Here is a 139,490-nt window from a genome sequence, read left to right as displayed (position 1 = left end):
TGCTCTAGCTGCAGCTGAACAGAGCTATTAGGAAGCAATCCATCCTCCCCTGCAGCTCCTCCTTCCCCTTCATACACCCTCACCAGCCTTCCCAGCAGCAGGTCTCACAGCTGCCCTCATTCCCCCCTGCTCCCCACATTAACACTGAGGAGGCTCAGAGGCGGGCACTGTACTGTGAGCCAACACCAGACATAACATTCTGTCTGCAATAATGTATTTCTAAGCGCTGTTCCCGCATGAGCAACATCAGGGCTGGCCACAGGCTGGGCATGGTGCCCCTGAGGATGTTCGTGGTGCAGCTGGGCTGCGGTGTGCTGGGCAGCAGCTGCCTGCAGGGATGTGGCAGCAACCAGAGGGGCTGTGCCCTGCCCGTCCCTGTCTTGTGCCTGTGTTTATTCCTGCTGCTCGTGGGAGAGAGCCTGAGGTGCTGCTTTTCTGGGATTTGGGCAGAGGTAGGAGGGAGCTGCCCGCCACCCTGCTCTGCCCCACTGGCATAAAGGCTTTCCTGTCCCACAGCTGAGTGGGAGGTTTATTCTCTGACTTATTTCCTCCAGAGCGTGTGTCTGCCTTGAGCCAGCGATGTTCTGGCTGCACATTGCCCTCACTCTTGTGGAGATGGCTGTGCCACTGTTGTGTCCCCATCCATCATAAAATGGCAGCAAGCAGCTGAGGATGGCTCAGGCTGTGCAAAGTGCTGTGGCCCTATGAGGAGCGAGCTGATCCCTGGTAGCTGGCAGCTGCATTGCGTGGGCCGCAGCGGCTGCCAAACCTGCTTTCCTGCCTGGCATCCCATTTCCAGCAGGGCTGCAGGCATTGGGTGCCAAACGCAGCGGTCAGCCAGGGCACCCAAAATAACATATGTATTTCTGTCCTGCGGCAAGGAAGGGAGCCTCTCCCCTGCCCGTTCCACTGCCCTGCAGGCTGCCCAAGGCCAGGTGGCCTCTTGAGTCCTGCTCATGGTCTTGCTGGTAGGTGTAGCCCTACAGCCCCAGGAGGAGGAGCTGTGTGGCTCACCCTCCCTGTTCCCGAGCCCTGGGCTCCCTCTTGACCCAGCCTGTCTAGGTTTCGTGCCTGGCCTTCACCCTTATCTCCAGACCCGTCTGGCCACGGGTGTTTGCCTCACCCCTGTTGCCACATGCTTCCTCCTTGGGGCTCTCCCCTCTGCTCTGGGGGTGCCTGTGAAGCAGGTCCAAGCATGGCCCATGGGGAGGCAGCCGTATAGTGGTGCAGCTGGGACAACTCTGCCCTGCTTGGTGGCTGTCCTGGTGGCAGTGGTCTGTGTCACTGCTGCGTTAATCGCAGCAAGGAGGACCCACTCCAACCTGGGGCTGCACCTTATGCTCCCGGCTGATTTTTACATTAATGGCATCCTGCCCTTTATCCCAGGGGTCCCATTGGGTTTTCTTGATTGGGGAACGGAAACTCGGCTTCCTCTCATTGTGCCTCTTCCTGCCACAGCCCTGGGATGACCCCTTTGCCCCAATATCCCCCCAGAGCCCATGGGGTTGTTGGCTGCAGAAGAGACAGGAGGTGATGTGGGGCAATGTGCCCACTGCACCACGTCTTTTCCTTAGTGCTGTGGTTGTGTGGTGGGAGCTTTATGGGGCCCTTGCCTCCATTTGCCCTTCCCTCCCCACCCATGCAGCCCCTCTGAGGACTGCCTGGGAACCCCAGAGATGGTTCACCATAGACTCTGCTCTTTGTTGGTTTCCGCAGATGCGTTGAATGGAGCCCTGAGCAAATTCCTTTCTCCACCCTGGGGAGAAAAGGGCTTTATTCATCTCATTTTCCGACCCAACCCTGGAAAACTATGACCTCTTCCCAAGCCTTCCACAAGGCGCCGTGTTGTGGAGTGAGTGCCCTTCTCCTCTGGGAGCTGCTGGTGCCAGCATGCGTCTCACTGGTCTGCCTCAGGGAAGGCACTGCGGGTCTGTGCATTCAGAAGCCAGTGCTGCAGTCAGCTGTCAGCTTTTTGCCTCTGCCTTCCCTCTGTCCCGCCATGAGCAGGGCGGCAGAAAGCCCTCGGGGCCTTGGCCCCATTCTGGTGTGAGGGGGTGCTGCCTGGAAGCTGTCTGGAAGGGACCTGCCAGTTCCTGGCTGCAGATGTTCTCGTGAGAGTGGCTTATCTCTGCCTCTCTGACATCGGCTCTATCTGGGAGCTCCCTCTCCCTGCGCAGAAATGACGTGGTGCCTTCCATCTCCTTCCCCCCCCAGGCCCTCTATCTCCCCTCCCATCTTCAAAGTGCTGCCCTTGGAGCCAACGCCTGCTCAGAGCTTTGTGGGGCTTTACCAGAGTCCTGGAGCTAGCAGGATCCAGGGGCGAGGCCCAGCCTGCCTTCCTGGTAAGTATCTCACTGGCATTAAAGCTCCCACCCTGGGCTATGGGGGGATGGTCACTGACCCTGCTTTGGGGAGCTGCTCTTGCTGGGATGCCAAGTGGCGGCACCCATCTCTGCTGTGGGGCTGCTTGAGTGCCAGGAGCAATTCAGTGGCTGATGAATTGAAGGCATTGGGGTGTGCTGAAGGGTCAGGTGTGTGCAATCTGTCAGGGCTGCTCTGCTCGGGCCTCCCTCCTGCTGCTTGCCTTGTGTTGCTCCCTGTGTTCAGCCAGCTCTGTGGCAGAGCTGGAAACGCACTTGGCATCCAGAGTGGGGAGGTGGGGACTCTGGTCGTGGGGATCCGCTGCCAGGAAGAGGAATTTATGGGCAACAGTGACCGTGCATGCAGTCACCGAGGTGCTGCTGATGGCAGGTGAGCGACCTGACGCCAGGCATGTCACCGGGGTATAATTGGCATGCTGAGGACAGAGTGTGCTTTGCCTGTCAAATTAAACACATAAATGGAGGGTGTGAGAAGAGCCCTCCTTTCCGGCTTAATTTACGCACATGCCTGGGTGGCTGTACCTGACAGAGGCCCCTGGGAACTGCTTGGGGCTCCTTGAGCCGCCCTGATAAGGGACTGCAGGCAGCTGCTGCATGTGACTCAAAACATACAGCAGCACTGGATGCCCCCCGCCTCCGTGCGGCACCCGGCAGCTGAGATAACAGCCCCGTGTGTTGGCAGCGAGGATATCCAACCTATCTCCTGCCCATTGAGGAGGCAGTGGGGATCCTGGGCTGCACGCTCAGGAAGAGCAGCCTTCCCTTCTCCCAGCGGGCGGAGGGGGTAGGGTGAAGTGAGCTCCAGTCTGACATGGTGTCTTGGGGCTGGGATGCTTCCCTGGAAAATGCTGAGGGGTAACAACTGTGTACCATGCATGGCCCTCAGTGGGGCTGCAGAAGTACTTTCTGCCTTGTGATGTAGAGGGGAGGGGGAAAATGTGATGCTGGTTTCTAAGAAGGGCTGGTAAGAACTTCGGGGAAAAACGGGCTGGTAATGCTGTTTGTGCTGCCTGCCACAGCAGCCCAATAAGCCCCTGAGTACACAGCTTTGCAGAACACATTCAGGTCTTTCAGCCCAGGTTTTAGGGAGGGAAGGTCTTCGCATGGCTCAAACATTGGTGAAAAACAGGAAGCAGGGCGTAGGAGTAAGTGGTCAGTTTCTGCGGTAGAAGGAGATCACTGTGTTCAGTCCCATGCTTTTTCAGCAGTCATGAGTGACCTGGAAAAGGGAATGAGCAATGAGCTGACAGAGTTTGCCTGATGCTATCGAATTACTCAGGTTCGTGAGGACAAATGCCAGCTACAGAGAGCACAGAGGAGCGTTACAACAGCAGGCAGCAGGAGGATGAAATTCAGTTTAGATAAATATCGAATGATACGCAAAGGGAAGTAATTGTCCCAAATCTGCAGACAAGGTTGCACCCTGAGCTGACCACTCGCAGCAAGACCTGGGGTTATTTCATATAGCTCTGTGGGCAGCCAGGGTCATAAAAACACGTCGACTCCCTGAAGAAGAGCCTCTGTCACTCCTCGTGAGCGACAAAGCACAAGCAAAGCAAGAGAGCCTTGTGCCATCGCCCCAGTCCACCGCTCCTATTGTGGCCCCACCATCTCCAAAAGGATCTGGGAAAAGATTTGGAGAAAAGCAGCAAGGAGGATCAAAGGCACAGAGCTGTTTCCCTATGACTAAGTGAGCTAGAATTTCTCTGTTTGGAAAACATGATGTAGGGTGGCTGGGATCCGCGCCTGGAGAGAGCCTGGAGAGTCATGGCTGGCATGAAAAAGGGGTCCAATGTGTGTCTAGTGTGAATCAAGAGCAGGAGCTAGCAGAGCTGCCCGTAGCAATGCTGTGCCATGGGGGAGGTTTTTGCCACAGGGTGCTGAAGGGCTCCCAGACTGCAAAGGAAGTAGAAAAGCTCACGAAGTGAAACCTTCTGTGGGTTATAAAACATAGAACAAGCTGAGGAGCGGAACTGCTTGGAGATGGGAGAGCAGTCAGGGTGTTGTTATCCATGCCTGTGCTGCTCTCATACTTAATCGGTGCTGACTTCAGCCCTCTGTTGGACTCCGGTTTGCCACAAGGCATGGCCCCCACTTTGAGTTGGTCCTGGTCCAGTGAGACAGGCAGCCATGCAGATCTGCCTCTTGGGAAAGGCAGCAGGTGTGCTCACAGCCAGCAGTGGAGGTACGTCGGATGGTGACTGTGAATCATGATGAATTATGAATGAAGAGACTAGAGTGGCATGGCCAGAGCAAGGTAGGGGAGCCTACGTGTTACAGTAAATTGGTCGATGAGGAAACTCACTCAGACTCAAGTTGGAGTGTTAGAAAGCAGGCATTCATTACTCTCAGCTCTGGATGTACAAGGGGATCTGGCTGGAGGTGGAATCTTGAAGCTGAATTCCAGCCACCAGAGTTTCACGTGACTCGCACATGTTTGTCAGGACTGCTCTGCAGGCAAACCCCGCTGGCCCCAGAATGGGCTATAAGCCTGGGGAAGCATCTGGCCCTGCCCTGCCTTGATGGCACCAGTAGGAACTGTTGATCACATCCCTGCAAATCGAGTAGCAGCAGGAGGGTGCTGAGGTGCTTGCAGCTTGCCTGCATGTAGCCCCTTCACTAAGGATGGCGAATGTGGCAGAAAGGGTTTGGCTTTAACAAGCTGGAGGAGACCCATTGTATCCCTACCACTGCCATGGAACTGCTCCACCACAGGAAGCCGGACATATTCTCTGCTTTCCGTCAGCCAGGCAGCAGAGCAGGAGAAGGGCGATGCGTGAGAAAGGAAATCTCCAGAGCTGGGTGACAAACTACTGCCTGCAGGCGTGGCTGTCCTGCAGTGCCAGTTTTTCTGCAGAGGTTGGGCGTTTTGCGCCATGGCTGTCCCTGCTGTGGGTTCTCGGGCATTGTCCCAACAGTAGGTGTCACCCAGCATGTGCCTGAGCCTTTGTGCTGAGTAAACGGGCAATTACAATTGGGCTCTCCATTGTTTGAATGTAGTCAAAAGGGACAGCTGCTGTTTGCTTAGCAGTTCGTGCTCTTTTCTTGCTCCTTCCGTTCACACATCACTTCCACACTTGCAATGAACTGCTCCGTGCCTGGAAGTAAGCGATGTCCACACGCAGAGGCCTTGAACTGCTCCTCCTTTCCCATGCCCTCGTGGCAGGGCAGATGGCTGAGGTCCTTGGAGGTGCTGGGGGCTGAGGATGCACAGAGCACCATCCCTGGTCTGTTATCACGGGGTTGCTCTGGATTTGTGATTGTAGAGCTGCTCTCACCTGGTTGGAGCACCGTTGCCACCTGTTGCTTGTGTTGGTTTGTTTGATCTTTTCTGTTTACTATAGTGTTGTTTGTAAGAGCTGGCAGCTGGATGTGTTTCCAGCCGTAATGAGCACTGACCCGCATGCCCCTTGGCACGGATTGTCTCTTAGTGGAAAAAAATTAGAAGGCATTTAGCAAAGTGAGACAGAAAACAAACAAAGCTGGTAGGAGGCTGCGGCAGGGCATTGCTGCCAAGGAGGCCGGGCTGTTGATGAAGCACGGAAGCAGGTGGCGGTGGAAAAGACAGCACCAGGGAAGCACTCCTCAAACCCCAGTCCTGTCCTGCTGGCTCCTGCCTGCTGCTCCAGCACTGTCATGCCCTGCATGCTGCTGGCTGCCCGCCGGCTGTGGTACCTGACACCTCTCCCGCCGCCTCCTCTGCAGATGCTGTCAGGGGCACGTAGCTCTGGCCCCTGTGACCTGAGCACTTCTGAGAAATGGTGGGGCTGGGGAAGAAGGGGGGAAGGCACTGCCTTCAAATTCACTGGGCATAGGATGGGATCAGTGATTAGGGCTTGCCCTGGCACCGGCCTTCGCACTTGTGTCTGCGGCAGAGCTCCCTTCTCTGCTCCTCAGGACAGCACTGTCACCCCAGGGAAGATGGGGGGTGGTCTGGGAGTAGAGCTGGGGCCTTGTGTGGGTGAAGGGCGGCCTGCTGAGGGCTGCAGGGTGCGCTGGAGCTTTCCACCTGTTTCTCAGGGACAACAAGTGGCCCCGGCAGTATTTCTTCCTATGGGGATGACAGTCACGCTCGCAGGCCCCCTGCTAATCCAGTGCCAGGGAGCAGGCTGCCTCCTGCCTGCAGGGATGCTGGCAGGCTGCCAGGAGGGGATTTTCAGGAGGGGATTTTACTGCGTTTTCTCTGGAAGCATTGGTAGCTCACAAGGGTAAACGGGAGCTGGGAGCTGTCTCAGTCTACATGGGAAGACAGGAAGCCGTGCTGCATCAGGCTGCTGGGACTGTGGGTACGCTCTGCTGCCATGCCATGCACAACCTGCAGGACTGCACTACCCCTTGCCACCTTCCTCAGCAAGGCAGTTGATATGAAGGATGTGAGCCGTGCCTGGAAGCACACGCGCTCCTCCGTTGCCTTTAATGTGGGCTGAGCCTTGCTCGAACTACAGATCCCAGCATGCTGCTTTCTGCCGGCCCCCGTGGCCGTCCTACCTGGCAGGCAGGCTGCTGCTGGCAGGCAGGGATGCTGCAGCCCACAGCCGTGCAGGAGAGGAGGGAGGCCGAGCAGGCGGCTGAGGGAGGGCACGGTGCGGGGGGTTGAGCACGTGGAGCCCTGCTGCAATTGCTTGGAGAAGTGGATGAATGCCCCATGCTGCGCTGTCCTGAGGGGAAAACAACGAGGCAGGCCTGTGGCTTCTGCGGGGGGCTGATTCTGCTATGCCTGAGGGGTAGGGAGGGGGCCGAGGGATGGGGTCTGGATCAGGGGCCCCGGGGCTGTGTCTGTAAGGGCGGACGCTTATGGGGAAAGCACTGCTGAGTGGCAGCAGGGGCCGGGCCCAGAGCAGGGGGTGCTGAGAGGGAGTCAGCAGTGCCCGGGATGCCCTTGGCTTTCCTAGGAAGGGCTGTTAGAGCCTCATGGAAGGAGTACATGGAAAAGAAGGGTTTGTGTGTTTCTGACCTGAGAAACCACTGGATAAAACGTGTCCTTTGTTCCTCTGTACCCCCAAGGACATGGGGAGGGCAGGGGGGAAGGACACAGCCCATTGCGTGTATGCTTCGGTCACAGCCTGAGGATTGAGGGCAGAGTCACAGGCTTACAAATCCTTTAAGATCCTGCAGTGGAGTGGCAGGTGGCTGGAGTGGAGCAGCATGGGCATGTCATGGGGGCAGGTTTCCTTTTGGAACAACAGGCTTGGCGTCCCCTGAGCAGCAGCGTAAAGCCCTGTGTCACAACCCCTCAGCTAAGGGCTCTGAGCCATAGGTCTCCCAAGCTGCTGAGCAATGCTATTGCTGTTTCCTGACGCTGTGTAGTCCCGCAGAGTCAACCAGGCCATCAGGTTAAAGCCAATGCTGCCCCTGCTTGGCCTCATTCCCTTGTAAAGCCCTCTGTTTGCTTTCCAGAGAGCCACCACAAGACTTGCTGGGACCCGTGCTGACCCTCACCACGCACAATGACAACAAGAGATGGACCACAGGACAGGTAATGCCAGGCTGTGGGGTGGGGGCACATTCAGGATACTGGGAAATCTGGGATAATGTGGGGCTCAGCACCTGGGGGCTTGGGGCGCTAAATCTCACTGCTAGCCCTATGGATGTGTGCTCTCTGGCCAGGCAGGGAGCAGCTACTCCATCTCTGGCTGTGGAACCCATTCCCTAAGATGCTCTATCAATTTTTCCAAAACAAATGGGCTGTAAACAGTCCCTAGTGTTGGGACATGGCCCCACTGTTCCTGGCTGGCGAGGCTCCCTCCCAGCTCTGGCAAGGGTCGCTGCGTGGCTGGGTGCCACATGTGGGGAGTGTCCTCTGCCTTCACAGCTTTCTGGAAACCTCCCCCTTGGCCACATTCACTCAAAAGAGCCCAGGCCAGAGACAGGATAACAGATGTTTTGTGCCGTCCTTTATCAAGAATCTCCTCTGCTTATTAAGAGCACTGGACCCACAGATGATGCCAGATTGTGAATTTCATCCTCCCTTCTTTGCCTGGTGCCTTTCACAGTGGGCTTGGAGACAGCCAGAAGTGACGCCTGTCCCCTGCCCTGCCTGTCGTCCTGCTCCACACTTCTCTGCCTTCTTTGCAGGTACAAGGCTGTCTGGTTGATCTTCTTCATCCTTGGCCTGGGAACGCTGCTGCCATGGAATTTCTTCATGACTGCCAGGCAGGTGAGGGCTTGCCCTGGCACTGATCACCTTGTGCCACCTCTGAGCACCAGGCAGGAGGCAGAAGTGTGGGTGATTTGCATGGGATGCGTGGCACTGAGGAGGCAGGAGGGGTCCTGGGCTGGGTGTGGGGCTGGAAAGGGCTTACGGGTGACCTCTCTTGGAGGACCTCAGCTCCACCTGCTTCCTTTCCTTGCAGTATTTCATCGACCGCTTGGCAGACCCACAGAACACAAGCTGCCTCTCAAACCAGACCAGTATGGGCACTGCCTCAGAACTCTCCTACCTGCAGTCTATGTTTGACAACTTCATGACTCTCTGCTCCATGGTGCCCCTCCTCATCTTCACCTGCCTCAACTCCTTCATCCATCAGCGGTGAGCCCTGCCCTATCCTTGCTCTTGCCAGCTCCCACATCCTGACTCGACACTGTGCCAAGCTATTCAGTCCAAAGGCAAAGCTTGGTTCTCCTGTGCTGTGGTTTGGCTGCAACTACTGCAAGAGAACTTTGCAGACCTCTAGGTGCTGGGCTGTCCTCACCCACACCACCCTCTCTTGCAGGATTCCCCAGCAGATCCGCATCTCGGGCAGCCTGGTGGCCATTGGGCTGGTGTTCTTAATCACTGCAATTATGGTGAAGGTCACCATGGAGCCTCTTCCCTTTTTTGTCTTCACCATGATCAGCATTGTCTTCATCAACTGTGAGTAAGGCGTTGGGAAAGAGCCCAAGGAAAAGAGGAGGTTGGGTACCCTCCCTGGTCCTACAGGGCTGTGACAACTGGCTCCCCACAGAGGTGCAGTGAAGCCCATCCTTGCCTTTGGTTTCTCATCTCTGCTTATCTTTCCCTTTGCAGCCTTTGGCGCCATGCTGCAGGGCAGCCTCTTTGGCCTGGCCGGGCTCCTGCCTGCCAGCTACACAGCTCCCATCATGAGTGGGCAGGGCTTGGCAGGCATCTTCGCAGCTTTGGCAATGATAATCAGTATCAGCAGTAAGTAATCCCCACCCTGCAGATGACAATGCATTACTGTCAACAGGGGGCAGTGGGGTCATGCTGGACCCTCTTGGTGTGGGAGATGGCAGCAGGGCCTCGCTCCTCTTGCCCCTCTTCATCCTCCTCCTTTTCCTCCATGTCTCCTCTCTTCCTGTGCTCCCAGTTGGTGCTCAGCAACCAGAGAGTTACATTGGTTACTTCACCACGGCTTGTGTGGCGATTCTGCTGGCTGTCGTCTCCTACATCCTTCTACCTCGCATGGTAAGACTTTATTTTTAGTGGGGAAGAGCATGAGGAAATGAGACCTTTGCACATCCGAGCACAAGAATCTTGGTCCAACAGCACCACAGCTTCTGTCAGCCTCCACCTCCTGTGTCAGGGCAGGACACCCAGTGTCCCAAAGCAGCTCTCTGTGGTACTTCTCACCTCAGATACCTGTGGTATCCTTAGGATAATGTGGAAGTGGGCCTCTGAATGAGCAGGAGAAGCACATCTATCAGACACAAGTGGAAGGAATACTTTGTCCATCTTGCACTGTTTGCCATTATCAACACAGTCTCAGGTGCCGGTTCCCTGGCAGCCTTCTTTCTTCACACTTGACTGAGTTCTCTGTGTATCTGCAGGATTTCTTCCGGTACTACTCCATGAAGGACAAGACAGAGTACCGTGTGTACAACGCAGAGCTGGAGACCAAGAGAGACCTGATTAAGAAAGGTGAGGGGCTGAGAGGAGAAGAACAAAGGAAGAAGTGCTGAGAGGGAGACTGAGACAGGACTAAATTAGATCCCTGCTTTGTGGGGTCTGTTACGCCCTGTGTTTGTTTTTCCCTGCAGATGAGCCCAATGGGATGGAGCAGAATAACTCAAAGATCATCCCTGTCCACAACCCGGATGAGAAGCCCTCGGTCATCTCCATTTTGAAGAAGGTCTGTGAGTTGGCAGCATCCCCTGTGCTTCTCCTTGTGTCAGGGTATGAACACAGGTGCAGGAAGGCGTGGGGAGAGAAGACCACCCCTGCACTGGTCTCTTGCCCTGTGTTTGGTACCAGCCTCTTTCTTTTATCTTCCCAGCTCTGGGTCATGGCAGTGTCTGTCTGCTTAGTCTTCACCGTCACCATTGGGGTCTTTCCTTCCATCACAGCTAAGGTATCCACTACCCTTGGAAAGGAAAACAAATGGGGTAAGTGAAGCCAGGTGTGTGGTGGGCTAGGAGGAAACTGGAAACAAGCTAAATGGGAGGAAAGAAAGTGGGGATTGAAGCAGTAGGGGTGCCTGAGGGAAAGGGAAGACCATTGTGCATGAAGGTTTGGATGCAGACACCAGTCTGGCTTGGAAGAGCATCCCAGCTCTTAGTGGGAAACTAGGAGGACCCTAGACCTGAAGGAGAGTCTCTGTGCAATCAGCTGGAGGGCCCAGGGCGTCCTGGGCTTGTCACTGACCTTCTTCCCCTCCTGCAGATCTCTACTTCATCTCAGTCTCCTGCTTCCTGATATTTAATGTCTTTGACTGGACGGGACGGAGTCTGACTGCTCTCTTCACATGGGTAAGCTGGTGGCAGGAAGCACTCTCCATCCCCATACCCTTTGACCATGGTTCTCACTGGGGCTGCCATCCATGGCTTGGTGGAGGAAGTAGGCACAGAGCTGACTCCTGCTCTGGCTGTAAGCCCTAAGCAGAGATTTAGAGGGTTACAGAAAGGGTTAGAGCTGAAAGCCACAGTATCATCCTGTTCTCCTCCCAGGCTTCTTTCAGCATGGTTTGGATGAAGCTGTCTCCTCTATTTCAGCCTTTGTAAACAAACCTTCACTGCAGCTATGCAAACAGCCAGGCAGGATGGCGGCAGTGAAAGAGGGTGAAAGACAGGGCAGCTTGAAATAAAACCTCTGGCCTCCGCACAGTACACAGCTGCTTTAAAGAGCATTATCCTGGCAGCAGAGCAGAACCACACCATGCAGATCATGGAATTATCCCCTCCCATGCCCTGGTCCCTTGCTCTCATCTCGCTGTGCCTTGGGCTGAGCGGTGGGAGTCATGATGGCAGTGAGGAAGGGGTCTGTCTGTGTCTCTTCCTGCCCCTTGCCCACCCCCCAAGCGCTGTTTCCCCTGTATTGTTCAGGTTGTTTGTTTAGAGAAGTTCCTCACAGCAGCATGCAATGCAGGCTCTGTCCGGCCCTGGCTGTGCTGGGCTGCCCTGCTGCCTAGAGCTGCTTCTCCCCTCGCTATGGCTGCTGGCTGCCCCCAGCCTTGGCTGCAAGCTGCCTTGACTGGTGTCCAGGCCACAGCCCTAGTGGTGTGATGACCCAGCAGGGGACATTTCCAAAACAGCACTGGGTGGAAAGTCTGACTGTGGTGTGGTTTGTGCCTCATTTCCCTGGTTGGGGCCCTGCTCTGCAAGAAAAACATCTTGCTGCTCTCACTGGTTTTCTCACAGACACAACAGTTGGCATCATCTTTGCCATGTGTTCATGAAGCGTCCCATGGCTTTGCCAGCCAAGGAGGGCTGCCACCTCCAGGGCAGCTGGGGGCTTCCTCTCACTTCAGACCACAGGGTCTTGTCATCATTTTCTCGCTGAGAGGATTCGGGAGAGAGCCAGGCACATCTTGTACCAGGGACTGCCTTCATCATAGCTGCACAACAGCATGGGGACAGTGCCTCTTGCTTTGTCCCAACTTTGCGCATCCAAAAACTCTGTTGGGATTTGGGGAGGCCATAACTCAATCCATGCCTTTCCCAGCACTGTCCAAAACAGTCCAAGCATAATCCCTTTTCCAGATTGCTGGATCTCGCCCCACTTGGCTGGGGGATGGCGTGGGAGGTTGGAGAGCTGTTTAAAGCCCAGTTTGCAGGCCATGGGGTGCCAGAGGCGATTCACCTCAGTTGGCCTTGGCCTGTGCAATGGTTTGCAGCAGGAAGAGGTTGCGTGTGTGTGCATAAGGCTGTCCTCACTCCCTGTTGTTTGCAGAAGGGGCTTAGCAGTTGATCCCAGACTCAGCTCTGTATTTTGGCTCTAGCACTGCTGCTCTCCACGTCAGCTAAGGACGGGATTTGCAGGGCAGTGGTCAGTTGTGGTGGGACTGGTGGCCTGTCCATCTCCTCTGCATGCTGACTTCCTCACCACGAGTCCTGCACCCAGTCCCAGAGCAGCAGCTGAGCAGGGGGTGCTTTCCAGTCTGATGCAGCCCGAGAGAGGTAGGGAAGGAACAAGCAGTATCAGACTTCTCCATCTTTTCACCCTGGGGAGGGAATGTTTCCCACTCACAGCTATGCTAACAAATCTGAACAGTCCCTGTTGTTTTTCCTCTCTTTTTGAGGGACAAGAGCACACTAAGTGGGTGTTCTCTTCTGGGGAACGGCCAGGTACTGGGTGAATATCTGGCTTGAGGAGAGAGTAACAGACTAATGAGTACAACCAGGGCTGGGAATACAGAGGGCAGAGCACTCTCAGCCTCAAATAGCTATTACAGATGCAGGGAGAAACCTTGGAGCTGCATGCAGCAGGCTGCAGGAGCAGAACAGTGGATGCCAGAGGATGGCAGACAGAAGCTGTGGGTCTGGGAGCCCTGCACAGAGGGGCTCAGGAGCTACCCTGATCTGCCCCTTGTATCACTTGGTGATGTTGGAATTTGTTGCAGCAGAAAAAGTCCTGCAGAAGAGGGACAGCCTCTTTATAGCCCTTGCTGGCATGCCGGGGGATAGGGAACACGCACTTCTCAGCTACACTCTGTCTCTCTCTCCTAGCCCGGGAAGGACAGCTGCCTCTTGCCGGTGATGGTGGTCTTACGTGTCATCTTCATCCCCCTTTTCATGCTGTGCAATGTGCAACCCCGAAACCACCTGCCCGTCATATTCTTTCACGATGCCTGGTACATCATCTTCATGATCTTCTTCTCCATCTCCAATGGCTACCTGGCCAGCCTTTGCATGTGCTTCGGGCCCAAGTGAGTAAGCTCTGGGGATGGGGGAAAATTTGGTTTCACCCTTGGGTGGCAGCCCAAGTCCAGCCCTGGCATCTGGGTGGGCATCTGAGTGGGCTGCAACACTTCAGCACAGGGGTCAGGGAGGGGTGGCCTTCATGCTAGAGCTTGAGACAGCCTGCCTGAAGCATTTTGTCTTTTTTATGAACCCGTGATGTGGAGGTGGTTTCTTGGAGCGAGGTGGGGTTTCTTCTTGCCATTCTGCAGCAGAAGAACACTGCTTCTGCCTCTGCTGGGGTCTCCTCCCATCTCTCAGTTGAACTCCAACAAGGGCGTGGGGCATGCGTCGTGAGGATGAGTCTGACACCTGTTTCTTTCCTAGGAAAGTACTTGCCCATGAAGCAGAGACAGCTGGAGCAATCATGGCCTTTTTCCTGACGCTGGGCTTGGCCCTAGGAGCCGCTGTCTCTTTCCTGTTCCAAATTCTCATCTAGCAGAGGCACCCAGAGGGTGCAGGCATACTAAGATGGCTCCGCATCCTCCTCCGAGGCCCTGGACACCTCTGTGCTGTGGGGTGATAACACCTCACTCCTGCCCCTGCCAAATCGCGCTGCCACAGCAGATGTTCCATCCAGGGACGGTTCCACTCTTCCAGGGTTGGTGTGGCTCCTGCCATGCCTGGCTGTGTGCTGCCTTCAGGCCTATGTGCCTTTGCCTTCCCCGTGTTGTGTGTAAAATTCCCAGGACCTCACTGAGGTCCATCTGCCTCCTGTGACACAGAAGTTCCCCAGCTCAAGGCCGAAAGCCATTGCAAGCCTCCTCCTCTCCGCCAGGCAGAGCTGAAGGCTGGTATCCAGTGTTACTCCCCCTCCTGCTCTTATTGCAGGCATCCTCTCCCTCTCCTCTGCCTCTCCTCTCCCTCCCCTCATCCTCCACTGCAGCTTTTCTCCTACTGGAGACACTTGCAGATGGGGAAAACCCCAGCCGGCCTCGCCAGCCCCACACTGCCACACCCTGGGCCGCTGGGTTTGAAGGGCGAGAGATATCCGTGTCCCGTCCACGCCAAGAGCCAGCACCGCGGCTCAGCAGATGAAGAGCTGTGCACCCTTTGCTTCTCCCTGCCCCCCCGCGTTCAGCCCCCACATAACCGGTTGCTCATTCTGCCTTTGTTCGCTCTCCTCCCTCCGCAGGAGGAAGGCGGCGGTTCCCGGCTGCGGCAGTCCCGGCCTGCCCCCGGCTGCCCCCCGCGCTCTGTAAATGTATCTGTAAATGTACAGTTGCCTTTTTCTATAAAAAGACTGAAACGTGTGTCTGTGTCCATCACTGTGGGAAAAGGGCACCTCGCAGTAACCGCAGTGCCGCCTGGTGCCGCGGAGGAGAACTGCACGGCCTCGCGGCGGTCCGCTCCCACACACCGGCCGGCGCCCCGGACCCGCAGAAGCCCGACCGCCACCGGGGGTCGCGTGGAACTCTCTGGAACACCGACCGCGCTCCTACTCTGCCGACACTGTGCTCCTCCGCTGCCCGCCGCCGTTAAAGGGGACAGGAGGTGGGCCCACCGAGCGGCCCGCAGCTTCACCCGACATCACCGCTGCGGGCGGCCGCGTTCTGCAGGGCCGTTTTAAGGCGGAAGGAACCGCCGGGCGGGGCGGGGCGCACCGTGCCTCTATAAGGAAGCCTAAGGGGGAGGTGAGGGTTCTTTTTTTGCACCGGCCGACTGCCGACACTGAGGTTCGGGCGGCGCTGGGTCGAGGCTGGTCGGGTGGGCTGTTATCGCTGTAGCTATCGCTGCAGCCCTGGTACAGACGGCGTGGGGTTGCCTTGCAGATGCCCGAGGAAGTGCAGCATGGAGAGGAGGAGGTGGAGACGTTCGCCTTCCAGGCGGAGATCGCGCAGCTCATGTCGCTCATCATCAACACGTTCTACTCCAACAAGGAGATCTTCCTGCGGGAGCTCATCTCCAACGCCTCCGACGTGAGCCCTGGCCGCGGGAGGGTCTTCCTCTGCTGGGGGGCGGGGGGGCTGGGGCAGCCCTGAGGGGCTCTACAGTGGGCCGAGGCACGTGGTGCTTGGCGGCGGCTGTCCGGTAGGGGGTGGCAGCGAGCGGGACCCGTTCTCTCCTAAAGGCGCTGGACAAGATCCGCTACGAGAGCCTGACCGAGCCCTCCAAGCTGGACAGCGGGAAGGACCTCAAGATCGACATCGTCCCCAACCCGCGGGACCGCACGCTCACCCTGCTGGACACCGGTATCGGGATGACCAAAGCCGACCTCATCAACAACCTGGGCACCATTGCCAAATCGGGTACCAAAGCCTTCATGGAGGCCTTGCAGGTGGGTTGCTTTTGGCTGCGTGGGATCTGTGGCCCCGCTGCCTTCCTTGCTGCGGGGGCTGCCGGCCTACCTGAGTGTGTTTCCACACCTCCAGTAGCAGGGAGGTGCTGAGGGTAGGGCTGGCTGCCTGTTGTGCCTTTATCCGTGCGTGTGCTGACGCAGCTCTCTGCTGATTGAAGCCATTGCAAATGCTTTCTGTACTCTTTCTCTCCCTCTGCCCTCACAGGCAGGCGCAGACATCTCTATGATTGGACAGTTTGGTGTGGGTTTCTACTCTGCCTACCTGGTGGCCGAGAAGGTGGTGGTCATTACCAAGCATAATGATGATGAGCAGTATGCCTGGGAGTCGTCAGCTGGGGGATCCTTCACTGTCCGGACTGACCATGGTACGTATGGCACAAAACCAGGTGTATTTCTGCTGGATGGGCAGTCCTTTTAATCCTTAACGTTACGTTATCAAGTAGCAGTTACGTTCCCAAAGCTGGTCCTGTTTATGCATTGCCCTTCTGCATCACCCCTTGAAACCCACAGCTTTGTCATCTCACACAATAGGTGAGCCCATTGGACGGGGCACCAAAGTGATCCTGTATTTGAAGGAGGACCAGACAGAGTATTTGGAGGAGAGGCGTGTCAAGGAGGTGGTGAAGAAGCACTCCCAGTTCATTGGCTACCCCATCACACTTTATGTATGTGAGAAAAGTTCTGTGGGGACCCCTGGGAAAGCGGGAGGGAGGGATGAGAAATGTTGGAGGGGATGAAAGAAAGACAGCTACCATCTTTTGTGGCTAGAGGAAGTGAGGAATTGGAGGCAAATGTAGTTAATATCCAGGCACGTATTCAGTCTTTGATCTGTACAGCTGAATTAGCCATGGAGCGTAGAGGGTTTTGTGCCCGCTGTCTTCTCAGACACGCTGTTTCATTACATGAACGCTGCAAGGATTTGTAGGGTTCACTGGGGAAAAAGCCCTGTTTCCTGCCATTGTATGTGTTGGGCAGTGGTCTGCACCCATGAGGATGCCTGTTTTGCTTGTCCTAAGAATAAAGATTTTCTGGTAGCGGTTGCTTGGGGCTAAAACTGTGTTTATGACCCTGATTCTTGTCCTTTCTTGCACAGGTGGAGAAGGAGCGTGAGAAAGAAATCAGTGATGATGAGACAGAAGAAGAGAAAGCTGAGAAAGAGGAAGAGATTAAGGATGAGGAGAAACCAAAAATTGAGGATGTGGGCTCTGATGAGGAGGAGGAGGGAGATAAAGGCAAGAAGAAAAAGACCAAGAAAATTAAGGAGAAATATATTGACCAGGAGGAGCTGAACAAGACCAAACCTATTTGGACCCGCAACCCTGATGACATCACCCAGGAGGAGTATGGAGAGTTCTACAAAAGCCTCACCAATGACTGGGAGGACCACCTGGCGGTCAAGGTGGGTCCTGGGCCACCCTGGCTTCCTGGAGGGACAGAGGGCCCCTTTCTAGCTTGTACCCAAAGCCACCATTTTGGTACAAATCTGAAGGTTCCTGGGCCACTTGATGCTGCAGCTTCTATTGATTTTTGTGCAGGTGGAGGGGTGGGCAGTGGTAGACTAGGAACTTGAACAGGAGAATATTGGGTCTCATAGAACTATGACTTCTCTGTCTGGGCCTACTGGATGCTAGAGAAGCCTGGACATGCTGGGGTAGCAGTAGGGCTGAAGAGGGGGAAATGCTGGCTGTCTTGCAGGAGACCGTGCTATGCTCCTCTGCCAGCCCTAGTGCTGAGGAGCAGCAGTTCAGCCTGCCCAGTGTAGGTGCTTGCAGCAAAGTGTAGAAGGGACAGAAGTGGCATTTTCTCATTTCTGGCCCCACAGCACTTCTCTGTGGAAGGGCAGCTGGAGTTCAGGGCCCTGCTCTTCATCCCACGCCGTGCTCCTTTTGACCTCTTCGAGAACAAGAAGAAGAAGAACAATATTAAGCTGTATGTGAGGCGTGTCTTCATTATGGACAGCTGTGATGAGCTCATTCCTGAGTACCTGAGTAAGAGCCCCCCTGCCTCAGTTTCCCAGGTTGAGCTGGGACACCCCCAGCCTCATTGTGGTTCTCAGTGCCAGGTGGTTGGCTGAGATGCCAGCAGCAGTGGGCTGACAGCAGTCTGTGTCTTAACACTTCTGTTATAATGAGATCTTAATTTCTGTTTCCCTTACTTAGACTTCATCCGAGGTGTTGTGGACTCAGAAGATCTACCTTTGAACATATCTCGTGAGATGTTGCAGCAGAGCAAAATCCTCAAGGTGATCCGCAAAAACATTGTGAAAAAGTGCTTGGAGCTCTTCACTGAGTTGGCAGAGGACAAAGAGAACTACAAGAAATTTTATGAGGCCTTTTCCAAGAATCTGAAGGTGAGAGCTTGGACATAGTGCACTGGAGGAGGGAGGGACTTGAGACCCACCTGCCTTCGGAACAGGCTTGTTCCAGCATCACATCAGGGTGTTGGGGTAGAGGTGGGCCTCAGAAGTGTCCCAGAGAGCCTCTGTGGGCAGTTGGACTCTTATGTTAGGAGGTGGTTGTGTCTTGGGGATAGCCAAGTGTATAAACTCCATTCTGGAGACCACATGCATGCTTTCTGCCCACAGCTGGGCATCCATGAGGACTCAACAAACCGAAAACGCCTTTCAGAGCTGCTGCGCTACCACACATCTCAGTCAGGTGATGAGATGACTTCACTTTCAGAGTATGTGTCCCGTATGAAGGAGTCACAGAAGAGTATCTACTACATCACAGGTGAGCCAGATCTCTGCTGATGAAGTGGGTTATCTGTCTACCAGCTTTAAATTCTTCCAAGCAAATCTTGCTGCCTTCAGCAAGTCCTCTCTGCTGAAAGACAGACCCATCTCTGGGTGCTGGGGCAAGGTTATCAGGCCCAGAGCCCTAGCTGCAGCCAACTTTACATCAGGGGCTCTGAGAGATTGGTATTTTCTATCACGCTGTAAGCAGCTCCTAAATCTTTGTGACATTCTGCTTTTAAACCCATAAACACAGGGGAGAGCAAAGAACAGGTTGCCAACTCAGCCTTTGTGGAGCGTGTGAGGAAGCGTGGCTTTGAGGTGGTGTACATGACGGAGCCTATTGATGAATACTGCGTGCAGCAGCTCAAGGAGTTTGATGGGAAAACCCTAGTGTCAGTTACTAAGGAGGGGTTGGAACTACCTGAGGATGAAGAGGAGAAAAAGAAGATGGAGGAGAGCAAGGCTAAGTTTGAGACCCTCTGCAAACTCATGAAGGAAATCCTGGACAAGAAGGTGGAGAAGGTGAGACGGTTGAGGAGCTCAGCCCAGGGCTGTGTCCTGGGCTGGTGGGAGGAGGGCTGGGCCCCTCCGTGATGCAGACAAGGGTCCCAGCTCAATGCATGCCTCTGATCTCCCTCATCTCCTGCAGAGGAGCCGCTAAAGGAGACTGAAGGTCCCAGCATGCACTGCACCATCTTGCTCTAAGCAGCCAGGCTGCAGGCGAGGGGCACTGACCCAAATACGTGCATTGATGGGAGACGGTAAGTGTGGGAAATGCAGTGGGAACTGAAGGTGCTGGCTGAGCTGTCCAAACTGTTCTGTCAAGCGATTTTTGGAGCTGTTTTGAAGGATCCCTGTTTGCTTTGGGCTGTCCTCAGGTGAACCTGGGATGATTACATGGGGTGTTGTGCGCTGGGGCTGGGTCCGTTCTTGGGTATGCTGGGAGCCTTGCTCTGCTAACTCTTGGCTCCCTTGTCAGGTAACTATCTCAAACCGGTTGGTCTCATCTCCCTGCTGCATTGTCACCAGCACATACGGTTGGACAGCAAACATGGAGCGCATCATGAAGGCTCAGGCACTGCGGGATAACTCTACCATGGGCTATATGATGGCCAAGAAGCACCTGGAAATCAACCCTGACCACCCAATTGTGGAAACTCTCCGCCGGAAGGCTGATGCTGACAAGAATGACAAAGCTGTCAAAGACCTGGTGGTCCTACTCTTCGAGACTGCTCTGCTGTCCTCTGGCTTCTCCCTGGAAGATCCTCAGACCCATTCCAACCGCATCTACAGGATGATCAAACTGGGGCTTGGTACGTGTCCACGCAGCTTCTGGAGAAGGTTCTGGTCAGGCACTGGAATGGACTGTCAAGGGAGGTGGTGGAGTCACCGAGCCTGGGGGTGTTCAAGGAAAGACTGGATGTTGTGCTGAGGGACATGGTTTAGTGGGAGCTATTGGGAATAGGTGAACGGTTGGACTGGATGATCTCTTAGGTCTTTTCCAACCTTGGTGATTCTATGATTCTGGGCGAGGCTAGCTCCCCTTATAAATGGGATTTTCTTAACCTGCTGTGAAATCACCTGCCCAGGTCTCTGTGGAAGTGCAGATCCATGGTCCCCTCACCTTTTCTTGTGGCTTGACACCGTATAGGTGCCCAAGGTGTCTGAGCTGGAATTTCCTACAGAAGTTATTAGGAAGGAGTGATGTGCCTTGGCAGAAGCAGGCAGCCTAGCTTTCTGTGGCCTGTGCAGCAAAAGCAATGTGTAGTTGAGGCATGAGGGGAAGGCCAGTAAGTGAGCAGTGCTGCTGTGATACACAGAAGTAGCTGGGTGTTTAAGGAGGCTGGAGGCAAGTGGAAGTCTCAAGAAAGGTTGTCCTGGCCTCATGCCCACCACCAGGCTGCACAGGTGACATCATTCTTGCAGTAGATGTCAAAAATCTAGCATGGAAAAGAGGGCATGTGTTCAAAGTGCTTGCTTACATTCAGTTTTGTCTCAACTGTCTTTTAGGCACAAATGTAAATCAAGAAGTGCTGTGGCTTGGCGTAATTCCTGGGTGCTGTTGCTTGGGCTCCTGACAAGCCAGCCTTTGTTGTGGGACTGTGCGACTCAGCTGTCTCTTAGAGGCTTCATCTCTTCTTTCCCTTTTCTCTCCTAGGTATTGATGAGGATGAGGTGATTGCAGAAGAGTCCAATACAGCTCCTCCTGATGAAGTCCCACCTCTGGAGGGAGATGAAGACACATCGCGCATGGAAGAGGTGGACTAAAGAAGGAAGTCTCTTCCATCTCCTGCCAGACCTCTGTCCAATCTCATGTCGGTTTAGAGAAGGGGTCTCTGCTCCCACCGACTTCTGGCTCCTTGATGGTGTCTTCTGGAATTTTTTTTATTTTTTTTTTTTTTGTAGTGGGGAATGGAGACAGGATTCCCTGTTTGTCAGTAATGAGCAAGTCAGGCAGCCCTGGGCATGTCTGTTGTGTGTATTTCTACTTATGTAAGATCATCTAATGGGGAATGGAGGTGTGGAGGGGTCAGTCTTCCTCTTTCTCACACCCCATGGGATCTCCCATGCTCAACTGAGGTGAAGAGAGTCCTTTCTCTCCAGCCTCCCCATAGTTGGATTGTATCTTGGTTGACTTGGTTATTTTTCATTGATTTTCCTGATGTTTTGTTCTACTGGAATTAAAGTGTCAAAAGATCAAGGTTTACATAAAAGGTTCTATTGTGTTCTCATGTCCAGAAAGGGGAAGGTGAGGATGCTCAATTCCAGAGGTTTGAGCACTGGAAGGGAAGTTATGCAGAGCTCAGCTGGTGCTGTGCTGAGAGGGCTGACAGGCCTGTTTTGCTTGTGGGCACACTTCCTTGTATTGGAGGGCTGCTGGGACTTCTATCCTCTGCCATGTATAAGCAGGGGGTTATATGAACCTGGGGTAGAACTTGCAGGAGACAGAATGCAGGAGACAGGTTCTTGTTCTAGCTGCACCACTGCCTATCCTTGCCTCCAGGGAACAAGGTGAGGAGGGGATTACTGGCTGAGGAGAACTTAGGAGATGCCTTGAAGAAACTGTCTTTTGGCTTGCATCAAGCTGTGGCCTTGGCTCCCTTTCTCTTCTGTGTGTCATAGCTGCACATGCTGAGTGGGCTGCAGCTCTTTCCAGAAGTTGGGGGAGAGATAGGTGGCCTGCTTTCAATGCTCTTGGCCTCTGTAGTTAAAAAGCCACCACCACAGGTTCAAACTGTTGTGCTCTTTCTGAACTGCCATGTGAAGGCAGGGTCTACTCTGACTAGATTTGAGTTGTGCTTTAGCTCATCTCTGCTACTTCCCTGCTTTGGCACCACAGAGAGGGTAGGTGAGAAAGGACCTGCTGGGCAGGAGAGGTGGTCTCTGCCTGCATGACCTGCAGCTGGTGAAGAAACCTTTTCAAGCTGTGCTTGTCAGCTGAATAAGCTAACAGGACATGAGTGTGTGTTGCTGCTGGCTGGTCTAATCAGCATCTCTGTCTCTGGGCTGGAGCAGTGACAGGAGCCATCTGCTTGTTCCCTTGCAGCACAGAGTTGAAATAGGGGTGGGGGGAAGTTACTGCTGGGGATTTCAGCTGCCTCTGTTCAGCTCTTATGTCAAACTGCTTTTGCAGGCTTTGTTCTAGGCTTCACTTTTTCTCCGCCATCCAGCTTGCTGTTTTAAGGTTTCTGCAGCCCTTTGGGCTTAGCAGCACCTTGCTTTAACCTGTCTCTTGGATGACTGAGAGGCCTGGGGCATCATCTGAGCCATCTGCTCTTTGTATCAAACTTACACTAAAGCTGTAGGGCTTGTCACCCTCTGCCATGTTGGCCTCTGGGGTTGGGGAGGGGAAAGCGACATCAAGTCATACTTGACTGTATGCCAGCAGCCACAGGCACAAAATGGAGTGGACATTTTAGCCAACATCCATCTTGAAAAGGGAAGTAGGAGGTAGAGCACAGCTCTGGTGGGAGGTGGAGTCATGCCTGCACACCAAGGCACTGTAGGACACAGTACTGCAATGGTAGAAGCTGAAGGAGACAGAAGGGGGAGTGGAACCAGAAGCAGAAGAAAGCAGAGGTGTAAATGGAAGAGGTGTAAATGGAAAATGAAGTGGAAGCACAAGCAAAGTGAAGTAGAAGTGGAAGCAACAGTGGAAGAAATCAGAAATGGAAGGGCAGAATGTTGTGAGGGTGTAAGGTGGCTGCTATGAGGATGGAAAGAAGCAGAAGTGGAAGCAGAACCAGAAGTTGAAGTGGAACCAGAAGTTTAAGCAGAAGGAATCAGAAACAGAACAAGGCAGAACTATAAGCTAAAGTGCAACCGGAAGGGAAATCAAGCAGAAGGAAATGGAAGCAGAAGTGGATTGAAATAGAAGCGTCAGAGGAAGCAGAAGTGGAAAGGAGTGGAATGAGAAGGAACTCAAACCAGAAGCGTAACCAGAAGTAGAAAAAGTTGAAACAGAAGTAGAGGAAGGAAAGAGAAGTGGAATGAAGCAGAACTGGGAGAAGTGGAAAGAAGCGGAAGGGCAGAAGGCAGCTGCTACAAGGGTGGATGTGGAAGTTGAGGTGGAATTGTAACACGAAGCAGGAACAGAATAAAGTGGAAAGCTGCTACAAGGGCAGATGACATTGAGATAGAATGAAGAGGAAGTAGAAGGGGAAGCATAGCGGGGCAAAATGTAACCAGCATATGCATAAAATGGAGTGTGTGTTTCAGCCAGCATCCATCATGAAAAGGGAAAGGGGAGCTAGAGAACAGCTGGGCCCTGTTTCGAGCCCTATTGGGAGCTGGAGTCATGGCTGCACACTGTGGGGCACGGTGCTGCTTGGGTGCAAGCTGGTGGGGTGCAGCTAGAGCTGTGCTAGCCAACTCTTGCAGAGTAATTTTCTTGCTGAGACAGGAGAAAGGAGACAGGATTTCTCCCAGGATGGGGAAGTTTTGCCAAGTGAGCCTCAACATTGATTCTTTTCAGCTTAAAGCATTTTCCTTGTTTGTTTTCCTCCATTCTCATTTAACTGAGAACAAGGGTCCTGTTCTGCACTGTGATAGAAAGGAACTTTACCATTCCTTTCCTTTTCATCTCCCCTTTTCCCCCCAAAAAAAATCCTACCCAAAAACCCAAACGTTCTCAGTCTGACAGCAGACTGTGAGGCAGACTCTTGGGGGAATTTGAATCTGTAAACAAAGAGGTGGAGGCAAGAGGAAGGATGCAGGGCTGTGAGATCATGTAATACAGGCACATTCAAGAACTTCAAAGTAGTAAAGGAACTCGGATAAAACCGCTAGAGCCAAACTCAGTCTGTGCTCAGCAGATGCTGTTGTCCTTGCAGGCTGTTAATATGCCTGATCAGTCTCTCCTGTAACCCTCGCTTGATTCTCCTGTTTCTCTAGCTGCAGGGCAAGGTTCTGTGGTTGGCTCCAGACCTTGCTAGGCCCAGAGAGCACAAGCATAGAGTGAAGGTTTATTTCAACACTCAATTGTGCACCAGGGGTCTATACAGGACTTGTGGAGCTGGTGTGGGTGCAAATGCACTCCATGAAGACTGGACTCCTTCAAGGCCTCACTATGGCAGTGGAGGCTCTGGCCCCCCATTTACATAATCTCTATCCATCTACCCTATTTGCACATACACCCACCTGGAGCCAGGGTTCCCTGCGTGGTCCCCAAGTCCTTATCAGGATTAAATTGGCACAGAGTTGCAGGTCCTGGTGCACTCACCAGCACAAGCAGAGGTCTGAGCATGGCTATGTTCTCCAGCTGTGTGTGTTCAGGGATCTTGCACGGAGGGACCATGGGGCTTTGGAGCTGTAGGTCCAACCTGGGTGCAGGCAGAGGTACCCATATTTGGAAAGGAGAGAGAGCACAGCAAAGTTTTCTAGGGAGATCAGGGAACAGCTTGGGGAATTAGTCTCTTCCCTCCAGCTGTGAGTGGGAGGGAAGATACAGGGGGAAAGAAAACAAACAAAAAACCCATTTACCCCTGGGGTACTATATGCAGCATATTTTTAATTTAATAAAATAAAAAGAAAAAAGTTGCTTTTCAAAAGTACCAAAATTGCTGACTTGTCAGTCAGGCTGTAATGGGGAGAAAAGGGTTAATGGGTACAACCCAGGCTTTGGGGAAGAGCAGTGGGAGCAGCCTCCACTACCACATCCCCTGTTGCCCGGGGGCAGGCACCTGCTCCTCCATCCTCTGCTGCCTGTGGAGAGGGGATGAGCCATGACAGAGGGCTCTGTCCCTTCCTGCAGACCTCCAGGCACTGTGGGGCTCTGATAAAGCCCCAAGAAAGGTGGGGCTGATACTTCCAGTTGGCAGGGAAAAAAAAAAAAAAGGGGGTGTTTGTGCTTCTCTGAATGGCAACTACACAGTCCAGAAACCGTGGCACCCTGAGGGGATGCTGGGGATTCTGGGCACTGTAGCCTTTGGCCTGTAACAGCAGCGGATGTAAATGAAAAGCAACCTAGAATAACTCAGCAAGCCTTGGGAAATGCATCAGCCAGCCTCTATCTCCGCATAAAAATCAGCCTGGGCTAGGAGGAGCAAAGAAAATTGGCTTAGAGCTGGGGTAAGGGACTGATAAACCAAACTGGGATTCCAGCCTGCCCTCCCAGAGCAGATCCCAGGCCTGTGGTAGGACAGGTCCTCTCTGAGCTGTGCCTCTCCTACCTGGAGCACCTCCTGGGAAGAAAGCCTGAGGCTGGAGTGAGTGAGCGGGAGTTTCTGTCCTACTTACCCCAGGCTCAGCTCAGGATTTTGCCTCATATAGAGACATTTCAAAGACAGAGCTAGTGTTTTTCCTGCCCCCTCCTCCTGCTGAGCTCTGTAGTAGTGACAGACATGGAGGCGCGTAAGCTGGAGGGAAGATGTTGCCATGGAAAAGATCTCTCTTGTTCAATCAATGACCTTAGAGAGAAACCATGACACAGGTGGGGCAGGAGCACCAGCAGCCCCATGCTGGTTTGCCCCTGCAGCTGCAAGCCCCTAGGTCCGTGTCTTGGCTGGATGTCTCTCACCTATTAAGGCAAATAGTAAGGTTTGGAGCTGTGGCAGCCCAGAGCATTCCCTGGGCTTGTTGCAGCCCCTTCCCCAGGAAAAGCAGGTGGAAAAGTGAGTCACTTGTCCAGTCTAACGATACTCCACCTGGCTCCTCAGTGGGTTCTGACAGATCAAGCAAGCGCCCCCCAGCAGAGGCAGGACAGCAGGCACAGCTCCGAGACCCTGGCCTCAGCTCCTTAGACCTTTTGGACAGCGGTCTCCCCTGGTGGTAGTTTCTTGCTGCGCTTCTTCATGCGGCTGCGGGCATAGACGCGGAGGAAGAGTGCCATAAAGACGACAGCTATGCCCAGCCCACCCACAACAGTGACAGTGTGCCCGTAAATGAGGCAGGAGAGGAGAATGGCAAAGGCCTGGCGAAGAGTCATGATGATAGTGAAGACGGCTGCCCCAAACTGGTTGATGGTGTAGAAGATGAAGAGCTGGCCGCAGGCAGAGCACACTGACAGCAGCACCGCGTGGGCCGTGAACTCCGAGTGACGAGCCATGAAGTGCACTGATTCTAGCAAAGCACCCTGCTCCAAGAGCGAGCCCACTGTGAAAAGGCAGGAGAAGACATTGACACCGAACATCATCTGCACGGGAGACATCTTGTAGGTGAAGAGGGCGTCCTGCCAGTTGGATGTGAAGCTGTCGAAGACAATGTAGCCGGCCAGGAGGACTACACCAGAGAAAGTGGTGACAGTGGACACGTGTCTGTTGGGAGCACTGGAGAGCAGGAACATGCTGACCCCCACAGAGATGAGGGCAGCTGTCAGGTATTCCCAGTACTCGTAACTCTTGTGTGACACCAGTTTACCCATCATCATTACAGGGATCACTTTAGAAGCCTTGGCCAGCACTTGGGTGGGGAAGCTGATGTATTTGAGAGCCTCATACTGGCACCAGCTGCTGAGGATGTTGGAGAGGGAGGCGAAAGAGTACTTGTACATAGCAGCCCCATGGCGCGGCTGCTTGGTCAAGGCGCAGTACAGACCAGCCACAGTGAAGGCCAGGATGCGGTTCATAAACACTAGGAACTGGGAGTCCTTGAACTTCTCACCAGGGTCCGTCTCAGTAGCACCGTATGTTCTTGTCATCACGCGCTCCTGGAGAACACCCCATGTGAGGTAGGAGGCCTGCAAAGCAAGAGGAGCACAGGGAATTAGGACCCGCACCAAGAGCTACAAGCAATCATTGGAAGACTGTCTATTGCCCACAAAGCAACACCTCAGTACAGAGAAAACGCTTGTTTTAAACTGCCTGTTGAACCAGATGGACAAGATCAGAGAACATTACTGATATATAGCTGCATTAGGACAGATGAGAGAGGTACCAATGCAGACGACACCAGAATGGTCCCTCAAAGGTTACGCAGCAGCCCTGGTGGATTATCCTAACGGAGAGGCAGTGTCCCAGCCTCCAACTCTGCCCTATCAAGGACAGCACTGCATCTCCAAGGAACTGGCAGTACAAACTCATTTTCCAGTCCCTCCACCCTGAGTGGGACGGCCACGCACACATGCATAGGGCCCCTACCTGTAGACCAGCAGCACAGAAGAGCAGCTTCAAGATCTGTCGGGCTGTAGAGGACTCTGTAGGCTCTGCTCGGGGTGGCAGGGAGCCATCCTCTGCATGTACAGTCTTCACCTCAGAGCCGAACACACATGATTTGATGACAGGAAAGCAAATGCCTCGGCCTGAAGGGATAAGAGAACACAAACACAGAATTAACCACAGCCTGGGTACCACAAGCCACACCAGCCTGAGAGGTTGTAGGCTCCTTCCTTACTAACCTTCTCTGTGACTAACAGTCAGTTCATTACACTACATGCAACACCAGATGGAGACTGGGGCCTTTAGCAGACAAATTGTCATATTACTTATGCAGCCATGGATTGAGCTGACTCAGGCAAACTCCAAATTGTTCAGAATAAACTTCCATATCTACTAATATGGGAGCCTGGGAGAGATTTGTTTCAGGATAGCTCTTAGGGATGGAAGATCATGCCCAGCTCAGCGCTGGTCCAACAAAGCACAGCAAGAGAACCACCTGTCAGCGCTGAGGCAGATATCTGAGGAAAGCTGTTGCCTGCCCCTACCTGTCTCCAGGTAATTCCTTCTCTTGAAGTACTGAATGAGGAGGAATCCTGGTATTACAATACTCGCATAGCCAGCAGCGTTAATAAAGAAACGGAAGAGCCAGAAGTCCCCCCAGGAGTCCTGCAAGGCAGGGAGCATTTCTTCACCAGTAGCCATGATGGGGAGAGCAGCCAGCACGAGGGGAACACAAAATCTGCAAGAGAGACAAAGAGGCAGACGATAGGCAACCAGCACACAGCCTGCTCCCCCTGCCTACCTGCACCACCCACCTCCTAGTTTGCTCCTGACCAACAGGCAGCACCCATATCTCACTCTGGCAAATAACAGCAGTTATCACAGAATACAGAGCAGGAAAGGCCCTCTGGAGTTTATATTTGCATCTGTTAACAGTGTTTGCTCTGGCTTAGGAACACATGGACTTAAAAGCTTGGGCTTCCAGGATTGGAGAGGATGTTTGAATGCTGTTGTAAAGGGCAAGTTTTGACAACGCCTTTGTTCCAAATGCAAGGAGCACATTGCACCTCACCTTTTCAGGTTAAACTATAGCACAGCTAAATGCAGATTTCTTTCTTCTGGGTGGAAAAAAAATAAAAGGTCATGAAATGAAAAAAGATTCCTAGCAGCTCATGTTACAAGCCTGCATCCAGAGCAGCCTTTCTTTCAGAAAAACCACTTCCCCTCCAACTACACCAGGTGAACAGAGGAGAGCCAGGGGAGCACGTGGCTGCCAGGCCTGCCCATCTCCCTGCTGGGGCAGCACATAGTCCCGGGGCAGTGCGCCAGGGCACTCCCTGCAGCTCTGAGGAAATTACCAGGGCTCACCCACTTGACAAGGCACAGCCAGAGAACAAGGTTGGGAAGGAACCTTCTTATCAGCTGTCTGGTTGGGTTTTTACCAGTGCTATCTGCAAAGGCATCTGAAGCATTAGTCCTGAGTGAGGGGTGATCTGGTCAGCTTTATGACAGCTGTAATGCACCTGTAGTTCTTCCCACTGTCCCCTTCAGTGCACAAGCAAACCCAGGCTAGTGGGCCACACAAAGAACAAGAGCAGCAGATACACAACAAGGAGGAAGTTGGCACAGACTTCTGCACCCAAGGCCGCTGGCATCCTCCTCTCCCGCAGCAGCCTGGTCCAAGGTCAAAGCATCTTTCTGCAGCAGGGGAGGAGGTAACTTTGGCCCATGCTCCATTCTTGCCCCAGTCTCCCCTGCAGAAAAAGCCTCACAGGGGCCAGTGATTGTGCTATGGAGCTGGGTACATAAACATGCACCAGATGAAGCTCTGGGCTTCTGTGATGAAAAGGGCCAGAGAAGATGCTAGCTCCCCCTTCAAAAAAAACAAGTGATTCATAGGAATTTAGGCCCTGTGTACCTTCCCTCAGTGTCAGAGACCGCAGCTGTGGTCTCCAGTATTCACGAATCTCAGAGTCTTGTACTAACAAAGCTAGGGTTGTAAAGGCAAAAAAGTCCCTTGCCATTTCATGAGCAACAAGCTCTCCCTTCCCACTGTCCTCCTATGCCCTGGGAAAGGGCTCAGGGACTTTTCTAATCTTCAGTCACTGCAGACAGGCCTCAGAGTCCAACAACTTGACATAAGTCAAGGCTGAGCTTCACCCTCCTGCAACTTACATGACCCAGAAATTCCCATCCTGGGTAGAAGTGCAAACAGCTTGGAACAGGTTTTTGTGCCTCTGCTCTCTCCTCATTAAAAAAAAAAAAAAAGTCTGACACCTCTGCCTCAATCCTCCCCCTCCTTCAGACCTCTCTCCTGCTGAGAGGCACTGCAGGCTGCACAGGTGCTGGAGGATGTAAGGAAAAGAGCTCAGCGGTAGCACTGGGGGCTGATGCTGCCCACGTGCTCCAGGTTTGCATGAGGTAATCCTGGCTGATCACAGCAGCTCTCTTGCCAAGCAGAGGGCACAGAAAAGCCCTTTGCTTTTGCTTAAGTCTGATACAAACCACAAAGTCGGTTGCTACATTCATAGCCATGCATCCCATCAACTTGACGGAAACCGAAAGCCAGCCATCCCTATTCAGGACCATTCCCCTCACCCCCAAGCACTGTTGCGGGAGCAGGAGCAGCCCCACTCTCCCACAGGAGGATACAGCGGGACAATGGCTCTCTATGCGCGCACCGGCAGTTCCCAGACGCAGATTCAGGGCCGCCGGCTCCGCTCTCCCCGCCGAGACTCGGAGGGAACAGGGCCGCCAGTGTTACAGGTGGGAGGGGACCGTACGGGTGGCAGGCCGAGCGGTGAAAGGCGCCTCAGAGCGGGACCGCCGCGCGGCTGCAGCTCCCAGGCTCGCAGGGGGCCGCTCTCGGCTGCACCGCCGCAGAGCCGGGCCAGGCCTCGGCCCCGGCCCCACGCCTCGGGCTCCTGACTCAGCCTCAGGGCTCAGATTTAGGGCCGAAGCGCTGCCCGGCCGCAGCCCGGCGCATCTGCAACACCGCTCCACCTAACGCGAAGCCTCGAGCGCAGAGAGCCAGGCCCCACTCCGAGCAGGACCTCGCTGCACGGAACGACACCATCGCGTTAAGGTTGGAAACGCTTCTCAAATCACCCACCCAACCGCCGGCCCACCACCGCCGTACCCACCTGCCCGTCACTCGCTCACACGGCATCTCCCCTGCGGCCCGGCCCCGGGCACCCAGCTCCGCACTCTGGCGGAGGGCCGCCTCACGTCCCCAGACCGCACGGCTTTTCGCCAGGGACCGGGGACCGCCGCCGGGAACGGCGAGATAGGAAGAGGAAGCTCCCGGGGCTATAGGGCCGGTCCCCGCCCAGCGGCCCCGTCCGCAGGCGCCGCGTAGCCCGCTCCGATTGCAGACCCAGCACCCACCTGCGGCCCGCTCCGGCCCGGCCCGTTCCCGGCCGGCTACCTTCAGCCCGCTGCCGGCGGCGGCGGAACTCCCGCCCGGCGGCCCGAAGCGTCGCGCCCCCCGCCTTCCCCACAGCGCCCCCTGGCGGCGCGGAGGAGCCGTGCGGGGCGGCGCAGAGCCACGCGTAGCTGCGGCTGCGCTCACGGCGCAGCGGGCCCGGCCTCGCTATGCCGGAGGGCGGGAGGAAAGGATGGGGCGACGGCGGCTCTGCGTCAGGGCTTGCTGCACTGCCCCAGCCTTGCAGTAACGGTTTACGACACTCATTTAAAAAACAAAACAAAACACTTTTATTATGGAAAAAAAAAAAGTGTAGATCACTTGCTTCTGCCTTTCTCCTCCTGCTCCTTCAGGCCTGGCACCACCACAGTACTGTGACACATTGCTCCCCCCAGCCACAGGGCTCCCGGCCCTGGCAGGTGCTGCTGAGGTAGTGGGTAGAATACAACTCAATGGCAGCCCGAGAGCTGCTGGGGAGACCAGAGGAGTGAGTGCTGCGTTCCTGGCAGCATTCCCTCACATCTGCCTTTGCAAGAAGAGAGGAAGAAAGCTGCGAGCAGCTCTGCAGCATCTGGGGTGATTGCGCCATCCGGGATTTGCCCCACACAACAGCAGCTGCTCCATGGCAGCAAGTGGGGAATTTCCCTGGCTGGGGTGGGGTCAGCACCATGGGTGTCTGTTCACACAGCACCTCGGTGGGCCGGTTCCCCAGCACACTGCATCACGTGCTGCTCCCACAGGAGACAGGCAGGGACAGGAGGCTAGGAACTAAAGGATGTGGAGATAGCCCAGCCACCACTTCAGCCTGTAGAACCCAGAGAAAACCCTATGTTCTCTAATCAACCTGCCACGCCACAAGCTGGGTCAGGATCTTCCCATGCTTGTTGGAAAAGAGGACACTGTGTGGGAGGGGAGTAGGTTGGGTGACACGAGAGCTGGAGCACCTGCAGCCAGAACAAATGTTTATTACAGTGAGCACTAGCTGCTCACCCACTCTTGTTCTGATGCTGGCTGGGGTGCCAGATGATGCTCTGTCCCTGTGCACTGTGATGAAGAGTCCTCTCCTGCTCCATCCCCAGTCAGTGACAGCCTGCAGCACCTGCAGTTCAGGCCCCTAGCAGGGAGAGGAATTCAGTCCTGCTGATCTGTAGCACAGACCCCACTGGGCACAAATCTGAAAACACAGCCTCCCCTGTGTAGTGCTCGTAGTGTCACCTCCTTCTGTCCAGAAAGGCAGCCTGAGGCCCACAAAACTCTTCTCCGGGCAGGGATAACACATGGCTCCATTCCCATTGCAGGCTTCAGGGTGACAGCACAGGGCAAGGAGGCCATCTGTGGGCCTACGTGTCCACTGCTCACTCAGAGCACACGACGGGCTTCCCCGAGATCTTCAGGTCATCAAAGGGCAGCAAGGCGAGGAACTGCAAAAGCCAAGGGTGTGGGGCTGTGAGCATCCCTGTTGTGTCTGTGCCACCACCATGCAGACCCAACATACCGACAGAACTCTCAGCATCCCCACTGGCCTCACTCACATCATCGTTGCCATCAGCCAGGTCCTGGGCCGTCTCGTTTTCCATGTTCCTCAGTAGGGTGTCTGCCCCAGAGTGCGAGAGGATGGCGGCGATGGCAGCATCCTTGCGACCCACGGCCAGGTGAAGCGGGGTGCAGCCATTGTACATCTGGGCATCTACGTAGGCCCCATTGTGCAGCAGGAACTGGACAGCACTCCGGTTGTGGCACTCCACCGCCATGTGCAGCGGGGTCTTCCCGCTTGTGCCCTCCTGTGGGTGACAAGGACATGGGTGTGAGGTCCCCCCTGCAGCACCCACACACCATAGACAGGGTGGAGAGGTGCAGCCCCGCCGTAGCCCTTTCCAGTCTTACTTGAACATCAATGTTGGCACCGCTCTGCAGCAGCAGGGACATCATCTGGATGTTCCCCTTCAAGGTGCTGATATGCAGACAGGCCAGACCTGGGGAGAAGAGACAGCCAGCATCAGTGCCAGTCCCCCACCAACCTCCTGGATTTACAGCACAATCTCTGGACTTGTCCGTGGGTCCCACCTTGCCAGTTCTGGAGCTGCAGGTCCTGGAGGTGCCCGGGGGGCTCAGCTGTGCCCTGCAGCAGCTGCTGGGCACAGCGCAGGCGTTGCTGCTCACAGGCCAAGTGCAGTGGGGTGTTGCCATTGCGGTCCTGCAGCCCAGGGTTAACTCCTTTGTGGATTAGTGCCTGGACTACACTGGGCTGCTCCAGATAGACAGCCAGGTGCAGCGGAGTCTGGAGGAGGGAAGCAGAAATTAGGAGGCAGGGGTGCAATGCAATGCCAGCCCCCAGCAAGCAGCCTGGTGGCATGGGGTGGGCACTCCTACACCCCTGGTGCCAAGAGCTGCTTTCCTCCCTCCCAAGGTGTTGCCTTCCCCCTCTTTGGAAAGGGACTGCTCACACATCCTCATCATGCCCTGCAGCAAGCAGGAAGGCTTCCCTAGGGAAAAGGCTGATGGAGTGGGCACCCAGTAGAGTGGCACCTGCCTGCCTTATGCCTTCTGCCCATCTCACTCACGTCATACCTGGAAAAGGTCATTCTGGATTTCCAGCAGCTCTCTGGGAAGCTGAGCAATGCAGCAGAGTGCCACATCTGGGACACAGTGAATAATTGCCAGGTGAACCAACCTGCACAGGGAACAGGGGTGGAAAAGAAGGACAAAAATCAGTCCCAAGTGATACGCTCATGGGCAGAGATCCTCCACTGCTGTAGCTGAAATAATCTCCCTACCTCCCCCAGCCACCTTCTTCCCACCAGTTTGCAGCTTCCAACCTTGCCCTCTTCCCATGGCAGCTCAGCTGCAGGGTGGGACAGAAGCACAGCCTAAGGTCCCCAGGGCAGACCCATGGGGTGACCACAGGGAATGTGACCCACCTCTCCTCCCTTGGGTCACACTGAATGCAGGGGGTTTGCACCCTCCATCTTGGGGAGGATGGCAGAGCCTGAGAAGCATTTTGCAGAGCCCAAGGGCCAGGTCTGGCCATTGAGCAGGAGGTTTGAACTCCAGCAACCGCCAGGGGAATTCCAGTTCCCCACTGCTGGCTCCACACGATGACACTTCTGCTTTCTCCTGTGCCAAGGCAGGCAGCCGGAACTGGGCAGGAGCCTAGTACCAGTGCAAGATCACCTGCGTGGCACAGCCCTTCTGCCAGGCTCTCCTCCAGCCCCCACTGATTTCCTCTTTCCCTTCCACATCCTTCCCCTTTGGTGCCGCTGTGGCAGGACTGGCATGCAGAGGGATACTAGAGTGCTCTAAAGAGCTGGGTACCCTGGTACTCACCGCTGCTGAATGCTCAGGCTGCCCCAGCCCCAGGGTAGATTTCATTCTCAGCCCACCCTCCCTTGCCCTTCCCCTGCTGCAATGCTTGTGCTGATTTTGCACTGGTCCTTGCTGTCTCTGAGCAGTCAGAACAGAAGTGAGAGCAGCAGCAGTGGGCCCGAGGGGAATTTCCAGCCCAGCACTACCAACCTGCTGCACCCCACATGGGCACAGGGCAAAGGAGTAGGACATCCCTCAAAGGCTAGAGGGAGGCAGGAGGGGCTGCAGGAAGGCTGCACAGCCTGAGCAGCCCAGCAAAGCTGCCTCCTCCATGGATCAAGCCAGTAATCGACACCGCAGGCGCACCTCACCTCAGAGCCCCATTTTCAACAGTGAGACAAGCAAGTTCCCCTTTGCCCTGCTGCCTGTGGAAAAGCTGCGACCTTGGGGGAGCCCTAGGTCATGCTGCTGCAGGGAATTCCCCGCTGGAAGTAGAGCCGCCCACATTTTGCATCCATGAGGCTGCTGGGTGCCCCGCACCGCTGACGCTCTGGAGCAGGACAGGGGATACACCAAAACCAGATACAGAAATGCAGCAGTAGCATGTGCTCCACTGCCTTCAGCTGCTTCCCACGGCTCTCAGGCCTGCCAGTGGGCAGGGAGACACCCCAATAGATTTGCAGCAGGCCAAGGCTGCACTTCGAGATGGCCTTTGCCTGCTGCCAGGGACAGTCCCTGCCTCTCCACGCCCGCTCCCACGTGCAGAGGAGATGGCAGGATGTGCTGCTCTCAGGTATGGCGCAGATAAGCGCGTGCAGCCCGGGGACTTTCCGAAGCAATTCGGGTTGAACTTTAAACCTCCGCCGCTTTCACTTTCCAGAGCCAAACTTGGCTCCCAGGGGAGAGATCTGCGCCCGGCTAGGGTGAATTGGGGAGGGTACCTTGGAATGCCCCGTAGCGTGGGGACAGGTGTGACAGTCACAGGGGGACATGAAAAGCCCAACCCTCTGCCGGCATTTCCCTCGCCCTGGGCCAGGGGCTTTGCAACTCAGCATGTTTGGATATCCATGCTGCAGTAATTGCACAACCAGAGCCCCTTCCCACCAGTCAGATCTCAGGCTTTCCCTTGAAGCTGCTTCGAAAGATTGCTTTTTTCCTCTCACCCGTCTTGCTTCTCCACCCAGGCACAGCCTCCTCCCCTGCTTTCATTTCTGTATTTGCTCCCCTCTTTCCTCATTGCCAGGCCTTAGCTTCCTGAAATGGCTGTAGAGGTGGTGAGCTGCTGGGGAATGGTGCAGCAGACACTGGGGCTTGATGAACCCTCTGGGAGTACTTGAGTAGCACCCTTGTTCATGGAGACGTGTGCAACTAGGAAGCAACTCCTGCTAAGCTGGGAAATGTGCCCAGGAGACCCCAGGTGCAGGCTTCATGCAGAAAGCTGTTTTTCTTAGGCCACAGTCAAAAGCCATCCTCTCCGGGATGGCACACAGCAAGCCACCACCCTGGGCATGGGGAAGGAGAGGTGCCCACGTGCTGCCAGAGTTAAAGTGTCCTGGCCTGAGGATGCTGCAAGCAGAGACATGGGGACAGGGTACAGTGACACCCAGCTTTGACACAAGCAGAGTTCCACCAGTCCTCTGAATAACCTTTGTTATCTCTCTAGAACAGGGGCTGACTGTGCAGATCCTTCCACCTATGGAGAACAACAGCTTGTCCTCAGAGCAGCCTCTCCATCAATGTCTCAAGGGACCAGGCATTCAATGGAATTCACCCCAACACATTCTGATCCCTCTCCAGATAAGCTCAATAGGAATGCTTTGCTCTTGGCTCCTTGTTTTGTCTGAGCAGAGGAGGAGGAAATTGTGCGCATAATTTGCACAGGAGAAGCTTGTTACCAGGAGGAAATGGCATCAGCAGCAACACAGAGGAGCGTGAGCAGGGAGGAAAAGAGAAGGGGAATTCCACACTTATGCTGCTGCCCCGCTCCGGCCTTTCAACCTGCACTGCTAACCGCTTCCTCACACACCAGCCCCAACCTCTGTCAAGCGGCATGGCACTGTCCCACCCTGCAGCCCATTGCTGTACAGCTCCATACCTCCCCGCATGCAGAGGTGGTTCTGCCCTGTGCTGACATCAGGTGAGCTCAGCCTGTCTGCGTGCAGAATGGGGCTCTGCTCTGCACCAGCATCCCTGCAGGGAGGGGGTGAGCCAGAAGCAAGACAGCCTGTCCCAGGAGTATGGAAATCATTTCAAACCCCAAAAGGCCCACTGGCCATGGCAATGCCATTTTGCTCATCAGGAAGCAAGTCAATTCTCCTAGTTCTCACACACACACAGACAGCCTCCCTTCAAAACAGCCTCTTGCTTGTGTACAGTGGCTAGACCTTGCCAGAGCCTGTACAGAGCCATCACTTACAGTCTGGCACACACTGCGAATTGCCACGGGCTGCTCTCTAGATGAAGCACCAGCACTGGGGCTCAGCTCCACCACCCACTCACTGGGGGGATTCCCATCCCTGGGGTGCAGGGCCACCCCATACAGCACCCGGCTCAGACACCATCCTTCACTGTCACATCTGCCTCCTCTCGTATCCACACTGAATGCAAAACCACTCAGACAACCCAGAACTGGCAGAAATCAAAGCTTCCTTCATTAATCCAGCTGAGCTCATGCCTCCCAAGTGGCAACCAAGCAAGGACTGAAAGACCTCCCTGCCCTTGTACTGCCTGACATCAGGCTTCTGCAGCCCAGCACGTGGAAATTTCCAACCCTTTTTCCTCCTCCTGCATCCTGAAGTTCTCTGCGTCTGTTGCCAGCTCTGGGGTAAACCTAAGCATGCGGAAAGTCTGAAAACACTTCCCTGAGCCCAGACTGAAGCCATAGAACAGGGAAAAGCATTTCACTGGCATTATCTTGAGAAGCAGGGTTCCCCCAGCATACAGGCAGGAATCTCTAGAGAAGGGCCACGTGAGACGAGGGAGTTAAGATGGCCACATATTGTTGAGTGCCTAAAAGCAGCTCTTACCCTGCAGGACAGCCTCACACCCAACCGCTGCCCAAGCAGGCGGGAGCTGGGTGGGAAGGCCCTTCTGCTCCACAGTCACGCGAAGCCCAGAGCATCACCGCCAGTGGGAACCCACATTTACCCATGAACAGTCCCCCAGCCCTTGCAAATGCACCTCAGCCCACAACTCACTGGCACATGATTTCTTATCAGCAGACGGGGCAGCACTCATCGCCGGCAGGAGGAAGTTGGGCTTCCTCCGCATCTCTCCTTCCCTGAGCAACTCCAGCTCTGTCTCTCCAAGCTAGCAGGGGCTTCCATAAAACACAAGCAAGTGAGGAGATTTTCTATACCTCCCCATCCCACCTCACAGAAGCTGGTCCTACACCCACTCCTTTGCCAGGACATCGGGCTTACACATCTGCCTGGCAAGGCTGGGAGGGAGGGGGTTTCCTCAGCAGCTCCTGACAAAGGCTGTGTTTGTTTGGAAGCCAGAGCACAGTGCCGGAGCTGCGTGCACCGAGCTCACCATCCCTGCGACTGGAAAGCCCCTCTCTCGGCTTCCACGCAGAGAGGTCCCATCGGAATCCCATCTAGCAGAACAGGAGCTGGGTTGAAAGGAAGAGACGGATGCTTGGAGGAGACTGCCTGAAAGTGCAGAAGCAGCACGTCTCTATGCCTGACACGGAACAAGTGGGATGCTACACTAAGTACACGGCTGTGCCCATGCCTGCTGTGGCAGCTCTGGGAGCTACATGCCCCACTGCTACAGCCCCAACTTCCTCAGGACAGCAGGGGAAGGACCGCAGAGAGGGCTGGGGAGGCTGAGGCTTTTACAAATGATTCTTGGAAGGCTTGTGTCGAGGCACCCACGCGTCTCAGTGGCCAGCACCCCACACCTCCCCATTAGGCAACTTCCTTCCTACGCCAGCAGCCCCTCTGCCTTTGGGGGGCCCCCCTACGCTCCAGCAGCGCTTTGCAAGGACCTATCGGCACAGGCAGCCCCCATTTGCATTGAGCAGAGCGCTGGATGCTCAGCACTGCTAAATATAAATGCTGCCCACCTCCGCCAGAGTCAGGAGGAGAGACAGGAATAGAAAAGGCAGAAGTCCACAGCCCAGCCGTGGTGACCTCAAGAATACATTTCCTTCCCAGCACCGGGAGCAGGCTCAGGAGGCCTTGTGCCAACACCCCCAGCCCCAGTGTGCAGCAGGCTCCCGCCTCACTCTGTGCAGATTTCCTGTTCTGAACTGCATCGTAGCTGAGAGAAAACAGGAGAGCGGCTCCAGCCACTGGGAGAGCTCTGAGAGAGTAACTCCAGGCAGGAGATGCCAAGGCACCGCCAATTGATGCTTCCCAAGTTAATGAGCTGTTTGCACTAGGCTCTGGCCAAGCAAGTCGGGCGAGCAGCAGGCTCAGCTGCCCTACAAGACAGACTTGAATGGCACACGCATCTCCAAGCAGCTGCACCCACCAACTGCCTTCCTGCAGCGCTGTTTCCCCAGGCCTGCCTGATGCTCCCCGCTGGCACGCTGGCTGTTAACACTATGGCCGGGGGCAGGGGAGCTGCATGCAGCCAGCCCTGCTTGCTGCCAGACCTGCCACAAATCCTCAGCAGAAATCCCACGTTAATAAGCTAATTAGCAGCAGTGCAGGCTCTCTCCTTAGCAGGAAGTAAACACCGGAGCTGGCTCCCACCTCCAGCAGTCCGGGGAGCTGGTAGCTCTGCCTCCGCGCAGCCCCTTCTCCAGCCCGCTGCTCAGTCGCTATTAAGTCATTGACTTGCTCGTATCGGCGCCCTTTGGTTTCTCTTCCTCCTGCCCTATTACTTAGCATTAAGCGCCAGCCTGGACTTGGGGCGAAGCTGTGAGCACATTGTGCTCACACCATGTGTGTTTGTGATTAAACTCCCCGCGGAAGGAATGCAGGCAGAGGGACGTGATGAGCTGAACGCAGCTCTTAGCGGCCAAACCGTGTTACCTTGGAGGGACGCCTCTGACGCTGGGAGCGCTCTGCGTGAATGGAAAGCCCCCTGCCCTGCCAGGAGCTGGGCCTCCCTGTGCCAGAGGCGCCGAGCATCCCCGCGGCTCCCAGGTCGTTCCCCGAGAGCGGACCCAGCCCGCAGAGCGTCGCAGAGCCGCGGGCTGGCAGAGGAGGGCAGGGGCCGCGCTCACTTACGTGTCACCGTCCTCCGAGACGTAGGTGAGGGCCTCCAGCTGCCGCCGGTTCGGGCCGTCGGGCGGTGGCGGCGGCTCGGCGGACGGCAGCGCTTCGGGGAGGGCGCCGGAGCCGTAGCTGGAGTCCAGGCGCTCCTCGGAGGGGGTCGGCGGCTCGCAGGGGGCCGGGCTCTCTCCTGCGGCGGTCGGAGTTTCCCCGGCGGGGGTCGGCGTCTCGGTGAGGGTCGGGGTGTCGGCGGGAGCCGGGTTGTCCCGCCCGCCCGGCAACGAGCGCAGGGACTCGATGCCGGAATCGCACTGCCCGTCCTCGCCCTCCCAGCACTCGCCGCCGGCCGGCCGCGCCATCCCGCCGCTCTCAGCGCCCGCCGCCCTCCAGTCCCGGCCCCAGCCCCGGTGCCGGGGGGCTCATGGCCGGAAAGCCAGCGAACGGCCGCCGACTCCGACGCCGCTCCGCGGCTCCTCCTCCTCCTCCCGCCCGCACTGACTCAGCCGCGCCCGGCCCCGCCCGCCCGGGATTCCCCCCGCTGCGGGCAGCGGCCCCGCACCGCCTCCGTGGGGCCCTTCCTCAGCCGGGGGCCGCTCCCGAGTCTGCGGGGCTGACGCCCGTGTGCCGGGACCGGCAGCCCGGGGCCGCAGCGTGCCCCCCAGGCGGGACGGAGTGTGGCCGCAGTCTCCTCCCGCCCTGGTTTGGCTCTTTGAATGGTAGCCGTGTCGCGGTCCCCGTGCCGAGGGGAGATTGGGACTGAGTATAAGAAAAATGTGTTTTACAGTAAGGGTGGTGAGGCAGTGGAGCAGGTTGCCCAGTCCCTGAAGACACATAAGGTCAGGCTGGACAGGGCTCTGAGCACCTGACCTAGCTGTGCATGTTCCTGTTCATCCCAGGCGAGTTGGACCAGATAGCCTTCAAAGGTCCCAAATCAAGGCCATCCAGCCGCATCTCTCAGGGATCTGTGGGCTCTATCTGGTTACCTCCCAGCACCGCAGGCAGTGGGCTTTCCACAGAAGGCAATCTAGATAGCTCTGAACGTGGGTGACGCACTTGGAAATCAGGTTTCACTTGCTGTTTTCGTTGCTTTTATTTTCACTTCTTCCTCTCTCACCTGCAAGGTACACACCTTCAGAAGGGGAAGGACCTGCTTGTTCCCACATCTGCAGGAAGCTCACCTGGGTGGCACTGGGCACGTGGACTCAGAGCCACATGCAGAGTGCTGAGTATTTCCCCTCTTGCTGCAGCCTGCTGCAGGTTTGCATCACTTTCTGAGTATTGCCCAGCCAGGCTTGCATCTGCAGCCCTGCTAAATGCACGCTGCTCCCAAAGTGCCTCCAAGCAGATGGAAAGAGAGGGTTTGGGGTGTGAGGGCAGGGGCAGCATGGCAGCAGGCAGAGGAAGTCTGTGCTGGCATCAGTAACCTCCAGCTGTCCTCCCACGCTCAGGTTCTGTTTTGGTTTCTCTGGTCGTGTCACTGGCTCTGCCTGAATACAAGATGACAACTGCTCAGCTTCTCCCACACCTCCCAGCTCTGCCCATGGATCTGGGTCATACACTCACGGCACCCCCGTTCGCACCCTGCTGGTGGCTGCAGCCCAGCTCAACAGCGCTGCAGATGTCGTTTTTGACCCTGCTGCACACAGCTGATAACTTGCAGGGCCTCTTATGGGGCAGAGCCCATCTGGGCCTCTTTTAAGTCTTAGGCTTTACTGAGTTGTCACAGCCAGCCCAAAGCGCAGCACAGAAATCACAAGGGCAGCGATCAGCTTGGGGTCTGCATGTCATAGGCCAAACTCTTACACATCTCCTGTGAGAGCCATTTAGCTCCCCCTTCTTCAAATACTCACAGAATCCTTAGAGTTGGAAAAGACCTCTAAGACGATCTGGTCCAACCACCAGCCCGTGCCCACTGACCATGTCTGTCAGTGCCACAGCCACACGGCTCTCGAACACCTCCAGGGACGGTGACTGCACCACCTTCCTGTGCAGCTTGTGCCACTGCATTATCACTCCTCTGGAGAAGAGTTTTTTTCCTAATATTCAACCTGAACCTCCCCTGGAAGTTCTTCCCACACGCACAGAGTTCCTGCTCTTTCAGCTTTGTGTTATCCATAAAGTACTTCCCCGGATGCCTTTACTGGTTTCTATATGGCACTATACTGTACTGTATTACAGCTCTATCATAAAGCTATGACTTGTGGTTTAGAGGGGAAATATTGGTGGTAGGTGGACGGTTGGACTAGACAATCTTAAGAAGTCTCTTCCAACCGTAGTGATTCTATGATTCTAGGCTCTCTACAATCCCCTTCTGCTATGTCACTGAACATCATTATCACTGCAAGTAGACACATCCCTGTTCTTGCGAGGGAGTTGGGCGAGACGGCCTTTAAAGGTCCCTGCCAACTCAAACGGTTTCACGGTTCTATGAAATAGAGAAGGGATCCGTTCCCACTAGAGGTCAGTGTCCGCACACGGCACCGGCAGCCACCCAGCCAGGCTTCCAGCTCGGACGCGGTGCCACGGACATGCCAGGCCGCGCTGTGCGATTTCCAACACCAGGCATGTCTCGAGGTGCCCTGAACAGCAAGCTAGCTTGCAGGCTGGGTGAACAAAGAACCCAGACGTGCTAACTGCATTTCCCTCTGAACTGGATCCTTCTTGTGGGACCACTGTCCAGTCTGTGAGTGCAGCAGCAGGGCTCCGTTCACCTCTGTGCAGATGGCTGGGAATGCCTCACTGCGTGTTTATTGACGTGCGCGTTGCTGCGGGCTCCAGAGCCCTCCCAAGGGAGGTGACAGATGTAGGAAGGGGGTGGCAGATGGTCTTGGAGGACAGATAATCAAAAGCAGGCACAGTTGGATGGTGAGACATTGCCTGAGGTGAGAAATCTTGTCACCTGGGGCTCCCTCTGTAGCTGTGGAAGCCAGACACGCTGCCAGAGGCAGACTGGTGCACTGCCTGCCCCCCAACTGGCTGCACTCTCCCACCTGCTCCCCCTCTCCCCTGTTCCCCTTCATTCCAGGCCTCCCCCAGCACTGCTGCAGGTGGCTGTCCCACTCCCAGCGAGCTGCACGCACTGCCAGAGCTATTATTCATGCAGCTCAGTGCTGCTCTCCGGAGAGCCAACGCGCCAAGCTGCCAGGCTGCATTAGGGCTTGTGTCTCTATGCCTGCATCCCTGTAAGCTGGGAATAGACTTGGGCGAGCCACGGAGCTGCAAACAAGGAGCCCAGGAAGGGATTAAGAGAGGAGGGAGAGCTGGCCTGGGAGGCAGAGGAAGGCTGACATCCTGACATGCAGCATAGAGGGGCTGAGCACAAGTCACAGTGCTGCCACTCGCTGGGACAGAGGGGCCGTCCCAGGTCGGCTCATTGCTTGAGGGGGATGTTAATCATCTGCTGGGCTGCTGCAGAGAGGAAAGCCACTTGTCTGTGTCAGAAACCTCTGTGGAGCCTCACAAATAATTGCAGTGATGGAGAAAAAGCCTCTCTTGGGGCTGAGTGAAAAGAAAACAAACTGCTCTCAGGCAGCTCACTGGGAAGGGAAGGATGGGAGCAGGCGACAGAGATTTCCCAGGTGTGAAAGGTACCACAGAACACAAGCAGCAGGACCTCACAACATTTCAAACAACTGCACCTAACTGTGCTGTTTTACTATGCTGTTTTAAGAGACCTTCGAAGCTGGTTCCTCACCCACAGGTTGGCAGTTTGGCCAACAGCAAAGAACCCTGCAGGCTTCAGTGGGTTTCCTCTCCACTGCAAAAAAAAAAAAAAAAAGAGGTGAAAAAGGTAAAAATACACTCTCCTCCTCCCAGCAGCCTGGCTGTAGCCAAGGGAAATCTCAGTGATGGCAGACATCTCATGGGAACACCATGCTTGAAGAGGTGAATGGCCAAAGAGCTGTCCGTAAGTCTGAAGAGCAGCAGCAAAAAGCTGCATTTAACTGGAGCAAAAAGCACGTCCCCGCACCCATGCTCCCTTTGTTGCATTGTTAAGGAGCAATTTAATTGGAGCGACACTTTCTGGAAGGCTCAGACAGCTGCACAAAATAGCCTTGAAATGTTTAAATTTAATTGGCTGCAATCTCTGAGCTCAGAAAATCCCGTGGCCAACACGAGGGGATTCTCTGTGACACACCTTTTTAAGAGAGAAGAAGAGGCAGACCACCAGGAATCACTGATTGCTCAGGAACAAAAGACTGAGGCTTGACCGTGCCTGACCGGTTGGACACAACCAAGCTACAACCAGTATTTATACAGATACGGTGTTATAGAATGTTGCAGCACATTCACTGTAAGCCTATGGTACAAATACTGGAACAAGGAGAGGTATCTGTGCCTGCCTCGTATGACATAAAGCCTCTTTCAAACATTCTCCAGATCTGAAGTGTAGATTTAAATGTTGGGGTAAAAACTGATGCATACTGAACCAGAAACGAAAAGGATATTTCCTGTCAGTGCCAGAGATGGAGGTGTGAGAAGTTTTGTGGATTGACATGTTATGGAAAGTGAATAGAGCATACTGCCAATATGACCCAGAGCTTTGTATCTGCCTGGAACAGATATGAATGTCTCTGCAGAGTGACAGATATGGGGTATCTGGAGAATGAACCTGCCAATGTCCCATTAGGGATACTGCTTCAGTTGCCATGTCTTCTTGAGAGATTTCCTGCTTCTCCCAAACTCAGAAATGTCCCTGTACCAGAAATGCACAGCTCTCCAACATCACCTTCTGCTCCAGCATCCCCAAATCCAAGTGTTTTCACTTTAGAGAGAAAGGGTGTCCAGAAGGAGTAATCTGGGAAGCAGGTAACACCCCTCCTACCCTGCCTTTCAACCAGACACCCTCCTTCATATGCAGCTGGCCACCAGCCTGCAGGAAGGTGAGCAGGGTGGAAAGGACCTACACATCATACCACCTTTTTTCTGAGGGAACCCTGTGCTCTCTGCAGCACATAGCAACCATGCCCCTGCATTCCCCTCTGAGCACAGAAACCTGCCATGTGCCTCTTTCGATGGCTGGGAACTCACACATTTCAGTCGAGACAGAGCAAGTCACAGAACTTCTTGGTGACATCCCGACTCAGAAATAGCAAAGCTGGGGCTGTGCTTAGCAATGTTGTCTCTGAGATACAGAAACTGTTCTGCCAGGGTCAGAAGACATTTGATACAAAAAAAAAAGCATCCTCCTGGATCACTGGTAGCTGCAGTACCCACTGATAAGAGATGTATTGCATGGATGGCTCCGTAGGGTTGGTGGCAGTCACCATCCCACCAAGCAGAGAACAAACCAAAAATAGGCAAGCCATAGCAAGCAGCTCCCTGCAGTCTGTGGTGCTATTGAGGAACTCCTTGCCAGTGTACGTGCAGAATGTCAGAGTCAAAATTTACCACTGATTCAACAGTGAATGGACAAATTCACTGGAGTAAAAGCCACCGTGGTCTGAATACAAAGATGCAGACCTGTACCACTCTTTTTCTCCTCCATCCACACTTTTTGGGTGACTTTCCCACATCTGGGAGAACAACAGTGAACAGAGAACAACTGATCCTGGAGGACAATCGTCTCACACACTCCTGTTGGTCCAGCTGATGTCACTTCCCCCAGGAGTCCCCATCACTGTATAAAGCAGCAGTGCATATATGCATGCAGATGATCTGCAAATGTCTGCTAGTGTGCGTGTGATAATGCTTAGTGTTGCTGCAGACACCTTGGCTGGAATGGGTTGTGCCATGGTGCACACAACACTGAGTTCTCCTCGGCAGCACAGGAATCAGCACAGAGGATGGCTGACACCCTTTGGGAGCCAAAACCTGCCTGCAGGATTGGGAAAGGGGTGCCTGAAAAAGAGGCAGTGAAATTCAGAGCAGGCTGTTCCTGCGTGCTGCTGTTCCCATGGAAACAGGGGAACGGAGAGAGGAAATCCATCCCAGCCTCTTTGGAAGGCAGCTCCCTAGCATCGCCCCGCTGCCACACCTGTCCCCACGGGAAGCAGTGTCTGCAGTTCTCCCAGGTCTCCTCGAGTGAGATCATGAGGCCTACAGATGTTTCCTTTCTTGTCCCAGGCAGCAGAGAAAACACACATCCCAGCCCTAAGGCTGAGCCTCAGAGCTTGCAAAAAGTGAAGCAATTTCCAGCAAATTCTGCAGCTTATGTGGGGAAATCCAGGTTATGGAGTCACTGTCCCTGGAGGTGTTCAAGAAATGCACAGATGTGGCACTGAGGGACACAGTTAGTGGGCATGGTGGGGATGGGTTGTTGGTTGGACAAGGTGATCTTAGAGATCTTTTCCAACCATTGTGATTCTATGATTCTATGAAAAGTCAGACACGTATTTCCCAGGGCTGGCATGGAGGCAGGTCTGTACCTGCAGTATCTGGATCTGGGCCCTTCCTGCGCTGCGTGCATCCCCTGAGGATGCTGCTGTCTCCCAGTCCCGATCCGGGATCTGTTAGGCGGCGCCAGCAGTGCCAGCTGGCCGCATGACAACCTCCAGCCAAGTTATCCCCAGGAACTGGCAAAACGCAGCCAGAGCTCCCGCACGTCGCTGTTCCAAACCGGGAGCGGGGGCCCTCGGCGAGGCGGGCAGCGGGGCTCTCCCGTGCGGCTCCGCTGCCCAGGGGCTCGGGGCGGCCGTGCGGCGCTCCCCGCATCCCCTCCTCAAGGTGACCCGCCGCTCCCCCCCCGCCCCCCTCCATCTCTGTCCCCGTCCCCCTCCACGGCGTCCCTCCCACCGCGGCTCCGCCCGCCCTCCGCTGCGCTGCGGCGGGGCCGGGGGCCGGCGGGCGGCGAGCGCTGCCGCCGTGCCGCGGCTGGAGCCGTGCCGCGGTGGGGCTATGCCGCCGCGCCGCCCGCCCCGCCGCCCGCCCGGGGACCGGGGAGGCAGCGCCCGGCGGCGGGCGGGATAATGCGGCTGCGGGCCGGAGCCGGAGGCGACGCCAGCGGGGAGCCCCCGCCGCCGCCATGTCCCCCCCGGCCTCGGCGGCCGCGGCCAGCGAGGGAGGCAGCAGCACGTCGGTTCCGCCGGAGGAAGCGGAGGGGGTCCGAGAGGAGGTGAGGTGCCCCCAACCACCCTACCCGTCTGCATGGGGCCGGCTTTGCATGGCGCGCTCGCTGACCGCCCCGCCGCTAGCCGCGCCGCGCCGTGCCCGCACAGGTACGGACCCCCGAAGCCCCCTCCCCTGCCGCGGCCCCGCTGCCCCGCGGTGCCGCCCGCACCCGCTCGCTCCGGCCCGGCCCCGGCGCGGCTGGAAGGAGCGCAGCAGACGGGAACGGAGCCTGGATGTGAATGCCGGGGATGGGGGGAGGCACGGGGACCGTCACAAAAGGAGAGCGCGAGGCTTTGGCTTGCTGCAGTGGGGAGAGGTGGCCGTGCTTGGGAAAACGAGTCCCCTTCTTCCTCGTCCCTGCCTTGGGGGGATGCGGGGGAAGACGCGGCCGGCAGGGGGGTGAGCCTCTTTGTCCCACCCTCAGATCGGGCTTCCCATGGGGATTAGGGGCCACGGCGGTCCCTGGAGAGCAGCGGCATCGCAGGGAGAGCGGAGCGCTCCTCACCTGCGGGAGGCGGCGAAGGGCAGCGCGGTGGGGGTGCGCGGGGCTGCGCATCGCCGTCCGCTGCTGCCGGGAGCTGCGGTTGGCGGTGCTGCATAGTGCCGTGTTCTCTGCCTCCTCGGCTTGGGGAGAACATACGTGCGCGTGGAGTTGTCCTACATATACAGTCGTGTATTTAGATATAAATAACTGTGGGAGAGGAATGCCGAAGTTCAAGGTCTGGGGAGCTGTGCACATAGAGTGTACTCTGAGGCTCTTCCTCAGCTCCCGTTTCCTGCTGCTGTCCAACAACCCCTGAGCCCCGCGGCTCCAGACAGAACCTGAGCAGCATGGTGCTTCAGTAGGGCAAATACATGCATGTATCACTCCTGGACATGGTCTCTTGCCTCCTGTGCCCTGCCAGTGCTATGTCCAAGGGAGCATGTTGCCTTCCGAGAGGTGCCACCATAAGAGCTGGGTTGGATGGCACAAGTGCAGCATGGGTGAGAATCTTTGGCCTCCAGCATCCCCTGCCTCACAGTCATGAGAAGGTGGACCAGGCTGTGTTGGCTCTGCAGTGGCTGCTAGTCATGTTGTCAGTATGGTTGTGCTCAGTGGGAGCAGACAGCAGGGCTGGAGTCTGTGACCTGCATGCGTGGGGCTAAGGGCTCGCTTCCCTCAGTCAGCAACTGCCATGGAGCTGCCATGGGGAGAGGGAGGCTGCATCTTCTCTTTACATGGATGTTTGGGGTCTGGAAAAGGGGAAATGAGATCTGTCCTGTCTGAAGGTGCCTTATCTCTATGTCTCAGGTCACTGTACCTAGGAGCCCCGTAAGTCTCCAGGTGCCCTTTGGCTCATCGCAGCAAGGCACACAGTGAGCCAGAGCTAGCTGTGGAGGAGCTGCTGTTCCATCCAAGCACCTGCTTCCTGTTGGCATCACAGGCATACACCTACACTCAGCAGTGCCGCACTGAATCTCTCTCAGCAACACATTTCCACCCATCAGGTTATGAAATGTCAAGACACAGGCTCTTCAGCCTGAGGACAAGCTAAAAAATTCTCTCATCCTACTGCTGAGATGGAATGCAATGGAGGGAACTGGTTCTCTTCCAATTGTAAAATGGAGACCTTGGGCCCGTCGCAGGAGCTGACTGCTGGCAGGGTTCCCTGCCTCCTAGATATTCTGCTTTTCCTTTTCCTCTGCAGTTGGCAGCACTGCCAGCCTGGGCCAAACCAGCTGCTGCTTCCAGGGAAGCGATTCCTGAGCTGTGATGGTGAGGTGTCATTTGGGCCCAGCTGGGATCCTTCTGAGCAGCAGTGGCCATTGTTTGCACAGAGCACAGGAGGATGGTGGCAGGTCTTAGAAGTGTCAGGGTCCTGCAGCGCTTCTGGTGTTGTTCAGTGCTCAACAGAGCTGCAGGACCCCAGAGGTAAGGGCAATAAAGGGACTTCTGCTATGTGCTTGGCCATCAGGGTTTTGGGCAGGGTTATCCCCTTGAGGGGGATATTAAGGATTCCCCAGGTATCAGTATCAGTATCAGCAAGTGCTCAACAGAGCTCAGCTCAGCAATGGGCCTCTCTTGGATGCTGCTTCTGCCCTGTGCATTGTGGACATTTCAGTTTCATTTGTGGCCGCTCGTAAGTCATCCCACCATCCTTTCCTGTCCTCCCCCAAGCAGCAGCTGCAGGCGTAAGGATCCATCTCCTTTCACCTCAGATTGATGTCAGAAGACTGTGTGTGAGGCCCACGGGATCCACCTGCCCTTGCCCTTCCCAAATGCACTTTACGCACATGCACAGGGAAAGGTGTTTTGCAGGCATTGGGGAGGTTGTGCAGTGGGACAGGAGAAGGCGAGAGGTTGGTTGGGGTCACACAGAGGTGTTGGCCCAGCCAGGGCTGACTCCATTCTCTCTCCAGCAGAGGTGTTGGGGTACACCTGCATAGCAGATTTGCTCACCTGTCCAATTCAGGTGTGAGCAGTGGAAGTAGCTCCTAGTGACACGGGAATACCCTGCTTGCAGCAGAGCAGGGCAGGCCTTCACCTCATTCCACCGGACTGCAGCAAGCAGGCGACTGTGGCATTTATGTCACAGCCTGCGCTCCTCTGAGTGACACCATTCTGGGACAGAAAGGATTTCCCTGTCCCCAGCTTTCTCATCTTCATGTTTTCATTTGCTGCTCTGGGCTTCTGCAAGGTTGGGTGAGAGCCCAAGGAGGTGACCTTATTCAGCAGCTTCTGTGGGGAAGCCTTGGAGCTGGCTGCGTGCTCCCATGAGCCCTGTGCAGCCCTGGAGAAGAGCAGAGATGCTGCATTTCCAGCCAGGATTAGGCTCTGCAGCTGGCTCCTCCTCCAGCTCTGCTGTAGTTGTATCCCGTTATTGGCACTTGTTCGGCTTTCAGAAGCCCCACCGGTGCCACTGATGCGTATGTGTTTTACCTCAAAAGCCTAGAACAAAATGGGAATGTAAACAACATACAGCAGGGGTTAGTGTGACCCTGTAAAAGCGCTGCAGTGTCTGAATGCTGCGTAGTCTTAGGAGGAGACTACTGTGTGGACTAGAGCCCTGCTAACATAGTTCCTGGAAGCGAGCCGTGGCTGCATCATCCTCCTGGTGCCATGCCCCGGGTCCCTACCTGCAGCACGCTCTGCCTGGAGCTCTGCAGGGCTCTGGCCGCATTGCCCTTCTGCTGAGCAAGACCAGCAGCCGGCTCTGCACCAGCTGCTGCTGGGGACAGCTTGCAAGGCAGAAGGCAGCTGGGGCAGAGGAAATCTTCAGCTGCTGGAGTGGTGGCATGAGAGCTGTGCTGTGTCAGGGCCGAGACCCTCATGATTGCAGTGAGGGTTTGAGAAAGCAGGACACAGCTCAGGCAGCTCTGCAAGGTATCCCTGCTTCATCTCCCTGCTCCAGGTTCTCTTCCCACAGTTTGCATCTTTCCCAATGTGATGCTGCTGCAGCTGGGGGTTGCATTGGGAAGAGTGTAGGGTGCCTATTCTCCCAGGCAGAGCTACCTGCAGTTCTCACTGCTGCCTGCAGAGCAGGACTGTCTGCATGCTTTCCTCAGATCTGTGTCCCTTCCACTAGCTCTTGCTCTCAGCAGGTTACCACAGAGTGAGGTCTCAGTGCCTCCAAAGGTTGGGACCACCCAGAGGGAAGTGCCATTGTTCTCTTCCTGGTGCCAGCATCCCTTTGATGCATGGCTGCCTGCTCCACTCATGACAGACAGGCAGCAGGGAAGGACAGCACACTCCCTCCAGGAGAGAAATCTCTGCTGGAGTTGGGCTGGAGCCAGTCCTGCTGCTCACTGTGGCTGTGGTCCCATAAGAGAGGAAAGATTGGCGTGTAGGGCTCCAGGGGACCAAGGTAAGGGCTGAGATGCTCTTCAACGAGAGAAGGGGGAATTTATGGAGGAGATAAGAGGTCTAGATCTTTTTCCAGGCCTGACAATGCTTTGTGACCTCTGGTTCTTCCTAAAATGTTCTTTTTCACGCCAAGAGTGAAAGTGACTTCCTCCTTCCTGGCAGTGGGAATCCACTAAGTTCTATGGGATCTTCAAATGACAGGCTTCTGGCATCCAGTGGCTTGGGAAACAGGAGGGCAGTGGCTGGACTGTGGAGTCATAGTCTGCAGGGGTTCCACATATCCTCAGTCCTGCCCTCGTTCTGCAGTGAGCCTGCTGGCAAATCCAGGAAGGGATGGTGCCAAGCTTGAGGGTTGTTGCCATGAGTGGTGACATTACAGCTGGCAGTAATGCAAAGGTGCAGGTGAGCTCAGGAAAGGGCAGCATGGCTCTGATGTCTTTAGCCACTGACATCCAGAGGGGAGCTGGGCTCAAGGGATAAGTAAGGCATACAGAGAGAAGAGTGTCTGAAGCCATCCATGCTGCGTGCAGTTGGAGAAGATGGGTGAAGCTGAAAGCTGCTTAGTGACATCTGTGGCATGTGCCCAAGGCTGGGCTTCTCATCACCTCTTTCGGGACATACCTTTGGGGATTGCTGTGTTGGATGACATCTATGCTGGACAAAGTCTTTTTGTATGAGAAAGTAAATTGCTTCTTTGCATGTCATTTCTATGGGTTTGATAATGTCAGTCTCATTGACCAAACAAGCAACATGATGGATCAGTATTCAAAACTTCAGGATATTGGAGAATGTGTCAGATGTTTCCTTAGGTAGGGGGATTTCACAGGTCTTTGTGAATGCACCAGTGCAATCACTTTAAGAAGTGCTATTGCTGAAATCCTGACCTTTAATAATCGCTGTAGACCTGAGAGCAGTTTTTCTGTAAAGATGGGCTTTCTCACTCAAAACCCAGTGCACACAATTTGCTGCCAGCCATGCGCTTATGTCTCGCTTCTCCGAGCTGTTGCAGGTATGTGGGGTGTTCCTCACTTCCAGTCCAAGCATCTTTCAGGATGCTATTCAATACTGCCTTCTCTCTATCCAGAGGTGGCTGCACTTCAGTCAGCCACCGGTTTGTGTTGTTTCTGAAGCATTTCAGAAGCACTTTGGAGCCTCTGGGCTGCTAAGTGGTGTAGTGAAGATCACTATGGCCAGAAGCCTTCCCTGCTGCAAAGGTCTCTGTGCTCTAGGTGCTCCAGACCACTTGTGCTGACCTAGCAGGAGCAACTTGAACTGAGTAGTGATTAGGAAAAGGGGACTTGTGTGCAAGGGGACGCAGACGTAGTGGGATGAGGTTGTGTGGTGTTTGGAGGAGAGGAGCCATCATTGGAGCTGTCTGCATTGGTGGGACTGGTGCAGAAAGCTGGGGCATGCAGAGATCCACGAGCTTCCATCTTGCTGTGCTTGACATCTGTTCCCCGTGGCATCCTGCTGCCTGCTTGCCTTCCTCTTGTCCCTCCAGCCTACTGACCTCTCCTCTTGTTCTCTCTCCCCTTCTCCTGGCCCTCTGGAGCAGCAGCGGCCGGTGAAGCAGTCTCTCAGCAAGTCGCTGTGCCGAGAGTCCCACTGGAAATGCCTGCTGCTGTCACTGCTGATGTATGGCTGCATGGGAGCCATGACGTGGTGCCACGTCACCAAGGTGACCCGGCTGACCTTTGACAGTGCCTACAAGGGCAAGTCCATGATGTACCACGACAGCCCCTGTTCCAATGGCTACGTCTACATCCCACTGGCCTTCCTGGTGATGCTCTACGTGGTATACTTGGTGGAGTGCTGGCACTGCTACACCCGCAACGAGCTGCAGTACAAAGTGGATGTGGAAAGCGTGCATGAGCGAGTGCAGCGGATGCAGCAGGCGACCCCGTGCATCTGGTGGAAGGCCATCAGCTACCACTATGTCCGGAGGACCCGGCAGGTGACCCGCTATCGTAATGGGGATGCCTACACCACCACCCAAGTGTATCACGAGCGGGTCAACACCCACGTGGCAGAGGCCGAGTTTGATTATTCCAACTGTGGAGTCAAGGACATCTCCAAGGACCTCATTGATTTGGAGAGCTACCCAGCCACACGGCTCCGCTTCACCAAGTGTTTCAGCTTTGCCAACGTGGAGTCGGAGAACTCCTACCTGACCCAGCGGGCCCGCTTCTTCACCGAGAACGAGGGCCTGGATGACTATATGGAGGCCAGGGAGGGGATGCACCTCAAAAACGTGGACTTCAAGGAATACATGGTGGCCTTTTCCGACCCAGACAACCTGCCTTGGTACGTATCCCACTATGTTTTCTGGGTGGCTGCTCTGCTGACCCTATCCTGGCCCCTGCGGGTGCTAAATGAGTACCGCACTTCCTACGTCCATTACCACGTGGAGAAACTCTTTGGGTTTGACTACGTGGCGGTGACACCGGCTGAGGAGCGCTCCTTCTGCCGGAGGATGCCCCGCGTCAACACGGTGGACAGCACCGAGCTGGAGTGGCACATCCGATCCAACCAGCAGCTGGTGCCCAGCTACTCGGAAGCCGTCCTGATGGACTTGGTGGGGCTGTCCGGCTGCACCAGCTACTCCGCGTGCCGCTACGGGGGCTACCGGCAGAACTGCGAGCGGTGCCACAGGACTATAAGCAGCTCTTCCATCTTCTCCCGCAGCGCCCTGAGCATCTGCAACGGCAGCCCCCGCATCCCCTTCAGCAGCAGTCGCTTCTCGCTGGGCCGCCTGTACGGCTCACGGCGCAGCTGCCTCTGGCAGAGCCGGAGCGGGAGCCTGAATGAGCAGAGCTGCCCCACGGAGCAGACCCGCCTCTCCAGCCAAGTGACGGTGGAGGAGGAAGACCCCCCTCCTTATCAGGACGCCCTCTACTTCCCCATCCTCATTGTGCACCGCAATGAAGGCTGCCTGAACCACGACCACCGTCACCTCCACCGCAACGGGTCCTGTGTGGAGACCTCACTGTGAAGGCGGAGGGCAGTGGGATCTCATTGCCGAGGGCCTGGCCTGAGCCAGCGCAGGGTTTGAGAGAGGAGCACTGGGGAGGGAGGTGGCCCAGGAGGACGAGGTGGGATGGAGCAGTGGCTCCGACCTCCGGAGGGGTGAGTGATGGCGCTTCCCTGGCCTGGCACAGAACTCTAGATTGACCACCACATGCAAAAAAAAAAAAAAAAAAAAAAATCATCCTAAAACAGTAATTCACAGTGTCAAGATCCAGAGCGAGGAAGAAAAAGACAGGCCTGGCACGGGAGGGGGTGCTGCAGTGGGTGTTCCATCCCCAGGCTGGCGTGTGCTTGGAGGAAGCAGCAACCAGCAGACGGATCCTGCTGCACCTCGCTGCCCTCCTCCCCCTGCTGCAGCCAGACCCAGGGTGGGGGCACTGACCGACAGCTTAGAGAGAAGGTTGAGCACCACAAATCCAGCTTCGCCTGACCCCCAGCTTGTACCCCACCCTCCCTGTTTGTTTTTTAGACCATGCTCCGACTGTTACATGCTCTCGCTGGGAAAGGCATCACCTCTGGAGGACACCAGGTACAGCTCCTTAGAAAGCTTTGGCACTCTGAGTGTGAGCATCCCCTGGGTAAAGGACTGCCTGTTTGGGATAGCCACGGACAGGCAGCCCTGGGTGCCTCCGGGTGGAATGGAATGCGGCAACGCTGATCTGCTGACTGGAGGAGGGCTCAGCTGGAAGGAGAGCGAGAGGTCCCTGTGAGCTGGGGAAGGGATGGCACTGGGACAGCAGTGCATGGATGTCAAGTTGGCATGTCAATTGGTGGAGGTCCCATCGTACTCCCAGTAGCTTTAGACATGCATCAAGGAAGGCTCTGGTCAGTTCAGCTGCAGTTCAGCTATTGATAGTAGACCAGCAGGGTGGTGCATGTTTGCAAGAGGGAATTTTGCACAAAATTAGGCTGGTTTCTGGCTGCATTCCAAGCTGCAGTCTTCTGGCAGCATGGTTTTGGCAGGAAATTCTAAGGGGCAGGGAGGGAGAAATGCAAAAACACACTGGAGCGTTGGGAACCCCAGACTGGGGACATGGGGAGCAAAGACAGCCCTCCTCAGGCTCATCACGCTTCCTTCATCCACCTGGGCAGGTGATGGCCAAGAGCAATGTGTCGTGGATCGCAAGAGCAAGTCCATTAGCTTGTGGTCATTTGGACATTCACACTGTCAGAAGTAAACCAGCAAGGCATTAACAAAGGATCTGTTTTTTCAGCCATGCTGCATTGCTTCACCTACAGGTCATGGAGTCTTGAGTGAAGATGTCTTGTTCCACCAGATCAGCCCACGTTAGAGAATCATCTCCAGTGAATTAGGTTTGAAACTGACCTACTGCAGGATCCTTCTCTAACATGTATCACATCTCTGTAGGATACAAAGACAAGCTTTGAGAGATCACATCCTTAGGATCTGTAAGGCTTTGCCTCCAGAGCGGTTCTTTTCCGCTGTTCGTGCTGGTGTGCCCTGGACAGTATCTCTTGCCCTTCAAGTCAATTTGTCCTCCTGGATCTCAAGGGCTATGCTCCAAACAACAGTGGTTTGAACAGAAAATCTCTTAAAATCTTACTCTGTTATGCTTCTGTCTTGTAACCTACCCTTATTTTAACAACCAGACATAGATGTCTGAAATAAGAGGGCCTCCATGAGAACCTGGAAGCACTAGCTCTCTGGTGTGGGCACATCCTCCTCTGCTTTTTGTTCCTGGTATTATTGGCACAAATTTAGACTGGGTGGAAGTGGATACCACCCCACTGGCTGCCCTGGGATTTCCGTGCTCAGTGATTGCCCCATGGCTCACTAGGTGCTTGTGCTTCTTTTTCCAAGGGCATAATGCAAGCTCAAGCCAGTGCTGAGTGTCCTCACAGTGTGCATGGGCTTTTATGTCCTGGTGAATCAGGAGACGTTCAATCAGTGGAGCTGCACTGGGTCACTAGTGAGGAATTTGTGTCCTTTCCAATATAATCTCTTTGAAATCTTCTACACATTGTTTAAATCAGGCTGCAGTATCGCTAGCCCCCAAGGTGCCTTGGACAGATGGATTCAGCAAAGGTTTGGCAGGCATTTTAGTTTCCCTAGGGCACAAAAAGTCCTCCGAAGAGGGACTGTGCCCTGCCCCTTAGAGTTCTGCTGGTCCCTGGCTCTCTCTGGGCTTCTTTATGAGGTTTTTCCAGGAGCAGACCGCCCCACACTCTAGAAGACTTTGCTGTTTTCAATATGCCATTGACCCCTTGCAGCTTTCCATGGGCTAGGAATCAGACTCAGGTTGCCCGCAGTTTTCCTCTTACACTGGGATGGGGGAGGTGGGAGCGCTGCCAGCTCCTTGTCCTGGCACTTCACATTGCTGACATGTCCCTAGAAGAGAGCTCTTGTACCCTGTCACAAGGCTGGAAAATGTATTTGCACTGTTTGGCGTTTCCTTTTGCTTCCAGTGTAGCTGCCAGAAGCTCTCCAGCTTTCATGAACTAAAGAAAGAATGAGCAAGCGAGGAGCTCTGGGTTAGCTGACCTCCAAGGCACATCACCACCCATTTATCTCTTTCAGCACACACTAGAAATTTCTCAGATAGTGCCCAGCACACCTCTGCCCTCTTTGGTGGCTTTCTCCATTCATGCTCGAGAGGCTCCAGCGCTGTTTGTGGATGCCTGTGTGGAGGAGAATACAGGATGAGGCTTATTAAGAGGAATTTTAAGAAAGTTAGGTAGCATGTGATGGCAGTAAATCATTGCCTGCTGATTAGCTTGTGGAAAGAAGAATACCTTTTAAGCGTTCCTTCCAGCCTTTCCAATTATGGCTTTGGTACTGCTGTCTAATTTCACCAGGATGCTGCCTTACTTCCAGCAGGGCAGAATTGCTGCAATGTGCTCCTACTCTGCTGCAGCATCTGTAGGGTACATTTCCGAGACATGGCAATAGCACTGAGAAGTTGTGCTACCAAAGAACTGTAATTCTCAACTTGTGGCATGGGCTTCTAATCATGTTTCATGTATATTCAGTGGTTACAATGAGGTCTGTGTCAATATGAAGATGGGTCTCTATGAGAACGATTTGGATCCGTATTGTCACAGAAATGGGTTACGGTTTAGGTGTTAGCTCTGTTTGGTAACACTGCCTCCTGCCTTGCATGTGGGCCTATAATTTCCATTGAGCCAGGTATACCTGGGGACTGAAGGCTGTAGGGCCTGGGAGCCCATTAGAGGCTTAGGGATGAGCCCACTCAGGGTTCTTGTTTCCATGGGTGTTCTGGAAAAATGAGAAAGGCGTTCAGTAGCATTTCAGATAGACATACATAGGCTGCATTCATTCCTAGTGTAACTTTCTTGAAGCCCGTGGTGCTATGCCAGTGCGAGCATGGCTTAGCAACTCTTCAGAGTGATCTGTCCTTGAATCCAGACAAACTGTGCTGTTGCAGTGTTGCTTTGAAGCACAGAGCTCACACTGGGACTTGGCCAACATGAATGGATGTTGAATTTCTTCTGTCTTTCAAGCAATGGGTTGAATTGTTCTGCTTTGCTGCCTCCATCACAGCTGCTCCATGAAGGGAAACATTGCACTCATGGTTGTGATCTTGTTTACTCCCTCAAAAGCCAGCTAATGAGAAAAGTGACCTATGCTGTAATGGGAGAGGAGATTTCTCCCACAGGACTGCAGCCTTTCTACATGCAAAGGGAAACGAAGTTCCAAGGACAGAACTGAACCTGCAAGACTCATGGCCTTCCCTTCTTCCTTCCCTCCTCACACCATCTGTCTCACCTGGGGAAGGACAGTTTCCTTGTGGCGTTCAGCAAGCTCCTCTTCCTGCAGCCCACAACCAGGCTCTACTGTCAGATGCATCATTAACCTATGCAACACTTCCAGGTACTGCCGAGTTTTGAGGAGCCCGTGACAGTATGCAGCATGTTCATCCAGCACTGAGAATAAGCACAGCTGCTGCTGGAAAGCTAACTGGCTTTTATTCCTCCCCTCTTTCCAGTGGAGACAGTTTTTGTTGGGGCCTTTTGTTTGGTTGTTTTTTTGTAAACCTCCAACTTCTAGGGAAATGAAGCTCATGAGAAATCAGTGCCCATCCTGAAGCCTCTCCAATCCTTCGAACTTTGCGAGTAGATGCATTGCCTGCTGTGGTTATAATGTAGTGGACTTCATAGAGCAAAGTAACTTCACACACAGACACGAGGTTCTTTCACTCTCCATCAGTGCAAGCTGCTTCTGCAATCTTAGCTACTTACATTAGTGAAAGAAAAAAGCCTAGCTAGAATGTGTTGAGATGACTTAGTATTTTATATCAGTCCCACCATCCAAATATCCATTAGCAGTGCTGTCAGCCGGCATGCCATGAGTTCAGACTTTGGGTGGCAGCCCACGAACCCTGTCGGGGTGAAAAGGTTTGGAAGATCCACTCCTAAGTCTGTGCACATCTCCAGAGCACATGCAGAGAGGGTGTCAGTTGAAAGCAGACATCCCTCTGGTTCAGCACAAGGAGAAGTGGTTGGCTGTTATTTGGGTGCACCTCCAAGGGTAAGTCTGGATGTGTTGGCGGCTTTGGTCTGGTATGTCCCCTTCAGTCCTGTAGCGAGTGGGTTGCAGCGTGGCAGGGCATTGCTTAATGATCTGTGAGAGGAAACTCCTGACCTGGTTTTTGCAAGAAGATGGTGCAAAGTGTCACATTTGCTGCAGTGACTGGCAGAGAGCAGGGATAAAAGCATGGAACAAGCTGTGTTTGAGATGAAGCTAATCCCTTGCTGGCTGGCTGAGAGGAGAGAGCTGTTGGATCTGCTCCCTGCCCAATGCTCTCCAGCTCTTCTCACCCTCCTCAAATCCAATGCAAAAACTAGCATTACTCCAAGCTCCCAAATCGCCCCTCTTCCATCAGCTCCTTCTGGGCCATGAGCTCACACCATTCCAGTCCTCTCCTGGGAGATGTCGGTGGACTCGTAGTGACCTCAAGCATAGGGCAACCTATGGACAACCTGCTGGTCTGGCTGCACTGCCTCGAGCATTGCTTGCTGAGCACCACTTACATGCCCTGTGCCCACGGAGGCTGACTGAGAGCAGCTGTCAGAGGCTTTGCGGATGTGGGGATTTCTGTGGGAGACATGAGGCAAGGCAGGGCAGGAGGCTGCTATACTGCAGCAGCTGTGTTTTGGGTCAAGGATGGAGAAGACCTGGGGCAACGTGGACTTTCAGGGTAAGCCCTTCCTGCCTGAAGACACATTGGATGGAGGAGGCTTTTCCCAGCTGAGGTGCCCAGGCCTCGCTGTGTCATCAGAGCAACACTGCTGCCTCCAGGACCAGCACTGACAGCTGGAGCACGTGTCACAAACCGCAATGGATAATGCAGCCACAAGGTGTAAATGTCACTAATGAATATATTGCCTTGTGCCTGGGAGAGGCTAATCCATCATGGCCAGGGACAGGGATGTGATAGGGCTGGCTATTTCGGGCGCAGCTTGCAGGGAGGAATCGCTTCACATCTCAGCTGTCCCCTCTGCCCAGGGAGGCTGATGTGAAGCCTGGCTCTGTGCTGCTTCCATCTGCCCAGACACACCAGTTCAGGCCTCAGCCCTCTCCACTGTCACCAGAGGAGGGATTGGGCTATGTCCCCTCTGTCAGGAGACACAGCTGGCTCTACTACACCATTCCATAGGTCAGGCAGAGTCCTCTTCTCCCTCCCCTGTATCTGAATACCACTCAGCAACACCGTGACTGGCTGCGATGGCCAGCATGTAGGCGGCAGGCGGGGATGGAGTTCAACACAGACAAATCCAGCCCTGCCGAAGCAAAGGGATGCTGAGTGCAGTACCAATCCCCAAGCATCCTCCTGCTCCTCCACCCCCAGCTGGTGCCTGAAAGCAGCCTGCCATCCTGTTGGCAACATATGCCAGTACGACACCTTGCAAACCTCCATTGCTGTGAGCGGAAGCCAAGAGGCTCAGGAAGCTGCCACCGGCTCCTCGCCCTGCCTGCACGAAGCACGGCTCACCATCTGCCATGACTGCCAGCCAGCCCCTGGCACCTCTATCATTCCTCTGCCTCCTCCTCCCATTCCCCCGTCAGTCTGACACAGACCCACATATGTCCCACGGGCAGGGGGATGCTCCCAGCCTGCATGGGTACCTGCAGCTGGTGCTGCTCGCACCTGTAATCCAGCCTGAAGGTGATGAGCGACCCGCCGGCAATGGCAGCATCACACTTGGAGAAACTGCTGGTGCTATCAGCTGTAGGGGCTTTAATTGTTACCAATTCATCCATAATTTGAAGCCTCGCACGCTGGCGGTAATAGGCTGCTGGTCTCTTGTCGTGTCCAAGCAGTTCCCAGGAGGCACACAGCCCAGGAGCATGCTTGGATGGTGGTTAGGTGGTGCTGGCAGTCTTGGCTGCATGCAGCAAAAGGAGCCGAGAGCATCCTGGAAAGCAAGTCAACGTTTTTTCAGGTGTTGCATTTTTCACAAGCCCTTTTCTTTCCACCCTTGCTCCTCAGTGGCTGTGCTGGCCAGTGCGTGCACCATCCCATCCCTGCCCTCCTGGCATCAGCCTTCATCACACAACTGGCTGTACAGCATGGTCCTGTATCTGGAGCTACCTGTGGGCTTTCCCAGGGCCAGACACTCCCATTAAGCCCCCAACCCACCCTCACTGCTAGAGCTGCTCCTTCAGCCTGAAGCTGACCTGGGTCGTCTTTTCTGCTGTTTCTGAACACGAGTTCTCATCTCATTCAGGTGTGTCATTCAGTGGAAATATTTTGTAAACGCAAATAAATCTATTCAATACCTCGGTTTCGAGGATGTAAAACAAGTAGTTGGAGGAGCCCGGGTGGGAAGGTTTCGCAGCAGCTGCCCCTGGCTGTATTTTCTTGCAGATGTAGCCTCTGAAGCATCCACGAACGGTTCAGAAAGGCACTACAATACTCTGCAAGGGCTCTGGGATGACCCGCAGGGCCCCTCTGTGTGGCTGCTGGCAGCGGGGACAGCCTCACACTCGATCCTTTCTGATCTATATGGCCATGGATGGCATCAAGCGGGTGGCCTGTGTCCGTCAGGCAGAGCAAGGCACAAGCGGGTACATGGTGAACAAATTATTTTGTGAGCACTGGGAACAGTTTTTACTTTTCAACTATGTCAATATGATCTAGCTCTGTCCGTCTCTCTATATATGTACAAACAGTATATCACAATGTTGCCTTTTTTGTTGGAAATATCAAAGTACAAAGATTGTAAACCAAATCGGTGTAATAAAAGTTTCAGATGACTCATGGAAGCGGCTGTCAGCAGTGGGTCTGTGGGTGTGGGGTCACTCAGAGCTGGGAGAGACCCAAGCCCTTGTGTTGCCCTGAGGGCAGGGGTTGGATTGGGGTGCTGGAAGCCTGCTACCACGTGTGCAGGGCTAGGTTGGTTATCCCAGACACGATGTGAGCAGGCAGTAATACCTTCAGTTCCTTGCTTGCTGCAGCTGTCCAGTCAGAGAGGCTCAGCAGGCTGCTGCAGCAGAGGCTGCAGGCGGGCAGCATCCCTGTTGGCCCACAGCATTTGGTTGATGAGGTACTTGCTCTCCTCGCCCACCTCTGCCAGGCGGAGATCAAACTCAGTCAGGGTCTGGTTACACCTGAGCCCTTCCAGCAGCTGCTTCCCACCATCCTGCAGCAGGTGAGAAAGAGCCCGTCAGACAGTGACAAAAGTGCCTAAGGCTTCTCCCAAGCCTGAAACGTAGCTCACTAGAGAGGGATGTGGAAGGAGTGTAGCCTTATGCAGCACACAGTGATATGACACATGCTAATGACTCCCTCTGGGTATCGTGTCAGGAGTCCTCAAGCTCAGGCTGGGTAATGGCATGGGCAGAGGATAACCTGCGAGGAGTCTGCGCTGCCCTGCCCCTCAGTCTCCAGCACCCTGCTGGGTAGGGATGAGCAGCAGTGGGATTAGATGCATTGCTCATCTCCCTTGGGTGCCATTTCCTGGGCAGGGCTGGCTTTTGTGGGGGAACATCTCACACAATTAATGCTGCATGGGTCAGACAATGCAATGCAGATTCATAAAATCATAAAATGGCTTGAGTTGGAAGAGATCTTGAAGCCTAGCCAGTTCCAACCCCTGCCATGGGCAGGGCTGCTACCCACCAGCCCAGGGCCTAATCCAACCTGGCCTTAAGTACCTCCAGGGATGGGCACCCACAACCTCTCTGGGCAGCCTGCTCCAAACTGTTCCAATGTAGACAGCTGTAGGGAGGCAGCACACCTTGCATTTCCTTCCCTTGCCTGAAGCATTGTCTTCAGGTATGCAGCAATCTGACATTTGTTTCCCACAGCTCGTCTCTTTCAGGTGCCCAACACATGCCCTGACCCCATCTCTGCTGTGCAGGCAGTCCTCTCCCCAGCACGTTGACTGTTAGACCTTTTGCTAAAAAGGACAGAACGTGAGAAAAGAGAGAAGCCTCTTTTAAAGGAATACAGAGGTCAGAATTTGATGCATTCCTCACAGAGATTCCCATTTCCCTATATATAAAATAAAGATAAAAACACTTCACAAGTGGGTTCTGAAAAAGTTCATCAATTGGAAGATGCTAACCACAAAGATTATTATTTACGAAGCAAAAACCCTTCTAATCCTTTCCATCCCATGTCCCTTTGTATCGTTACACTCCAGCAGTTTTCCATGTCCAGAACAAAAGAAAATGAGATCTCACAAAAGGTTTTCTGCCATCAAATCCTTTTAAAGCCATTGTCAAACATAATGATGCCGATATTCCTGCCAGCAGGGACAGCTGGTCTTGCTGTCTCTTTATTGTGACAGTGAGAAAAATTGAAGCAGCACAGAAAGTTTGAGAACCGGCATGATTGAATTTAGCTGTCCAGTTTCAGATTTCTGAAGTTCATCAGCAGAAGAGAAATGGTCTGGTTTGTGGGCATGGTGCACACTGCAGCTCTTAGGAATACAGTAGGATCTGCAGCAGCTCCCCTGCCTGCAAAATGCGAGTGTATGGCTCAGGAGCTACTTCAGAGCTACTGCACTGCTCCAGAGCTGTGGGGTGAATTAAAGGGGCTCAACAATAGAGTCAGTTTTCTAACAATCTCCTCTGAGTGTGTAATGGACAGGAGAGATTCTGGGAAGGGTGAAACTGTGCTCTGCTGTGTGCCAGAGGGCACAGCAGATTCAAAGTACAAATGAGGGTACAAATGAGGCGCTCATCTCGTGCCACCTATCGTTTTCATCTACTCCCACACGGGTAAACAGACTGTGATTTTCCCAAGCACACAGCCTGGATTTTGGTTTCTCATGGGGAAAGCCCCTCTGCCCAGAAGCCAAAGCCAGCTCCTGCCTGAGAGCCCCATAAAAACATGTTGTGAGTGATACAAACGTGTGTCACCATGGAAAACCTCCATCCTCCTGTCTACTGTTGTCTATTCACTGCTTCCAGCTGATTGTTATCACAGCAAGACTGCAGATAGCAAGGGATACATTCGCCCCATGGCTTGGAGGAAGATCAGGCTCAGCATTTGCTTTGCAACAGAATCTCAGGATGGATGAGGTTGGTAGGGACCTATAGAGGTCACCCGGTCCAACCCTCTGCTTAAGCAGGGTCCCCATGAGCTTGCTCAGGACCACATTCAGACATCAAACCATCATCCATGCAGGATGCCAAGCTGCCCGGAGAAAGTGCTTCTCTTACCGGCCCGATGGGGTTGCACGAGAAGTTGATACATGTCAGGGTGGAGTTGTGAGTGAGGACCTGGGAGAAAACCGCAGCTGTCGGCTCTGCCAGCCTGTTGCCTCCCAGGTGGAGGGACTTCAGGGTGGTGTTGGTCAGCAGAGCACAGCCCATAGCCTCCCCGCCCTCGTCCTCCACGTGGTTGAGGCGCAGATTCAGGGAGGTCAGGGTGCAGTTCTTTGCCAGCGCTTGGGCCAGAGCCTGGGCACCCTCATTACAGATCTGGTTGTTACACAGATGGAGGATTTCTAACTTGCTGCAGTTGATCAGCTTGCTGACAGCTCGTGCCCCCTTGTCTCTGATGAGGTTGTGGGATAAGTCCAGCTCCACCAAGGAGGGGTGATCCAGCAAGTTGCGGACCAGCAGCCTGGTCTTGTCATCATCCACGTTGCTGCGTGTCAGCTTGAAAATCTGAGGGTAAAGGACAGAAAAACAACCAGTGCTTTGGGATGGCCTTTGCACAACCCCTCGAGCCCCTGGATCAGCAGAGATAGGATTCACTTCCCTTTAAAAAGGTAAGGGTGTGACAGCAAGCAAAACTTGCCCCTGGGTTTCTTCCTCTAGGCAATTTCAAGATTGAGCTGAGGAAGACAGGTTCATTTTGGGATATGTTACCTTCAAGTTGTGACACATCTTCACAGCAGCAGCCAGGTTGCAGCAGTCCTGGTAGGTGAACTTAAAGAGGTTCCACTCAAAGTTCATGCCGCAATCCTTCACTCCGTAAGTAAGATTAAGCTCTTCAAGGAGAGGGAGAGCAGGAACGAGGGCTCCCAGGTCATAGTGATGAATGCAGACCTCACCAAACCCCAAATCACTCCCTGAATCAGAAAGGTCATCTGTCTCTTCCTTTTGATCCTCCTGCACCGGTGGCAGGAACTGATCAACCTCCAGTTTCTGCACATAGTCTCTGCAGAGCGGAATGAGCTCCAGGACCTGGTCAGGGTCTGTGGTGTTGGGGACAAAGCATTTCAGGATGTTTTCCAGGTGACGTTCAAAGAACATCCGCTTCCAGCTGCCTCCATGGTTGGAGACGTCACACACTTGCCAGCGGTCGGTGCAGCACCTCTTCCAGTAGCCCTCATCACTTATAAGGTTGGCAGTGACAGTGAGTGGAAGGCCTGTGGGAAGCCTGGCCAGCACCTTCCTTTGGTCCTCAGGTGGAAGACGATCTAAAACAGGGTTGTCTGGAGGGAACGGAGAGGAGGAGAGGTTGGTCTGGGCTGTGGAACTAGGGGTGGCCCTGCAGTTCTGCCTAGGCCCCCTGCTGATACTGATTCACCTCTCAGTATCCGGCAGATGGTGCAGGGAGCTAAGCTGGCAAAAAATTACTCTTTTTTTCTTTTTTTGTGCATGTATGTAGTTACAGTCCCAGCATGGATACATCGTTAGTCCTGTCTTTGATCCTTGTTGCTGCTCTACTGAGTGATGAGTTGTCCCTTTCTTTTCCCTCTCCCAGGCAGTTCCAGATGAGACGTGCTTTTTATATTATACTATGCTTCATCTACCCACCTGCTTCAAAAGCACATTTGCTGCCTGAGGATAGAACTTGTCACGTCCCCACCAAGGGCTGTGGAGGAAGCCTGAAGCTGTGAGCACATGTATTCTGAGATGGAAGTATTTCTGCATCTCTTTATAAGCACTTGGCACGATAGGGCTGCATCCTTGTTTGCTGCTGTAATGCGTGACCCAGGAACCAGCGACTTCAGAGCCCTGCTTGCAGCCAAGCTGAGTCCAGCAGGAAAAAGAAGCCACAGGACAAGGTTAGGGTAGAGTCACGTCCTGGATAGCAGCCCAGAAGACAAAAGCCATCCCTGTAGCATACAAGTACATAGCAACTAAGCAGTTTGTCTAACTAGCTGCCTGAGGAGATATTTTTCCCCATCTGCTCCTTTGGCTGGGCTGGGTACCACACTGCACCTTCCAGCTGCCTCTGCCTGCCTCGCTGCCCCTCCGCTTCCCAAAAAAAACAGCACTCCCCACCATGCTTACTTGTGAAATTCTGGACGATGTGCTGCAGGCAGAGCTCAGTGAGTGGGGGGACAGTGATGAGGCACCACTCGGGATCCTCGATGATGCGGTGCATGCAGTACGAGTCAGCCATGAGCCTGCTTTGGGAGGGACGCAGAGAGGGGATGGCTCTGCCCCTGCCACCTGCTGCCTGCTGCATCCTGCTCAGGGCCCGCTTCTCCTTCAGCAGAAGCACGAGGAAAATGGCTCGGGATCAGGAAAACACCACTGTGCTTTCCAGCCAGGCTGCCTGATTAAGAAAAAGGCAACCTTAGATGGAGGCCAGCCATAAGGGTGCTCTGCTTGTGCTATTTCATCATGCAGTTTCAGCCAGCCCTTCTGCTTCTTTGCTTGCACCTGGAGCACCACAACAAAACAGCTTATCTTTATGCAGTACCTTGCACAAAGAGGTCTTTAGATACCGCATGGAATGAACAGGTAATAAGGTGGCATTAATTCAAATGTTGTTGAAGAGGATGGACAAGAATTGATTGCTTGCTGTCTGTTCCAGAAAAGAAATAGGCAAAGCTGTCAGGATGGGTTTAAAACAAAAGAAAAAGGGGGTTCTTCACTAGGGAATGCCTTGCCGCAGGATATTGCAGGTGCTGACAATCTGTGGAGGCTGCAGGATAAATTCAAGGAAAAGAAACCCCTTGTGAATGAGTCAATGCTCAGAAGCCACACCTGGCTCAGTCTGAGTTGAAGATGGTTGGAGGTGGGGAGAGTACTGGAAGAAAGGAACACATACTTGTGGTTTTCCACCTGCTTATAGTCACTGCTAGAAGGGGATACTGGGCCAGATCATCTTCTGGTCTGATCCAGTTTGCCTGTATTTACAGACAGATGCTTACTATAAGTGCATGCACTTTTTAATACTTTGCTCAATTACTCTCCTGTTGAACTCCTTCCAAGCATCCATTAACAGATGAGATGGTTCAGACCTGTCCAGACCCACCCTGAGCATCAGCAGATAAGAGCTAAAAGAACCAGCCTGGAGCAGAAGGCAGGATGCTCGGTCCTATTAGCCATGCAGAGCTTTCCCAGACTAAACTTTCCCATTTGCTGCTTCCCACCCCAATCTCAGGAGCTGTAACCTCAGCTGTGTGCATCATCCACGTGTGCAGTGATTGTCTGGAAGCCCTGATGGGTACGAGCAATGAGTCTGCCTCTTGAATACCCAGGCTTGTTGATCCTCTGTCAGGGTGTGCAGAGCCATGCTGACCTTTACTGGGCCGTATGGGTTAGAGGCACCTAAAAGCAGCATCAGGCAGAACATGGGCTGGTAGTGTCAGAAGAGAGGGCAGCTTCATATAAGACCAAGAGGATGGCTCAGGGCAAATGGCAAGGTCAAAAGGATCATGTCATACATAGAAGCCAACAGCCCCTTAGCATCGTGTCCCACAGCATTCCTCAGCCCTACAGCCCTTCCGTCCCTTCTCTGCTGTCCCAGCTTGTGCTGCCTCAGCCAGCATGATCCCTTTCCCTAACAGCTCTGTAGCGGGCTTTGCTAGCTTGCTGCCTCTGCTGTTGAAAGAGGAGAGAATCGACTGCACAACCCTGTTGAAAACTGAGCTCCTGGTGCTTGCTGGGCTTTTGCAGAAGGGCATAGCACGGTCGGATGGCAGTGAGGTGGCACTGACAGAGGTGAGGTGACTGGGGAAAATGCTTTCTCCTTGCTCAGCCCTTCATCCTATTCAAAAAGCATCTGTGTCACTCTGTCCCCCAGGCCAGTCACAGCTAAATGGGGCTTCTGATGGTTTTTCTGTGGTCAGAAAAGGGTTGGAAGATGGTGAGCACATATTTAAACAGCAGAGCAGCCTTTCAGTCGCACCTGCTTTGCTCTGGGAATGGACACCGCAGTTCAAAACCGGATGAAGCTCTCAGAACATGGCTGCAGCACCCTGGATGTGCTGGCAGCTCTCCCTGCCTCTGTGCTGTGCTCACCCTGTGCAGGTGAGAGGAGGCACGGGCCGGCAGTCCCACAGCCAGCAGCACTGCCTTGCAGAGCTCTCTGGCACTCGCACAAAAGGGATGATGCTAAGGATCCATTAGGACAGCATATTGCAGCTCCTAAAGAGTCTCCGCAATGGGCCTTAAGTAAAGGGAAAAAATGCATGTCAGACGAGGAATCTACTTAGCTCCAAATATAATGGAATTTATCTGTAACTGGATATCAGGAAGGATGAGGCCAGCCAGACATTCGGGAATAGGGCTCATGTGGCCACTACCACCCAGCCAGCGCCGAGGGCCACAACATGGTCCTGGGTGACACCAGCAGAGATGAGGGTCGCTGCCGGGAGGGGCCTCAGGAGCAGGAAATCTCTTTCGGAACCGGGGAGGGGAGGTGGGGGGAAGCCTCACAGGATGGCAAGGAAAGCAGCGGGCTGCCCCCACCCACGGCCCGTCAGACACTCAGCCCACCTCCCCTTCTCTCTCCCCGGCCTCCCGTCTCCCCGCCGCCCCCGGCCCCGTACCCGCCGCCCCTCACCGTCGGGGACGCGGCCGTTGCCGGGGCTGCCGCCGGTATCCGGGGACGCGGTGGCTGCAGTGCTGGCCGCGGCCCCAGCCCGGCAACAGCGCCTTGGGCACCGACGGGGAGCAGGCAGGGCTTAGGGAACAGCATCGTCGGCAGCACATGCAGGGACTGCACACAATATACGGAGTCAGCAAAGGGATGAAAGCGCGCGTCGCATTTTTCCCCTTTCTCAGATCGAAGCGTTTCGGTGTTTGCCCACAGATTTTCCAGCTGAAATGTGACTTTCGTAGCGCCGACAGGCTCGGCAGTGGGTACAGCACTATCTCAGCCACTGTGTGCCCCGTGGGAGTGCACACAACGCTGGTGCCAGCTCTCATGATACTCTCGCTAGTCTCGAGATAGCTGGCGTTCTTGGGAAGCTGCACTGCCTTTCATTCAAAATACACCTCCTGGTTGTGAGGATGTGATGACTGTGACCTGAGATTACCCCGAAGACTTCACAGCGAAACAACAGGCATTTAGACCTAAAAAAGCATCAAGATCCTGAGGCGTGCTGCGTGACTTTCGGTGGTGTGAAGCAGGACCTCAGCAGCAATGTGCTTTCTTCTGTAGGCGGATGACACTGCTGTGCTCCAGATCTGGGGACAAGTGAGGCAGCCTATGGGCCAGGCTGGCGTTTAAACATCTTTGGGGCTTTCTAGAGCTTGAAAAAGTAAGACTGGGGGCAATACTTAGCCATAAATGTTCTCTCTTGCACTGAGCAGAGCCTTCAAGCAGCCTGCAGTGGCAAAGCCTTCAGCCCACCTCATGGTAACGAGATGCAGATGCTATGCTTTGAAGTTGGGTCTGGCTTTGCCTGCCCAGAGCCATGGGATCCCAGAGACGGTATGGCTCACATACTGCAGTCAGCTGTGGAATGGGATGCAACTGGATCTTGAATCATTGAAAACAAGGAGCAGCAACTTCAAAATGGCTGCATTAACTCTTCCTCTGTTTATTTTCATGCATGCGTTCCATCAGGGTGTGCAGTCTTAGGCACTGTTGCTCCTCAAATGAGCTAGAGAACAGCATAACTCTGTTAGAAACTAATACTACAACAACTAACTAGGAGTGGAGCCTGTGCACTGATGGGGGGAACGCGTCTCACACAGGGCATCTGAGGCCGGGATGCTGTTGAGGCCGATGGCTGGATGGTGACAACCTATTTGGTGTCCCAGGCATGAGACTAGAAATATGTTATCCTGCCTGGCTTCTCCCACGCTGATTTGTGCGTGTCTTTGTAAGGACTTGCAGGTAGTCGAGCTTTGAAGGGCGAATGCAGCACCACACCACTTTGAGGAGAGCAGGGAAAATCCTTGCTTGATCTGCCACAGAGCTAAACTCATAGCTGAGCATGATCTCTGCAGCACCAAAATCTCAGGCTTTGTGAGAGGGCACTGGAGCCCATGGAGAGTCCTCTCCCAGCAGCACACAGCATAAGGACTGCTGACAGCCCTGCAGTGTTGGCAGCAGCCCTGTGGCAGTGCCGCTGAGCAGGGACTGCTGCCATTTCCAAGGGGCAGTGTGTGTGCTTGTGTGCATGAGCAGAGGAGGTGACTGAGCTGCCCAGGTGCTTTCTTTCCTGCAGCACAGCAGCTTTCCTGGACTCTAAAGGGCTGCTGGGCTTCTCCCTGATGGGATGACAAGAGCACCAGCTGCCTCCTTGGGGACTGCACAATGCATCTGGCAAGGCTCTTGCCTGCAGCAAGAGGCAGGCTGCGTGCTTGTAGTGGCATCTGGAGGGAACAGCAGTGGAAGGGGAAAAAAATCCATGCATGAATCCTCCCAGCCTGCCCTGCTAGGGCATCTCCTGCAGTCCCTTTTGTCCTCATGTCACATCACAACGGTCAGAATTCACTGCAGTTTAGGACACAATTTTGTCCAAGTTCTTTATGCCATATGGGGTGGCTTCTGCAGTGGGGCACCCCAATCTGTCAGGCATGGTTTGTTGTGTCGTGCACACTCCTGGGGTATGGCTGGAGACTGTGACAGGGGCATTTGCTGATCAATGTGTGCCTGGCACAAAAGGGATTTGCCTGGGCAGGAGCTGGTGAAGTTTGTCCTTGCTTCTAGGGATTCTCCTTGCAAAGCAGCTTGTGCTGCTTCAATGAGAAGCTCAGAGAAGCACAGAAAGTTGCCAGACTGATGGGGGCTGGACAAAATGAAGATTCTGAGGGGTGGAGACAAGATTCAAGGCTCTGTCTCCAAGCCTTCTTCCTGTTGGTTCCCGCTGAAAAATGCTGCTAAAAGGAGTTGACGTCTCCTGCATTCCTAGAGGAAGTGGTGAAAGGAACAGGAGAGAAAATAGCTCCCTGCAAAGTCAGCATTGAAGGAATGGGCAGCACTGATGGGGTGAGAAGCACTGCATGCATGTGTGCTGCTTCTCCCACAAAGCTTTCCGCTCTCCCCCTAGGTCCCAGCAGGAACCACGCAGCTGCTGACAGCTATTAATAGAGGGGTTGCTTGTGAATTCTGTCTCCTACTGCTTCCTGGGAAGAGCAGTAATTACCCTTAATTAGCTTGGATTTGATTCCACCTCCCACCTTCCAGCCCCCTGCCCTGCTCACAGGAGCCAGCCCAGCTGCTGCCTGCACTGCATGGTGGGGAGCAGTGCTCGTATCCCGTGTGTCCTGCAGGCTCACTCCTGGGTACTGAGCAGCAGGAGCTGTGAAGCTCATTTTGCCCTGGCCTTTCCACTATGACACAGGAACCAAGCAGGAGATGAGGGGAGTGGTCCTAGTAAAGAGCCTGAGGATGCTGGCAGGTGGGAGGCTTAGCAGCTGGCAGCACTCCACCATGGGGAACCCCTTCCTTCTAGGATGCTTGTTGCTCATGGCAGGGTGGATGCATTTTCTGATGTTGGTGCTGGAACTCCCTAGGCTAGATAGTTTAATTGGCTCTTCTCGTATTTCAAATACATTTTTCAGATCATATGCTTTCTTGACAGAATCTTGAAAACCTCCAGGCGGGCAGGAGCTGTGCCCAGGGACCCAGCAGCTCCTGTCTGCAGCCCCTCTCCTTGCTGTACACTCTCCTTTCGCTGAGATCTCTCCAGCATCAGGCCAGAAGATTCAGGCCTCTCTGGTGACTCCTGCTCAGCCCCTTGCATCTCATCCAAATGCCAGATAGCAAACTAGCTTCAGCAGGAGCTGTGCCAGGTCCTCCTCCCTTCCTCTCCACCCTTTAAGCTACAGAAAAATGGTGAAGAACCAACACAACTCTACCAGTGGATGCAGACTTCAAGCTGTCGTGCTTTCCCCTGCTTTCCTGGACTTCAGCCCCAGCTGTGTAGGATTGAGGGGGGAGATGCTGGCAGAATTCCAGACTGGGAGATGCTAGAGAAGAAAGGACCTGGTCACCTTGTGCCTAACTCCCAGGCTGCTATAAGTAATGGATAAAATTGAGGATGCAGCCACAGCTGCTGCTGGCTCAACACCTGCTGACCCGTTGAGCAATCCCTTCTCTCTTCAATACTCAAGGAACGCCATCATCGCGGCACCAGGGCCTCTCTGTTAGCTCTGGGGTCTCCCACTGTTAGTTCTGTGTTGCAGCGGGCCCCTCAGCTCCTCTCCCTGCAGCACAGGTCCCCTCATTGTCACTTAGCTGGGGAATGGGGATGGGGAAGACAAGCCTCTCAGTACCTAGGAGAAATGCTCAGAAATAGGGCTAGTTGCAGCAGGTTGGGCTGTAAGGAAGGTCACCAGGGTCACCAAACACTTTTGCAGGTCACCAAACACTGTTCCTGGGGGATGGGTTGGTGCCACAGCCCTGCAGCTGCTGCAGGAATGCTGCTGGGACTTCCATGTGGAGGAGGGACAGGATCTGGTGAGCACCTTCTCTTCCTTCTGTTTCTTGCAGCTTCTGCAGCATTCAGAGCAGGTGTGAAGCCTTTTCCTTCCCTTGCTGGAGATGAGAGCTGGTGGGAGACTGTTTTCCAGAGCCCCATGGAGATACTTCCTTCACTTTGTATGGTCTCTTGAGTTGCTTGAGAAGTCCATGATGCGCATTACAGCTTGTGGATGCGTATTGTTCCCTCTCCTGCCCTAATTCCAGCTTCTCCCTGTTCTGCTGTGTTTTGATCAGCCTGAAGTATTTGCAACAGGGGTAGGCGCTATGCAGGGACATGAAGCACAGGGGGATCAAGTCTGCCAGCCCAGGTGGTTTTACACGGGGAGCACAGCCCCTTTCCCTCACATGGCTGCCAGAAAGCAGCTCAGAGACCCAGGGGCTGCTCCAGCTGAGGGCAGCGCCCCCTTTCCTTGTGGGAAAACAAAGCCCAACGCAGTGAGGACAATGTCAGCGTGGTTGCTGCGGCGGGAGGACACTGATGGGGTAGGACAGCCTGGGACCGCCGAGGGCTGCAGAGCTGATGCTGTCCTTCGGTGCCCTCTTTCCCCCTCATGCACCTCATCCCTGCAGGGCTGCATGGCCTGGTGCCAAGGGCTGAGGAGCTGCCAGCTGCCATCGCCCTCCCTCTAGTGACGGGTGGCAGAGCCCCAGCCCTCTCTTCGTGCCCTCTTGTCCTCTCTGCAGGGAAGGCCGCCTGGATTCTCTTTGCATACAGGGAGTGCTCATTGTGGCAGGGCTTGCCTTGCTGTTGCCATCTCTGGGTGGGCTGTCGCTGTGTTTCCAGCAAGGCAGTGGAGAAAATTAAAAGCCTCAGTGAGCAGAGCAGCCAGGCTGAGCCAGGAAGCATCAGCGGTGCTTCTGTCAACACTGCAGCCGAGGAAGGCAGGCAGCTCCTTAATTATTGATTGCACTTATAAATAAATGCTGGGATGGGGAAGAGAAGGTTACAGCAGAGCAAAGAGCTGCTTTGAGATGGGGGAGGAAATGTGAGAATGTGGCTGTTTTAAAGGTCAGACAGTTCTGCATTTCCTTTCCTCTTTCTCTGTAGAACTCAGTGATATTTGAGGTGAGGACTCACCTTCCTTGGGCTGAAGCAGGCCAGGGGAAGCAGAATGAGAGTGGGGGCAGTGAGGGAAGGGAGCGGGCAAAGAACGCCGGCTGCAATGTGGGACAAGTAAGGAGACAACAAAATTAGTAGAGCAGCAAATCCCAACCCGAGTGTAAATAATTCCTCACCATGTGAAAAGAAAGTCTGCGTAGCTTCTGTTTTATCTTCCTGCTCCTGGAGCTGTAACCCATGTAACCTCTGGTGCAAAGGAACGGGGCAGTGTGTGAGGGGAGGCTGGGTGAGGACCAGAGTGAGATGGAGATAGCAGGACCTGTGTCGAGGGCTACAATAGCAACCCCATGTCCGTGCAGCCTCAGGAGTGTCACAGCCAGCTGAGAACACAGGTGGGGCTTGGGGTGGAAAACAACGGCAAGGCCTGGAGGATGACAGCTCCCATAGGAACCCTGAATGCCTGCATGGGATGGGACTTCACAGCTTACTCTAGAGTACTCCCGCAGGAGGGATTGCAAGAGCTACAGGGGCACAGGGTGCAGTGCAGAGCTGCACTCAGCCTGCCCCAACACAACAGGACAAGCCTCCCTGCAGCCCCTTTGCAGTCTCAGGGGAGACATTACGTGTGGTGGGCAGCAGCAGCCCAGCACCCGGGGCTGGTTCATGGTTGTAGCTGTGCTTACCTTCTGGGTTTTCCCAATGCTTTCCAGAGGAGCTCAGGTTGCAGCCTATCAATTGCTGCTCTCAGCAAGTGGCGCAGAAACACGGGCTGTAATTGAATCTCCAGAGCTGACTGCAAAGTGTGGTCATCCTCACAAAGAGAGCTGGCCGGCTGTGAAGGGCAGGCAGCACAGGTGAGCCCCGGGATCCTCCATGAAATGCCTGTGCTGCTCCGGCTCATGCCCAGCCATACACCAAGGGCTTGGCCACCAGAGCCAGGGTTGGAGAGGTGCTTTGGGCCAGGGGTTGCTCTGACCCACGGCAGGCAGCATGATGTTCCCTGCAGGTTTTCCTCCCTATATTTTCACTATTTTTTTCCTTCCTTCTCAGCTGCTGTTAGGAAGGGATGTCACTGAGGTGGTTTATAAGGAGTGACCCATCTTGCTATTGAGTGTGACAGTGGTCTTCAGCTTCTGCTGGCCCCAAGGCAGCTGGACAATTATGGGTCACATCCAACTTGGCTCTTCCCCTATGCTCGATGAACTGTGCAAAACACAGGCCTGCAGCAATGCCAGGAGTCCTGGGTATGTCCCTGAGACACATGCTGAAGATGACCCTCATGGGATTACATGTGCAAGTGGAGAAACCCGGCCTGTGCTCACTGTTCTGCTGCCAACTCTTCTCCTCAGCAAACCCTGAGTGATTTGTCCCACCATTTCTCCCTGCAGGCTGCCTTTCAGGTACTCCTGATGCCTTCCCTAGCAGGCTCTCTTTGGAGATACCAATCCATCTAGGGCTCCATACCCTCCAACCCCAGCCCTGTGCTGAGGCTGCTGCACTGCCAGAGAGCAGGACAGGGACCCATGGTCGCTAGGTTATAGGGTTACGTAGCCTGCAGAGCCCTAGCTCTCATCCCATCTGTGCAGCTCTTCCAGCTAGGCAAGGCCTAATATGGTTGGTCCTTTACACAAAGTCAGGTAGCTGCCTGGAATTTGGGCTGGCACTCAATGCATTGTGCATGCCCTTCAGGGACCTTGGAGCTCCATCTGGACTTACAGAACAGTTGCCAACTTGACTGCACCTGTTCACAGCAAAAACCTCATCACTTCTTAATTAGTTTCCTGCTTTCCACTGTCCTGTGTGTGTGCATGCAGCCCGTGTTGTTTGGAGTTGCAGTGTGTGCACAGAGAACTGCTTGCATCTTAGATCTCTAGTAAGGGAATGTAGGCTGCTATTTTGGTGAGAGAAATATATTTAAAATTCATGTTTCATCCCCTCAAGCTCTCCCAGCTGAGCATTGCTCTACCTACTGCTGAAACAGAGAAAGGTGGCAGCTATGTCTGTAACATAGGATGGATGCGTGTTGTCCTTCTGTGGAATGAAAACAGGAGTAGGGGGATGTAGGATGTACACTGGGGATTTAACCAGGAGAACAGCATAAAATGTGTTCATCTAGGATCAGTGATGATCCAGCACAGCCACATCTCAGAAGCCAGCACTTCTACTGCAGCAGCCCTGGTGCCTCCACATGACTGCTGTTTGGTAGGATGAGATGCTTTCTTCCCTTCAGTTACAGGGCAGGTTTTGTGCTACAGAGCTACATCAAGAGCATGACTTAGTTATGCTGCAACCTCGCTGATGACCCATTAAAATCCCTGCAGGCTCAGAAAGAGGAAACTTTCCCCTCATGCCTCTTCTCAGGACACCTGAGGCTTATTTCTCATGGTAGAGTTGGTTCTGCCACCCTGTGTGGGGGAAGCCACTTTTCCCACGGGATACAGGAGGAGGATAACAGAGCTGGGATGTCATACAGCTGGGTCACTGCTATAAGGCTGCTATTGGCAAGCTCAGGCTCTGCTTTTGGATGCAGAAGCAGCTCTGCCTCTCCTCCTCTTCACACACCTACTCTCCAATACCAAGAGGAGATATCATCTCTAGCAGTAGCTATTAATATAGTAACATGAATGCAGAAGGAAATGGGAAAATCATTTTCCCAGTAAGACAGAGCATTCCTTTCCCTTCCCCATACCTGGTACTGCTGTGGCTGGAATGAAATATGGCAGGTGTTCAACAACAGACATTAACAGTATTTTTAACTGATGGCATGAACTGTCCCTGTCATCCTGATACCCAGGAACCTTGGCTCACCAGTTCCTTTACTAAAAGCTCTACCTTAAGCTCCCTGGATGGAAGTAATGTTTAATGAAGGAGGTCTAAGGTCTATCCTCTTGGTGCAGATGTAGGAGCTTTCAGTGCTATGGTGAAACACAAGACACCTCTGCAGGCTGCTCCCCATTCCTTCTGCCTCCAGGACATCATATCAGTATCAGGCACTTAACCAAGTGCAAGCTCCTGCTCTTTAGACAGCCACCTTTCTGGCACTAAGAAAAGATGTGTAGGACTGACACTGAGTCTTAGATTTGGGACTGGACAGCTGCTGAGATGAGGAAGGAAATCCCTCATCCTCTAAACACAATTAAATCCACCACCTTTCTCCCCCAGGAGAACTGTTGTTCACTGAGGAGAGGAGGCTCTGCTCACAGCAGATGCAGACTGCTAAGAAAAGTAGCAGATGTCTCTAATCAGGAAACAGTCCTTCCCCACTATATCCTCTTTGCCTTATTTACGTGACAACAGAGCAATGGGCAAATACATCAGCCTGCCGAGCTTGCCCTACAAACCTAAGCTGAGAGTGGCAGCTGTGTGCAAGTGCACTGCTGTATCCCTCTGACCAAAGGGTTAACTGCTGGGTCATGCATGTGAAGCTCAGTTCTGTTCCTGCCATGCAACACTGCTAGAACCCTGCCTACCTCAGCCACCTACCAGTCTGCTCTCAGCTACCAGAAGCTCGTTATATCGGTCAACCCAAGCTGCTAAAAATCACTTCCTGGCTCATCATCCTCACCACTGTGGGGGTGCCTTTCCTCCACAGCATCAAACATCCTAACATAACTTTTGATCCCGCTACCCTCTTTCTGCTTCTCACCCACTAACATCACTGTTCTTCCAGCCCCCCACCCCTAAAGCACACAGATAGCCTCCTTCTAATTCCACCACGCCGGGCAGTCCTATCTGCTGGTGAAATTCATCCGTGTCAGGTTGTTGCTCCTGCTCACAGAGTGAAGCCTTTCTGCATGGCTATCCTGTTGTACCTCCTAATCAGCTACCACGTGTGACCTCTCTATTTAGGCCGGTTTCTAACACAAAAGTCTTCTGGTCAGGAACTCGAAGCATCGCTCTAACAATGAAGTATGAGGAAGCAGTGTGAGAAGAAAGGATTTAAAAGGGAGCAGAAGTAAGAAATGTGTAAGAATGTGCACTCAAAGCAAAGAGGAGGTTGGGATGATCTTTTTCCCTTTGTGCGTTAGTACCAAGGACTGACTATGGTACTAACCATTGCATAGGCTATGCAAAAGGGCATGCACACAGGCAAGGAGAACTGCTTTTCCCATTTCTAAATTATAGTAGCATTTTTATCAGGGAAGGGTGTGGTGAGTCTTTCAGCAGGATGGGACTGCTTAGACGAGAGCATATGTTTCTTTCTGGGTTTACAGGGACCAAAAAAAACCAAAAACGGTGCAGATATGAGAAAAAACCCCAATAAAACATCAGAGAGATCAAACGCTCTCCATCCTTTAATAACTTTGGGATAAGACAGTCATGCTCTTAGAACCTCCCAGTGCTGGTCTCGTGGCAAGAACTGCACTATTCCAGAAGAAGCTGGTGCCTTCTGAGGCTCAATCCCCATATGCCCATGCTGAGGACAACCAGCATCATTCTGTTAGTGGCATCAGGAACAGACTCTCTGCTCAGCCCTGATGGCCAGGTGCCAAGTGCTCCAATGCAGTGGTTGCAGCAATGTTCACTGTGAGAGTTGCCACACCTTTCATATCAACTCTGCATCGAGTATCCACATAGCTTACAGCTGTCCTGCTACCAAAGCATCACAGTTATTTCAGAGTTTACTCCGAGCGAATTCCAGTGCAGTAGTCAGGGCTCCCTGCATGCCCTTGGCATTTCCGCTGCCCTTAGCGACAATAGGAGAACCTCCTGCCTTGCCTTCCATCTGTGTACAGACAGCCACGGCCCAGTCAGCAGCAGAGAACACGGGGAGACAATTCTGGGGAAGAGACACACACTTTGGTCTGTGGAGCACTCTGCAGTCTGGAAGAAGGAACACCTTTCTCCTCTCATCCAGCCTGGACCCTCGCTACCTGGGGGAGACGTGACTGAAAGGAGGCTGAGTTTACGTGTTAGCGCTACGTCCTGCTGCTGGGCAAACACGTCCTGGAGGATCCAGGGATATCTGTGCCCAGCAAAAGCTGAAAGATTATCTGGTCCCAGCACAATCATCTCTGGTCATTCCTCAATATCAGTGCCACTGGGTAGAAACCCAGGAAAAAATAAAAAAAATCAGCTGGGACCTATTGAGCAGCGTACCCAGTCCTTCTCTGCAGGCAGGCTCCTGTGATTCTGCCAGGGTTCTGCTTACCTTGGACACCTGACAGGCACAGAGCACCTCCCCAGAATCCTGAGGGCTGAGCAGCAGGACTGATGTGCCAGGTGACTTGTCACAAAGCTGGTTCACTACCTTCATTAAGATCTAGGAGAGGAAGGAAAAGGCAGGGTCAGGCTACAGCAAAGGAGAATGCTGTGCAGCTACCTTTGACTGCAGTCAGCATCTGAAGTATTGCTGGGCAAACAAGCAATGTGCCTTACTCACAGACAGGGAATCAGCTGGGACAGTATCAATAATGACAGGATGGTTGCAGTGTTTTGCTAGCAGCCTTTGCGCCTTCTCTTCAGCCTGGAGGAAGAAACACACAGCACTTGAGGGTTACAGGTGGCACAGGGTGATGGGGAGGAGTATATAAGTATGCAACACATGTATATAGGGAGTGGAAGTGCTGTTCTGCACGACAGAGGGGAGATTTATCTTAGCAGAGGTCTGGAGACCTGTACAACCCTTCTGCCTCAAAAGCAAGCAGAGATTTCAAAATGGACAGTGACAAGTTCAGTTCTCAGACTCTCTCCTTGGCCTCTGCACTGCCACATGTATCAAGGCAAGTTCCTTTGAGAAGATACTGCTACTGTAAGTAAACGAGAACATTAAGTCTGCATTGTGAATTCCATAAGGATTTTTAATATAATCATGTAAATTAGTAACAAGTACAGTGGAAAAATCACAGCAATATCCATATGAATAGGAGAAAGGTTCTTCTGCCACTCTACTGCATGATCTTGTAAAGACCATTTTCAGGGCAACGTCATCTTCTCCATGCATTAACAAGTAGGCAATGGTATTTGCAAGAAGTCCTATCCTCACAGATAGGACAGACATCAGGATTTTGCATATGCCAGAAAAGCAGTCAAGTCACTGCATTTTATGAATAACAGCCTTGTCAGTGAAATCAACTCAAGACAGGGCTTACACAGCACTGTGTGATTGCACCCACATTTGATGAGACTCCAGACACTGAATTGCAGTGAACTGTGACAAATACGTGAAGTTCAGTGGTGGACATCACAGTGCTATTAGCAAGCTACAGTGAGTGTGCTGCTGTCACAGTACCTGCTGCATCTCCAGTTTCTTGATGGCTGTGTTGGCGGTTCGCTGCAGCGATTTGAGGATGCTCTGTAGTTCTTTTCTCTGCCACTGGGGCATTGTAGTGCTGGCCACCACCTGGAAGACAGTCTGCTTTGTAAAGATATACTGAACTGTAACTAGAAATAAACTGCTTGTTCTCTGGAAGCTCAGACTGGAGCCTGTCCTCTTTCCAGACTTTCCTATACACATACCTGATCATGCCAGTCACTCACTGCAACAGTTATTTCAGCTGGGCATCTAAAACCCGGGGAAAAGCCTGGAAACCCTTTTTTACTGCTTAACTCTCCTCTGATATTCCCTCTGGGAGAGGAGGCACCAAGACACGAGATGAAATCTTTATGAACAAAGAGGCACAAGCAAGTTGCAGCTTCTTTCTATTGACCATAGTGAATCTCCTAGGGAAGTCATGTTGTCTCAAGAGCCAGCCAGTGCTGGGATCTTTCTGTATGGAATGTAATCCTTACTTTGGTTAACTGTCCCACTTCTTTGGAGAGGTTCTGCATCTCAAGAACAGAGGTGCTCCTCCTCTGCTTCATCCGTATTGAGACAGAGTCCACTTCCATAGCCAAGCACTGACCTACTTCTCGGGCCTGGAGAGAGGAAAAGAAAATGTTTCAGATGCAGCAAGACAAAGAACAATCGGGGATGGAAAAAAGAGGGAGGTGGCACTGAAGTACTGCTAAGTATCCAGGGGAAAGACTTCTACAGTCAAGCTTTAAGAACGACCATCCCCAAGAGATTCTGGAATAGAGAGCTCCCCTCTAGATCTGCAGCCATTGCTAAATGGTCACACTTGTGGGACAACACTATCATGTAGCTATGTTTCTTCAGCAAAAAGTCCTCCTCAGGATTTCAATGACAAAAAAAAACTGGGAGGCCCTTTTACTTTTTAGTGCATTAACAAATGCATTATTGAAATTAATAACTGAAGAAACTAAATAACATTAAGACTAAAGAAACCTCACACCTGACATTTCCTGAAGATGAGTTCAGCTGGTCTTGGCCCATTTCTTATTGCTTTCACCAACAAAAGCTAATGCAAGCTTTTTTCACTCCCTGACAGGTCTTTGTGCCCACAATGGTCCTGGGAGACCAGGACTGCAGAGAGCATACAGGGAAAGCTGTGGACAGAGAGAACTGCTCTGCCTAGCTGGATACACATCCCATATTCCAGGTTACTCCCCCACACCTGCAGCCTTCCTTGTCTAATTAACACTTAGCTCCTTTCAGGGTCTCTTCAGGTTAACACTTCCAGCAAAGTATGCAGATGTGCCCTGCAGCTTTTCCTTTCTCTGCATTAAGAAAAAACACAGTGAAAACACAGCAGTGCAGGGGACAGCCAGGCAAAAAGCAATAGATTTGCAGGGGTGGCCTTTGCATGTAGTCCTCCCAGTTCCACTGGCTGTGAGTCACTCTGACTGCAGCCTGTAAGGAAATGCTCAAGGCACAGGGACCCTGACACTTCTGCATACACAACAAGGATCTCACAGGAACAATAATAGGTTGCTTACTTTTTATACAGACCCTATCAGATCAGAACTACAGTTTGGCAAGAAAGAGACTAAAGAGAGAAGAAAAAAGTCCGTAAGAATGAGAGCAGAACCCTGTAGTTACAAAAAACAAATGTCCAGCTGTGATAGGAGGTAAAACCAAAGCACAAAGGATAACACCTTTAAATACCTCCCCAGTGATTGAAATTTCTATAGTCCAGAAGTCTCCTGGCACTCTGCATTGAATGTCTATCTTGGAAAAGGGGGTCTGAGGGAAGGAACGAAGGTCGAAAAGACTGAAATCTAGGGCAGCTGGGGAGTAGATATGCACAGTGAGGAAAAGCAGCAGAACTGTGTTCAGGGGTAAAACAAAGTGAGATCAGACATAGCAGCAAGGCTCCAGCCCAAGCAGAGGGAATTTAATTGCCCAAACAGGAGCCTACAAAGCTGGATTTAGCTGAAATCTGTTTCTCCTTTCTTACCTGTTTGGCTTGTCTCCCTGTCACTGCAATGACACGACTAATCCCTTTAACAAGCTGTCGTTCACTGACAATGGCCAGATCCTCCATTGCTCCTGTCTGTAGAAGGTGTCTGCAGAGTTGACAGAGAACAGAGAAGACACAAGCTGCTCTCTGGGAACAGAAATCATCAGGAAGACTGCTTTCATTTTAGCCACATCTCCAGGAGGACAGTCTTTACTCAGTCCCAACAGCTTCAAACCTTTTTCATGCCTAAACTCCTGGTTGAGCAAGAGACAGCAAAGCTGAGGCTACTGCAGAAGAATCTTTGTGCTACCTTCCCAGCAGGCTACTGACAAATATATATATTTATTTATGAGTAGATTGGATGGGGATCTTTTCCTTCTATTCAGCTACTGCTGAACCTTGTGGAAAGCCATTTTTCATCTCCAGCTCTTCCACTCCCTTGATAGATCATCACATACAAGCCACTGGACTGCAGTCATACTGCTGCTGTGCAGACACAGGGAACTGATCACCTTCCCTCTCTTCCTTGGCTATAGAAAAACGGATATGAATACTACAGTGTCTCAATGACTCTGTTACCACAAGCAATTATTTCAGATAGCTTAATTAGAAGTGATCATCTCCACTCCCACGCAGTTTCTTGTCCTGCTTCTCCCACGTGACTAGAAACTTGCTCATTTCCAGCTTTATCTACTCAAATGCCAATTTGTTTCCATTTTTTCCATGTCAGCATCATACTAAGATTGATTAACTCTTCTTCTACTCTAGTGCTAGAACAGGGCTAAAATAATTAAAATAATCAGGCTGGACAATAGTTCTTACAACTGTCCCAGAGATTTCTGCAGGGTCTGGAGACCTCCTGCAAGCCCCAAACCAAACCCAGTGTGACAGGACACAAATCCTGCTTCACACTCTGCTGCAGCCTTGCAGCTTTCAAGTGGATTTCAGACTATGAAACAAGGAAAAATGCTCTGTGTTTCATTACTGTCTTCTCACCCTGGCATTCTGAAAGCTCCACAACAAGCCTACTCTGTCCCTGTTTCAGGTAAAGAAACTCAGTTGCACAGGAACAGAGTGTGGAACTTGGAAACATCTCTCTCTACCTAAGCCACCAGTGCTCCTATATGAGGTCTTGTATAGAAGATCCTCACAGAGATCCTCACATAGGCCTGGACCTGGCATCAGGGTGGGAAACAACTTGAGAATTACAAGGACACAGTCTGCCCACAAACACACCTTTTTGGATTATTAGTAAAAAGACACTTACGTCCCACAGCAGAGCTCCACAGAGGTTTGCATTGCAGCCTGAGAGCTGCTGGTTAGCACAGTCTCCACGGGAATTCCCAAGGACACTATCCTCACTGGGTCTGGATACCCCTGACAAAGGAGAGAGGGATCAGCAGTTACCATACAGCCTTCAGGGACACTTACAGACTAACCATATGGCTTCAGAATCCTGCCTTACTTTATTCTTATTCAAGAGTGGTTTCAAAGTCGGGCACCATAAGTAGCCTGTATGGGGATAAATACAACTGGGTGATGCCAACAGCTGTTAAGTCTGAAGAAGTAAGTAGAAAGCCCATGCATCACCGGTCTCCACACATTATAATGTAGTGCTCCACACACAATGTAGCTCACCTCCATCCCATTTACACCCCTGAGTTTTAGGAATCAGTTCCCTATGGAAACCTCCTGCTTCAATATCTTTTACGACCCTGATGATTTCAGCTAAAAGAGAAGGCTCAGAAAGAGGCATCCTGCCCTCCTGTCATACCTCGTCTAGAGCACGGAGTCCCTGAACTCTTCTTGCCAGTGCAAGTGGGACCTCAGCCATATAAACAGCCTCATTTCGCTTGATCACATCCTGGACCACCTGCTCCACTCGCTGCAGCTGCTCCACAGTCACAGGGCCCTGAGGAAGTAAGTTTGCCTTCAGAAGCCTCCTGAGAACAAAGGAGCTTGGACAACGTCACTTTCCCATGTCTCATCTTCTCTGCTTGTAAAAGGGAATAGTGATCATCAAGTGACTACAGTGAGAGGAGAAGCAATCCCTGAAGAGAAGGCTAGTACTGCGGTACTGGCACTGCTGAGAACCAAAGAAACACAAGTCCAGTCACCTTGACATTAAAGTCGAAGCGCAGTTGTTCTGCTGTCACATGGGAACCTCGTTGCTCTGTGCTGTCACCCAGAACGTGGCGAAGAGCGAAGTTTAGCAAGTGGGTAGCAGTGTGGTTTGTCATGCAGGCCAGCCGCTGGACCTGAAAGCACCAGATGATTTAGCATGGAGTGCTGGCTCTCCACACCCTGGGGGAGCAGATGATGGCACAAAGAGATAAGAAAAGGTTGTACTTGAGGGGATGGGAGACGATGGTGGAAAAAAAAAAAAAAAGCAACAAACAAACAAGTAGCACAGCTGTCAAATGAATTTATGCTACCAGGCAGATATATAACATCTTTTCCCACGGGATGACCTCTGTAAAACAGCAAAAGCTAGGCTGGATACTTCCAGACAGAGCTGCAGTTCATAGCACACTACAGACAAAGTCATTTGCAAGTTTGCCCCTCCTGCTGCACGTTGTAATGAAGAACAGTCAAGACAAGAGACAAGGCTCTGATATGAATAGCTTACTCAGGACTTCACAAGATTCTCAAAAGCAAGGCTGGGAAAGGGTTAAGATTACCTCATCCACAAAGAGCTGCACTTGGTCTCCAGCACGCAGGGTTTCTACAGCAGTGACTTCATGGATCACGTAACCACCACAGAGACGAACTGACTCTACAGGGAAGAGTATGTCCTGAGCAAAGAGAAACAGAATAGTGAGTTAGGTCACAGAGAACATCCAACAACCTGTGCTAGATGCCTGTTTGACCCCACTGGGAAACATAACTCTTATTAGCTCCAAAGAGACAGGAATGGGATGGGAAAAGCAGGGACAAAATAACATAACCAGAGTGCCTCATCCCTTCCCTGCATCCAGCCAATCACTGCACATGTTGAGACTGCCAGTCTGCAGTGTAGAGGCAGCCACACCAACTGTGCTAATGAATTTTCCTAACAGGGATATTTGCCCAAGAGAAAATGCCAAGGCACATGTTCCAGGCATCCAAGGTGTCACTTCTGCCTCATGAGGCTGGCAAGAGGAACTCAATCTCCCCTTCAGCTTAGGAAGATGCACTTATTGCATTCTGTAAGGCTGAAAAGGCAGCATCAGTGCCCAAAGGTGATTCTTAAAAGCTGGAATGTGGGAGGGAAGAAATACAGCATTCCACATAACTAGGGCCAAAGCCCTTCCTCTGGCAGGCTAAAAAAAAAACTTGCTTCAGAAGTAGAATCCTCCCTAATACTTTTCAGAGAAATAACAGATTTTCTAATATGTCTTTGGTTGGGCACTGCAGTTGTCTAGGACTGGCCAGAAATGAGTTACTCTTCTCATGGACTCTCTGATTATTAATTGCATTCTCTTTGCATTGCTGCCGTAGCTGTTAAGATGCAACACACCGAAAGAAATCCTAGGAATACTTCCAACACTTTCACAGCAAGAAGAAATTGTGAAGAACTGAGAGAGAGAGACAACCAGAGCAGCAGACCCACTTCTGTGAGATTACTGCTGTTTCTCCCCTAGCCCACCAACCCCAAGGCAAGGACAGGAAAACTGTTAAGAGTTAGCAGCTTGCAAATTAAGACAGTAAAATGGCCCATCACTTGAAGAACTCTGTCTGGCCTCATTATCTAGGAAACCTTGGGTTCCACCAGCAAAGCGTCTCACCTGCTGTCCTAAGCGTATCAGGTAACCTTGGTCAGAGTCTTGCCCACCCTGCTCTGCATAAAAGTTAGTCCTGTCCAAGATGACGCCACAGTGCTGCCCTGCCCCGACCTCCTTCTGAAGAGATTGATCTCTGTACAGCATCAGGATGGTGGCCTGGCACGGGCTGAACTCTGCCAAGGGGAAGAAGACGGCAGCAATCAATGCGAGCACCCTGTCAGATCACACCATGAAAGGAGGCACCATTTCTCTGGCCATCCCTACCAACACACAGCCTATAATGAAAGCTAGCACTTCCCTTTGACTTGATCAGAGAGGAACAGCTATTGGCCAAAAGGACAAGGGATCTGCTATTCAGAATCAAGTCATCCCAAACTTTATTTACCACTGTAGAGTAGGTAACTGCTCAGGGGCACCCTAGGTTCACATGAGCTCGAAAAAGACATGGTGGACATGCCTGCATTGTGTTATATTGCATACTTGCATGACAGCCTTCTACAAGGAGAAAGCTGGCTTGATGGACAAGGGAGATTATCTTCCCTGATTAAACAAGCTACTCTCTCGTAGCATCCTTGAAATCAAACTCAGGAGATATGGACTGGGCAGGTGGACCATAAGGCAAGCGTATAACTGGCTGGACAGTTGGGCCCCAGAAAAAATTGCTCAATATTCTGAAGTCCAACTGATATTAGCAGAGCTACCTGGAGGCTGAAATTATAGCCAACACATTTTAACATCTTCATTAACGATTGTCTATGATAGGATGGGATGTATGCTTCTCCTGCTTGTGTCTGGCAACAATTGGTGAGACTGGCTGATACACTGAAGACCAAGGATGCTTTTCAGAAAGATCTTGGTAGGCCAAAGAAATGGACTGAGAACAACCTTGGGCTTTTCAAGGGCAAGCTGAACACAAGTCAGCAGGGTGCCCTTGCAGAAAGGAAGACTGCTACCTGCTGGGCTGTACGAACATACAGTTAGCAGGTCAAGGAAAATGATTATTCACTTCTGTATGTGGCTTTTATGAGACAACAGCTGGAGTGCAAGGAATTCTGACTGTACATAAGGAAAGAACCTTTCATGCTACGAGTGATAAAAAAAAATAATGGAACAAAGACCAGAGAAGCAGTGGGATCTTCATCCTTAAAGATACTGAAAGCCTAATCAAAGAAGACCCCAAGCAACCTGTTCTGAGTGTGAAGCTGATCCTCCTTAGACCAAGAGACTGGACATTCAGAGATTCCCTCCAGTCTGAACTATTCCATGATTCAGTGACTGATGAAGCAAGATAGTGCTAGCTTAGTAAATTCAGCCAGTGTCTTCATTTTTCCTCCACTGTGCTCTCTCTGTAGTTCATCTAGTTTGAGCTATGTACTTGCTGTACAGTTTGAACTACCTCACATTTTGCTTGATGTGGGTTGTCATGAGTACACTGGATAACAGGCTGTACACAGCTATCTCTAAATGCTTGCGACAGCCACACCACCTCTCACTCTCTATGGTTCAGCTTTATGCTTTCCCTAGAGCATCAGAAGCCCCAGTTATCCCAAAAGATAAAAAGCCTGCACTGGCATCTAATGGCCTGCCAAAGAAATAGCAAGAGCACAGCTTTAAGCACCTACCAAAACACCTTGCATAATCTTCATTCTCCATAGCACTCAACCCAGAAGCCTGATTGCTGGGGACGGACTCATCTCTGGCAGAAATCAACAGTCGCTGCCTCAGCATTGCATGGTAAGACCAACCCATTTCTCACAGCCTTACTACCAGCCCGGCAATAATAACAGCAGCTACTTTAAGAAAAGTTACAAGGGCCAAGAAAAGATGCAGCAGAAAGGTGGACAGGTTTAAACTATGAAATACGTGTTCTCCTGCAAGTACCAGGTAGTAACAGCAGGGTCATGAAGGATTCCTGCTTCCTTAGGCAGAGTTTGCCCAACACATGGGATCTTGATACTTACCATACTGACCATGCTGCCCAAGCTTGTAGGAGTATTTTGGAGAGTCATCAGTAGCAGGTATGTTGTCTCTCTGTAGCTGAGCCAGAGAGTGCACATCGAGGTGCACAACGGTGCCTTCCAGCTGTCGTCCTTCCTGTGGGCCATGAGCCTTTCTCTGCAGCAGAGTAAAGGCAAAGTTAGATGCGAGGTAGCTGGGGAAATACAAACCAGTAACTGGAGCTTTAAGGCTAGAAGCAGCTTCTGCCATCTTCCTGGGAAAGCCTAACTTAGGTCCGTGCTGATGCAGGCTACTGCTAAACCAACTTGTCCCTTCCAGCCCTACAAGCACTCAATACAACTCTGTGCTAGCTTTTAGGCAAGCCATAAGCAACAGCTAACATAACACTACCTGCACAGCTTGCTGTGTAGCTGTGAAACTTCAAGGCCATTAAAGCTCAGAACAGTGAGGCCTTGATCTGATTACTGTACAGGGCAGGCAGTACAAATCTTCCAGCACTACAGAGTTTGAGGGGGTTATATAAACTCTTCATAATTCACTTGCTGTTTGGGCTGTCCAAGCTGGCTCTGCTTTGGGGGTGTTGAACTGCATGACTACGAGAGGTTGCCCCTAACGTATGTAATTCCGTGACAACCTCCATTCCAGCCAATATTGTACAACACCGATACTCATCTGAAAAGAATCACCAGTAAATACTTCCCAGTTAAACAACTACAGGAAAGAGCAGTGGGACTGAACTGCTGCTTCAGATTCACTTCCCCTCCAGGGAAAAGGGGCATAGCCCTGTGGTGCATCTAAGAAGTCTCAGTAGCGACAGGAATTTTAACTCTGGGCACACAGGAGAGGGTAGGCTCTGAATTATCCTCATGAAGAGCGCGTCTCTTACCTTAGCATCCTCTAGAACAAGCTCATTAAAAGCAGCTGAATCCAAACGGATTCCCTTTTCTTCAAGCATCAAGTCAATTAGATCCAGGGGGAACCCCAAATTCCCATAGAGAGACCAGGCTACTTCAGCTGCAGGGCAAAAAAGAATGATATGAACTATGCATGAGCACGGGAGGTAAAGGCATCTCCAAAGTTGCTTGAGTGGGATCAATCTGACGTGTGCCTTTGCAACCAGGCTCATGTGGGCTGTGTCCAAATGCACTGATAATGAGGAAGGGCAGAGAAGCCACACAGTTTTTAATATGGGACTGAGTACAAACAGAACCACATAGCCACACCTCTGCCAATATTCAGTGCAGCACATTTAAGCAGGCAGCTCCTACGGTTGCACCCTGAGCACCTCCTTTCAGTTGTGTCTTGTAAGAATCCATTTAATCAATAAAGCAGCAAAGGGAGTTTCTAACTTCCCCAGTGCCTGGTTCGTTGTGGGAATGATGTACTAGGAAACAATTGCAGTCTAGAGAAGGGAGAAATATCTGCTTTTAAATTTGGCTTTGGAATGCCCAGGGCTGGAACGTCATCAAAAGCACACGGAGAAGGGTAGCTACAGTTTTGACCGCAATGCTCGTGGTGACCTGGACCAAACTATCTTTAAGTGCAACATGGCTGAGGTAGGAGGCTTACCTGGGAAATTTTCAGAAGGTTTCATCCGCTGCACTGTCCGCTCAATGATGCGCCTCCCACGCTCAAGGGAGGACAGAAAAGCAACTTCATTCTCATTGATGATATCCATAACCTGCTCAAAGAACAGAAGAAGGGTTACCCATAACATCACAGGAAGCTCTCCAGCTCAGCCTAGCCCTGCCACCTCTGGGCTCGCTGCTAGAGACAGCTCAAACAAATCAAGTGGATCTCTAATGGGTGCTCTGTCTGCTTGAACCAGCATCCATTATTTTGCGTCTCTGATGCACTATTAAACAGTGCCAAAGTCATTGCGTCTCCTATCATCATCCCTGATAATACTTACCGTCCACCTGGGAAGAGATGGATGCTGAAACAAATGTTCCCTGTTACACTTTTGTTATCTATGACCCAATTAAAATTGCATGGCTGAAACAGACAGAGAAATTGCCTTTCACAGCTGCTGTCAGCAGAAGCAAGCAGGGACTAGCCTTAAATCCCCAAGCCACTTTGGACAAAGGGTACTCAGGCTAGAACAGACTGTACTTGCATTCAACAAAATAGCTGCCCTAGCTTTTCCAGAGCAACAGCTGCCTTTTATCAGAACAAGGAGTCCCTGCTAATGATCTAATAGAGCTCCCACAACAAAGTCCACTAAATATACTTCTCAAGCCCAGGCAGTGCCCACAATGCAGACATGGTCCCAACACATCCCAGCCTATACATGAGAACCCCGCTATGGAGTAGGCTATGCAAAATCCTACAGCTAAGATCTGTGAAAGGGTTCTGCCTCTGAGAATAGTGCCTTACAAAGTCCATGAGAGAGGGAGGTCTCTTTCCAGGGTTTCTGCATTGCTTACCTGGTCTGCACTCTTCCTCAGCTCTGGATAGGCATCTCCCTGTAGAGTGAGTATCAGTTAGAGATAACACCAACCTCAGACAGTATCACACGGGAGAGTCACACCCATACTTACAGCTGCTGTCTCCTGGCTATATCCCCATAACCCTACTCAGCTAACTCTTGCACAACACCTCTGTGGCAAACACATCAGTTCACAATGGGCAGAAAGCGCTGTCATTTAAGATGCTGTTAGTAATCACAGAGATCAATCTCAGAAAGCTTTAACCAGATATGACAGCTCAGAAACTGCTGCCCTGAGGAAACGAGTAGTTGCATATATTTATGCTTATTTGGGCTGACTGTATCATTAGTTACAACAGCACAGCTCCCCATCACAAGCGATCCCCAGACAAGAGATGTTTACTGTTGCAGTGCACCAGATACACCCTCCTGGTACTCCATTCTGTCCAAGGTTGTCTCCTGACATTGCACAGGATACAAACATGGAGCTGAAGAGAATGTCTGACACTTGTCTTCTCTAAAGCAGTAGCTCTTACTTACCAGCACTTCCACTACAGTAGGCACGAGGGAGGCCAAGAGCCCATGTGGAGCATGAAGGACTTCAGAACAAAAGCGAACAGCCCTGCGCAGAATCCGACGCAACACCAGTCTGAAAGCAGGGCAGAATTCCCCAAGCAGCATGTGAGCATCTCTGCCCAGCACCCACAATCCAGTGCACCCCCACACGCAACCCCTCTTTGGCCTGGCCTAACTGCCAAAGGTTGGTTGCTCCACACACTCTATACCTAATCCAAGGATGAGATGCAGGTCTGAACCTCTTTCAGGCTCTCACATGAATCTCTCCATATCTTTGGTCCACATTAGCACCTTTCCCCCGGCTCCCATTCCCTTCTGGACCTAATTTCCCTACTGGAAACTATGCAGTTTCCATATATTCTTACTCTGCTCCAGTGAGGCCTGGGTAGATGCCATCAGTGATGCACACACACAAGGTCCGCACATGATCTGCCACCACACGGTAGGCCATATCCACATGCCCAACATCAGCATTCCCAACCAGACCTTGGTATCTGGGCCCCCCACAGCCCTGAAAGAGAAAGTGAGGAGACCACAGATCAGCAGAAGGATGCAGAAGGAAAAGTTCCAATGCAACAGGCAGCCAGCTACACTTGACATCATGCTTCTCAACTACTCTGTGAATGTAAGACAAATTGATTAAATCCTTCCAGAACATTAGAGACCAAAAGCTTTGTACCTAAGACAGGTCAGCCAGTGTCCTAGTCCTAAGAAATCTAAGACACTTTGAATTAAAAATGGATCATCAATGCTGCTGTACTAGTGGATTTCCAGTGTGGAATTGATCCTGAGTTTCCCTGTCTGGGGCCTGGCCAGACATACCTTCTGTCTCAAAATACTGTGTAAAGAAGGCAAGGCTGTAGTATGGCATGAGGCAAATAGCTTGCTCCAGAAGAGCTTTCACTTAGCTGTGACTGTAAACAGGATCACCTTGTGAATGGCATCCAAGATGGGAGTGAAGAGATCTGTGTCGTAGTTGGATCGTTTGTTCTGCAGAACCGTCACCAGCCTTTCTAAGCCCATTCCTGTATCCACATGGTGCTGAGGCAAGGGAAGCAAATTCCCCTCCACCTCTCTGTCAGCAAGTTAGGAAAAATAAAAGGCAGAAGAAAAGTACCAGTCAGTTCTGGGCAAAGAAGAGATGTACTTGAGATGCAGAGGATGGGAGTGCAATAAGGGAGTGATGGGATAGAAGCAGCAGGTAATCCAACACAAGATAACTCAGGGACAAGACTAACAGCAGCCTGCCTTGGCACTGACCGGTAGCCAGGCTCTGGTCATCAGATCATCAGGATATATTGCAATAGATGGAAAAAGGATTTTTCTGAACAGCAGTCTTCTCACCCTACAAGTTTCTCTGTACTGCTGCAGACCTGATCTCTGGTGTAATAATTTAAAGGAGGAATGGATAAAAGCTAAGGAGAACCCACGACTCTCAGTGGACACATCCTCCCAGCTTCTCCTTTGCTCCTCTACTGCCACCTCCTGGAAAGCAGTGAGGTGCCTAAAAGTATACATGCATGATTCAGATGGCATGTAACAGAGAAAGGCACTGGAGTTCAGAGGAGATTCCTGGTACCTGCTATACTGCATGAAGACCAGGTTCCAGATCTCCACTACATCAGGGCTGCCCTGGTTCACCAGTGCTGAAGCATTTCTTCCACCACCCACATGGTCATAGTGGATCTCTGTGCAAGGACCGCAGGGACCTGTGTCACCCATCTCCCAGAAGTTGTCCTTCATTGGGAAAGGCAGCACGTGGCTGGCAGGCACTCTGGAAAGGCAAACAACAGAGGTGGCAATGTTGGTGTGCACATGCAAAGCACACGTTACACTATATCACAAGGAAAATTAAAAGGATAGATCCTCCCTGACTACTACAAACTCAGAATCCAGACGCATTAGGACTTGTTTGCTTCTGTTCACATAGAATTAGCCTCCTTAGCAGCAAAAAGCTGTATCAAACCAGACAGGATCCTCGTCACTGCTGAGAATGGCCAGCAAAACCAGCATGGCTCCTGCTGATGGAGACAGATGTGTCACTGGGTTTGTAGAGCCAGTTTTCTCCTTGGAAAGAATTGCACCAGAGCCATGACATGAGGAACAAGACTGACCATTACACATAGCACTGAGCTGGCTGCCTTGGGCCCAAAGCTCACGTACAGCCTAGAACAAACTCCCAAACTGCAGATATATATATAGCCATATATATATATATATATATATATATATATATATGGCTTTATCATCACATTAAAGCAGCAATTGCTAGCAGAATGCAGACGGCACAACTCCTTGTGGAGAAGAAGTAAAGGATCACAGACATCTTTAGCACACTGCATCCAGGTTAGAAAGCCTGAGGCATACAGCCACAGACCAACTGCACCTGAGCAGTAGCTTAAAGGTAAAATGATCCAGAGGATGAAGAGTCCAACTTTTAGTAACCCAAAGGAAGAAAAAACTAAATGAGTCGAAGACTCACTGCCACATCTATCTTCCATCAATTAAAGAACAAATGAGAGACTATGGAGACTTGGATGTCAGTATCTAATGCTCAGAGCCCCTTCTCCAGCATGCTTACCCCAAGCTGAGCCATACATCCCTGCACTCCTCATCTGCGCTCAGCCCCAGTGAAGAGTCTCCGCCAAAATACGTGACATAGAGACGATCCTTTGGGATCTTGTAGACCTCTGTCAGGAGTTCCCAGGCCATGCTACACGCTTCCTCCTGAGCAGACAGGGACACAAAGGAAGCACAGGAATACAGAGTGGAGTGAGAAAAGGGGGTTCTTCAAAATGACAGGCACCAGAGAAGCATGTTTAGCTCTAGCTCTCTGTAAGCAGTTGCAGTGATTCAGCACAGCACCTGACCCCTCAGCTTTGCACCACACAGTTTGGAGCTGTAGCGCCCATGACAGAGTGCAGCACTGGTATCACAGTACAGCTACGATGCTCGAAGAAAAGGCCTGCACATCCCCCAGATGAGGACTTGTTCTTGCCACCTCACCTTGAAGTAATCCCCGAACGACCAGTTCCCCAGCATCTCGAAGAAGGTGTGGTGGTAGGTATCACGGCCCACGTCCTCCAGGTCGTTGTGCTTCCCCCCAGCACGCACACATTTCTGGCTGTTCACCACCCGTCGCTGCTGCGCCAGCTCGCTGCGGGGATGTGCCGTGCCCAGGAAAACGGGCTTGAACTAGAGAGCACGGGAAAGAGACACTAGCAGCTATCGCCGGCTGCTACCCACGCTCATGCGGGGAGAGAATCCGGAAAGGGCTGGGCCCGCACCTGGTTCATGCCCGAGTTGACGAAAAGGAGGGTCGGGTCGCCGCGGGGCCGTACGGGGGCGGAGGGCAGGCAGCGGTGGCCGTGCTTCTCCTCAAAGAAGCGGAGGAAGGCGGCGCGGATCCGCCCCGCGGACGGGCAGGCGGCACCGCGGCGGGGGCAGCGGGGCCAGGACCGCCGCACCGCAAGCAGCGGGAGGCGCAGAGGACCGGCCGCCGCCATGTTGGCCGAGGGCGGAAGTCAGTGCGGCGACTTCCGGCAGAGGCGAGGGCCGACGGGACGGCGGAGGAGCGCCGGGAGCCCAACCCGCTGCGGGCCGAGGGCGGCATGGCGGCGTGCGGGGCGTCGCGGCCGGCCTGGTGCCTGCGGAGGGTCGGGGCGGGCGGCGGCTGGCTGCTGCTGGAGGCCGGCACGCAGGTCAGCGGGGCGCGGGAGGCGGCCCTTCAGTGGGAAGGTTGGGGGGAGGCCTCCTAGAGCGGGCGTGGTGGAGCCCGGTGGTGGAACGAGGGGAAAAGCCGACGCTGGGCTTTCAGTGCGGGGGGGCGGGGGCAGGGGGGGAAGATCGGGATCTGAAGCTTCAATTCCTGCGTACCTCGCTGTTACGGTCCTTAACGTCAGCTCACGTCTGACAGAAGCTGTTTGTGCGACTGTAGCGTAAGGGAAAAAGGCCTCACTTTCCGGGGTTAGCGCTGTACAGCCTATAAGATTTTTGTGCCTCAGTTACTTAGGTGATACTTTGTATTCGCTTCCATCATATCTCAGGAGCACATAGGGAAAAGCGTTCTCGGGTGGGTTTGGAGCCGGGAGGTGTGCACACATGCTCAGCAACAGGTGCACGTTGCTGAGTATAGAATGTGCCAGACTTGCAGCACAGGCTGTGTGAATCGGATGGAGAATCTTGCTGAGGTGAAGCTCTCTTTGCTGCAGCACTGTGCTGTTGGTGATCTTTCACAGGAGAGAGGGAGAATGGAGCTGTGCTTTAAACGGCAGCCTGCAATTAGATCAGATTTAACAAGCTACTATGAAACTGTACCATGCCCTTGTGCCTGCTTCTTGCAGAAGATGCTAATGGATTCTGATCAGATTATTTAGCTTACTTGCAGACTGGTTATAAGCAGCACATAATTTGGGTATCATGCTTTAAAGGAACGATTGCATGTGCATTTTTTTTTTTAAGTGACAGTTTTCTGCGCTATTTTTGTCCCGTATCTTTCCTGTTTACAGAGAGTTGAACAGATGCTGTTAGCTAAGGAAGAGGGTAAGACATAAATTTGAGACCGACACTATTGCACTGGTTTGAAGAAATACTGGTTAGTTAGGATATGAAGGAGGTAAGGCATGGATGAAGTGAGAGCTACTTTGAGCAGCTTTGCTGCTGAGAGAATTTGCTGTGAGACCAAGGCTGTAACCTGTCTTGCAGCAATCAAATTTTTATCAGTGGGAGAGAGAGAGTCCTTCAAACTTCATTTTTTAGTTACTCATGAATTTAAAGAAAAACAAACAAACATAGCAACATACTATCCTGAACCATTGGGAAATAGCTATAAGATGCTAATCAAGGTAGATTTCTGCTGTGTTTACATTCATCTCATGCGACCTCTATTTATTATCTTGCTGATTCTTGTTTCAACATCTTTATTTTTAGGTAACTGTAGGCCGGGGATTAGATCTCACGTACCAGCTGGTGTCAAAAACCTGTCCCTTGATGATTTCTCGTAAGCACTGTGTTTTCCAGCAAAATGCAGAAGGGCAGTGGACTGTTAAGGATAATAAGGTACAGAGACCGACTAAAGACCTTTTACTCTTAGTTTCACTGTATTCACTATTCACTGTATCGCTATTTGATGCCTGTTTGGCATCAAATAACGTATGATCTTTGATTATAACACGGTGTGAATGTGATGGAAGGTCTGTGGAAGTGCGTTGTGTCTGTTGTGCACTTGTAGCAGGAAGCTTTGGTCTGCTGCAGTTGGGATACAGGCCTTATTGCTTTCTATATGTACACTTATCCCTTGGTCTAGCATTTTCAGGCAATTACAGTCCTACACAGAGCACTCTGCAGTTTGTGAAATTGCTTTGTGTTCCTCTAATTTAAAATAAATAATTTAGCAGCATTCAAAAAGATAAACGTGATTGTACTGCTATGAAAAGGATACACTGATGCTGCAGTGACAAAATTGCTTTGATTATAACCAACTGCAATGAGAATCTGTTGTTAGAAAAAAAAAAAAAAGCATGCTTTGCATTGACTTCAAATGTATTCTAGTGAAAGTCCTCCTCAGCTGATTAGAATGCAGAAAAACTGTTGAGACCAGAGTCTTCAGCTAGATCTGTCTTTTCCAGTGGCGATTCCTTTTTTTAATCATGAACTCTGCACTTTCACAGTTGTGCTGAAAGCTGTGGAATCAGTAACTTGCCTTAAAATAGCACTAGCACAGCAAAAAACATTCAGTTCATCATACAGTCTTGAAGGATGTTTAGGTCAACAACAGATTAGCCAAAAAGGAAGGGATTGGCTGCTGTTAAAATTACTCTTAAACAAGGCTGTAGTGGAGTGATTGTACAATTTTGAAATTTTACTGTGTGTGACTGGAAATATCTATGGTAGAGTAGCTACTAATGCCTCAATGTAATCACTGCTACCATTTTTGTGAAGTTGTTTTGTTGAATATCTTTGAGGTATGTCAGTTGCTTGTGATTCTGCAACTCATCCTGGGCACAGCTCTGTTTCTAAAAACAATTTCTTGAGCTAGTGCTTAATTAAAAATACAAACAAACAAACAAAAAAACCCACATCGTTTTCTGATTAGAGCATCATTCTTGAAGAATCTTTCCCTTGTTTATATTTCCTTTGTATTTATGAGAACTGTCTCATTTCTTTTCTTTCATTAGGCAGTGTAAGCTATGGTCATTTTTCTTTTCTAGTTTCTTCTTGGATTTCAGGTGACTTTGTCAAGAATAATTACTGCAGTGTTCTTTGCTCTTGTCAATGATGTATTGCAGAATTTTTCAGCTGGGTAGTTCTTATTTCCCCTGAAGCTTTTGGGTAGTTTCTTTCCCTTAGACTTAATTCTTTTCCATCTGCAGAAGTGCATATATTAATTTTGTTCTTGTACACAAAATCTGCAATGTGGTGGTAATAATACAGGGTAAATAATATAATGCATTGACTGTAATAAATGGGGCATTGGGCCATTAAGTTGGATATTGCAAGGTTTATTTAAAGAGGTGGCTTGTTCTGACTGCAATACTGCAGAGACTGGATACGTTTACAGTTGCCAGAAATAACTTGCAGATGACTTTGTGCCCGTATATTGAATCTTGCTGATTCTTTGTTTATATTCAGAGTCTAAATGGAGTTTGGCTTAATAAACAACGTCTAGATCCTTCAAAAACCTATCCTTTAGCAGAAGGAGACCGTATCCAGTTGGGAGTGCCTTTGGAAAACAGAGAGACTGCTGAATATGAGTATGAAGTAATTAAAGAGGAGTGGGAGAAAATCAGACCCTTTTTAGCCCAAAGGAGTGACCTGGGTAAAACCAAGAGCTCAAGGTCTAAACGTAAATTTACTTTGGAAGAATCGGAGACGTCTGGCTCAGAAGGCCCTTCAAATTCCAGATCCAAAAGGGACAGAGTGTCATGTGATGGTGAACCTTTGAGTAATCTGTTGGCAAGAGTAGGAGAAACAAAGCAGTTGACAGACAAGATGGAGGTCAAGCTGCCCTCTGCTGGGTCAAGTGAGGATGATGGGGGTCCAGTGCGTGGTAGCCCTGATTGCTCTGAGAAAGCTGTGGCGGTTGCTCACGAGGACCAGAAACACTCTGTTCTTTCTCAGTCATGGACTGGCCTGGAAAAGCTGAGGAAAACTCTCATAGACATAAAGAAGTTAAAAGTCAAAGTGCAGGAGAAACAGACAGCAGTTCTGAATGCGAAGCAGAAGCGCAGGAAGGCTGCTCAGAAGACAATCCTAACGATGGAAAAAGAGCTGCAAGAATTGCAGGACAAGCTGTGCACAGAACAAGTACAGCATCAGCAGCAGGTGGAAGAGCTGGAAAGGACATTCTCTAAAGAGAAGCAGAAGCTAGAGGTATAATGGTGGTAATCATTTTGGTCTGTGTGTTTTGAGATTTTTTTTCTTTCAATTTTGAAATTAAAACTCTGTGGTTACAAAGAGAACAAGTTAAAAAGTGTTCACCTTAAGTGGGAATTTTTTCTAGTATACAGCTTTTTCTGAATTAATGCTAAATTCATGTGGGGAATCCATTTCCTTTTCAAGCAAGTGCATCATTGTTTGCCTTTTTCTCTTAATTCAGAGCTTGAGGAAGGGAGGGTTTTGTGCTGGTGTTTTTGTTTTTTGTTTGTTTTAACGTAAGAAAAATAGTCTGTTCTTGCTACCTGCAAATGCCTTCAAGCAGTATGTGTATGTTGATAACTTTTTTTTAGATAGGAAGCTACAAGTCTTTCTGTTTGGCTTTATTTGAAATCTGGTTTAAAGGAAGTAAGAATTCTTCTGGGAGTTACCTACAGACTTATCAGTTACTTCCTTTAAAGTCTGCTGCTAAAAGCAGGATACTGTATCAGAAGTGCAGGAGGTTTGGAGTTGTGTGCTTAGGACAAAATGAAGTTCAGCTGAAGCTGTAACTCTGTCTGACCTATTTAAATGTGTTCTGAGATAGAGCTGCAGCTTTTTCTCATGTGTAAGCTATTGCCAGCTTCCTGGCTTCTGTCAACATTGCAGTGTCTTCAGAGCTACAGTAACATGGAATTGTTCCAAGTATGGAACTGTAAATGATACATTCATTTTAGCTCTTCACAGTAAAGGAGAGCTGTAATTTCAGTAGTGCACATGAATTGCTAGAGTGGGACTTTTCAGGTTTTGGTTTTGCTGAAAATCAGTATTGTTGCTTAAAGTATATCCTCTAAATGTGCAAAACAGTTCTTTTCATTCCTGTGTTATCTTCAAGTATTTTTTTTTTCTTCTTCCAATAACAAAAATATCTAGTTTTGGTGTTTGATTTTTTTTCAGGGAGAGAAATGGCAAGATGGGGAAGAGAATCTGAAGGAGCAGCTGGCCCAGGTTCTGCAAGAGGCAAGTAATTAAGTCTACTTGGTCTAACTGTTGAACTCATATACTTAAGTCTTACTGCTTCCACTCTTGGTGGAAGACTAGGACTGTGCCTGAAGTGCATTTGGAGTGGTCTTCATCTTCTACAGACCAAATTATGGTCAGAAAGTGACAGGCCTCCTTTTCTGGGAGTTGCTGTTTGCCAGCAGATAACACGAGAATCTGTACTTTTAGAAAGTATTACGTAGCTGTAGTGATTCTACTTGAATCTGGTCAGCATGCTGGTGGACATTTTTATGAGGTCTGTCCTCTGGTTATCTGTTTTGGGAAAGTTGCCTTGGAAGATTTAAACCACAGGAAAAAGAATTAGTTTTGGTTAGGAGTGTTTTTGAAAGAGATTGTCACATGCTTAGTTTTCCTAGGCTTTCTGTCTGAAAGGCCTTTTCTTTTGGAAGGCTAATCCAAAAAGAGATTGAGCCAGCCCTGCTGCATGTGTTGACAGGCTTTCATGACACTTGTGTGTCAGATGCTCCGTGACACTCAGATGTGATGGATGCACTCAAGACTGCAAACAGAAAACCAAGCTGAAATGTAAAGTAAATTGCAGATGTTGCCAAACCATTGGAGTCGTTAGGCTATATTTTAACGTGCCTTTCAAAATGGTGTGGCCTGTTAAGACAGGCTTTGAAAGTGGAATGAAATCATGCAGTCAGTTATTCAGCGATACTGGAAGGTGACTGGAGTAGTATGTTGAGTTTTCTTTATGAACTTCTGTGCTATTGCACACCATATCAGAGGCTCAATCTTTGTTTTGAAATGTTTACAATCAAAGTAGATGAGCAAAGATGTAAGAACACATGATGCATCCAGTATGCTGCAATAGCAGCTGGAGTCATTAATTTTATGATCATGGAGTGGTGCCTGGAATGTGCTGTGTCTGGTAGAACATTCATAAGCTGTATTAATAGCCCAAAGCCTTCTGAGTGTTGGCTGCTTGTGCAGGTGTTTCTCTTGGTTATGAAGCAGTTGTTTGCTGCTACTTTGCAGATTTTCCCCAGTGCCATAACTGGGAAAAATCAGGAGAAATCCAGCTAATTATTGAAAACTTTGAGGTCGTACTTTTGGGCATTTTCCTCTCTGCAGCTTTCCACCAAGTCATATGGAGCTTATGAATAAGTTTTAGATATGTTTAGAAATAATTATGTGAACAACCTTTCTTCTTGTCTGATCCATGTCCTGTGACAGTCCTGCCTATCATTTCTGGTAGAGTCCAATATTGTGTAAGCTCCAACTCCAATTAGAGTCAGAGTACACAGGATACAGCTGCTTTGGTTATCCATAGGGAACTTCAGTAGTTTGAGTAAGCTCTGCTCAGAAAAGTTGCTTTTGTACTGTCTGATGTGCAGGTTCATTCTGCAGTGCATAGAATTGTAGAATGGCCTGGTTTGAAAAGGACCACAATGATCATGTGGTTTCAACCCCCCTGCTGTGTGCAGGGTCACCAAACACCAGACCAGGCTGCCCAGAGCCACATCCAGCCTGGCCTTGAGTGCCTCCAGGGATGGGGCATCCACAGCCTCCTTGGGCAACGAGTCATTTATTATCACATTTTAATTTTTACTACTGTGTCCTACAGTGAGTTTTGCTGTGGACTTTATGACTTTTTTTCTCCTCATTCATAATTGTATGGCATGTATTTCTTGTTTAATGCTGCTTGTTTTTGTCTTGTAAAACCACAGGATTTTACATGCCATTTGTGTCAGTGCAAGAAGGGAGATGTCTAATGATAGATGAGAATGAGTAACTTGGGAGAGGAAATTAAAAGTATCGTGCTGCTGGGAAGATCATAAATAACTGACACTACATTGCAATTGTAAGTTCAGGGTGAACTGCCTTAACACCCTGGCTCATACAGACAGGTGTTGCTCTTTTAGGAGAAGACAGGAGAAAGGAGTATGCTGAACCTCATGGTTAGAGCCATGTATATTTAATAGGGTAGCTTATAATAACACTCTTATTTTTGGGATGGTGTCATTACAGCATCATGCTCTGATGGAAGAACTGAGCCGTAGTAAAAAAGATTTTGAGGAGATAATTCGAGCCAAGAATAAAGAACTGGAGGAAACCAAGGTAAGGAATGAAACCAAGTTCTCCATGACTGAAATATGATATGCTGTGGCAGAATAAATGGTTTAACATTTGCTTTGACTGTGTGTTGCCTTCTGTGGTGAAAAGCTCTTGTATTTTGGTCTGGCAGCTGATTCAGATTTCCAGAATTTGCATGGAAATATGAAAGAGTGGGGGGTGAGGGTAGGGTACATCAGTAGATGTACTCTTTGCTCTGTTTGTGAAGTAGTATTAGAGAGTTATTACCAGATCTTTCTCCATGAAACAGAAAGCACAGGACATCTGAACAACATCTTGTGCACCATTCTTTAAAAATAAAAAACTGCATGGGAAAAATGGGTGTTTCATTTTGAGTTTGCGTGGACTCGAGAGGAACTGCAGTGTGTTCCTGCAGTCAAACAAGGGAGTACAGAATTGAAACAACATGAAATTTTAATAGTGAATGTTTCTTCCAGCCTCTGTCAACTTGATGAATGGAAGATAATTAAAGGGATCTTGTGTTATGTTCTACACTTGGAAATTATGATGTTTCATAGCTTTGGCTATTTGCTTTGTTTTCTTCTGTCATCTTTGCAACTGTTGCTTTAAGGATAGTTCTTAGAAGATGTATCAGATGCCTAGAAGCCTAATTTAACAGCAAAATATGTTGGTCAGTTAAACACAAGTAAATGTTTTAAATTATTATATTTACTTTTCTAATATTTGTGCTATTTTGTTTTGCTCTTTACATTAGACATCAAACCATTATGTTAACTTAATCCAAACTCAGGCCAAAAAGAGCTTATAAGAGATTTTGAGAAGACTGATCTGGTTTGTAGTTTCTTTAGGCTGAAGGGGACTTTAGTAATGGTTATTCTTTCTTGCAAGCTATACTCTATAATGGACAGGAATGTTCTCAGTACTGCTGCAACTACAGAAAGGAGGGAGGTTACAAATCTGGATACATAACAAACACAGACTTAACATGGAAAAACTTAAAGCTACATGATTTTCTACTTGTATTACCTTCCTCCACACATGCAATTCCACCATTATTGCATTAAGCTTTGTTGTTCAGAACTGAACTGTTTGTTTTTCTGATAGGTGGAAAAGGAGAAGGTGAGAGCCCAAAAAGAAGAAGTGTTGAATCAGATGAATGACGTGTTAGAGAATGAGCTGCAGTGCACGATCTGTTCTGAGCACTTCATTGAGGTATGTTTAAGCCAGTATGGCTTTGCCAGTAAAGAAGAGACTTGAAAAGCTTTCTCTAGTTCTGCTAAAGCAATAGTCAAGCTTTCTTTTCAGTAACTTAGCAGACCCAACAGAAGACTTGTGGTAAGGGTTGATCCAGAAACCCATTCTGTCTGCTCTAAAAATTCTTCTGGGCAACAAATTTGGCTTTAATGTCTCTCCTTGCAGAGGTATGAATGCTTAATCCCAAGATGCATTCAGGCTTGCAGGAGCTATTAGTGTTCAAACTGGTGCTCTTGAGGTGCTGCTGGCAGCCTGCTCAGTCATTCTATGGTAGACCTTGCTTCAAGTTGACTTGGGCAGCTTCAGTGTTAGATGTAAGAATAGGCTATAGGGGAAGTGCAGTGTTCATCGAGTTCTAAACTATTTATGTAGTTCGTGTAAAGTTGAGAAACTGATTTGAGAAGGAATAGGCAGATGATGCCTGAAATGTAGACTGTTCTGTCCATGTTTTACTGGAATTTCAGTTCCATTCAATTCGTTTCTACTGTAGGAAACCTGTTAGCTTTCTTAAAATGACCTAGGAGTCGGTTAGAAATTGAGTTTCTTATTTCAGATGCAGAATATTATCTTAAATTACCTGAGTTATTCTATAATCTGATCTTTTCAAACTGGGGGATGTTATAATGCAATTCATTTGTTCTGTCAGTTTTTCTGACTTAGCTGTAGGGTTGCTGTGATTATGGTGAATCCACTAATGTGTAAACTTGCCTGTACTCTGGCATGTGAGAGTTGTTCTAAGTGCAGCCCCTCCAGAGGCTAAAAAAAAAAAAAGGCCTTTGTGCTTCTTCCCCAGCCTTTTCTCATAGGAAGTATTCAGTCAACGTGTTCTGACTTTGAGGTTTTTTTCTTTACAATGCTTGTGTGAGCACACTCTCATAAGTATCTCTCCCTCAAATTGCACAGGCAGTCACTCTGAACTGTGCGCACAGCTTCTGCTCCTACTGTATAGACGAGTGGACAAAGCGCAAAGTGGAATGCCCCATCTGCAGGCAGGAGATTAAGTCGAAGACACGCTCTCTGGTGCTGGATAACTGCATTGACAGGATGGTAGAAAATCTGGATGTGGAAATGAAAGAGCATCGCCTGACCCTGATCAGAGAGCGGAAAGGTGAGAGGTGGGTGGATGTGGCATGATGAGTACAATCTCTCATTTCATCTATTTCGTCCAACTTTGGCACCTATATACTAAGGAGATGCTCAGGAAATGCAGCAGATATACTGGACAATATTCATTATTGGTAGAATCAGCAAATTGAGACGGGAAAATGATTTTAAGATATGCTGTATTACCAGCTTTACTGCATAGTAAAATAAAAAAAAACATTGGAGAAAGACTTCAGTATGAATTTCACAGTCCATCTGGAAGACTTAAACATACTAATGGTCCTACCAAAAGATTTTAAAGAGATCACTAAAGAAGAGCAAAACTTGAGACTTAAAAAATTGACCTTTTTGATTGAACTGTCAACCACATCATTGCAAAAACACAGCAGAGCAATGCCTAATGATAAACACTGAATTATTTTTGACATGCTAGATTTGTGTAGAAATCTCTGAAGGGAATTTGGGGAGTATGTCATGTAAGTGAATGCATGGCTGAAATGACAGTTACTCTTCCATACTAATTGTTAAGGAATTTATCTATGTGATTTTAACACAAAAAAATTGTTGTAGCTAAAAGACTGTGTGTGACCATCTGGGCTGTGAGTAAAATTCCAATATGGAGGTATTCCTCTTCTGCTTACATCTTCCAGTGTTGTTTCTAGAGCAATTGACTCTGGTATCTAGGTGCTGAAATGTACAACTTCTTGCTACCTCTTAACAAGTTTCTATTGTGTTCCCTTAAATAATTTTCCTGCTACCCCTCATAGATGTGAGTGCATGATCCTTCGTTTTGCAGTGTGTCAAGCCTTTTTGAAATCCTTCCTAACGAAGGTGCTTTTGAAGTATTTCAGATTCTGCATGATGACATAGAATGACATGGCTAAATGGTGTTATTTCTTATCTGAAATCATCGCCCATTTAACCAAGCCAGTCTGATTCCCTCGGGAAATGCTTTGCTGCCTGGAAGTTGTCCATCATGGCTTCTTGATTTGCCTTCACCTTTGCAGAACTAATACTGCTCTTGCATAATATGCACTGCTTCAGAATATGCTGTAGCACTATTGAAGTGTCTCATCAGGTATCTGATGGAGATTAAATGAAGTGCTGCCTTTATTGGAGCAGCACTCTGATGAAACTTTGGGTTTCACGTGTTGGAAAATATGGTCTACATGCTTGTTCAGACAAAAAGGAAATAGGCTAATAGTGTTTATCACGTGAATGTAGGCTGTAATTAGATAAAATGGTTAGTAGTAGGAAATCATATAGCTTCACCATGGTGCGCTTCAGGAGGGAGAAAGAATTGTTTCTATGTGATCTGCTCATTCAGTGATGGAAACTTGTGATTCGGAGGGAGACAGCCATGTGTCTAACTCAGTGTGAACTCCTAAGAAGAAATCAGTTGAAATTGAAATAATGAAGGAAGTAGCACTTGAAAAGCCCAGTCAGATGATAAACTTTAGTACAATGGACACCAGTATAACAGTGTGTGTCTTAAATGTGTGGAGGTTTTGATGGGGCCTTGAGTCCTGAACAGCCATTACTTTTGTTGCTTACTCCTTTTTTACCTGGCAGGGTGTTGTAATAACTAACCACTGCCTTTTGTCAGCTATGTGCTACTGAAGGGATCCAGAATGTCTCTTCCTCATCTGTGCTATCTTAATGTGAAGAGACTTACAGGAAAATTAAAACAACAAACAACGTTCTTTTAATGCTGAAAATTGAAGCAAAAAAATTCCTGTGCCCTGTAGCTTGAAGGACTTCATACTGACTGTTAGTGGGAGGCTAGAAGAATCAAAGAAAAATAGTTTGGGGGGGGAGCATTTGAGGGTACAGGGACTAATGCTGATTTTTATATCTGTTTTGAATGCAGAGAAACGAAATGTGTTGGTGAACCCAGCCACAGACAATGACAGCAGCATCATTCCTTCCATCTATTCCATCTTGTCAATCAGCAGTTGTGACAGTGAGGACTCTGAGGAGGATTCTTATTATAATGGAAGCTACTGTGTTATCTAAACAGTGTAACTGCAGGCTGGCTTGCCTGCGTGCTGACCGGAAACAGTCTAATGGAGTTTGGTTTACTACTGCTGGTTGAGTGGACTGGGCATCTGGAAGGAGAGATTCAGTGAAGAAGCTGGAACTGGAGCTGAGCATTAGCAACATTTGGAAGAACGACCTTATTTTTTAAGAGAATGTACAGAAGCTTGATCTCTCAAACAAGACTGGGACCGTGGGAGAACAAACTGCTATTATGCTAGATGGTTGACATATAAAACCTAGGTTTCCAGGATCACTTCCGACATACTCAGCGTGGTGTAAATATCTGAATGTGTCACTGCTGTTTTCTGAGTGAATGACACGTTTAAATGCGCATACCAATTTCCCCTACTTCATCCAGCAGGGAGCATAACTAAAGATATTTGAGAACTCGGTCATTTGCACCAGCTAACAGGAGATATATGTTAGAAAAGCATCCCAACATCGGGTTTTCCTCTTGATTTCATGTCAGCTGGAGTAATCCCAGGGCTTTCTGGCCATTAAGTTAAAGGGTGGGTTGTGGACCATGTCAGCCTTAAGTGCTTAAATATAAAATAAGGTGAGCTGCTGGCTTGTTTGTTCAGTTGATGTTATTCATTTTCTGTTGAATGGGGATAGAGAAGATTAAATCTTCCTGAATTCCTTAGTTTGTGCTCTTTTCATACAGCATCTTTGGTTTGTTCCCTGCATAAAGAGTTTTAGAACTGTGAAACAGCACATCCAGAAGTTATTAACAGTGACTTCAGAGATACTTTCAGTTCTTGTCAGCAGCAGAGAGGAATCTTGGCCTCTTTGTTAAGCTACTACCTGAATGAATGAAATGTGCTGTTGACAGGGTAGTTAAGCAGCATCTGTAGGCAACCACAAGTAACTACTTAGTTCTGTTGTTTACAAAACATTGCTATTGAGCTGTGGCTTTGCTACCCTCAGAGTTCATCTCCAAGACAAAGCAAGTCTTGCCTCGTCCAATCACATCTATGAAATAGTATGAAATTGTCTATGAAATCCCATTTTCAGCGGCATATGTTTTTGACCTAGCTTTTAGATGGGGCTGTTACGTCACTGTTAGAGGAGGATGAGGGAAGCCCTCATTTGTAATATTTATTTGGCTGTTTGTACGTACTTTTCTTGTTTCTGTGTTTATTTTGCTGAAGAAGGAAAATATAAATCCATTTGTGCATTAGTCTTCGTTGATGCAAGCAATGAGATAAATGTCTTTCTCTTAGTTATCGTTGAATTTATTGAGAAAACCCAGATTGTTTCTTTTTAATGACTTTGCTTCACATTTTCATTGCTGTAAGTAGTTTGACTGTTTTAAAATTATTTGAAACACTGTATGCAGGAATTGATAAAAGATGTCCTAACTCTTCAAGCCTGTGTTAGCAGTGCCTATCTTACCAGTAATTTAGAATATACAATTGTATCTCTTATTTTCTCCTACTAAAAAAAGATGCCATTAAAAAGGTGCTTAAATGGTAATGCTTTCCTAAGAAAATAGTGCATTCTGGCAGATCTGAGTGGTAAGACTTAAACAAGGGAAAGTTATCTGATGTGTGGGCCAGGCAACTTTCTTAAAGTCTTCATGTGAGGTTTCTCTGGGTAAGGATTACATCTTGAATTTTCCCTTTGTCCTTTTAGTGTTCTAAAAGACTGGCTCTTGAAAATTTCCTTTGTACACTCGTGCTCTCTAGAATGTCTAGAAGAGGGCTGCAGAAAACCATAATGAAATACCCTGATGCTGGAACAGGAGTTCCTGTTGAAGAGTAGGAGAATGTTCTGGTTGCCTAGGACTGTGAATTCTTGTACTGTGTAGCTCTTCCATGTTGCTTTGCTTTTTTATTTTATTTTTATTTTCCCTGTTTCATTTTGCTAAACACATTTATCTTCTTATGTTGGTGTTTATGCACATTCTAGAAAAGGATGATTCTTCTGGTAACAGAGTTCTTTGGTATGCTTTGAGAGTGTGCTATTTTCACTAGAATATAGAGATATTCTTCATATTCTAGTGAGAGGGGACACACTGAATAAAAGTGGAATATTTACCCTTTTAAACTGTTATCAATAGTTGCAACAAGATACACATGGAGTAATAAACTTTTTCTGTTTATCAATAGGTACCTAAATTGTAAAGGTTCAAGGAGAGAGAGGCTAAGCAATAATGCTGTTCACTGGCAAAAGCATATCATTGACAAAAACAGACCCTTCCTCCCAGTTCTGTAAGTTCTTTGGGAAAACTCTTGTCTGATCCAGAGCTGTTGACTGTATGTATGGAAGTGAGTTCCAACTGCTGAGTTGTGAAGAAGGTACTCCACCGTCCTATTTGTCAGGAAGAAAACATATCAAAACTGTGTGTGTTTGTTTGTTTGTTTTTTATAGAGGACAAGTTAAACTGTAGGTATCTTAAATTTGTGTGTGCTTTCTGATACTGCTTATAAAGAAGCTGTGGAAAGGTAAACTAAGTGAGACTATTTCAAGTTTTGTTCACAGCTTAGTGCCTTTCATAAACGAGTTTTCAGTGATAGAAAGATCTGAAGTGCACACGTTTCTCTTTTTGGCCATCTAGTTGGCTGTGATCAAGCTTAAAATTTTAAACTTTTGCACAGAAGATACCTGTCAGATAGCAGTTATAGAGAATGGAATAAGGGAGGTATTACCCAGACAATATGCTGCTGCAAAGATATGTATCCAAGCATTTAAGTTAGGAAAAGTCATATGCACCAGTAGGTGTTTCCTAATCTATTTAGCACTAACAAGACCCCAGCATAGTAGTGCTGTGCTTGATCTTAGGGACTACACTACTAGATGGGCAGGTCAAGCACACTTCTGTTACATCTTTTTCCATCTGTTCCCCTTCCACCTCCAACAAAATCGGTAATCATTTAAATACTACTACTATTTTGCTTTCAGAAAAGTCCGGTTAGACAGTTTCTGAAGGTAGTGTCTTTACTCCCACTGGAAACTTCTGGGATTCACAAACTGAAAAAATGCTGCATTTGTATATAGCTCACCTATGTTCTGGAATATTAGGTGACTACCCAAAGTCCCTTTTTCTGTGATTATTTGGAGCAAGCCATTCTCCCCTGTCCCAGTACCTAAGTTCGCTGCCTAGACTGAAGTCACTTGGTTGGCTTCCTCCTGCATGAGTGGTTCTGTGGTGGTGTGGGACCTTGCCTGCTATTTGCTGCATGGCCATCCAGACAAGGGTGAGGGATTACACAGGAGGAATATCAGTATTTTATTTTATTTTATTTTATTTTATTTTATTTTTTTTTATTTATTTTTTTAGTGGTGCTGTCGCTGCAAAATTGATCCTGCTTCTTTGGGTATTGTGAAGATGGCTCTTGCTTATAGGATGAGTTCTTCAATCTTTATTAAATGTTGAAATAATTGGTTGGAAATTACTACTGAAGGGTATAATTGTACTCCTCTGTACGTTCATGGGATTTGGCATGAATTTCTAGTAGACGGTGCAAGCCTAGTGCAATTTCTTTCCTTACAAAATCAAACCTTTATCTTTTACATAGATTTGGAGAAGAATAAAATGAATTGCTATAAATTGCCTTATTAGGGAGATACCAATGTTTTGTTCATTCCAACAGTTTAAGAACACTGGACCTGGAGAACAGGTAATAACCAATTTAATAGTCCTGCATTTCACATACCCTCACCCCAGCTTAAGTGTTGTTTCTGTGTATTTGTTTTGTTTTTCCTAAAGATTGGCTCAAGCTAGTCAGTGTTTTCCTTTCTGCTCCCTCCTCCGTTCGTAACTTCATGCACTTAGGCACACATCAGCTGGTTAAACCACACTTCCCCTCATAGCGAGCAGTACGCCTGTCCACTGCTGCTGATACTAGAGTGAGGTGCCCATAGGTTTCAAGCTTTGTGAGAAGCAAAGACAACAGCGCCTCAGGTCCTCATGACAAGGCTGCCACAGGCGCGCACTAGCTTTATGTGCTGCGAGAAGCTGCAGCACTGCTGTCCTCACAAAACCAGTTCTGGCAATGAACTGCGGCTGTTTTACGGGGAGATGCCCGGCGGGGCTCCGAGAAGTCCGTGCCTCAGCCCTGGCCGAGGCTGCGGTACCGCTGGGCGGAGCTCTGCCATAAGCACGGAGGGCTCTTTCCCTCGTTAAGTGCCACCAGGCTGAATAACTTTAACGTGCTGCCAACGCTCCGTATACATCCTTACGTATAACATATGTATTTTATATACACAGAAAACACTGTAACTGCGCCCTTCCCCTCAGGGAAAGCAGCGAGGCGGTCACGCCCAGCCCGCGCAGTCGTTGCTTAGCGACGCGGCGGGGGCCTCGCTGAGGCGGGAAGGGAGAGCCGCTCCACTTTCGACCCCGCAGCTGCCCGCAGCGCGCCTGCGGGAGCGCCGCCCTTCGGTGCCGGCACGGCCGGGAGCTGCGTCATTGGCGCGCGCCGCCGGGAGGGAAAGGACCGGCGGGAGGGGCCGGGCCGGGGGCAGCGGGGAAACGAAACCGGCGGGGGCGGCGCCGACGAGGGCGCTGCGGAGCCGCCGCCGGGCCTCTGGGTGCGTGCGGGGAAAGGGGCGCGGGGCGGCAGGGTCGGGTACGGGGAGAGCCGGGAGGGGAGGGAAAGGAAAGGAAACCCTCTGGGCTGTGCCGTAGTGCAGCGGGTGCTGTTGGTGGGGGTGAGGAAAAGCGCGGGTGTTGGGCTGCTGTGTGCGGCTGTGGAAATCAGCCTGATAGAGGGGGTGGTTAGAAGCAGCGCCCTGGGGCATCTCTGCTGCTGCGGCGTTCCTCTGTAGGTAATGGTTGCTCGTTTCTCGTGTGTTTGGATTAAACGGGTCTTTGATACGGTAGTAATGCTAATTGTAGTATATTTAATTTATTTATGTGCTGGCATCTGGGTTGTCCTCATTGACTAGCGTTTAAGTAGCTCATAGAAAGGATGTCAAGCTATGGTTGTTAGTAATAAATGAGCTTCTGTATAGATTTTGTTTGTTTACTTAAACTAGCTGTTAGGTAGGTTCACAAAACCTGGTGTTTTACCTGAAGACAGGTCAGGTTGTGAAGTATAACACAGAATAATGCATGAAGCGGTCTGTGCTGCCATGCTACCAGTATGAGTTGTGTGCCTTACGCTTTAGCATCAAGAAGAATGTTAATTTGTGTGGTGTTAACTAAGTGTAATCTTCTTTCAGAAAAAATGAAGAGAAGAACTGAGCCTGAATTTAGCAGTCCCCAAAAGAAGCAGAAGAAGAAGGCAGAAGACTTGGGTTTAACCCTCAGTTCTACTTCAGATGATGAAGCTCAGCTTAGTAACCATACTACTCAAGGTACAGATGGAGGTTCTAAGTGTTGCTGTGGGGAATCTAACTAACAAGTAGGAATTGCAGGGCTGTGAGGATGATCAGAGGGCTGGAGCACCTCTCCTGTGAAGAAAGGCTGAGGGAGGCGGGCTTGTTTAGCTTAGAGGAAAGAGGGCTCTGGGAAGACCTCATTGCAGCTTCCCCGTGCTTACAGGGAGCTTATAAAGGAGGGAGACTTCTTACGTGGACTGGTAGTGGTAGGACAAGAAAGAATGACTTTAAACCTTGAAAAGATTGTTGATATTTTTCACTCAGAGGATGGTGAGGCACTGGCACAGGCTGCCCAGAGAAGCTTTGGATGCCCTATGTCTTTAGGCATTCAAGGCCTCAGAGCAGTCTGATCCTGGTGGTTGGCAACCCTGTCCACAGCAGGGGTTTGGAACTGGATGGCCTTTAAGGTCCCTTCCAAACCAAACCGTGGTTGGCATCTCCGGTTGATGGACAGAACTTCAAGACTACACTTTGTCTTTAGTAGAAAAGCTATGTCTTTTTTTTTAATTCACAAATCTGTTTGGTGGCAATTCTTTTTTTTTTTTTTTTTTTTTAAGCTTTTAAAAGTAAGACTCTCACAAACACTTTGGTCTGGGTATTTCATGATTGCAGACATAGGAAATAGACAAGTCCATGGCCAAAAACTGTAGAATTCTGTTCATATGTAGACAGCATTAGTCTCTTCAGTCTCAGGAGATATTTTTGTTGTGGAAGCTTTCAGTAGTGAGGAGTTGTGTGTTGTGCAGTAACAATAATACTAATGGTAATGTCTAATATCTTGTGTTGTTTTTTTTTTTAAACGAACATGAGACATTAGATGTTATCATGTTCTTCTGCATTACAATGCTATCTCTTTTATTGGATCCGTGTGAATGTTGTTTTTTTTCTTGTTTTGTAAGTTGTGAAAGTTCACGTTTATTTCACTTCAGAAAGAATAACTGTTTCAGAGTTACCTAAACAAATTGCCTAGTGTTTTGTTTCCTTCTTTCCCTCTTCCCCAAGCTGGAGAGTGCTTTCTTACTTCTAGTATACCAGAGATGAGAAGAGCGATTGCCCTATGCAATTGCTGTCCCTATTATGAGGTGCTTTAATCTCTTCCAGGATGGTACTTTATGTTACTTCACACTCTTTGTACTTCTCAGTCTTGGTATTTCCTATGGTAGTCAAGTGTTAGTAAGGAAAGGGTGTCAACATAGAAAGAAGTGAAAGTAGAGGGGGAAGAATGCATGAAAGGTGAATGATTGGTTTGAGAGTAGTGGCAGTGATTGGGTATGGTGTGTGTACATGTCCTTGCAAATGTTAAAAGCAGGAAGAGTTGCAAAGAAACTTTTTTAAGATTATGTAGTCCGAATTGTCTTTGAGAACCCATTGTGAACCCTGGAAAATAAAACGCAGCTCAAAAGCACGTAGCAAAGATTGTTGAAGCTGAGGACTGGAGAAGCAGAAAGCAGTAACTGGCCCTAAGTAAAACGTTTTTGATCCTGTTAATCTCTGAGACCTTTGTGAAGGAGAAATGTAAGTTGTGTGACAGGTGCTTGAAAAGTAAGATGGGAATATACCATTGCAAACATGCTATGTCACAGCCTTCTTTGTTTTGAGCTGAAAGTCTCAAATATTAATGCTATAAGCTCCAGCATGATAGCTGTCTTAAAGGCTGATAATTAAACAGCAGAGATTGTACACATTGAAACAATTACAACTACAGCCACATATTTCACTGTTGAGTCTTTCACTTTCTTGACTAATGACCTTTAGTAATTTACCTTGGTGATGACAATTCTTTACTAATTCTGCGGTTGTTTCTTGCTATTTCACTGGTGTTCAGTTATCCATAACAGGGAAATAGAGTTGTTTTTTTTTTTTTTTTTTTAAATTAGAAAAAAATTAAGAAAAGTTCAATCTCTTCTAGGTTGTCATTTTTTTTTTTTTAATACCTGTGTGCAGCTATCTAATTCCTTCTGAAGTGATAAACAAGGAAAGATAATCTCTGCTGACAACAATTATCTTGAGGTAGCTTTTATGGTTCAACACCTAGTTGTGCAGAGAAGCATGGAATGAATTCTAGTAGTCATTGAACAAGGGATGCTCAAGAGGCAGAGGTCTAATGAAGAGTGTGGCTATGCTCGTTGTGGATTGCTGCTTCAGTAATCTTTATGGCCTGCCCCACAGTACAGACTTTAGTAGGACTGCTGTGGTGCTAGATAAATTTCTGGAAGGAAATTTGTGCCATTGCTTCATCCTCATTGCGATCACAGCACAGGAAAAGGGAAAGTACTCAGTGGGTTGCAGGGCCTCCCTCCCTACTCACCTGGTGCGTCCTATCGTGTAGTTCTTGATGGCATTACTGAGAAGCCTTTGGTGGTGGTTTTTTTGTTTTGTTGTAGTGTGTGTTCACTTCTTTCATTTTTCTTGTTTTCAGAGTCTTCCAGTAGCAGCAGTGGGTCTGAGAGTGAGAGTGATGAAAAAAGACTTGCCTTCAACAATGAGTTCAAACAAGACTCTCTGGTGGAGGGTACTTCGTCCCGCTACTCAATGTATAACAGTGTCTCCCAAAAGCTCATGGTAGGTCCAAACAGTTTTGAACCAAAGTATTAATACCTCATGAGTGCAAACTGAAAAGACCAATCTTTTCTGAGATTCTGATTCTGGTCCTTCTTGTAGCAGTGTTCTCTGCTTCTTTAATCCATCTAGTAAGCAGTTCAGGGAGGTAGAGACAGCTTTGTTAGGGGAATTTGTTTAAAAAAAAAAAAAAAAAAAAAAAAAAAAAAAAAAAAAAAAGAAAAGGAAAAGTTGATTCATGTTCCAGGTACTCGAACAGGGCAATGAGTGTGAAGAAAGATCTTTGAATAAGACAGTTTGCTGAGTGGGAAAAGAGTCCTATCTTGTGTTATTCTGCAATTATTTTTAAGTTAACAAACATCTGTCACAAAGACCTTAAGAAATTCTCGTGTTGATATTAATTCATTTCAGTCTCGGAAGCTGACAGGCATACCCTTGTAGAATTATTACCTAACTGTTTTCCCCTATATTCAGCACTAGTGAGGCCGCACCTCGAGTACTGTGTCCAGTTTTGGGCCCCTCACTGCAAGAAAGATATTGAGGCCCTGGAACGTGTTCAAAGGAGGGCAACAAAGCTGGTGAGGGGTCTGGAACACAGGCCATATGAGGAGAGGCTGAAGGAGCGGGGAATGTTCAGCCTGGAGAAGAGGAGGCTCAGGGGAGACCTCATTGCTCTCTATAACTTCCTGAAGGGAGGTTGTAGTGAGCTGGGGGTCGGCCTCTTCTCTCGTGTCATTAGTGATAGGACCAGAGGGAATGGCTTCAAGCTACGCCAGGGGAGATTCAGGCTGGACATGAGGAAGTATTACTTTTCAGAAAGGGTGGTCGGGCACTGGAATGGACTGCCCAGGGAGGTGGTGGAGTCACCGAGCCTGGGGGTGTTCAAGGAAAGGCTGGATGTTGTGTTGAGGGACATGGTTTAGTGGGAGCTATTGGGAATAGGTGAACGGTTGGACTGGATGATCTCTTAGGTCTTTTCCAACCTTGGTGATTCTATGATTCTATGTTTAGGTGTTTATTTCAAGTAGAGCTGCCCCAGTTTATATAGGGCCAGAAGTTTCTTGGAAATGCATGGAGTTGTGCACGATAGTAACTAACAGCCAGACTTCAGGGATGATCACCAGCTCCCTAATTACAGAGTGATAGTGCAGGGGAGAGAATTTTTTAGAAAGTTCTAAGGAAATCACGGACTGTTGCTTATGTCAGTCTCACATTTGACAACTTTTTTTTGACTACAGAGGCAATGGTAAGCCCTAGAGAAGTGAAGCTTCTCTGTGTCTTTGCTGTTACATGTTTCCTTATGCAAACTCCAACACTGCCATTGGGAATACCCCATTACCCTGAAAGAATTTCTTTTCCTGATGAGAGAAATAAAAATTATATTCCTGGGGCAATGGGATGGTGAGGCACAGTTGTGTACTACTCAAAATGTGAGAGGAAGTCCAGGACACAAAGGAGGACTGAATTGGGGTCTCTCTCTGTTCTGTGCTGCTTTCTCAGGGGCGGCAGTCAGCTCCACAGTGGTATGCCAGCACGTACTGCCCTTTGCCAAGTGAGAAGATCAGTCTGCTGCTAGAAACTGGGAAGTGTTAGTTCTTAATAGAAGTGGGAACAGGGAGGTACTGCCTTTCCAGGAAACAAATTGCTGCTAGCAGCTGTGTCATATATCTGTATGAAGCAGGAAATTTCAAATCTTGCTGAATTCAAAACTCAGTGGGATCCAGAGGCTGAGGGCTGCTGATGTGCTCCTCTGTGAATAAATCCTGTTGCTGGTCATTGATCATTCAGAATCTGTCCATTTGTGTTTTTGTAGCTGGGTTGCAGTTTGCTGATTCTAACATAGACTGTCTTTCTCTGAATTCAGAAGGCTTTCCTTTTTAAGGTTTCCTAAATTTGAATACAAAGATTGAATGTCTGATTAGATGAGTTGGTAGGTAAAAGGAAAATCGTTCTTTACTCTGTTCAAAATTCTGTCTTCAGAATTGCATTCCTTCTCTGACTATTAGGTGCATTTTAACTGATTCTTGTAATTTATGTGGCAACATGTTCACAACAAGTAATACCACAATATGAATTTGTTCTTGTGCCAGCATCTTGGTTTATAAACCCACTGAACACAGTGATGAATGTCTCTGTCTGTTGGAGCACGCTGTTCCTTCCCTCATTTTATTTCCAAACGTCGTTCTTTACATCTTGCTTTTTCTGTTGTTTGTTTTTGGTGGCCGTGGCTCCAAGCCACTCCAGTATGTGGCTCTTTTTTTGGGCTAGTCTTTCATCCCACATGCAGTATGTAGTCTTAAATCTACTCGCCTCATTGTGCTCCCTTTTCTATCTTTGTAGGCCAAGATGGGCTTCCGGGAAGGAGAAGGTTTGGGAAAATATGGCCAAGGTAGGAAGGATATTGTTGAAGCCTCCAATCAGAAGGGAAGGAGAGGCTTTGGGCTTACCCTCAAAGGGTTTGATGGGGAGCTGAATATTGATTGGCAGGATGAGCCAGAGGTAAGTATTCACTGTTTTGAGTACCTTTCCATTGCTGTGTTCAGGATTTGCCCGCTGGGAATGTTTTTCTAGTGCTGACATACTACTTCTGTCAAGTGGCTCAGCTGAATAGAGCCACACTCTATTTTGTTCAGGTATAGTGTGTTTTATGGCACCAAGTCAGTTTCAGATGGATTGTTGCTGTGATCTGTATGATTTGTTCCTGATTTGTAGCAGTGAACATGATGGAAAACTCACCAAGCTGTTTTGTTTTATTTTGTATGTCATCATTTTTCATACTCAAATAGGTGATGTTTTTTAAGTATCTTATTCTGTTTCTGTATAATAATCCTCCAAAAAAAAAAAATGCTGAGATGACCTATTCCTGTATCTTGGCGAGCTCCACAACAGGGAAGAAAATTGAAATAGGTGCTGTCTGGAAAGCAGAGCCTCGTTCTGCTGCTATTCAATGTGACATAGTTGCTATATGTTTGTATTCAAAGAACAAACAAAAATAAGAGCACAGCACAGAATCCTAGGACTCTGGTCAGCTGGAGGGCAAGCCAAAAGGCCCAACTGTTGTGAGTCAAGGGCAGCAGTGCTGTCAAGTTATTTATACTGCACTTGATTGTACTTTCCTCTCTTTCTTTGAGTTGTTTTTCAGTAATTAGTAATAATATTAGAGATTGATCCTTTAGAATAAGAAATGAGAAATGTGTTCTGTAGGCTCATTGCTTTGAGGGTCATTTTTCACCACGCTTCTGCATCCTACAACAATTAGATGTTATTTACCATTTGCCTTTGTGGGTGATGATGTTGTAACTAACATAAGAAGATAAGCAGATGTTAATGGCCTGCTCTTCTGCATTGCTATGAACTCTGCTGCCAAAACAATTCCTTCCCTAGGTTATTCAAACTATTTAAGCCTTGAATTGAAGTCATGGAACTGGGGGAGACTTTGAGAGAGAATTGGAAAAACAGATGTGTGAAGGACTGTGAGAATATTATGTCAAATGTCTCTGCAGTGTCTCTAAGATGTACCTTGAGAGTGCTAGGCTATAGCTTTATTGATAAATATCAGATGAGAGGAAAATGGTGTGTGGTCATTTTTTAGTTTCTTTTGTTTTGCATTTATCCAAAGAAATGAAGCATGTTTTAGGCAAGAGGAAAAAAAACCTAGAAAGTTGGTCCACAAGTCATGGCTTCACCCCTTATGGTAGGATTGGGGAGCAATTGGTTGTTACATTTTGCTAGCAAAAAATTTCCTTGACTCTTCCTATGTCTTGTGTTTGCAGCCTAGTGCCTATGAGGAGGTGGATTGGTGCCTTGAGTGTACCACAGAAATCCCTGATGCCCAGGAGCTGAAGGAGTGGATGACTGTGGGCAAGGTAGTTTTTTTAGATTCTAGTACTCAGGTTAAGAAGACACAGGAATGAATACTCTGCCTGAGCCAATGCCTTGTCAAAGAGTCCTCAGATAATCTGGGGTGGAGGGAAACTGGAAGCTGCTACTGTAACTTCCTACTTGAAGCAGATCCTGGTAGATCGGGTTGCTTAGAGCCTGTTTGGTTGAGTTCTGAATATCTCCAAGAATGGAAGTCTTACAGCCTGTTTGGGCATCTACTACACAGTTGGGTCTGATAACCCAATTGGCAAAGTTATTCATTAATCAGCATTTTTTGTGTTGAAGCCTGCCTCCATTGTTTCTCATCCTAGCACTGTGCATCTCTGGGAAGAGCCTAGGTCAGTTTTCTCTTTCCTAACTTGAGGTAGTTGTCGACAGGAATAGAATCTCCCTTTTTTTATCTATCCTGAACAAACTGTTCCCTCAGTCTCTTACGCACTAGGTACTACTGCACCCTTGTCAACTTGATGGCCCGTTTGCTGGGCTTACTACAGTATGTCAGTGTCTGTCTTGTACTGAGGAGTGCTAGACTGGATGCAATATTTCAAGTGTGGTTGTGAGATGCCAAATAGGAGAGAATAGTGCCTCAGCCTGCTGGTTATGCTCTTGCTAATAACACTTAGTATGTGGTTGGCAGGCTTCATCCATCACACGTTCATGTTGCATTCTGAAATGACTCGTAGCATATTTGTTAATTGTTACGTGTTCTCATCCTGCTCCAGAGGAAGATGGTGATTGAAGATGAAACGGAGTTCTGCAATGAAGAGCTTTTACTTAATGTCCTGCGGTGCAAGGTGAGTCCCCTTTCTTGGAGAGGAATTGAAGTTTTGTGAAATAAATAATTGAATTTACTTAGGTTATCAGCAAGAGCTCTATACATCCTCTCTCACATCTGTGCCAGTGGTGTGACCTGGAGTTTTGGATGCCACTGTCTATTCAGATGCATCTTTTACACCTCAGCCTTCAAAGAGATGAATGAAAACACTGGTGTCCATTTCTTAGTCAGTTCAACTGAAAGACTGTAGGCTTGAATGAGCTAAGAAACTAAACTTCCTTTCTTTTCTTGCGTGTTCCATTTTTCCTTTTAGATTTGATCATGCCCTTATGAATTTCAGAGTGTGTGTATGTATGAGTAAGAGAAATACCTTCACCTGTGACTACTTTTAAGATGGCTACCGTATTGCTAGGCTTGGGAGCTGTCTGTACAGAGCTCTTCAGTGTCATTAAATTTGAGTAAGAATTGGGTAAGGTGTCCCTGTTCATTGTAAGGGGAGTTGGACTGGATGGCCCTCAGAGGTCCCTTACAACTCTAAGGATTCGATGATTCTGTATCAGTATGTGGCAGGAAAACATTCTATATTGGTGAATCGGTAGCATAGAATGCTAAGCATCCTATTTACCCTCATGCTTCTCTCTCCTTATGTTTAATATCTGTCCTCTAAACCTTTGCCAAATTCAGGTTAATTTGGTTTCTGTTTGCACAGAGTGTATTTGATGAGCTGGATGGAGAAGAAATGCGCAGAGCCCGAACAAGATCTAACCCCTATGAGATGATCCGTGGAGTCTTTTTTCTGAACAGGTCTGTAGCACTTGTGGTTACGTAGGTCTTCTTCCCATTATGTCCACTTTCAGTTGTGGGAGTCAAAGTTGAAACTCATAGGTCCCTATTTATGTGTTCACAGAGCTGCGATGAAGATGGCAAATATGGACCATGTCTTTGACTACATGTTTACAAATCCTAAGGACTTCCAGGGGGTGAGGACCTCTTTTTAATTTTCAAAGCAGTGCTTTCTTAGAGTGGAGAAACTGGGGAGAAAGGAGAATCCTTAGAGCACTAGCTGGAAAAACAAGTTTTTGAAAGACATTTTCTGGCTGAGCAGTGCAGCTGATAGGTTTGACTGATGGAAGCTGTTACTGGGCGAGTAGAATTTCTTCAGTTTCCTTTTGTAGAGGCCCTTGATAAAGGAGCGAGATGCAGAGCTGCTCTACTTTGCTGATGTGTGTGCTGGGCCTGGGGGCTTCTCTGAGTACGTCTTATGGAGGAGGAAGTGGCATGCAAAAGGATTTGGCATGACCTTGAAAGGACCAAACGATTTTAAACTTGAGGACTTCTATTCTGCTTCCAGTGAGCTCTTTGAACCTTACTATGGTACGTAATGCATGCATAAGTGTTGTCTGATGTTTTTGCTTGTGCTCTGGCTTCTGCATCAGGAGTATTGATACCAGCCTGGGGATTTGAAAGAAGCTTGTTTCTGGAGAATCATTTTGCAAGGTAGGAAGGGGCTGTCCTTTGAGAAGGGAGTTGAGATTGGTGAACTTGCCCATCAAGTCATGTTTCTGTGCTTCTTTCCATTCTGCCAAGAAAACGTGTCCTGATGTAGTAGTTTGTACTTGAGCTCATCTGAAAGCTGCAGAGGACATGCTTATTTGACAATAGTTTTTCTCACTTATGCAGTTCTGAAATGTGAAGAGTGAAATGACTTGCCCAAAGACTATTAGCAAAGCCAGAGGTAGAAGCCTTACTTGCCTGACTGGCAGTATGCTTCTGTATCAGACCTCTGTAAATCTACTTTGATAATTTATTGTGGACACTCAGTAATGTTAAATAAAGCAAATTAAAGCTAGAAGCTGTATCTGAATCACTGTGACTAAATGACCTGTGTAATCTAAAGTGGTTTAAGATGTTACTGTGTCTTTGAGATAGACTGTGTACACAGACAATTACTGCATCTTACCTTGTGTGTGGTAGCCTGTTACACTGTATGATACATGTGTGCCCCCTTTCTGCATAGCCTGTTGGAGTAGGAAGGGAAATACAAGGATTTGATAGTCTTGCTGCTTATTTCAGACTATGTGAAGGAAACTCAAATGTGTTTGTTCTACAGAGGAAAGGGTAAAAGCCAATTTGCCACTCGTGACTTCTAAGCATGAACTCTTAGAGTATAATTAGTGCTTCAAGATTAGATCAGTTAAAGGAAAGGTTCATGGTAAGGGTAGCAAGGCAGCAAAATGCATTGTTCTAGTGGTTGCACTGTTTGTATCTTCATAACTCACTGCAGACTGGTGCTTTTATGAGGGAAGGAAGATACATGGAGAAATGAGTAGCCCCATGACTTTGATGCATTTTCTTGATTCCTTTTCTGTCTGCTATGCTGCAAAGTCTAGTGAGGTGTGTACAAACTCTCTTCCGAGTGATGGGAAGAAAGTAGGCTGCCGTGATATTTGTGTTGTAAAGAATGGTAACAAATTCTAGTGTCGCTTTGCTTAGTGACAGCATGATTGATGAGGAATTTAGTCATCAAAGCACAGTCGTGCATCCTGATCTTTCTTTCTGCTCTTGCAGTTCTTCAATTAATAGAAACTATAGCTGTAGAAGATTTTAGAGACTAATACCAACTAGAAGTTCAGGCTTCTTCAAAGTGAAAATTGGTAACCTCTAGAATATGCCTTAGCTTAGCATTCTACGATGCCAGGCTAGGGGACAGTGTATCCTTTTTTTTTTTTTTTTTTTTTTTTTTTTTTTTTTTTTTAAAAAAAAAAACATATGGAAAAACTTTGCATTCATATAAATATAACATTATATATATAAGCTATATTTCTATTTTCCTACTTCCTTTACAAACTTGTTTATATATGAATGTTATTTTTGAGGCTGCTTTTTAAAATTCTAGGTTAGATTGTGTTTGGACGTAGATAATTAGGTTTCTTTGGATTGATGCTAATTCTTAGTTGAAGGTTACCAGTGCACCATGTGAATAATTTTGCCTTGCTTGTAAAAAAAAAAACAACAAAACAACATGTTAGTACCAGGTGAGCTGTTCAGTGAAATTGTCTCCTAGGTTTTTATTAGATTCAGCTATTTGCCATTTCTCCTTGGTTGAGGATTTTATGTTGTAATGCAGTTCTTTACCCAGAGGAGGGCAGTGAGGGATTTGTCATTTGCTGCAGCTAACATACAAGTTGTCTTTTGAGCTTGGTTATTAGGCTTTGTTTAGCCTTGACCACAACATTTGAGTAATTTTCCTAGTCTAACGAGCATCTTTAGTGGTGAACCAGGGAATGCATGTATTTATGCTTACTCACCTATCAAGGTCTTTGTAGCTTCTGACTAAGTACTGATTGAATACAGCAGATCACCTCTTCTAGTCTGCTTTGCAAACATGTTAGTAATTGTCTCCTCTTTCCCCACAGGAGAAGGAGGGATTGATGGGGATGGAGATATCACTCGCCCTGAGAACATTACTGCTTTCCGGAACTTTGTTTTGGACAATACAGATCACAAAGGAGTGCATTTCTTAATGGCTGATGGGGTTGGTCCCTTCCCTTTTCTTTCTGCACTCATGACCAAAACTAGTACTTCAGATTGTGTGCGTTAAGATACTTGACATGTGTTTGTAGTATCAATGTGGTATTAAGGCTTGCCATTAAAATTCCTGGTGGCAGTGTTCTGTGTTGTAAAGAAATCATTGTGATTTCACGAGTCAGCTGTACAGAATTGTTTGCTTGAGCGAAAGAAATGCTAATTATATGCTGTATTCTTTGTAGGGCTTCTCTGTGGAGGGTCAGGAGAACTTGCAAGAAATCCTAAGCAAACAGCTAATGCTTTGTCAATTTCTTATGGCACTGTCCATTGTCCGGACAGGTATGTTTTATCCATCAATCTTATTCCTCCTTCTTTAAGGTGTGGGTGGTATTGCAAAAGGGTGCTGTAGACTTTTATTAACATACCATAACATCTGCTGTGCTGTGAGGCTAGGTTGCACAGGATTGAATGTATATGCATTCATTCTGAGGTAGTTGTCATAAAGCTAAATGAACTAGGGCAGAAAAATAAGGCTGTCCATTTTGCTTTTTCTTTACAAGCAGAAGGTAAAAGCTCTGAACTAATGCATTTTAACAATAGTTTATGTAGCTGTCTTGGGCTAAGGTCACTAGTGTAATTGCTGGACAGTATATTTGAGTTTTATGCTATCAGCTGGGCCAGCTGCTTTATGAATATTCTGGCAGGCTGGTTGGAGCAGAGCAGTAGCAATTCAGTTCATTTTCCCTTTAGTTTGTGGCTTTTCTCCTTTAAATCTGCCATCTCTGTGATCAACACCAGCTGATGCCTCATGTTGTCTTAAGGTATACTCCATCGTTGCCAGGTGATGGATTTTATGGTTGTATGATGATTCCTCTTTTCTGCAGAGTTTAGTTAGCATTTGGCACTGACATATGCAGGAGCAGAAGATAAAAAATAATTATCATATTATCATTTGTCCTGTGCCTTGTGTTCAGATATACCTGAGCCAAGGATCTGCTTAGTAGTATTTGCTTGAGCATAATATGGTGAAAGGAGCAACCTTTTCGAAGTCTTTATTCTCTGTGTAGATACAACTTTGTAAGATTGGCTGCTTTTTGCTTAGGGTAGTGGGGAAACTTGTTTGAGGGCTAAGGGTGGCACAAACGTTTTTCTTTCTATTCTATTTTGGTGGTATCTGTTAGTTTCTTCCTCCGGTGTGAGGCTTCTTGGTCTGCATGTCGGAGCTCTTTGTCTGCAAAGGCTTTTATATAGCATGCTGCAATACCATAGGGTACAGTTTGGGCCTGGGAAAGGGTGGTGTAGAATGGGTGGAAAGTTTGTTCTCGAGGCAGAATGCATGTTGATTTGAGCATGGTCAGAGAACTGCTTGTCCCTTTGTTGAAGAGATACGGGATGGATGGTTCATGGAGCCCCACTAACCTGCTTCATCAAAGTGTTTTAGTTGCTGTTTTATTGTACAAAACCACCTATCTTTTTTTTTTTTTTTTTTTCCTGTGGAGGATAAGGTTATGGAGATGCCTGATATGTCATTGTATCTTTATAGTCTGCTGATGTTGGTGTGCTTCTTCTCTCTGCTCCAGGAGGACATTTTGTCTGCAAAACCTTTGATCTGTTTACTCCATTCAGCGTGGGGCTTGTTTATCTGCTCTATTGCTGCTTTGAGCGTGTGTGCATCTTTAAACCTGTGACAAGCCGCCCTGCTAACTCAGAGAGGTGAGATTCTTGAGCATGAGGGACTGCTAAACAAGGTTTGATCTCTAATTACAATGACAGATGGTTTTGGTTAAATGGAAACTCTGTGACTTCACCCAGTTGTCAACTGTCTTGTAGGAGGAAATATTTTAGATGGCTAGCAAATTCTGATTTCTGACAAGGTAAAGAAAGTATTTGCCAAAGTCTGCTTGCTTTTCCCTGCCTGTACTGAGATTCATCTGTAGAGAAAACAGCGGAACTAAGTATGTAATAAAGTCTGTTCTGCGTGAAGCAATTAGGCTTCCATCGAAGCCAGAAATTGTTATGTGTATTTTTATACCTGTCAAGTTTAGTACAATTAGTTTACTATTTTAGGGAGTTCTGTGATGTTTTCTTAGTAGGGTTGAATTTCTCTATCTTTTCAGAGAGTAGAAAGTGATACGTAATGATGTGATTGGTTAGACTTCACCTTCTTGGGGATACTTGGGTGGGCAGAATTCCTGGGATTTGGAATACTGTCTTCACAGCTAGAGCATGGCAGGAAAATTGACTGTGTCAAAAAAACCTGAACCTAAATTGTCTCTGGCATTCTGTGCAGGTACGTGGTATGCAAAGGATTAAAGCTGGGGACTGATGACGTGCGAGAATATCTCTTCATGGTGAACATCAGACTCAACCAGTTGCGCAACTCCGATGTGGATGTGAATCTAGTCGTGCCATTGAATGTGATCAAAGATGACCAGGATTTCTACGATTATATTGTCCAGTCCAATGAAAAGTGAGTGCCTGTGAGCAGCGAGGGCTGCTTGCTGTAGGCAGATCAGCCAAAATGGCTGGCTTTCAGTTGCAGCTGCTTGCACTCATGGAGGTGCTTGTTGATGCTGCTGACGCTGCTCTGCTTTTGCTGCCTGAGGGGCTTAGCAGAGCAAAGGGATGCTGCACAGAAAAATACTTTATGCTGTCAGTGAATGTTTGGTCTCTGAATGCTGTCCTCCTATATAGAGCAGAAAGGGGGCTACTGCCTGCTTTTTTTTTCCAGTGGCCACCAGATCATTTGGATTTATGTTGATGATGATCAGTCACTCCTTTGAGGGTCAGGCTGGTTTCCTTCAGTTGTTCCATCGATCTTCCACGTAGAATAATGTTGATGGCAGTAATCAGCTTGTTGTCTTACTGAAACTTTCCTCTCTTTCAGCCACTGCAAAATTCAGATAAAGGCACTAGCTAAAATTCGTGCTTTTGTTCAAGATACGTGAGTATATTCCTCTGGCTTTTGGTGGATATTGAATTAACCTACCGTAAACAAATTGTTTTGCCCTTCTTCAATGTGTTTTTAATTTGAGCTGGTACACTGCTTGGCCTTTAGAGCCAGGAAAATTAATAATGCTTTTAGGTAGCTCTGTTTGTGTCTCTGCCTGAGCTCCTTGGGAAAAAGTGTGGGTAGCTGGAGTCCTGAAAGTTGATTTGTTATCACCCTTGCTGAGACGGCTTCCATGTGTTGCATGTTTTCTGAGTACCTTAAATGGTTCTGCTTCTTAGAAGGACTGTGAGCTTAAAATGTGAGCAACACCATCCTGGCTGGTATGTTCAGTTCTGCACCTCACATCGTTGTGGTCCATAGCTCTTAATTTTTCAAGGATGATTCAGTATACTTAAGTGGCATACCTAGAACTACCTACAGCACGTGACAAAAATGTCTTTCATATAAAACTAAAGCTATTGCAATGTATAGCTGTTTCCCTGTCGTGGCTTTTAAGTTTGGGTGTCGTTCAGAGAAAATACATAATAGAAAGCCTGAAAGCCAGATATTGTCATAAGAGTTAATCCTAACATTAGCACTGTTTTTTGTCTTCATTGCTCTTCGTAAGTAGGGCTAGTAGGTTCCAGCTCTCAGAGATACTCATAAATTCATACTAACACTTCACTTCTTCAAAGTGTTGATGCCTAATGATGCTTTCTGATAGAGGCTGAGTATCAGAGATATATACTGAAGCAAAACTAAACAAGGGTGTTGGGAATGTGTGGAGAGGGAAGCAGGATCCTCAATTTGAGAATAACCTTGTGAGGAGCACTGCTTGTTTGTCATTCCCAAGCCAGACACTGAAAAATGCAAGTTTGATAGGGTTGGGATATGCTAATGCTGCAAGAACAAGGAAAGAGACTTTGCTGTTTTAATAGTCTGCTGCTTTTCTCTTGAGGACACTGATGGAGCCACGACAGGCTGAAATCCGAAAGGAGTGTCTCCAACTATGGGGGGTAAGTAAGCTGCAAAGCAGAGAGATAATGAAGGCTTCCTTGCTGTGATGAAGTAAGAATGGAGCTGCTGTGCAGATGAAACTTTCTAGCTAGAGGATTAATACATTGTCCTTCAGGAAAGTCAAAGATTATTTGAAGCTATTCACGTAAACAAAGAGGATGGTGCTTGTGAATTCAGTGTATGACTTAACTGAGTGGGCTTCTAATTGCTTTGCTTTGCTGCAATTGAGAAGATTTTATATAATACTGAATGAACTTAGCACTTAGTGGTTTCCAGGTGGTAGAGCTATCTGAAGAGTCTCTTTCCTGAGCCTTTGACTGCAGTCATATCATACATATGGTAGTGTTTCACTGAAATGTGGATGGAATCAAAGATTTAGCCTGAAACTTTTGGAAGCTGCCCGTTGTTTCTTATGAAATGTGGCATGCCTGCATTAAATTTGAGAAAAATGTGAGACTTTGGTTTGCTAGGTAACTTCTCCAGTAACTGGAGTCCCAAGACCAGTAGTTTTAGGGAGCAGGATGGTCTGTCACACATTGAAACCAGAACGGTTTGTGTGAATGTGCAAATGAATAACCTTTATTATCAATTGTTTGAACTTGTTTTTCCAGATTCCTGATCAGGCTCGTGTTGCTCCCTCATCTTCAGATCCGAAGTCCAAGTTTTTTGAACTGATTCAGGTGGGACCTTACCTGGAAGTTTCTTCTGAATTCTGTCATGCAAATAGATCCTTTTCCAGCAGTAATTAAATGATGAAGAACTTAGTCCTGGATTAGCTGGATTATTGTTTTGTGCAAAAATTGCACTCACCTACTTGTTAATGTATTTTGTCTAATTATATGTTGCTCTTTAGGGCACAGACATTGATACCTTCAGTTACAAACCCACTCCTCTGAATTCCAGTACGCTGGAGAAAATCCGCCAAGTGTTCGATTACCGGTGTATGGTGTCTGGAAGTGAGCAGAAGTTCCTCCTGGGGCTGGGGGTAAGGCCTGAGAACAGTCAGACTTTACGTGTAGGAGTTCTGCTGGTTCATTTTAATGGTACTGTTTTGCCTTGCAGATTCATCCCATTCTTTCCTGACCTCAAAGGTCAGGAAGAATCCTCACTGACAGCGCTGAACAGCGCTAGTTATTGTATGGGTTTTTTTTCCTCCTGACTTCAGTGCTGTTCGCAGTAATTAACCCCGTTTTTGTAATTCCAGCCTACACAGAGTCCTGTACTCTTGCTAGTGTCTCTAATTATCTTCGCTGTCCTTTTAAAGATGTTCTATTTTTCGTTCATTGTGTAGATATGAAAAGACACTGACAGATTAGAATCAATGTTTTTGTTCATTTGCTGTAGAGATTGGTTCTTCCTTAAAATTTTCCACAAAGAAATTGCTTGTGACAGCCTAGGATGAAAAGATTCTCTGAGGGGTGCTCTGGAGTTAGTCAGAGGTCTCTCTTCCACACATCCCTTCGTGAAGCCTTGGGTAAATCTGACTGCCTTCTGTACACAGAAATCACAGATCTACACCTGGGATGGTCGCCAGTCAGACCGCTGGACGAAACTGGATTTGAAAACTGAGCTGCCACGAGATACCCTTCTGTCTGTGGAGATTGTCCATGAGCTGAAAGGAGAGGTAGGAAGCTATTCTCTGTTACAGAGTGACTACAAATATAATGTGCAATTTCACTTATTCTCTTCAAGATACTGCAAAATAAATGTTCCATGTGTGACAGGTGAGAGTCTTTTGCATTTGTTATTTAGAGAAATGATTTTGGATTAAGTTCCTTCTGACCAGTGTCAGAGAGATGAGCTTTTAACACTGTTTTGAAATTCCTTTGTACCTGACATGCTGTTGGCCTACATGCAGCAGATGACAATGTTGCCACTAAGTCTTAAAGTGATCTTTGTCTGTTTGGGTACATAACTGCACAGTAGAGAGAGCAGGCCTTGGAAGAACATCCTTGAGGTATATTCACAATGCAAACTGTTGCTACCTGGAAGTTTATTTCTCTTCTGGCATTTCAAATGAAGATGCTGGTACACTGGGCTTTATGCTGTGCTCCCTGATGAGGCAGTATTGTGCCAGAGAGGTAAGGATGATAGCTGTGGTCCTGCTCTCTCTGTCTTTCCCTTCATTGAGACAATTGTGTAGTTGACACACACTGGTTCTTGGAGGATGGCAAGTTAATGTACAGTGGGTTGCAGGGAATTTGGTTGCTTCTAGTATCTGGGAAGTTACTCTCTTGCTAGAAAATAATGATATACTGGCAAAAAAAAAAAAAAAAAAACCAACCAAAAACAACAAATGGGCTATAAACCAAAACTGAAATAGCAACAGACTACAATCTGAGTGGTAAGTCTATTCCTTTCTGCAGGGGAAAGCCCAACGAAAAATCAGTGCTATCCACATACTTGATGTCTTGGTACTCAATGGCAATGATGTCCGAAACCAGCATTTCAACCAGAGGTATGTAATCTCTGGAGAAGCTTCTTTCTCCTACACGAGTAGGAGTGACTGAGAAACGTTGTTCACATTAATGGAAGAGAACTGAGCACAGGTAGGTGAGAGCATTTGGTTGAACCACTTCTGTAAAGATGCACTGTGAACGAACCATCTCAGAAGTGAAGTAGGTAGAGCTTTTTTTTGTGTGTGTGTATACTGTCCCTATGTATTGAGATCAGGTCTAGTTCCTTTCTTAGTCTGGGGTGATGCACAATATGGATAAACAGAACATCTTGGGAGCATGTATAACACAGCTGATAGGTGGCTTAGAGAGAAGGAAAGAACTCCCCTGTTTCCTTCATTAGCATTATGATGTCTCCAGTTATCTTATTTTCCTGCTTGTGTGTCAATGAGTTCAACAGCACACGGGCTTGTAGAGGAGGCAATGAAGACCCATTCCTAATGGATAGCAGCCAGTATCACTGGGCACTGAACTGAGAGAGTGAGGTGAAAAAAAAAACAAAACCCTGTTGCTCAGTACCTATTTGGCTTAGGGGTGGGGATGGTGTGCAAGTATTGAAGTGTCTAATCAAACTGTTATCTTCTGTGTGTGCCAAAGATGTAGCTAGATTGTAGGATTCTCTTTCTGTTTTTGGTCAGGATTCAGCTGGCAGAGAAGTTTGTCAAAGCGGTTTCCAAACCTAGCCGACCAGATATGAATCCGATCCGGTGAGTGCTTCTCTTTTTCAGCCTTGCACGTTTTGGTTTCACTGTGGTGGAGGGTGAAGATCAGGAGCTGAAGGAATTAAATTTCAAACTGAAATGCATAGTTCTGTTACATCCACTGGAAAAAGGCTGGAAGATCTTTAAATATCTGAAACAAAGTTGATAGTGGAGAAGTTGTACCTTCCTTTCACTTAGCAGGTGTTTGTGCTTTCATCATAGATGGGCTGGTTGGTGCAGATCTCAGGTGTGTGTTTTAAGTAGATCTAGTGCTCAGTTAGTGTTATCCTTGCAAAGTCTTCTACATCCTTGTCTGCTCATAGTGTAAGAGAGGCTGTGAGTGTACAGATGTCACATTTTCTCAAGCCAGTAAAAATAAGGCATTAGGCTGAGGAGAAAGGTTGACCTTAGTCATGCTTGACCACCTTGTGCTATACAAAATGAACTGCTCAGCTGCTCCCTATGGCTAAGATAGGAAAAGATGACTTTAAAAAAATAAAATAAAATAAAATGTATATTTTTACAACACATTTCTGTCTTGCTTCTGCTTTCCCCCCAGAGTGAAGGAAGTGTACAGACTGGAGGAGATGGAGAAGATTTTTGTGAGGTAAGTGACCAGCAAAAATGAAGCACTTCAGGGCCTATGGACATCATCATAGGTGAGAGATGTGCTTGAGGAGTCCTGGAGAAAGAGCTTGTACAGCTCTTGTAGCTAATACCTACTGTTTTTGGTTCAGACAATCTTCCTGCTCAGTTGTAATACCATAGACGTAGCCAATGTGTTTTGCAGTAGTAGAAGTAGCAACTGCACTTCAGTACTTGTGCAGAAGTGGCTTGAAAGTTTGAGTTCAAACCTGAAATGGGAATCCCATTTGGATTAAGTGTGGTAGATTATCACAGATCCCACATAGCAGTGCTAGATTTGCTACCTGCCATGTCCATACAGCTCAGGCTGTTTTCCCTAGACGCATAGGGGAGGCAGGAGACTGAATGCTCCAGGGATGTGATGATTGATCCTGGTGTATTTTCACTGTGGAAAGTGTGTGCAGATGGCATGTTGTGTGCAAGATGATTGTAAAGGAAGAAACAGGAGACGCTGCGTTTGGCATCACTCTGTTATTGTCTTCTCTCAACATTCAGGTTAGAGATGAAAGTCATCAAGGGCTCAGGGGGAATACCCCGGCTATCCTACACAGGCAGAGATGACCGGCACTTCGTACCCACAGGACTCTACATTGTACGGACTGTGAATGGTAGGAAGAGAGAGTCTCTTGCTCTTATCTTGCTTTTTTCTGTATCTTCAACTAAAAAAAATAATTGAAGAAGGTTACTCCTTCTATAACTTATTAAAAATTTAATGGTGGTATTCCAGTGGCTAGAGATTAATCGTTTGTAGTGAACATAGCTTGGATTGGGACATGGTTCAGGGTATTTTTATGATAGCTTTTTCTGTGTCAGTTGGATTAGCTATTGTGTGGGTAGTTCAATTTATTTACATGACTCACTTTTTTTTTTTTTTTTTTTTAATATCATAGTTCTTCCCTAAGAATATATGAAAATGTCCTATTTGGAATGTCAGTTTTTAAATGCAGAGAGAACAGAGTTTTCTCAGTAAATGCAAATAGTTTGGGAAGTGGGCGATTTTGAGGGAGGAAAGGGAAAAGAAGTAAGAGGAGAATCACCATCATTATAGATTCCTTGTTCCTGCTTGCACTATATGTGCATTTATAACCGTGCCCTTTTCCCCATTCCATCTTCTGTCTGATCCGTGACACTTTTCTGCCAGATCCCTGGACTATGGCATACAGCAAAAACTTCAAGAGGAAATTCTTCTTCAACAAGATGACCAACGAATCAACATTTGACCTCCCATCTGAATCCATTGCACCCTTTCAGTGAGTACAAGCTCTGGCAATTGCCAGAGCTGAGACTAAGGAACGAGAGCTGGGTTTGCACTGCAAGCACAGCTTGGTCACAAGCATAGCATGCTGCATAGACCAACCTCAGAGTTGCACAAAGCTGCTGATCTGGATCTGTGGAATTTTGCTACGAGTAACACATCTTCTCACAACTTCTTCCCTCTGTCTGCAGCAGAACGCAAGTGATTGAATCTCTTGGCACCCTAGGAAATGGAGGCTGAGTCCAGTAACTGTAATCTGTTACATCTCTGTATGTGATGATAATTGGTTGGAAGTTGTAAATTGAAAAGTCAGCCTCAGTTGATTTAGCCCAAACTCTGGTATAAGTTGTAGGTAACTGGGTTGTTTAATGAGGGAGTGAGGGAGAAAAGCAGTGTCTCCTTGGGCACTGGGCAGTCAGCACTGTGGCTGCTGAATGCCACTGGTATCAGATTGAGTACTATGCCAAGACAGTCTCTTGAGTACAGCAAATTTTGAGTCTGTCTAGCATGTCAGGGCTGATGGTTGGAGATGTTCTGCATTCTTTGCCTTCAGTTGGTCTCAGGAGATGCCTCCCACTACTAAGGACTTTGCCTCTGAAAATAGGGTTCTTAAGTTTCCCTTAACCAGCTAAATAGAAGAAGGGGCTTAAAACTGTAAAAGCAGAGGCAGGGGGTGCTTTTTCCTTTCATGCCTCGAGGTGGAGTTAGTTTGGCCTGTGCACTCAGAAGTAGGCTAGTATTAACCTGTAGGAATGGCTGAGGACTTGCAGTGCCTGTGTAGGAAGAGTTGTGCTGTATTGTGGTTAGTGAATACTAATGTGTCTGTAATTAGCCACTGACATGTGCTCTTGTCACTGTGCTAGTATCGCTTTGTTAGAACAGTAGCACTAAATAAGCTATGAATATTTTGTCAGTAATTGTACAGAACTCAAGGCTGCTGTGTCAGCAGTAATTAGCAGCTCTGCTTTCATTATGGCTGGGACTGTGTCAGTGCAGTGAGGGAGGGCTGTGCTTGATGGGTGAAGTGAGAGATGGCGTTGTAGGATCAGAACTCTCTGCTGCTGATGGAGCTTGGTTATTTCACACAGGAGGAGGAATGATCCTAGCTGTTTTTGTACAGGACAAAGAGCTGTTCATTTGCAAAGATCCGTAGGACAGCTATTACTGATTCTAGTACGTTTATGGTGAGTGATTAGATTGCTGCTGCTGGCAGACTTTCTAAATTCTTCATTAAGGCCTTTCTATTGCCTGCATTGACATTTTCTGAAAAACTTGTGGGGGGAAGGTATGTTTTTCCTAATGATCTGTCTCCTTCCAGCAAATACTGAACCGAATTTTGAGCGAAGCTAGAAATTAATAAGTTTGTTTCCATGGAAATCTCTTAGGCTTGGAAATTTCTGTACCTTATGGGCCATGGAGTTTGCAGGGTGAATGAATGAGAGCATTGTCTTTTTCTAAGGCACTCTTTAGATCTACAGTACCTTTGTGTGACTCCCAATGCAAGAGAAGCTCTCTGTATTCCACTTTCTGGCTGTGATGAGTGTTCTTCCACTCTCTTGCCATATTAATCTCACTTTCCTCTCTGTCCACAGTGTATGTCATTACAGCCGTCTCTTCTGGGAGTGGGGAGATGGTGTCAAAGTGCATGACTCTCAGAAAAGGCAAGATCCAGAGAAGCTATCAAAGGAGAATGTCTTGTCTTTCATCCAAGCACACTACCCCTAGCCCCAGCTCTCTTGAAGGGTGCTGGGAAGAGGCTGAGCCCAGCTCGGATTCTTCAGGGACTGACAAGACTGGGAGACTCCACAACTGTCCTAGCCTTTTCCAGAGCTGATTCCCTGGATGTGGTCTAACCTGGAAATGACGTGCAGAAGACATAGGACAAGACTCTGAACTTGGCAGTGTATATAAGAGTATGACCCAGGTAGTGCCTGCTGCTGGAGTACTTCTGGTGGCTCCTGGAGTGAAGGCCTAATGCCCTTTTGTCCTGACCTACTGCATGCATGAGGCCAAGAGGCTAGCAGCTTTCTTTGCTCCTGTTAAAATATTCAGCAAGGTTTGTGGAGCTCTGTGCGTCAGGACTCTCCAGGCTTGTGCTTCCCTGGCAGTGGGAAGGAGCAGACGAAAGTGGCAGTGCTGGGCAACAGCACGTCGATGCAACCCTGCGTCGTACCTGGCAGCTGTATGTTCCCTTGGCTTGTTAAAGGCCTTCACTGCCTAGTGGAGGCTATTAATTCACTGGGGAATGCTAGCATTGGGGTGCAAACATGAACTTTTTTTGGTGTTTCCAACACATCAGCTTTCCAGGCACTTGGCTTGCCAATGGCAATTCCGATGTGATGGTATCCTGTTGGACAGAAGCCAGCACAGGTGATGAGTAGACTTCCTGGCACAAATTTGATGTTTCAGTGCCAGGATTTTCACAGATGTCCACAAGCTGCTGTTTCAAGGATTCTTCCTTTGCAGATCAGTGACTGATCCTGAACCAGCAGCCTGCAGTTAATTCATGCAAGTGTTTATGCCTCATGGTAATTCTGAGACCAAGGTGCTTTGGTTCTTAGTACTTCATGCTGTTACCCAAATCTTCAGGAAGGAACGTGGATGTGGGAGGGAAGACATAGGAAGTTGGGGATGCTAGAAGTGTTCAGAGGAAATCATGGGTACGTTTGATTTTTTTTGTTAAAAGACCCAGGGCTTCAGTGAAGAGAGATCTTGACTTTGACCATGTTGGTTAATTAGAAGAAATCCTCTCCCCTGACTGTGCCCACTGGAAAGGTTATCAGACTTTCCTTTTTAAATGTCAGAGTGAGCTTTGACACTCTCCATGTCTCATCTGGCCCTGGAGCTACACCTGGGGTGAAGAGGGTGAAGACAGTGCTGTGACACTCAGCATGAAACTTATTTCAACAGACTTCTCAGCATTATTTTGCGCTGAGCTGAAAAATATTCTTCCGTTGCATGACGTACCTTCAGTTCTGGCTTCCATGGGGCTTTTGGCCAGGTCTTCCACTTAAATCAGAAGCTAACACAAGTTGACTGCTTTCAGCCAAGCAGCAAAGTTGCCTTTTTTGTTTGTTTCTTTTTAAACATAGATTGACAATAGGGAGGAAACTGATTTTGGGGTAGTCTGAACTGTGCCTTAAAGAAAGCTATAGGTCTCCTTGGAACTATAGCAGTTCCTTAGATTCTTATTTTTCTCCCCAAATCTGTATGTAATATTTTAACGAGCTTTATGTAGTAAGACATGGAAATTTTCACTCACGGTTCTATAGATAGGATGGGTGCCCTGCACCACTCCCAAAGAGGCCATAACAAGGTGCACATTGTAGAAGTCCTGCTTTCAGCCACCCTCTAAGGTCCAGCATCCTGCATGAGTTTTGTCCTCAGCATCAGCATGTAGAGAATGTCATCCTGCTAGGTGGCTGTGCTCTCTGAGCTTAGAGCATTTCCACGTCTTTAGAAGTGCATCATCTCCATACAACCACAGTTTCTGTTTTGTTTTTGTTTTGTTTTTTTCTTTTCATCAGTTTGGTATAAGTAACAGATATAAGTCCTTGCACCAGACAAGTTTAGATGCGGGCTCACTCACTGCAGAACCACAGCTCCTGGCTAGGGGAGCAGCGCAGAAGCTGGCATGTCTGTTGGTGAATGAAAAGTGGAAGCAAAATTTGGGGAGTGAATAGGAGGCTGGGTTGGTAATAGATTGCCCTGAATACAGTGCAAGGGAGCTATTCTTTTCTCTCAAGCTCCGACCTAAAGTGATGGAAGTGGATAAAAGGATCTTTTCCCATGTTGGTGGTCATTAATGCCTAGATACAGGTCTACTGGAACAGTTGATGGACTGCATGTCGTTACTGCGTCCTGTGGATGACAGTCTGCCCTCTATTTTCAAGTGTAGCTCATACATCTATGAGAGAAATGGCAGGCTTCCTTCCCCCCACCCAAAGAACAAGAGCTCTGTAACTGGTAATTTTTGCTGGCAAAAGCACTTCCACAGGGGATGAAGAGGACTCTCTACGACTCTCTAGTGGGCAAAAATGCACCTCCAACTGTGTGGTTTCCAGGCCTGTGAGCAGCTGGCTTTATAAGTGAGTAACTTGAGTTCTGGCACTTGCCTTGAGGCTGCTGTAATGCCAGCAAAGCGTGCTGCTCCCTTTGCCAGGCTGCGTTGGTAAGTAGTATGTCCTCCACTCGGGGGTTTCTGACTCTCCTCTGGGCCAGCAGACAAAAGGGTGACTAGGAAGTGTACTGTAGAGCTTGTAGGCTTCTGAGGACGCAAAAGAAACCTGATGAGCAGTCTGGCTTTTGCAGGTATTTTCTATTTGCCCTGTTGCCTCCAGTTCCTCCCCGTTTTAATTTGCTTTTATTTTTATTTTTGATGCACTGAACCTTGATTCTGAATCCCAATTCAAGAAGGCAAATGTAAGGCACCATGCTACTTTGCTTAAGGGAATGTTTATGTATGTGAATGGCACAATGTATTGTCATTAGGCTGTGTATCATTTTGTGTTGATTTCTCTGCTTTTGTTGTCTCTATTACCAATACAGCCCCTTTAATTCACCTCACTGCTTGTTTGTTTCCCACAAAATTTGGGCTAGCAGCCTGCGTTAGTGTGGCAATAGGAAACACCTTGCAGAGTTTAAAATTTTGAAGATAGTGCCCTTCTAAAGGCTTTCCTGACAAGTGCTCCCTCAGGGCTACCTGAGGTATGTCACTGGACCAGAAAGAGAGGAGACTGCAGGATGATAGGATCCTAACCAGGGGCCTGAGACGAGGCCTGCTGCAAAACTGGAGGTGCAACAAAAAGGGGAAGGAAAAGCTGAAAGCTGCAATGTCAAATTACTTTATTTAAAGCCCTACAAAGGCACTGCCATCCCTGGGAGTTGACAATAAGATCTTTTCTGCATATGTTGACTGAGGCACAAAATAGTTACCAAACTGATGCACAAGAGAGATATGTAGATATTTTCAAAGTCCAAGTCTGAAGATCTCAAGTTGGCTGCTATATGCCTGCACAAAAGATACCTACCTCCCATCTGTTTTTATAGAGGTAGGGTGGTTTCGGTCCTCTTACGTTGAAATGGAAGAAGAACTATCTGTGTTTATCTCAGCTTTGGAGACACGTGGTGTCCATGTCACAATGCAAAAGGTTACTCTGATTCAAAGAGCCTGGTGCCCCTCCAATTTAGGGTTGAGACACAACAACCAAGGAGGTGGCATGTGTTCTGACTAGCTTGGGCAGAGAGCACTTGTCTGCAACCAGAGCGATCCTCTTCAGAAAGGAGAACATACTACAGTCCTACATCAGGCCTGAGGGTCTTGACTACAAGTTGGGTAAGAGTTCCAGCTCGAGTTCTGCTCAACTTGTTTTCCCAATGTGAGTGCGATGTGATTTCTAGTTTGCTTCCTCAGATCTCAGAGAATACTTTAGCTTCCCTAAGGTGAGGCTTTGAGAAAATAAACAAGAACAGCAGTCTGAAATGCTGATCCTCACTCTCAGGAAAGGTGCAGTGGTGAGAAGGAAGAGCTCCTTGCAGTAGAATCATTTGGTCAGCAGGGAGAATTCTTGAGTGCAATCACATTGTCCAGCAGGTGTAAATAAGAGCAATCAACAACACCATGGCCACAGCAAGGGCAGCATTCTTGCGATTTTCCTTACGAAGCACACTCAGTTCTTTCTCTGGGAAAAAAAAAAAAAAAAAAACAAAAAAAAAAAAAACCCAAAACCAAATCAAAACCCTGGTCTGTGAATGCTGTTTTGTGTTTTGCTGCTGTATCTCCTTTAAAAATTGTTTTACAAGCACAATGCTACCTCGTCAAGGCCTCCTCTTGAGTCTGCTAATTATAAAATATCCTGGGCAGGAAGGAGGCTAGCAGGAACTTTTCATTTGCTAATGCATCCTGTCACTCTCAGTAGCTGTCTTTAGGATTGCTTCAGTCCCAGTCCAGTTCCTATCTGCAAATGACCTTGTTCTAGGACCATACTAAGGATAGGCTTGTTCTTTAGATCAACTGTTTGCTCGTTTAGGGAAGGAAGAAGAGGACAGAGAGGGCAGAGAGTTATTTTTACCCTTTTCTAGATGTAATTTCAAGACTCTCAATCCAATCTTTTCTCAGTGCTTTAACTAACTTAAAATACAACAAACTAGCACTGCTATCAAAAGAGGCTTTTAGCTGTTCTTTCTGCCCCTGTTCTTCGCCTGGTACATGTTCGTACATCCACCCAACCACTGTAATCATAGCCTCAAGTATGTCAGCTGGAACAAGCATGGATTTAATTAGAGGCCAGAGTGATGACCTAAAAAGACTGTGTGCAGAGGCACTGTCTATTCTGCTCCAGAAGGAGCAGCCATCACCATTAGATGAGGCTGTTGCTGCTGTCTGAGCAACCTGTTAGACTGCTCTGTTGATGGCTGCAGTGATGGTTGACTGCTGGTACAGAGGTGGCAGCCACAGCCTGCCTCTCCTCTAGTGTTAGGCCCTTAGGGAACAGGTTTGAATGTGTTTAAAATAATTGTTCTTCTTCTGGAAACAATCCTTTAACATCAATTAAAATTTTAAATTCAAATTTAGTGGCCATACCTTGACTTTCAACTCTCTGAGCCTTAAAGAACACTTGTGCTTCTGTCCCTTGGGTGAGCTTTGGTGCTTGCACTGCTGTAGAGTGGATCTATTCAGAGCTGGGAGGCAATTAAATTTCTTCTAGCTTACTACATGAATCTATCTCTGTCAGACCAGCCTCGACATAGATGGGTTATGGCCACTGTGGAAGTACACATTCTGCTGTATCTGGTCTATTTTGGGCTCTCCCACAGATGCTGATATTGACCAGACCCCCTTCACCCATCTTCTGCCCTCAAGCAGCCTAGGTGGAGCCTAAGTTTTCCAGCTCCTCTCCTGTGAACGAGGCAGAACCCTCATCTTCCCTTATAAATATACATGCCATGGGCTGAGTACCCAGGGAATGGGGTCCAATGGTGCCCCTCACTCCAAGTGCTTTCTTGTAGTGCGCACAGTAGGGCTCCAGGCAACTGCAGTTTTGCTCTGATGCTCACCTAGGAAATCTGGGCTGTGAACAACCAGAGCACGACAACATGCAAGGCAGCATCCCCAACAGCACGAAAATACTGTCAAACATGCAGGAGCTCAAGAGGACTCTTGTTTTAACTGTCTGCAGTAGGGAATGACCCTGGTGCTCTGATACTGTAGGCAGCAATTCAACGTGAACTTATGCTGATGCGTAGCATAGCCCCCAGAGACAAATGCAGGGAGAAGCTTCCCCAAGGAAAGTATACCTGGCTGTACTCCAGTCAGTATTTAAAAGATTGCTCAGCAATTTTTTATTCTTTTTATTTTTTTTTGAAGAAAGGGTAGAAGTTGTTAAAAGCCTCTCAAGCCAATCTGTCAGCTAAGACTTTATAAATAGTGGTAGCTTGGGGTATGTGAAAGGGATTTTTTACCTCCTTCATCAGCTGATACCTAATTTTTTTCTCCCTTATAATATCATGGCTCAAGTAGATGCAAAATGGGCTAAAAAGATTTCCCCCAGTCTTGCTCTCTTTGGTTGAGCCTAAATTCAAAGGCAGAAGTTAGAGATGGCAGGAGCTTGAAGATGAAGCTCAGCTGCAGCACTGATGCCATTCAGCCCAGAGGGATCATTTTTAATGAAGCTCTTACCATAGTTGTCAGCTTTGGTCATTAGTAGGTTTCTCTCTCTCTCCAGTGACTTTCTGTAATGAGAAGAAAAGTTCATTACCCGTGAGGCACAAAACAGCCTACTTCTTTACTTATACGATGGAAGAGAGACTGTCCCACTAGCAGGAATATTTGCTAACAGAATGAGCTTATCACTACTTTCACTGTGTATAGGTGACAATTTAGAATCTCCTAACTGAGCAAGAGAAGAGACAAGGCAATTTTAGATGACTTTTCACTTTTTTCAAGATATTTTTGTCTCTCTTTCAGGATAATGTCATTACAGGTCAGCAGGACAGGAGTGTCTGTCCAACGGTGTATTCTCCATTTTCCTCTAGGTGGGATAAGTTCTGCCGTGGCTTCAAGATGGGGCAGGATCCACACATGCTCTCTATGGAATCCTGCCCCTCTGGTACATCTGTCCCAGTGCTGGAATGCTAATTCTTTTCACTGATTGAAGCTGGGATCCCTTTGTCAGTGGTATCCAATTTATACAACTTGGTCAACCCAGAAACAAGCTGAATCCAAGCCCGTAACAACCAGCTAAACAACCTGCTGTAGACTGAAGTCCCAAGGTACTACTAATAAAAAGCAATTCAGGCCTACCAGCTCTTGCACAATATGATTAATTAATACACAGTTTAAAATATAAAAGCAAAACAAATTGCCTAGGAGCAGCAGCATTCCCATTACAGCAGTGAGGACATGGCCACTCCTTTCAGATTGTGTGCATATAAACAAATGTGCACCAGCAAATCATCTCCTCGTTCAGAGCAGACAGAAAAGGCAGCAAGCATAATAGTTTGTTGTTCCCTATGGGGCAGAGCAAGGAGCTGTTGTAGAAACAGATTCCACACCTGTGTACATCTTCTTAACCTATGTGTACATCTTCTTAAGTGAGAGACAGCAAGAAAGCAGGCTTCATCAGCATCTGGAGAGTAAAGCGCTTTTACATGCAGTCAGGAAAGGAAATGCAGAGCGCACCCAGGAGGAAGTGAGAAGACATTTGCCAACAAGGCTGATCTGCTGCTTAGAAACTTTCTTTGTAAACAGAGTCAAGAAAGCTGATTGGAAGATGAGACAGGAAGAAAACATGGGTAACTGAACTTCAAAGTGGGAAAGCAGAGCTCTCCTTCACAAACCATGTGCTGCGCCAGGAATTTTGATCGTGGTACCTTCTGACATGGTTTGTGAATGTACTGAATTAGGCAACAGAATTTCCACTTCCAACTCCATAGAAGTTGTACAATTTAGAAAAGGTCCCAGAATTCCCATATCTGAATTCTTTGCTCTTATTTTCAAGGAGAACTCATACAGATATATCCCATCTTGTCAATTTACCGCAACTATAGGTTGGTTTGTTGGCCACTTCAGTAGCAGATGATTGCAGACAACAAGCATTAAAAAAAAATAATTAGGCCTAGATAACAGACTGGTGAAATGGGGAGCTAGAGATGAGTGACAGGGTGACACAGGACCCTGTCAAAATACAAATGAGGGATATGACACTCCAATAAAGGAAGAGAAAAAAAACAGCGTGGCTTAATGAAAGTGCAGAGCAAGGCAACTGAGTAGAAGAGAAAAACAAAGAATATAAGCTGAGGGTGGTGAACATCAGGGTGTGAAAACACTGTCACTGCAAGGATGATTTGTAACTGTGCTCTGTACAACTAAACAGGCAACAGGAAATTTCCTTTCCTTGGCCTGCAATTGAATTTACCAGCCTTTTTGACAGGAGCAGAGCAATAGGATGCTGGAAGAACATCCACAGACACAAATTTGAGAATCATGTAGGAGATCTACCATCTCTTGCTTAACATTCTAAAGAAAGATCTGCCTGTGCCTACTATAAAATAGTAGGGTGAAAGTCCTGTCCTCAGTTCCTATTTTACAGCTGCCTCTTTTACATCTGTAACAGATTTCACAGCACTTTTCCTTCTACCCTTTCCCAAGAAAAGTCAGTGTGTGTCACTGCATTCCTATATCCAGACATATTTGCAACGCTGGCACAACTAGAGTAATTTCCCTCAGCCCCTTTTTCAGTTGCAGCACAACCTGGTTGGGGCCATCAGTAGTTGCTGCACATCTCCCCCAGCTGAACTCAGGCAGCTTCAGTTAGGCTTGAGTAGCAGTGTGCAGTGAGCTCTGCCTTTCATACACAGATGTTTCCCAGCAGGACAGGACCCTGCTTTGCTAATGAACAGTTAAGCTTTGCTTGGCTAAGTGTGACACAGGTTTCAGAGGGAGGCTGTAAGATAAAGCTCTCTCCATGTATCACTGAACTTCTCCCATTGGCAAGTTCTCCAAGATGGGAGGAGACAGTCTTGTAAAGAGGAAGCATGCATTCCCATTCTTGCTCAGCGCCACAGTAGGATGAAAGCTAACTGAAGTGTGCAGCCACAGCTGTGAATGGAAGTGGTCATTCATACCTTCCTTCATGGCTGAGCTTCTCCCTGCGCAGTTTGAGATCTACTTCTTCCATGCTCTGTCTGCAAAGTGACAGCTTTTCCTCCAGTTCATCAATCTGGAAAACACATCAGTCACTGTCATTTCCTCTCCCAGCTAAAATGGTTCTATCTCTATTCAGAAGGAAAAGGCGCTTCTGCTGGAAACACTCATAAACACCCAGCAAGAGGTTCTGCATTATGTCACCTGGATGCAGCTTAGACAGTAAACATATTACAATACACCATGCCTTCTCAGAAACCAGTGCTTAAAAATCATGTTAATACAATTTAAGAGCAGCTTTGGTTAGCAAGCTGCTAGCCCCACTGCTAAATTATCCATGCCACTGCCTTCTCCATCCTCTCCACCAGAACTATTCTTCCT

General features: G+C 49.3%; 10 protein-coding genes across 12 annotated transcripts in view; 5 read left to right on the top strand and 5 right to left on the bottom strand.

Annotated features, from left to right (window-relative positions):
- Window positions 1-7,828: 7,828 nt before the first annotated feature.
- On the top strand, window positions 7,829-13,932 carry SLC29A1 (solute carrier family 29 member 1 (Augustine blood group); the record flags this gene model as incomplete). The annotated part of the gene is made up of 12 exons (XM_079550221.1): window positions 7,829-7,857; window positions 8,457-8,538; window positions 8,735-8,910; window positions 9,095-9,234; window positions 9,388-9,522; window positions 9,689-9,786; window positions 10,149-10,239; window positions 10,359-10,450; window positions 10,595-10,703; window positions 10,981-11,066; window positions 13,263-13,462; window positions 13,821-13,932. The coding sequence occupies 12 exons, from the start codon at window positions 7,829-7,831 to the stop codon at window positions 13,930-13,932; spliced, it is 1,350 nt and encodes a 449-aa protein (XP_079406347.1).
- Window positions 13,933-15,265: 1,333 nt separating this feature from the next.
- On the top strand, window positions 15,266-20,797 carry HSP90AB1 (heat shock protein 90 alpha family class B member 1; the record flags this gene model as incomplete). Of its 3 annotated transcripts, none has more annotated exons than XM_079532757.1 (11): window positions 15,266-15,412; window positions 15,565-15,642; window positions 16,013-16,157; window positions 16,324-16,457; window positions 16,886-17,191; window positions 17,615-17,780; window positions 17,952-18,142; window positions 18,377-18,524; window positions 18,783-19,051; window positions 19,509-19,842; window positions 20,688-20,797. In XM_079532757.1, the coding sequence occupies 11 exons, from the start codon at window positions 15,266-15,268 to the stop codon at window positions 20,795-20,797; spliced, it is 2,028 nt and encodes a 675-aa protein (XP_079388883.1). The 3 variants fall into 3 exon arrangements, with proteins under 3 accessions (XP_079388883.1, XP_079388882.1, XP_079388881.1); XM_079532756.1 differs by having other exon boundaries at window positions 15,565-15,771; window positions 16,028-16,157; XM_079532755.1 differs by having other exon boundaries at window positions 15,565-15,771; window positions 15,998-16,157.
- Window positions 20,798-25,766: 4,969 nt separating this feature from the next.
- On the bottom strand, window positions 25,767-31,269 carry SLC35B2 (solute carrier family 35 member B2; the record flags this gene model as incomplete). The annotated part of the gene is given in 6 exon segments (XM_079550418.1): window positions 25,767-26,705; window positions 27,106-27,266; window positions 27,669-27,862; window positions 30,869-30,996; window positions 31,000-31,227; window positions 31,231-31,269. Coding segments are annotated over 6 exon segments (1,689 nt in total).
- Window positions 31,270-31,902: 633 nt separating this feature from the next.
- Window positions 31,903-39,377, bottom strand: NFKBIE (NFKB inhibitor epsilon; the record flags this gene model as incomplete). The annotated part of the gene is made up of 6 exons (XM_079549957.1): window positions 31,903-31,968; window positions 32,080-32,328; window positions 32,432-32,520; window positions 32,612-32,825; window positions 33,116-33,218; window positions 39,034-39,377. The coding sequence occupies 6 exons, from the start codon at window positions 39,375-39,377 to the stop codon at window positions 31,903-31,905; spliced, it is 1,065 nt and encodes a 354-aa protein (XP_079406083.1).
- A 6,605-nt stretch (window positions 39,378-45,982) lies between these two features.
- Window positions 45,983-52,904, top strand: TMEM151B (transmembrane protein 151B; the record flags this gene model as incomplete). The annotated part of the gene is made up of 2 exons (XM_079532713.1): window positions 45,983-46,072; window positions 51,468-52,904. 2 exons carry the CDS (start codon window positions 45,983-45,985, stop codon window positions 52,902-52,904), a joined length of 1,527 nt encoding a protein of 508 aa, XP_079388839.1.
- A 7,484-nt stretch (window positions 52,905-60,388) lies between these two features.
- Window positions 60,389-64,800, bottom strand: DRC5 (dynein regulatory complex subunit 5; the record flags this gene model as incomplete). The annotated part of the gene is made up of 4 exons (XM_079532998.1): window positions 60,389-60,565; window positions 62,595-63,044; window positions 63,249-63,817; window positions 64,623-64,800. 4 exons carry the CDS (start codon window positions 64,798-64,800, stop codon window positions 60,389-60,391), a joined length of 1,374 nt encoding a protein of 457 aa, XP_079389124.1.
- Window positions 64,801-76,679: 11,879 nt separating this feature from the next.
- On the bottom strand, window positions 76,680-92,540 carry AARS2 (alanyl-tRNA synthetase 2, mitochondrial; the record flags this gene model as incomplete). The annotated part of the gene is made up of 22 exons (XM_079532848.1): window positions 76,680-76,844; window positions 77,217-77,327; window positions 77,448-77,531; window positions 78,297-78,407; window positions 78,797-78,922; window positions 80,305-80,413; window positions 81,575-81,684; window positions 82,082-82,219; window positions 82,425-82,565; window positions 82,989-83,102; window positions 84,075-84,244; window positions 86,033-86,186; window positions 86,917-87,044; window positions 87,600-87,711; window positions 88,457-88,495; window positions 88,999-89,107; window positions 89,400-89,545; window positions 89,965-90,109; window positions 90,614-90,808; window positions 91,616-91,761; window positions 92,041-92,229; window positions 92,322-92,540. 22 exons carry the CDS (start codon window positions 92,538-92,540, stop codon window positions 76,680-76,682), a joined length of 2,961 nt encoding a protein of 986 aa, XP_079388974.1.
- A 105-nt stretch (window positions 92,541-92,645) lies between these two features.
- On the top strand, window positions 92,646-103,863 carry RNF8 (ring finger protein 8; the record flags this gene model as incomplete). The annotated part of the gene is made up of 8 exons (XM_079550613.1): window positions 92,646-92,735; window positions 93,964-94,092; window positions 95,665-96,405; window positions 97,345-97,407; window positions 99,424-99,513; window positions 100,594-100,701; window positions 101,647-101,851; window positions 103,718-103,863. 8 exons carry the CDS (start codon window positions 92,646-92,648, stop codon window positions 103,861-103,863), a joined length of 1,572 nt encoding a protein of 523 aa, XP_079406739.1.
- Window positions 103,864-109,061: 5,198 nt separating this feature from the next.
- CMTR1 (cap methyltransferase 1) lies at window positions 109,062-130,690 on the top strand (the record flags this gene model as incomplete). Its single annotated transcript, XM_079532701.1, has 23 exons — window positions 109,062-109,191; window positions 111,635-111,777; window positions 114,115-114,273; window positions 115,548-115,640; window positions 116,379-116,450; window positions 117,141-117,235; window positions 117,339-117,411; window positions 117,607-117,805; window positions 119,848-119,966; window positions 120,202-120,298; window positions 121,540-121,672; window positions 122,250-122,429; window positions 122,847-122,903; window positions 123,850-123,907; window positions 124,520-124,588; window positions 124,762-124,893; window positions 125,410-125,532; window positions 126,275-126,366; window positions 127,003-127,071; window positions 127,625-127,672; window positions 128,206-128,318; window positions 128,852-128,960; window positions 130,558-130,690. 23 exons carry the CDS (start codon window positions 109,062-109,064, stop codon window positions 130,688-130,690), a joined length of 2,496 nt encoding a protein of 831 aa, XP_079388827.1.
- A 3,852-nt stretch (window positions 130,691-134,542) lies between these two features.
- The window catches only part of CCDC167 (coiled-coil domain containing 167), a gene marked incomplete at both ends in the record, with an annotated part of 6,746 nt that continues 1,798 nt past the window's right edge, over window positions 134,543-139,490 (bottom strand). Inside the window, 3 exons of the mRNA XM_079550035.1 lie at window positions 134,543-134,646; window positions 136,644-136,696; window positions 139,091-139,185. Coding sequence (XP_079406161.1) covers window positions 134,543-134,646; window positions 136,644-136,696; window positions 139,091-139,185 — 252 coding nt within the window. The remainder of the gene's footprint in view (window positions 134,647-136,643; window positions 136,697-139,090; window positions 139,186-139,490) is intronic.

Source organism: Tetrao urogallus, assembly GCF_951394365.1.
Source record: "Tetrao urogallus genome assembly, chromosome: 2".
In the NCBI taxonomy this organism is placed as follows: Eukaryota; Metazoa; Chordata; class Aves; order Galliformes; family Phasianidae; genus Tetrao; species Tetrao urogallus.
This window is presented reverse-complemented; position numbering and strand designations above follow the sequence as displayed.